This window comes from Xiphophorus hellerii, chromosome 8, assembly GCF_003331165.1.
Source record: "Xiphophorus hellerii strain 12219 chromosome 8, Xiphophorus_hellerii-4.1, whole genome shotgun sequence".
Classification (NCBI taxonomy): domain Eukaryota; kingdom Metazoa; phylum Chordata; class Actinopteri; order Cyprinodontiformes; family Poeciliidae; genus Xiphophorus; species Xiphophorus hellerii.
This window is the reverse complement of record NC_045679.1, coordinates 7,047,081-7,167,568: the sequence shown is the minus strand read 5'-3', so window position 1 is coordinate 7,167,568 and position 120,488 is coordinate 7,047,081. Positions and strand designations below refer to the sequence as shown.

Sequence of the window (120,488 nt, the reverse complement as noted above, 5' to 3'; positions counted from 1 at the left end):
GGCTGACTTTCAACTTTTAAAACTCAGAAATGTCCTTGTGTTTTCTCTATAATTTATGGGATTAATCTAAAAATTTCAGATTTTTTTCCTACAGAATTTCTGAGATTCATCTCAAAATTTCTTAGATTTTGGTGAAAATTTGCTTCTCTTTTTTATTTCTACGATAATCCTTTGTTGATTTTTCTTCCAGTTTATCCACAGGATATAATATATTTATAACAATGTTACTTTAATTATAAGCGAAAAACATACAACTCCCAACAATATTAAATAGATGCTACATATAGAAATAATCAAAGTCTACAAATTTAATCCCCTGTTGCAGTTGCACTTTTTCCTTCCACTCAACTTCCTACAAATACACTTGCACACTGCAGGTGTTTTCAGCTAATTAGTGGCTGGTTGTGGCACAGATAGTTTTCTATATCAATATTTTATTAGTTCCTTCATATTTAAAGCTACTGCTGAAACTCTTCCTGCTTTTTTAAAGCAGAAAGTCGAGTTTGTAAAGATTATTTAGGTCAGTTGAACACAGAGAATAAAAAACACAAGTTGCAAAATGTGCAAATGAGGGTTTAGGAAAATCAAATAGTTCTGTTGAAAGCAACTAAATGGATAGAAAACGAGATGGAGGTGAATGAGGTCGAAGCAGAGCCACACATAAAGTCAGGCCCTGAAAATGACACAGCGAAACTGTCAGCAAGCAGCAAAGATAAAACCCGCATCTGATAATGTGTGAATGATTTTAGAGGCAGCAGTTTATCTTTTAATGATTTCCAGCGCTAAATCAATCTTCTGCATCTATATAAGCTCTGAAATGAAGGAAATTTGGGTCAGTTTTTTAAAGTTCATACTATTAAGCATCTCAGATTAATTGATTAATTGGAGCGAGTTCCACCCACGCAGCTCTGTGGAGAAATATTAGAAGTGACAGTAGAGAAAAGACCTTGACCGGCCTGCAGAGCCGTTCGTTTCAAAGCGAATCAATCCTTCTGGGGAATCACAGGAACATCAACTTCAGCCCGGTTTTATCACCTGTCCTTCCTTCCGTAATGGGAAAAAAATCCCTGCTAGTCTGGTTTTTATAACGATGCATGCTGTCATGCAGCAAAGGTCTCTGCAGCAGGACGTAAAAGATTTGATCAATACTCACATGTAATCCTCTTACTTTTCACCAAAACAATAACAAACAGTACGTTATGATTAGCAACTTAAATAAAAGAACAATAAAAGCAAAGGGAGACAGTTGAAAGAGCACTATAAAACTGACATGCTAACTTTTTCTATAACTATTTTACATCATTTAACAAAACCTCTGACACTACACTGAGTTAAACCTTCCAAAATATACAAACTGTAGGCAAAATAGTGGGGGGAATATTAAACAAATAATAAAGAACATGATCCTAGACCAGGTTCTGTCGCCTTACAGTCCTTGACTGTCTGCAGAGGGAGAAATTACAGTATTTATCAAGAGCTAATGATAAATTACTATTCTAACATGGTATTTAGCAAAAGCTAGCACTAAACGTTATAACAACATGGTATCTAGTGGACGCTAATGCTAGAGCGCTATACCAATATGACATTTAGTCATAGCTAATGCTAAAGTGCTATATCACCCTGGTATTTAGCACAAACTAACACTAAAGTGCTATATCAGCGTGGTATTTAGCAGAAGCTAATGCTAAAGTGCTATAGCAATATTGTATTTAGTGAAAGTTAACTCTAACGCTTTATACCAATGTAGTATTTATCAAAAGCTAGCCCAAACGCTGTAACATCATGTTATCTAGTGGATGCTAATGCTAAAGCGCTATAACAACATCGTATTTAGCACAAACTAACACTAAAGTGCTATATCAGCATGGTATTTAGCAGAAGCTAATGCTAAAGTGCTATAGCAACATTGTATTTAGTGAAAGTTAACTCTAACACGCTATACCAATGTAGTATTTATCAAAAGCTAGCTCAAGAGTTATAACAACATGGTATCTAGTGGATGCTAATGCTAAAGCGCTATAACAACATCGTATTTAGCACAAACTAACACTAAAGTGCTATATCAGCATGGTATTTAGCAGAAGCTAATGCTAAAGTGCTATAGCAACATTGTATTTAGTGAAAGTTAACTCTAACACGCTATACCAATGTAGTATTTATCAAAAGCTAGCTCAAGAGTTATAACAACATGGTATCTAGTGGTAATAAATGTCTAACTAGTTAAAGAGTTCTTAACAGTCGATAACCAAAATTTTAACACACTTTATACACATGACAGTTTAGAAAACAGCTAAGTAAATTAGAATTACTTCATTAAAGTCTGATAAGTGTGCTAAACGTTTTCAAAGTTAGCTTAAATGCTAAAGTGCTTAGCTCTGCTATTAGCGCAAAGAAATGCTGTATATTTAGCTGTAGCCTGAAAAAAAAACCTGTGAAAATGAACCAAACTAACTTCATCTCAGTGTTTTTGTTGCCTCTGGGTAGCAAAACTAAATCTGTCAGTACAGGTGTAAACAGCAGGGGGCTAACAATGCTGCGTGTGCGCTTCTCCGCGACTGATGAGCGTCATTACCGGAGCGGAGCTGCGGGAAACAATGGCGGGCCAAACCGCATTGTACCGGACAAACCCCGACACCGCACAACAAGCGGGACAAAAAGAAAAGAGACAGAAAATGATTTCACTGCGTGAAACCGGAGAGTGAGCGATGGAGGAACGAAGAGACGACGACAGACTGAAGGGGAGTGGAAAGGCCGCAGTAACCCACCCACGGAGCTAATTACACCGGCTGTTGTCACGGTTTTTAATTTTCACAAAGCTGAACATCCAGTCCCGCCACGGAGTTACGGACAAAGACAGATTCTGTCATGCTGGCAGGACAATTAACGTGTTAATGAAGAGGTGACCGCTGTGAGCTGCAGAGGATGTGCATGTAGCCGGCAGCTCGGTACTTTGACTAGAAAATATTCCCCCCACTTCCAACATGAAGAGCTACCTACTCCTAATTAAATTTCATGGTTAAGTGTAATCACTCTGGAGGCTTAGCAGGCCTTAAATACTTGGCCTAATAGGCTTAGATGGTAACCAAAGTCATCAGTTTTCATCAAACAGCTAAATCTCGGTCAAACAGATGTCTCTGAAATCCAATTAGCTTCATTGGTATAATTATTAACTGTTTTAGACCCCCTACTGAGAGTCTAACTGTGTTTCTCTTGGCCTCTTTTCAACATAAATGTTTTCACAAAGCTTTTTTAAATTCTAAATAATTTAAATTTACATAATACAATAACTCTCTGAAGAATTTGAATAAATATGAGAAAGAAAGAGACATTTAATTTCCTATTTTTGAATTTGAATATGCAAACTATTTTATCAAATTTGTTGTCGTTTCTAATGTAAATATCTTAGTAGACTTTAAATAAGATAAAATTAACTTACAAGTAGCTTTTTGGCAATATAAGAGTTTGATTTAAGGCAATAATTCCTAAATATTGAGCTTCACTGGCAGATTATTTCACTTATAACATGAGAAAAAATATTTTTACATATATGAGTCATGAAAATTTTGAACTTTTTATAATATTATTTTTTTGAAAACCAATTTATGGAAGGAAATTAAATTAACCAAACATGTGAGAACATAATCACCCTCCAACCTCTGAGAGTCGTCCAAATTTGAGCACTTTTTGTCAGATCATAGTTTAATACTTCAGCTGAGGTGAAAACAACCCATAACATTAAACATGAGGTTGTCTGAGAGTCCAAACAAAAAGTGAAAATGCCGTCCACAACCTTCAGGAGTCGGAGATAAAACCGTATTTTACCCTTAAATGAAGATTTTTTTTTTTTTTACAAAGAGAATAATCAGATCTAAAGCAGGAAAATATTCTTAAACGTTTCCATAATTCTCTTCGGTTTCCTAATGAGACTGAAAACCACAAACCCCTAACAACTACAAAGGGATCCTGGCTGGAGAAAAACATAAAACCAATTAGGGGTAAATAAAGAGAAAGCCTGAGCGATCTTTTATAGAAGTCCAGTTAATTTGTTTCACTTAGCTGAGAGATGAAGGCATGTTTGAAGTTTCCCAGACAGAAATCCCTCTGAGTAACGCTGCTTTCTGTGAGTTTGGAGTCATTATTTTTTCTTTTCCACCTGTGATCCAACGGCAAAACGATCTAAAAATAACCCGCCGTGTTCGTTTGCGACCCACAGTTTAATCAAACGAGGGATCAGAACACCGGTCCTGCTGGGCAGCGCCGTAATGGCAGCTCACACACACACACACACACACGCACGCTTAATGGTGGGATAATCTGAGAAGAGACGAGAGTCCACCATCAATCAAAACCAGCTGCAGAAATCTGAATGTTCAGATGACTGCCAGTCAGATTGGCAGCAGGCAGCACCTGAATCGACCTACAGTGAGAATCTAAAAGCCAGAAAACGAGAAATTGATCCCAAAATCAGTTTTTGAAACACTTTACATCCATTTGTATCTCGTTTTCTGTCTAATTTTTCACTTTTTTGGCGGTTCGATTGCTTATGTGAACGCCAAGTGGGCCAGAGACCGCTCCAAAAGCAGGAAGTGGACTACAGCACAGGGCATTCTGGGTAAATACAACCAAAACAAACGTGCTGGTCCAGCGTCAGTGGGAGAAATGTCTCATGGCCTTTTGCTAAAGACAAAAGAGAAATCCTACAACCGCTAAAATATGACGCTACTCCATCTGTTTACATTTTGTGAAGGAAGAAGTTGACCTCAGTTTCTTCTTCAGAGGCTTTTGTGCCGTTTCCATTAGTGGTTCTTAGATCGGCGCCCCCCACAGCTGAGGAGGGGAACAAGATTTTCAATTAGTTTGGATTGCTTTGAATATTCTTTATTAAAAAGTTACATTTTTTGCATTTTTTGAAATTATTTTCTATTGAAAATGTCAGATTCCACTGAACAATCATTAATTAATAAAAAAATGTTAATTTCTTTTGTGTACAAAAGTTTGGTAACTTTTTTCAGCAGCCACTGTACAACAGTGAAGCCAGCTGACCAAATGTGCTGGAGCTCAGCTTGGGTTGTTAGGAGACAAGCGGAGTTCCACTGGGGTTACTAGGTAACGGCGCAGTGCCTGCTGATTTGTGACTTAACAATCAGGAAGTTTTTGAAACGGCTCATTTTCCAGACACCAAAAAACTTTAACTTATTGCCAAAAGAACCTGTGGGTGTTTTGGAACTGATTTTAGAAGCTGTAAAGACCCAAACTGAAGTCCAAAAATGTGTAAAATGTTAATTTTGCACAATAATATAAAATAATTTTATGAATCTAAGCTAGATAAGCTAATTTGTTTGGTGCTTTTGTGTCTCTAAAGTTTTGTTTAGTTGAAACAAAAGCAAAAATGGCTCTCTGGGTTGAAAAGGTTGCTGACCCTTAGTATAGAAGGCCTCAGAAAAACATCTGGTGGGCTGGATTTGGCCCCTGGACCTTGAGTTTGGAAACCAAAAACTTAACCAATTGTATAAAATATGATAAATTTTCTGTATTTTAATCTTAATCACAGATCTAGCTTCTCCAAAGTGTGAGGGAGTTGTTCAAAACGCGTAGCGTCATAAATAAGATGATTTTTGGCCGGCTGCAGCTGCTTTCGCGTTATTTTATGCCTCATCTGGGAGACGTGGGCTGACACGCCGCTGATGGATGGCGGCTCACGCCTCAGCCAGGTGCCAAGGTCTCTGGCGTCTCAGATGAGTCTGGCTCTCCTGAGCGGAGGATCCGCATCGGTCGTGGATCATCGCTGCGCTGACATGGAGGAGACACGCCAAGAACGGAAAGATGGAGGGAGGAGATGGCCACAACGTCTAGACTACCATAAAACCAGATCAGATAAAAAAGATCTGGGTTTGTTTATCTGTCATGTCTTCAGAGAGAATCGCTTTTATTATCTGAATGTAAAAAAAAAAAAGCTGTGCTGTATGTTATGGCAGGAAAGCACCTGGACTCTCATTACAATCATTAGAAGATGCACCTGGTGACCTGAGTACTGCACCAGCAGGGGGCAGCACTCAGACTTTCTCTCACTAACTTAACAGAACTTTTTGTATTTTTACTAGTTACTATTTCTAAGTCAACATTGCATGGCTGAAAGTTTATTTCTTATTTTTGGTCAAAGGATGTTTAAAATTGATTAAAGAAAAATATATCATCTTGACTAGGCTGAGCCGTTGGTACAGAAACAAAGATGGCCGCCAGACCAGAACGGAGGAGGAGAAACTGTCCAAACGGAGTCCGTTCTGAGGTGAAAAATGCAATTCATGTGGTTTTATTTTTAATATAAACACTCGACAGGCCTCACCTTAATAACGCTTTTTTATTATCAGTTAATCATTAGAAATTAAAAGTAGTTTGATCAATAAATCCCTGGTTAATATATTGTGCTTAAATGTCGTTCAGGATAGTCTCTGTTTAATCTACATAACTGCTTTGGTGACGTTTTTTCCGCCTGATTTTTGCTACTTTCTCTAGTTTTCTCTTCTTCAATATCCATTTTCCAGATCCGTTACCAATCGATGCACCAGAATCAACCTGACCGCAAAAACGTGACTATACTGACATGGTTGTGTGAGGCTAACAGAAACCCTTAATAAAAGCAAAACCGTCACTGAAATGTTTTATCTGACCTCTGAACGGCGTGAAATGCAAGCGTAATTGCAGGATCGATACGTTGAAAACAAAGAGTGAATTTGCAGAAACAGTCTGTGGGAGTTAAAGGAGCATTTTATCAATAATAATCCAAAGCGACAGCAGCACTTTGCATGTCGTCCCTTCAGATTTGATGGTTTATCGACTTGTTTCTGTGCATTCAACAGATTGGCAAGTGTTGCATTTCCTCCTTCAACTCTCATCTGAAGCAGCAACAACATTATCTGTTTTCTTGTTAAGGTCACAGGATGAAAACAGACCGTTATCACGGTTTTCCCTTCAAAATAAACATATTGATATTCAATTAGCAATAAAATAACAGGATTGAAATCGTTGAACAGGTTCTGCACATCAAATCTGTTACTTTTGGGAAACAAAATCCAGCATTCAGCTCATTTACTGAGAGTTTCAACACATTTTTATATTGTTTCTGCATTTTTATGACAATCTGAACAATTAAGTAAAATAAAAGTCTGCATATTTTATCTGCTTGAACCTTGAATTATGAAAAAATGTGATTCTCATTTGCGATTAATCGATTAACAAATTATTTAAATAATCTTGTTAATTGATTATCACACATTGAAATGCAGCAAACGACAAGAGAAGAAGAACATCTTCCAGGGCTGGAAGGATTAATCAGATTAATCGTGATTAATGGATTATCAGCTAATCATCATCAACTAATTTAGTTAGTGATTAATCGTTAACTGGAGTACACACACAAAAAAGGGCCATTTACTAAAAATGAAAACATATTCAGAGCAGAAGTTAAGCAAAAAATTGCACAATATATATATATATATATATATATATATATATATACATACATTTTGCAATTAGAATAAAAAAAACATTTGTTTTGTTTTAGATAAAACTCTTTAAGTGGCAGTTTTAGCTTCACCTGGTTCTGATTTACTATAGGCAATAAAATGTTTATTTTATTTATAAATGTTAATATTTTTAATTTGTATATTTTAATATATATCTAATATTGCATAAAAGAGGTTTAGGTGGTTCAATGAAATAGTGTTATTTTTTATCCGATTAATCGTCAGAATAATCGCTACATTAATCGTTAATTTTAGTGCTTTATTGTCGATGTGAATTTGGATATTTACCATCAAAAGCCCTGCAATTAACCTAAAAATATTATTCTTGCAACTTCCTTTAAACTCTAGATTTAAAAAAACCTAACATCTGTGTTATTTTTTTGCTCAGACATCAACACAAAGCACATAATGAACAGTCTCTGACGTGTCAGATGCTTTGTGAGCTGGAGATGCAGCGCCTATCTGTGCCAAATGAGCTCAACTGTTGCCCAAAAGCCATTAAAAACCCATCAGTGAGCCGCAGTGCTGGATGTTGGCGGCACAAAAACTCGCTGCAGCATCTCGGTGTCTCCATTTAAGGCTGAAAAGAGCCGCAGCGTCCAGCTCAAGTGAAATTAAAAGCCTCATCAGAGGTTAGATTTGTCCTTTTCATCACGTAAAGAGGCGTTAAAACAAAGTGCTGAGATTTTACGTAGATTTCTACTGGAGAAACTAGCGTGGGAAAAATTTAGATACATATTAGGACATTTCTTCGTCTTTTCAAGCTTAATTTAACACATTTGCTGGTCAGTTTCACTAAATCAAAATGTTCTTTAAGTACAGTAACCTCAGATTATTAGACATGTTTGAATTAACAACATTCTTAAATTTTATTTGTAATAAATACTCAGTTTAGGGCTGCAACTAACAATTCTAGTGATCGATTATTCTGACGATTAATCAATTAATCAGATAAAAAATTTTGTAGATTTTTCATTTAACCACTTAAGTCTTTTTATACAATATTCAAATTAAAGATGCAAATACAGTTAATTTTTTAAATACGATAAACATTTTATTGCCTAAAATGCAACAGCAGCAGGTGAAGCTAAAACTGCCACTTCAGTAGATTTGAATGAAAGATATTTAGAGACAAAGTTTTTTTTACATCTTAAATGAAAAAAATATGTATATTGTACAATTACTTCTCTGAATATGTTGCTTTTTGAGTTTGTTTTTTGATTAGTTGACGATTATTTAAATGATCACGATTAATCTGTAAAATAGAAATTAAATAAATAATTCCAAAACAATTTAATGAGCCAGAAGCATTTTAATAAATCACTTTAATCAAAAAAGATTATTTTTATTTCACAAGTTAAATTCAAAAAGTTGAACTTCACATCGTTTAGTTACAAACAGGGACATTTTAAGCATTTATTACGGTAATTTTGATGTTACAGCGAATGAAAACCCAAACATTCAGTACATCAAATCATCTGAATATTTTCAGGCTTCATGGAGATGTTGATTTTACTTTCAAGGCTGCTGTTATTCCCATTGGTGGTTTTTCCCTCCACTAAATTTTCCACTAATATATTTGGGAACATCCAGCTTCTTTCGCAATGAGCGTTTTGTAACTTAGCTTCTTCTCTTTTCTTTCTTTTTTTTTTTTTTTAGAAAAAGTGCAAGCTCAATGAAAAGTTGCAGACTTTTCTATAAAGCTGGATCAGAACCAGGAAATGGATTTATTCAGACGAACCGTTACAAGGAAGTGGCCAAATATCCAAAAGCTCAACGTAATGCTAATATTTGGATTAATTTAGCCAAATACTAACATCTCTACCAGGAAGTGAGTCGGGCATCTCTAAATAAATAACAAAACATAGAAAAATGTGCAAATTTATCCCTTTGCAGTTGTTATTCACATTTTATTAAAAAATGTCACATTGAAAATTATTTACAACCTTCTCAATAATCATTGAAAATATATTTATTAGCTTTGCAGTGATTACGCCATCCTTCGAATGGCTTAGCAGCTTTTTGCAGGTTGAAACTGGGATTTTAATGCTTCATCTTTGAGGTTGGAAGGCCTCTTTACCATCACCCTAATCTACAATCTTCCACCACAGATTAAAGTGAAGATTTGATTCTTTAACCTTCATCAAATCCAGCCCTAAGAAGTCAAAAGTAGTGTTGAATTGATGTAAACTTATTACATTATATCTGGATTCTTCATTATTTACTCATTAGTTCATTTCACATTTTTAAAAAAATTTAAATATATCTTTTGATCCTCCAAATCTTTTTTTTTTTTACTGATACAGGAAAAAGTGAAAACTATGGCCAAGTATTACGGTAATTATACATAGACAAAGAGTTTCTGATAAAACCCTTGGAAATTTTGAGATTAATTTCATGTTTATAAGAGAAGAAAAATCAGCAAGTAAAAAAAATTAAAAATGAAAACAAAAGTTAAAATTGGAAGATGCTTCGTGCCTTTTGGAATTTTTTTTTTTTTCTTGTAAATATGTGAAATAAATGTGAAAATTTCTGAGTAGCTTGGTTAAAATTTACTGTTTTGTGGACAATTTGCTATATTTTTCTGTAACTCCAAGATTTTGAGATTGTTTTTGTGATTTTTTTGCGATCAAAATCATTGATTATGTGATGCTTTGCGATATTTTTGCGATAATTTCCTGTAACTCTCATGGAGAACAGAGGGATGGCGCTTTGTTGCGATCTTTGCGTTTATATACGACGGTTGATGTGACCATTTATGTTTTTGTTAATTTGACATCAATTAAAGCTGAGGTAGTAGAGTAGCAGAACAAAGAAATACTGCCACCTACAGGTGGGAGTTTGTATAATTTTAACCTGATAATTTTGACAATTTCTCTGTAAAATTTGCAATAAAATCACAATCACAAAAATGCAGGGATTTGTTGGTTTTTGCGAGAAATTCTGTGAAAAACCTCAACATGTACGATGGCCATAACACTTTGTTGTAGGAAAAAATAATTTTTTTTCTCCATCTAACCTTCAAAAATATTTTCTATCCAAGTTTCTTCCAGGTCAGAGTTGATTGCGAGTCCATCTCAGGTCCAGACAGTTTAATAACCCCTTCATGTCATATAAAGTCAATTTCCAAGTAACAGACAAACAAAAACATCCATGAAACCTGAATAAATAAACATAAATTAACCCAGAAAAAAAAAAAGCTACATTCATTGAAGAACCTGGATCATTAAGAATGTCAGCTTGAGTCATTCATTTATTAAACATCTCCATTATTTACCCACAGAAGTGATAAATCAACACTAAATGTACGAGTCAGACATTAAATAGCACTAATGAGTGATTTCCACCTCATAATATCCCAAAATTAGAAAATATACAGTCATTAATCGATAACTGAGTCGTAACAAAGTGTTCTGGTGAGTCTGATCCGAGTTCAGCTCAGATATGAAACCTTTTCCTTAGGAAAAATAAAGGAGGCCGAAACCCGGACCTTGCGGGCCTCCGGGTTTCATTTGGGAGGAGAAGGCCATATGGGCAGAGGGTGAGCCTCGGTGTTGAAGACGTACTTGTCTAGACTGAGCAGCTCCTCGTCGTCGGAGAACAGCAGGTAGAGGTACTTCAGCGTCTCGCCCAGGAAGAAGCTCTCCATCTTGTCCCGAGGGCCGGGGTTAGCGGGGTCACGGACGTTGTTGATGGACGTGTAGCCGCCGCCAGGGACCTGGGATTGGAGAAGACGTGTGGTCAGGTGGTTAATGCTTCCATTGGGAAGCTGAAAAATCAATTTTGATACATGCTGAGCTTTCCCCAAGCTGCCAGAAGTCGAACATGAAACATAATTACATTTTCACCAGCTGAGGAAATGTCAGAGAGGTCAAGAAACAGAGTGAAAAATCCTTCATTGTCGGTTCAAATTCATTTCTTTAAAGGTGAACTATCACACTTCCTACAACAGGTTAGCTGTTTTCATTACATTTTGAACACAAAATAATTTTTAGATAATTAGATTTGAGCTGTTTTAGGGCATCTTTTCACTTTAAATCCAAATAAGCTGCTGCTGGCCACGCCCCCAACTCTGTTAACATTCACACGTAAAAATGGCTGCAAACAGATGTGTAATTACACAACCGCACATCTTTGAAAAGCATTAGTAGAGCCTCCTGAACAACAAACAAGAATGCAGCAAGTGGTTTCTGGATGGGAAGTAAACAATAAAACACTTGTCTTTTCCAGCAGCCATTGTACAGCGCATACAGCGGTAAAACCAACTCCAATAGGGTTGGTAGGTAACAGGCAGAATTCTGCTGGGGGTTGCTAAGCAACAGGGAAATTCTGCTGGGGTTGCTAAGTAACGGGGGGGAATTCTGCTGTTGTTGCTAGGTAACAGGGCACTCCCTGATTATTTGTGACGTTACGTTTCAGAGGTTTTAGAAACTTTGCGTTTTCCAGACATCAAAAAACTTTAACTTAATGGCTAAAACCAGCTGAGTGTTTTCTTTATTTAAGCATTGGGACTGTTTTTAGAAACAGTGAGTGAGATAACATAAAAATGTGAATTTTGCATAATAGTTCCTCTTCAAGTTCTGGCTCTACAATAGCTTACAAATCTCTTCTTGACAAAAAAAAGACTATTAAGTTATCAAGTAATACATAACAGTAGAAGTTTTTATTAGAAATATACTTTTTTGGCCTTCAAGTTTGCTAGACTTGATGATTTTGGCCGACGTGACAAAAAGTTTGGCCACCCCTGGTTTAGCATAATGTTCACATCATCAGCGAATCTGAAATAACAGGAATACATGAGCGGCTGGCTGGTCAGTACCTTGGTGTAGGCGTTGAAGCTCTGCAGGATGTCCCAGCCCCAGTCTCTGTACTTGCCGTCCTTGGTGAACCGGTACATGTAGAACAGGCTCTCCACCGTCTCCGGGCGCAGCAGGTTGTGTCTGTCGGCAGGCTGCAGGATAGCAATCAGTGTTTTTAGTCTGACCTTTAAAAAGCTGACAGGAAGCACGGAAACTGGACACAACATTATTAAAGCCGTTTGTGGAGACAGAAGCAGCAGTGAGGACTGAATGAGAACCAGCAGCAGGTCCTTCTTATTATCCAGTGTTTGTCCTTATCTTTAACTTAGCATTTTAGAGAGAATTTCAGCAGCTCTTTAAAACTTTTGGGTGACATGAGTCAGCGCTCGCCCCAGGCTGAGTGGGTGGGTCCAGATGAAGGAGTAGAGATGGAACGAAGTGGCAGAGCAGCAGCTGATCGATGGAGCTATACAGCATTTTTAAACGGTCTCTCCATGCATTGACGTCTCGTTTCTGCTTGGTTTGCCTGACGGACTGCTTGGCTCTCCGATGTCAACGTTTAAAAAGTCAGATAAAAACGTAGAAGGAGAAGAGGAGCGGCCAGCGGTTTCAGTTTCATCAGCCAGATAAACTGGATGCATATTTTATTAGTGTTTATGATTTGACCAGGATTCACAAACATTTTACATGGAGCCGTCAGAACGTTCAGTAAAACCTGCAAAAATCTGAAAGAGAAAGAAGGACTGATGGATGGATGGATGGATGGATAAACAGATGATGGATAAACAATGGATGGATGTTTTGTTGGTTGGTTGGACAACCAACCATCCGGGTATATGGACGGTTGGTTGGATGGACAAATGGTTGGCTGGTTGGTTGAATGGATGGTTATTTGGATAAATAGTTGGATAAACAGGTGGATAAACTAGGCAGTTGGTTGGTTGAATTGTCAGTTGGTTGAATAAATGGATGGATGGATGGATGGATGTATGATGGATGGTTGAATAAATGGATGGATGGATGATGGATGGATGGATGGATGGATATCTCTTTGTTTCCTCTGGAGTCGATAATCTGACATCATTCAGGCCATTTCTGGATTGAAAGCTTCTGTTGATGAAGAGTCCAGTCAGACTCTCATGTTGTTTATCATCATCATCATCATGATGGTGTTTAAAAGCTGCTCTCTCTCTAAATCATCCTAAAGGCCTCTGTGATCACTCCGTTGTTTCTCTGGGTCTGAATGAGCTCAGAGAGCGTTTCCTAATTATCTCTGGAGTTAATGGAGAAATATTCAGCGCTGCGAGAAACTCAGAGCTGCTAATGAAAAACCAAACGAGGCCTGAGGAGAGCGGGGTGGCCGCGCTCAAACAAACACAGAGCGGCTGATTAAAAATCAGATTCATCAGACCTGCTGGAGCATCTCAGGCCGGTTCGCACCGATTACACTGCAAAAACACAAAACCTGACCAACAACCTACGGTCCAGTTTCTACTGCAGATATCTAAGCACACGTAAAATAACTTACAAGTTACTTTTCAGCAAGAAATAGCAGCTTGTTTTATGTCAATAAAATAGTTGTAAGTAAAATAATTTGCCATAGAATAAAACATTTTTATATATTGTAGGCTTTAATATGAGGAACATTAAAACTTATAAAATACTTGGTAAGATTTTTGCAGTATTTCTTTAAAAAGTCAGATTGTGAGTGAAAATTGGTAATTATAAGTTATAATATGGGAAAATGTCTTCTTTCCTGCCAGATTATTTCACTTATAGCTATTTTAAAATTAATATTAAGGATTTATTGACTTAAAACAAGAGCCTGTACCTTGCTGAAATGTTATTTGTAAGTTAGTTTTGTATAATTTTAAATGTACTAAGATATTTGAAGTAGAAACTAGATAAAAATAGTTGGTAGGATTTAGTGTTTTTGTAGTATTTCTCTTTCAGATCGTGTATAAAAACATGTTATATGTGCATGGTAATTAAAATTACAATGTAATTATTGGAAAAATATCTTGTTCCACTCGCAAATTATTCCACTTATAACTATTTTTAAAATAAATATTACAGAATTGACTTAAAACAAGCCTCTATTTCTTGCTGAAAAGTTACTTTTAGTGATTTTAAGATATTTGAAGTAGAAACTAGATAAAAATACTTGGTAAGATTTAGTATTTTTGCAGTATTCCTCTTTCAGATTGCTTTAAAAATCCATTATTGTGTATAAAAACATGCTAATAGTGAATCTTGCACATGGATATGAAAATAAAAGCGCCTGAAACTCGGCCGACCTTCACAGAAACGTCCTGGCCTTCGTCGCCCTGCATGTTGAAGTGAGCGATCTCCGGGCTGAGGCCCGTCTCCATCTGCTTGTACATCTGGTGGCAGGTCTCCATCAGCTGCTGGGCCAGGTCCAAGTGGTCCGGCGGCAGGCCGCTGTGCACCCCCAGAGCCAGAGTCCCCGGCAGGAAGCACACCAGGTGGTCCTGCAGGGCGGCGACAAAGAGAGAGATGCTCACTGCAGGAAATAAATCTGTTTAATGCAGAGCTCCCACAAGATCTGCGCCATCTTAGGCTGCGTTCAGACTGGAGCTTGAAGTGAACCAAATCTGATTTTTTTATTTTCTTTAATTTGATCTTTTAATGACCGTCTGAACAACGCAGGTTGAGTTTGTTCAAATGCGACCCAGGCTGCTCAAGAAGGACAGCGAACAGTAAGGGGCGGGACGGATACCATATCAGGAAATGGAACCATTGCACTCCGGAAATGAAGGGGGCGCCATTTGCTATTTTATTTGTGGTCTCCTGTTTTTATTTTCTTTTGAAATCTGTGATATATCGTCACCTTAATGAAGCAGTTTCACTCTCAGCATGTATTCGAACTTCTCTGTTTTATTTATTTCAGCTCAGCTCACAGTTCTAAACAAATTCTGTACGTTTCTGCGTACTTCTAAATCTGTTCCTTATTTGGGTCTTTGTGGGTCTGCTACTGCCCCTAGTGGTGAGGGAGTGGTAACACAACTAACAAATACCAATGGCTTCCAGACCAACAAAAAGGAAATATGTGGTGAACACATATTGATACATGAACAAAATGGCCGCCGTCAGGATCGACCCTGTTTGAGACGGACAAGGAAATATGTCAGACGATGTGGACAAGCTGCCTCGGATCGATAAAGTTCATTACATTAGCTAAGCTAGTTCAGCAGTAAGTACTACAGAAACATCTGATATTTACCTTAGTATTACACTGAGGTAGGTAGAGTACTAAAGTAGTTTTAAAATATTTATATTGTTTAATAGCTAGGTAGGAATGAGGGGAGAGCTAGCTCTAACCTTGTCGTTTGTTTATTGTTGTCATAGCAACTGCCTACCAAGATGGCTGTCGGTTACAAAGTTAGCGGAAATGTGGCGTCGCATGAGAGCTACACCAACTCCCACGACCCTCCATTGGTACCATTTTGGGGTTGAAGCGGTTGTGGGAGAGTTCTCCGATGAAGGTGAGCCGGCCGGGTCCGGTCTGCCTCACCAGGTGCTTCTTCACTCCTTCCACCGCCTGCAGGTAATCCTCCAGCAGCCTGCAGCCAGATTCAGGAGGGTTAAATGCCGTTTGTGCCCTTTATGTTGGAACCCAACATGTTTTATGAGGAACTCTGAATACTCGCAGGTATTTGTGGATTTTACCTACTGGGGTTTTTAACGTTGTGCTTTTAAATATAGATTTAATAACAATTATAAGTTTTGGAAGTTTGTTTTTTCATGGAAAAATGTTGAATTTCCACAACAAAATGACAAAAACGTACCAATAATGTCCTTAGAGCTAATTTTCTGGTCATTAGCTTTGACAAATATCAGATTGAAACAATTTTATTCATCCCTATTCTCAAAAGTTTTATGTTTTTCATTTTGAAACTTTTCCCTTTTATCCTGTCTTTCTTTTTCATTCCTTCCTTGTCTATTTTCTTCTTTTTCCCTTTTGTCTGCCTGCCTTTATTTCCTTGTCTCATTTCCTTTCCCTCTTTCACTGTTTCATATGAAATAATAAAGTCATAATGTTGGATCATTATTGTTCAAGTCGGTACATTTTGGTTCAGGAGATAAAAAACGAGGCATTACTCGTCTTCGGTCTTCCCGCCCTGGATCCACTGCTTCAGCAGGTATTCGTAGTAGCTGTCGGCCCGCGCGCCCAGCGTGAACACGCCTTTATGGGAGAACTGGCCGCTGTTGGTGTTGATGAACATGGGAACCAAGCCGTCGTGTTTCCCTGGCAGCCTGTGGACCAACCGCATCACCTCATTCACAGCGTCCTGGCAGGAAAACAGGAAGGAACGAAACGAGATTAATGACTGATGCTAAAATAATTAGCGTCTGAGCTAATCAGAAGGAAGACATCAGATGTTCCTGAACGGTGCCTGTAACTTTAAGAGCCTGATTTTATCACATTTTGGTGTAAATATCTATAATACCAGCTAATAAATCACAACTTTTCTGAAATTTCTGTGACTTTAAAAAAAGCAGAACCTACATGACCATATATGGAGTGATGATGTATCACATGGAGCAGAAATTTGTAAACAGTGCTACTTATTGAAACAACACAGGAAACAAACACCATTCTTAATTGGAAAAAACCCAGCATTTAGAGTTAGCATTTTTAGCTTTTAGCATTTAAAATGACATTTCACTATATTAACAGCATTCAACGATTAATCGATTATTCTAGTGATTAATCAGACTAATTGGCACATTCTACAAATTTTTTCATTTAAGCCCTTTTTATGCAACATTAGAAAACATTAGAAGATGCAAACAATTAAATGTTTGTAAGAAAATTAACATTTTATTGCCTAAATTGCACTAAGAGCGTTTCTTTACTGAACACTATCATTTATAGCAAAGGATGCATCTGCAGGTAAAAATACTAACATCGACTTGAAAATTAATTTTTAAGACAATTAAATCTGAGCTTAGAAGTATTTTTCTAGCTGCAGATGCATCTTTTGCTACAAAAGGTCAAGAATTCACTAAAGGAATTCTGTTACTGCATTTTATGGAATAAAATGCTTCTTTGAAACATTTATTAGACAAATAAAGACATCTTTTATTTGTCTTTTATAAACAAATAAAAAACGTTCATTTGCATCTTTTGCTATATCTCTAATATTGTTTAAAAAGGCTTAAATAAAAAATCTGCCAAATATGCCCATTTTAAAAAATCCGATTAATCGATTAAACATCAGAATAATCGATTAATCGATAACTAAAACAATCGTTAGTTGTCACCCTAATGTGTAGAATGTGTTTGGGTTGATTTTGTTGGCGGAAGCTGCAACAGAGGGTCCCTGTGGTACCAGTTTGTGGTCCAGACCTGGTACTGGGGGTCCTGGGTGAGGTGGCTCAGCTCCCTGAACTCCAGCTGAACGCTGGTGACCTCGGCGACCGTGCTGTCTGACGTCCACCGCGGCGGGTGCGCCGTCCCCTTCCCGATGTTGACATCTGAAAACGGGATCTTTGATGGCGTCTTGAATGCCGGCATCAGTCGGGACCCCAGATCTTTCTTTAAGGGGCAGAAAATAATCTAATTAAAAACTGAAGATGTTTTTCTTGATGTTGAAATAAAGTTTTTTCTTACAGCTTTATCTAAGAAGAGCTGGTCTCCTGTCAGGTGGTAGCAGCTCAGCAGTCCGCCCAGAATCCGAATAGTCGTCTCAAAGAGATTCACGTCCACGTTCTTGTCAAACGAAAGCTCTTTCTCCACCCAGCTTCTAGCTTCAGCAAATTCTGCATCAACAGACCCGTTGCATGTTATTCTTTACATCCGGAAATTTCACACATGCGCACAACGCTGGAGGGAAAAAAGGTGATTCTTCTACATGCCATCCATGTAGAAAAACTCTGTTTAAACAAATTAAACCTGGACATGTAGCTGTTACTAATTTAGTGCAAAGCAAAAAAAAAGTGTAAATGTTAAGGATGTAAATGTTGACCAATAAGTTTAAAATCTTCTGTGTGGAACAAAAAGAGAAATAAATCACCTTCTTTTAGGCCCATAATCCACATGGTGTCCAGGGAGTCGATGAGCGTCAGGCCCAAACCGAACCATTCGCTGAATGACTTGGTGATGGGTTTGAGCTCATCGTGACCCCAGGCGTATTCCCGGTAGGCTTTCCAAGCGTGCCTGAAGGCATCACGGACGGCCTCCAGACGCTCCGCCGCTTTGGGGGAAACTGGATTTAAAAACAAAGACGATTCATTTAGGTCTACAGCTCCTCTTGAAATGCACCGAGTTAAAGAAAGTCTTCAAAAATTTTGAAAACCCACAAACAATGTTACAAAATATATAAACAAAAAAACCCAGAATGCAGCTGTAAGAGCAGAAACATGTAGATGGTTTTAAAAACCATCCGATCGTGAAAATAATCAATTAATCACCACAAGAAACAATTAATCGTCAGAATGCAACTTGATTGGTCAATTAATGGTCAAAATAATCAATTGTCAGAATTATTTATTAATTGTCAGGAAAACTGATTAATCATGAAAGTTATATGATAGATCAATCATCAGACTAATCAATTACTAATCAGGATAATCAGTTAATGGTTGTGATAATCAATTAATCACCAAACTAATTAATTGTCTGTCCAATTGTTTAGTGGTCAGAATGACCAATTAATTGTGAGAATAATAAATGAATTATCAGACTAATCAACTAATTGTCAAAATAATCGATTAATCGTCAGAATTATTGAATAATCATGAGATAATCGATCAGACAAATCAATTAATCACCAGTCTATTTGCTTAGAGGTCAAAATAATCGATTAACCGACAGAACGATTGATTAATGGTCAGAATAATCGACTGATCATCAAACTAATTAATCTTCAGGATAATTGTTTAGTGGTCACAATGACTGACTAATCGTCATAATGATCCATTAATCATGAGAATAATCAACCAATTATTAGACTAATCAATTAATCTTCAGTATAATTTACTTCTAAAATAATTGGATGTTGCAGCCCTAAATAAATCTAACAATAATAAATTCAGTTATGAACATTTAAAAACATAAATACGTTTCCCTCTTTCCCTTCAAGCTTTTCTTTTTGGACCAATGAACTGGAAACATCTGAACTCATCACTTCCTGTTCATTACAAACAATCAGAGGTGAGAAGAAGCAAATGAAGGTGGACCTTGCTGATGGATGGAGGCCGCAGGTTCGGCCGGCGCTTGAGGCTCCACAGCTTCTTTCTGATTGGACGGAGGCTCCGTGGCCGGCTCGGCTTCGATCACCGCTCCTCTCCAGCTGCACGGCAACAACAGCAACATCTAAACACGCCTTTTAAACATTTCCTTTCCTAAAACAATTCACATTACCTGATCATTTTCTTCTCCTCCTCCTCCTTTTCCTCGCCAGCTTCTTCCCGAACCACTTCCTGGTTCTGCTTTGCGTCGCTCACCATGTCCAAAGCATTTCCATCTTTCCGGGAGTTTGGTGGAGCTCTTTTGTTGGAAAATGGCTTCCTCTGTCGGTAAAAACACAGAAACAGATTAAAAAAAGGAACATAAAACACACTTACTTGTATAAATGCAATAATATCCCTCATTTATTTAGAGCTTATTGTTTCAGAAACATTTCTGTTTTATTCTCAGATTATGTTGATGCATCTTCTTGCAGTTTTGAACAATCCCATCATGACTCACCAGTCTCCCATATCCTACACATTTCCACAGTAACCAGCAGCTATTTAAATCCTGCATCCTGAGTCATATTAACCGTTTCATGGAGCTGCTGCTGTTACTGTAAATAAAAGGCATCGTTTATAAGATCATTTAATTTTGATTTTCCAAAACACACAGCTGGTGTTTTTAATCTCTTTGCTGCCTCTGTGTTTGTCTAACAATGACATATTGTTTGTAAATCTTTAATGCAAAATGTTTATATTTTTTGGACAGTTTTGACCAAATGAATTATCTAAGTGTTGTTCTTTCAGTAAATGGCCGTCTTCTGAGTATAATAAATTAGTTGAAAATTATTTTAATAACTGATTTATCACAACTGTCAATAAAACATTAATTTTCTCATTTAAAAAGAGTTTGAATTATTTGTTTATTTGCATCTTTTAATGTTTTTCTATTATGGAATAAAAATGGCTTAAGTGGTTAAATGAATGTGACATTTTTCTTTATACAAGCAATTGAAAAAATAATCAATTAATCACAAAAATAATTGATTAATCAGAATGATTGATTGTCAGAATCTTCTATTAATTGTCAAAATAATCAATTATTAACCAAAATAATCATCAGAATTATTGATTACTAGTCAGAATGCCACTTGATTAATCTGATCAATTGTCAGAATAATCAATTAATCATCAGGATAATCTATTAATGGTCAGAATAACTGATTAATTGTGAGAATAACCAATTAGTCACCAGAATGATCGATTAATCATTAGAATAATAGATTAATTGTCATAATAATTGATTAAATTAATCGTCATAATGTTCAGCTGGTCGTCATAATGTCACCTGATTAGTCTGATCAATAGTCAGACTAATCAATTAATCAGAATAATTTATTAATAATCATATAACTGATTAACTGTAAGATCAGTAATCACCTGAGTGATCAATTAATCGTCAGGATAATCAATTAATCTTCATAATAATTGATTTATAAGATAATTGGAAGTTGCATTAATAAATAAACCTGATAAAATATGCAGTCATGACCATTTAAAAACAACAACATGAATATTCACTCAGCTCTTGTTTGAGAAATAAAAATCCCACCTTGGTGGGCGGCCTAGCCAAAGCAGGGATGTTTGGTCCTCTGGGCTCCATCGGGTCTTGTGGTCCTTCAGCTGGCTCCGCATGGGACCCGGCTACCGGACCTCTGCCTTCAACCGGCCTCAGAACCGGCTTCAGACCCGGGGGAACCAGACTTCTGTCACTCAGCTCCAGCCAGTCCTCCTTATCGGACAGCCCTGCAGAATTTACCAGTTAGCTGAAATTCATCATCAGAAGCACCAAATGTTCCACTGAACTCTCATTAAGACGAGCGCCTGGCTTCACCTCTCACCTCTCCATTGCTCCGCAACGCTGGAGAAGGAGAGCAGCGCGAACACGAGCAGCAGAGCCAGCAGGAAGAGGACGAGGCTCCGCTGCAGCCGAGAAAGCTGCTTCCACTTCTGAGAAAACAAAAACGGACAAATTAAATGAAACTCGACTTACAACAATAACTCCGACATCACCTTCGTTTCACCTAAAAACAACAAAGTACAATCTCTCTTCATCTAATGTTTTATTTCTCAAACTTTCTCAGGCTGAATATCAGTTACCCAAACACTCACGGACCACCTGGCTTAAAACTGACCCCACAATAACAACACCTTAATATAAACAGTCTGAAATTTAAATATTCACTGTCTTTGTTCCTCCTAATATAAAAGGTGGTGCTGTTTTTTTAAATGTGACTGATCACATTAAACCATAAACAAGTTTATTTTGAGTTATTTACAGTTTCTGAAACTATGTTTTTTTTTAAGCTTTCGCGCATAGAGATAAAAAACAACTTTGTTTAAGGGCTATTTGTAATTTATAAACTAAATAAAGACAGACCTGAGCTGCAAAAACAAACATTTTCTTCCAACCAGTAGACTGCCCAACATCAATAGTTTTATTTTAGGTGTAAAGATGCAGTTAATCAGCGCGAGGCGCAGCGCTGCTCACCGCCTCGTCGTCATCACATCACATTCAGCCGCAGACAGAGATCTGCACTCATGTATCGTAACAATGTTGAAAAACTAAAGTTCTGTAATCCAGAAACCTTCCACCGGCATCTTCAGGCTTTCTTTTTAGTCTGAGGTTCAGAGGACTACAGAGCAGGGCATTATGGGTAAATACAACCAAAACAAACATGCTAGCCGTGGGCTAGCAGGAGAAATAACTCATTTCTCAAAATAGAAATCTTTATTTGTTTCTATTTTGTGAAGAAGAGTTTCTCATGTTGTTTCCTTCAGTGGCTTGTGGTGCAGCGCCCCCACAGGTGAGGAGGGGAACAGGTTTTTAAATTAGTTTGGTTTGACTAAGTGCAGTGTGAAAGAGAACCGCAGCAGCTGAAAATGTAACAAATGCTGCAACTTTGTTCACAAATAGAAGAAAATCTGCTGGACTATCAGGTTTAAAAACAGCCTGAAGAAACTCACAAACAAAGAGTCTCAGATGACAAACAGGCCAGTCAGGTAGGGAGCTGCTGGACCAGTTCGACATGGAGGAAACTGAAACGTTGTGGTTTTAACCCACCAGAGGATGAAACTCTTCACTACAGAGAAACAGGAATAATTCACCTGGATAATCTTTTTCTGCGCAAAATCACAAATATCTCAGTGAGCAGAAAAACGCCTGACAGGACAAATTATGAAGCGTTTGTTTCCTTCCTGTCAGGGAGATTTACTGGGTTCTGCTGTTCACACTCGCCCTCTTTTGACTTTCAGATCATTCAGTTTGTTTTCAGTTTGCCCCTCTTTTCATTTTGATTGTTTATGTTTTGCATGTTTTTGACAGGAAATAAATCAAATGTGCAGAAATATGGAGATAAATTTGGATTTTTGGATTGGTCGCCGTCCTCACCCTCCAGCAGGACTGTCTCCGGTGTTTGGCGTTGTTGTAGGCGTGACTGTGGGGGTCGCTCAGGGTCAACGCGATGAAGTCCTTCCTGGGAGGCGGGTACATCCTCGGTCTGGATGATGGGGTCAAAGGTCATAGAACCTGGCGACGAGAAACCAAAAGTTAAAACCACAGCAAACCTGTCAGGTAGGACATGGCTCCCAATATCGTCACTGACTTTAGAGACTTCACATTAAACCACAAATTAGGTTTTCTACCAACATTTGGACTCTTTCACTTCCCCCAGAATCTTTTTCTCTCAGAATTTATATGTTTCTCTCTCACAATCTTGACATATTTTTCTCATCATTTGGACTTTTCTTCCCCAGAATTTTGACATTTCTCAAAATGTTGACTTCTTTCTTCAATATTTAGATTTTTATTTTATGGAATTTTGACACATTTTTCTCATAATTTAGACTTTTTCCTCCCAAATGTTTTCCTTTTTTCCTCCAAAATGTAGATTTTTCTTTCCTAGAATTTTGACTAATATTCACATATTTTTGACTTTTTTTTTCTTAGGATGCTTATTTTTCTCTCTCAGAATTTTGATTTATTTTTCCCATAATTTGTATTTTTAATCCACAGAATTTTGACATATTTTCCCTCATAATTTGGACTCCTCCCTCTGGAATTGTGACATTTTCCTCCCAGGATTTAGATTTTTCTGTCCCACAATTATTAGTTTTTCCCCCTCCAAATTTAGATTTTTCTTTCCTAGAATTTTGACTAAACTTTCCCATATTTTAGACTTCTTTTCTCTCCGAATTTTGACTTATTTTTTCCCGTAATTTAGATTTTTCTTAACCAAAATGTTGGCATATTTTCATTCATTATTTGGGCTTCTTTCACCAGAATTTAGATTTTTCTCCCCCCAGGATTTTTACTGTTTTTTTCTCATAATTTAGATTCATTCTCCAAAACCAATAAAGTCAATAAAGTCAATATGATTTGTTTTCTCCTTTAGTGGCTCTAATCTTGTTTCGCACATTTTCAGCTGAACTGAGGTTATAAACTTCTCGTAATGTCAAGATTGCAAACCGCTTTCTATACGATTATACTAAACAATAAAACTTAAAAGCTCTATATTCCAAATTGTTTTAAAACACCGCAGTAACACACAGCTCAATGACCTAAATCTGGCTAAGGCTAACTAATGAGCTACTTTGTTTTATAATTTTATCAGAATATAACCATTTTACCAGCAGATGACAGAACAGTCCCCGGTTAAAGCTTCGCTTTTCTCCCCTCTCACCTTTGAGGCAGCTTGGCTCCCTGACAGCGACTCTCCGCTGCTGAAACCCAAACAGCTGTTAGCTTCCAGAGGCTAGCCCGCCTCTTCCAGCGGCTTCCACATGAAAAATAAAACCTTTTCCGATCCAGAACCGCAGACCAGTAGAAAAAGGAAACCTGTACGACTTTTACACCCAACAAAAAGCTGCTACATGAGACGCCAAGCAGGTTAAACCGGGGGGAAATTATGCTAAAGTTACAGAATGAACCAGATGCGGAAAGGAACGAACCGGTGACGACGTAGTGTCACGTGACCTGCGTAACGTAAGGACGTTAACCGTTTCAGTACCACGGTTTCGTCACAACCCCAAAATGTCAATATTAGCTTTTTACGGGATAAAATATAGCTTTTATTCTAATTTTATTATACAATTAAAACAATTGGATTGCTTTTGTAAAAAAAAAAATCTATCACAGGTTAGAAAAGGACGAAAAATTAAATAGATTTAAAAACAAATACATGTATGGCAGCTTATTCCGCAGATTATTCCCCTTTTATTATCTCTACATGACTTAACCTTTTTGGAGTTTAAGGTCAAACATTCTGGTCTTATTTTCAGAAATGTTTGAGCTCAAAAAGTTGAAAATGTGCAAGAAAATAAGTCTGAAATTTTGAGATGAGACTCAGAAGTAAAAAAAAAAAAACACTGTAAATTTCTGAATCTGAAAAAAAAATTACATTAACCTCAAATTTTCTAGAAGTTTTGCACAATTTTCTAGCAAATTTTCAAATTTTCAAACTGAAAAGTCTGAGTTTAGAATTTTTTAAATCTTTTTTTTTTTTTAAATTTCAGAAACGTTTTCTAAGTTAAGAAAAAGGTGAGTTTAATTTGAAATATTAAACTTTTGGAGAAATTTACTTTTCACATTTTTGGCAGAAATTTAATCTGTTTATAAGCTTTAACACGTCATATCAACCCACCTTGTTTCAAAGTTTCATAATCAAAACAAAAGCTTATAACTTACTTTTACTACAATATTCCCTACATTTTATTACACATTGCTTCTCAATAATGCTAGAACTAATTTCCATTCTTTAGATGTCTAGTTTATCTAAAAAGCTTCATACCCAAAAAATAGAAATAACTTTTAGTTGTAGAACAAATTAATCAGCCTAAATATATTTCTGTGTCTCAAGTTCAAATATTTATTAAGTTTAGATTTAGAGATTTGACAACAAAACTGTAAAAAATAAAAATAAAAAAACATGCTGGGGCAACAGCAGATGAAGTGCCTGTGTGTGTCATACCTGAGATGTAAAGGAAAAAAATTATATTTATACATACATCAAAATGTAAAACAAATGCTTTGAATCTTTTAAGACGAGGACTGATCGTAAACAGCTAGCACCAAGTATGCATGAGATGAATAAGCTTTAAATAAATGATCAGCACCTTTAGTTAAAGTGATAAACTGGCATCAGTGGGACAGAACCGGCCTGGAAGCAAAACCGTCTGACTCTTATATACACACTAAAGAATGTGAACAGCACAAAAAAACACACATTTAATTTACTTTATACCAGATAAATGTCTCTGTAAACAAAAATGATTTCTCTGTTAAAAAAGCAACAGAGTCGCTGAAGCCGAGGAATTCAATCCCCCGACAAAAGAGAAGGAAGTTGGTGAAATCTTCAGAAACTGGAGAAAGAAGCTCTTTCTGTGTCCGTGATTTAAAATCCTGCTGGATTTCTGTGTGGTGAGGAGGAGCGGCGGGTTTCTAGCTGAAACACACGGGTCCGACGGTGAAGCTGAACTGGTGCGTGAAGTTCCCGCTGTTCATCACCGCCACGTCTCTGAGAGGAAGCAGCTGCAGGTCCTCGAACTCCAACACAGACTCTCCAGAACTATAAACCGTCTCCTCCACAGGCTGAAAAAAAAGCATCATCTGTTAATATAGACCAGTTGCAGAGCACAACGGATGCTGCGAGGCAAAAAGCTGCTGCTAGCCAGAGACTAGCATTGGTCCTAATTGTCAACACTACAAAAACTAGGTAACAAGCTCAGGAAAAAGTTTTAATTAATAAAAATAATAGCGAGGGAGAGGGAAGTAGTTCAGTTATGCTAGCTTGACTATGACAAACTTAACATGTACATGTGCTGTGGAATTCTGTGTGTTTTGGTTCAGTTAAATAATAAAATAAGGGAAAGTAAACAGCAACTCTGATTGTCAGTAGAGCAGGTGTATAAATGAGCTAATCTACCACCGCCGTGTTAGTTTAGCTACTAGCAGCGGTAGCTAATCTACCGCAGCAATCACTTATTCATAATCGCAAAGTAAACATAAAATATAAGAATATAAAAATGTAACGGACTGAATGTTCTGTTCTTTGTGTGGGAAATGTTTGCTTTTTGGCGTTGAATCCTGAAACATGTAGCGGTGTTGTCAGTCAGTTGCTATGGCAACGAGTCTACATCTAACGTAGCCGACACAGAGAGCAAGAAAAAAGTGGTTTTGAGTTTTTCCTCAAAGGTTTTTCTGCAGCCAAACCAAAACACAAAAGGGTAAAAAAAATAAACAAAACCAAACATATGAACAAACTAAAACACACAAACAAAACACAAGAATTAAAAACCTAAACACAAAGAATGAACCTTATGGCAACCCCCAACAACAACAATAAACAACACAGAGCATGTCCTGAATATGGCAACACCTTCCGAACAAAAATAAAACCAGAAATGATTATGAAACAAACAAAAGAAAACACAACCACAACATTTTACCCTCTGAATGTTTTAACCTTTTCACCTTCACCAGAACAAAAACATGCAACTAGGTCAGGTTTTTAAGTGTTCACTAAAAATATTTTTAAACTTATCTCCTTGAATATCATAATAGTTCAACAGGTTAAAAACTTATTTTTCCCGTCTCCACATACCACACAGTGATTCAGCTGTCCGAGGTAGCTTTGCATCCTGGTATCGGTGAGGAATTTCACCTCTGTGTCGGTCGGACCCAGACGGCTTCCTGGATGACAGGAGTAGGTGACCCTCTGAGACGCAGAGACGCTGTGCAGCCGCAGGAAACGCATCTGCACCACACTCTCACCTGGGTAAGAAAACTAACAAACACATCATCAATGTTAATATTTACCAGGTCTGCAACTAACAATTATTTTAGCAATCGATTAATCAACCATTCTGGCGATTAATTGATTATTCTGATGATTAACTGAGCAAAAATATGGCACATTCTACAGATTTTTCATCTAATCACTTAAGTCTCTTTATACAATATTAGAAATACAATAAAAGATGCAAATAAAAACAAAGAAAACAAAAAAAAAAAACATTTTATTGCTTAAATTGAAATAACTTGGCATTCATTTACATCTGAAGCTAAATCTACCACTGGAAGAGATTAGGCGAAAACATATTTACAAAGATAGTTTTAGCTTAATTGCAAAATGTATATATTTTTTGAACAGTTTTTACTTAATTACACTCTAAATATACAGCTTTTGTTTTCAGAAAGTACCAGAACAGCTATTTAGCTACATTATGTGTTCAACTATATAGCTAACAATCTAGCTAGCTTTCTTTTAAGCTATAGGTAAATACATAGTTAGCTTCCTTGCTAGTTGTATTTAGTTGTAGCTTGATAGCTAAATAGCTAGCTAGCTTAATAACTAAGCTAGCTTAGCTATTCTGCCATTTGAGGATTTAAAAATAAAAAGATATTTACAGACAAAAGTTGTTTTTTTTTAGCTTAATTGCAAAATGTTTACATTTGTATTTGCTTAAATACTGCTCTGAATATGTAAAGTTTTTCCAGAAAATTGCCTTTTTTTGAGTGTATACATCAGTCAACGATTAACCAATCATTAAATTAGATCACGATTATTTTAATAATTGATTAATTTAAATTAATCGTGATTAATCCGATTAATCGCTTCAGCCTTAATAATAACAACTAAAAATATTAATTTTGAACCAGAAAGAAAAAGTTTTGTGTTATTGGTGTTATTTTGTACTGATTTCTTTATTTATTGATATGGATCCAGTTGCTTCGCATCATTTATCTCCTTAGTTGAAAATGATTTTTTTCCTTGTTTGATCAAAAGACATTAAGAACTGGGTTTCAGTTTATAGTACATAGTCTCTCCAATGGGATCTGGGTCTTCCTGACGGTGTTCATGAATGAATATCTGCTAAATTAAGAGGTAAACCAATAAAACAGACTAATGAACATGATGCTGCAGGTTTATATCAGTCACCTGATGACCGTGATCCAGCCTGCTGAGCCACTGAAATGATCCATCTTCAGCTGATTCCTCCATCCAAGCTTTCATCGACAGCTGCAGAAAACAAATTACAATGTTTCTAATCAAAAATATTTAGTTGTTTTTCATTTAAAGAGATGGAGAGAGTGATTCTGCCTCAAATCATCTCTTTCGTGTTCTCAGTGTTGGCACTAAAAGCTTATTCCGGCTGCGAGTCGTTGAACTGAGGGGCTTTAACGAGGCTCCTTCAGGTCAGCAGAGACGTTGTGTAATTTCCTGCAGCCGTCCTCGGTGCAGGTTTCATACCTGGGAGTGTTCGGGGTGAAGGCAGGTCTGCTTTGATGAGGAGGAAAAGCTGCAGTAGGCCAGCAGAGCGTCGGCGGAGCTGCCCTGGTTGGGGTCGATGTAATACATTCCTGCAGAGGAGAGAGATCAGCATGGATCAACACAGCGTACTCTGTACTGACAATAACTTTAGTGAAACGAGGAGCAACAACAGCTCACATATTATGAAAGAGGAGAAAAGCCAGAGAAACTACATTTCCAGATATCTAAACATATATATATATATATGTTTATTCAACTATCTTTATTGACAGCCAAATATAAGTACCGTATTTTCCGCACTATAAGGCGCACCTAAAAACCTTCAATTTTCTCAAAAGCCGACAGTGCGCCTTATAATCCAGTGCGCCTTATATATGGACCAATATTGAGCCACAGCAGGTCTCGCAACTACGGTAAGCAGCCGCCGACTTCATTTTCCCCCGTAGAAGAAGAAGCACGCGGTGCACGCTGGGTTTTGTGTAAAGACCCCAAAATGGCTCCTATTAAGAGACACTTACGACGCAGAGTTTAAGCTCAAGGCGATCAGTAGAACATGGGAACAGAGCAGCAGCGAGAGAATTTAACATGAACGAATCAATGGTTATAGCGGAAGTGGATATATATTGTGATTCACTAACGTTTGATTTACCGTAACAGCATCAGACAGTTTTTTACGTGTTTATTGAATCGAGGAAAAGTTTCCCTCCACTATATGTTATACCTTGCTGTAGTTAAAAGATAAACTGTGTCACCAAAATACCACGTCACTGACTTTACCTCGGGGAAAATAATAAAACAGCTTTTTATTCATTTTGGGAATGAACAGAGTTTTCAGAACGCTGGTTTGTAATCTATTAATAAAGTTTGACTGAAATATCTGACTATTTTGTTGACATTCCCTTTAGCGCAGCTCCATATAATGGATGCATAACGTAACTGTAGAGTCTATTCTATGCGGCTTATAATGCGGAAAATACGGTAAATGTTTTCAAACTTTTGCAACACCACACTTTGGAGATAAAAAATGAACTAAAACATCTAATGTATCTTTTAAGAAGACTCAGTGATCTTGCTGTTACCCAACCAGAACTTGTGTACAAGACAATATTGAGTGTTTTAACTTTTCATCTCCTCGTCTGGTTTGGTCCCATGAGCTGCAGACCAACAGATAAACTTTTAAGAAACTTCCAGTGGCGGGTAAAGTAGCAGGTAAATAGACCTGAGTGAGGTTGGCCCCCACCTTCTTCAAATCAGGCAAAATTGGTGTCAAACGTTTGTGCAGCAAAAATTTTGTTTGTGCCGCTATAATTTTAAAGACATAAAGAAATGTTTCTAGAGGTCATCAAAGGTCAACCAGCCCCCCCACCTTCTTCAAATCAGTTTTTTAGGCTCTGATAAAGTTTTTTAGGCCGTTATTTAACAAGTTGAACAGGAAATTGGGAGGAGAGAGAAGGAAATGACCTGCAGCAGATTCTGCAGGACTGGGAATTAAACCCAGGTTGACAAACAAAACCTATAAGTAACGTCCTAAACAAAACATAATTTGCTGTCTTACTATAAACTGGTTAAAAAATAACTGAATTATTCATTTCTAAGCCCCTTTTCCTTCTCTTATACAAGCAGACACACATAAGCTCAACAACACAAAAGCTTCATATTTATTACAAAGTATTGATCTAAGAATTGATTTCTTCCTGTAATGGAAATGATTTCTGATTAAGTTTTCTGTTTTCATGCTTTCATGGATTGTTCTTCTTTTTACCTTTTCTACAGGTTTTCGTGTTAAATTGCACTTTTTTGTTAAGTTTGTTAAACTACCTTGAATCTGTATTTCTAAATAAAGACTAACAGAAAGATCACACAGTAACTTTTAGTTTTTATAAAACCTGTTTTGTTCTTATAACAAACAAACCAGATAAAACAAGTTTGGGTTTCTTTATGGTTCAGAGAATTAAATTATGATTACAATTATCATCTAATATTATGTACAGATTAAACTCTAATCTTAATTTAACATCCTGGAACCTGAAGAATCCAAACCTGTTAAATCAACTTTTTTATGTTTGGTATAAAAAGAAAAACAGGATTTATCTAAGAAAAGCGGGTGAATGGACTGAACTTGTGTAGAGCCTTGCTGGTCATGTTGACCACTCAAAGCGCTTCACACTACAGTCACATTTACACCGACATGCAGGTCAGAGGGCAACTTGCCGCTAAGTGCCCCGCCCCGGGGCAGCTCAATATGTGGCTGAGGAAGCTGGAATCGAACTTACAACCTTCTGGTCACAAGACGACCACTCTACCCACTGAGCCACAGTCGCACTAAAAAAGCCACTGCATGATCCTTTTGCTAAAATACAGATTTAAACAGTTTAAAAGCTACAATTCAGTGCAATTTAATATAAAAAGTGAGTAGAAACGGTAAACTAAAGGACAAACCATAAAAGCACAAGTACAGTGGAAATAAACAGAAATCATTACTATTAAAAGAAGAAATTTTAACTCTTAAATCAATACGTTGCTATAAAAATTGAGCCCAGTGTTGCTGCGGCGCTAAAGCAGCGAAGGGAAAAGGGCTAACGTACGGCTAATTCAATTAATTTTAAAGTTTAACAATAAAGCTGCACATGTGTTTGGGGTTTCTTCAAATCTTTGGGGGCAATTTGCAGTGACCAACTGACCTGACCTACATGTTTTAGGAGATGTGGGGGGAACCGGAGCACCCGGAGAAAACCCACGCAAACACGGGGAGAACATGCAAACTCCACACAGATGGTCTCTGTGAAGACGCAGCGCTAACCGCTGCACCACCGTGCTGCCCACGTTTTTTCCAATTGGGTTGGGAAGGGATCTATTTTCTAGTTTGTCAATGGGGGATAAAACTTTAACGTTTTAAATTTGACGGAGCGTGGCCTGGCGCCCCGTACACAGAGGCTACAACCTCCATGAGTTTGATTCCTGTTTTCCTCTCTTGCTCGTCTTTCTCCTTCTCTAAATATCATAAAAATCCAGAACATTAGACATGTTCTTGACAGTCTTCACTCTTTAGTTTTGTTTTTTTTTGGCTTCTGCCATCGCAGAATGTTCCATACTCTTTTCCAAAATGAAATTTTAGAGTTTTTCTTCTTACCGTCCTGCATGGCATCCAGATTGTCCAAATCCTCCAGGACGGTTTCTCCAGTGATCTCTGTCTCTTCTGAGGATTCCGGATCGTTGGAACAACCTGATAAAGTTTCTCCTGACATTTTCACCTCTGGAGAATCCTCTTGACTTAAGCCATCAACTGGGTCCACTTGGTCCTGTGAGCCGTCCTCCTCATCTTGTGAAACTGTGATGTCTTTTTGTTGTATATCATTTTCCTCAGGTCTCAGTGTGTTGGGCAGCAGGAGATCCTCTTTCACTCTTTGTAAATCATTTTTCAAACATCTGATCTCCTGCTGATATTTCTCTTCTTGCTGTTGAAGTTTTTCAATTTGTTGCAGTGCAGATCGGTTTATGTCCCATATAAGCTTCTCCGCCTTTTGTCTTTGTAAAAGAGCCATTTGATCCTGCTTTATCTTTTGCTGGTAGGTCTCAATCTGCTGCTGTAACTCCATTACATCTGTTCTATGTCTAGATTTTAGCTCCTCATGTGAAACATGAACCCGATCCAGTTCATGGAACATCTGCCTGTCCCTGTGTCGCAGAATTATTATCTTTCTTGCCATTTTTTGGAAGAGCTCTTCCTTCTCAGCTCTTAGTTCGTTGACAATCTGCAGGTTCTCTCTCTCTCTCTCTACATTGGCGTCTTTCTCACGTCTCGCCTCCTGCTGATATCTCTCCACGTCTTGCTGTAATCCAGAAACTTCACTATGATATTTAGAGTTCAGTTCACTGTATGAATGTCTGAGCTCAGCCAATTCTTCCTGCAGACGTTTCTCGTTGTCTTGCAGGAACTCAATCTTTTGGGACATTTCTAAAAACATGTCGTCCTTTTCAGCTCTCAGGTCTTCTAATCTGGCGCTCTCCATTTCCAGACTGGAGTCCAGTCTTTGGGTTTCCCCGTGTAAAATATCCAAGTGTGCACTAGCGAAGCTGCATTGGGGGTTTTTCCAGACTCCCGTTCTTGCCTGGAGTCCCATCATCCCGTTGCGGTATTTCTGAAATTGGTGAAACATTTCTACCTCAAATCCTTTAGCCAAAATCTGTCGTAAATTACTTGAACCGTCGATTGGAAAGAGCTTTGCGCACGTCTGAGCTAGTCAGTGATATTGCAAGCAATGAAAAATATGCAGAATTGTGTCACATACAATTCTGAGTTGATGACATCACAGACTGCATCGCCAGTGACATCACAGAATCTTCCTTTGCTGGCGGTGTGACATCATTCCACCACCAAATATCTCACTCTTCATTCTTGTTTACATTCAAAATAGTCCATGATTCACTCGTTTTTATCCAAACTCATTTCCGTTTTGGGCCAGATCAAAAACCTGAATGTTCATAAAGGGCCTGTTGCACCAGAACATATTGATGAAAACCAATTAAATTGTTAAAATATCAATAAATAGGTGTTTCAGCATCAATACGTGTTTCTTAAAATAACATAATATTGAACATGCTTTCCTTATGGCCCTGAGACGATTCATTGCCAGAAGAGGAAAGCCTGCAGAGCTATGGTCTGATTGTGGGACCAATTTTAAGGGAGGGGATCGGGAACTCAGAGAAGCCTTTGCCAATATGTCAGAGACGCTGCAGGGGCAATTAGCCTCCCAGAAGATTAAGTTTCAGTTTAATCCCCCAGCAGCCCCACATTTTGGCGGAGTGTGGGAGCCAGAAGTTCGTTCAGTGAAGGCAGCTCTCCGAAGCTGTGTGGGTTCCCAACTTCTTCAGGAGGCGGTACTTCTCATGGTTCTTCTGGAGGTGGAATCAATACTGAACTCAAAGCCTTTGGGCTATGTATCAACTGATGTGGCAGACGTGGACCCTGTGACTCCAAATAGTCTCCTCATGGGGCCTGATGGATCCCTACCCCAGGTGGTCTACCCAGAGAGAGAAAACCTCAGTCGAAGACTGTTTTGTTGACATTCCCTTTAGCGCAGCTCCATCTAATGGATGCATAACGTAACCCCAGCCTCTACTGTAGCATCTATTCTATGCGCCTTATAATGCGGGAAATACGGTAGCTATGTGTATTCTATGTAATTAGATCACTAAATACATATATATCTAGATATATACGTAATTGCATAGCTAATGACATGGCCACCAGTCTGTGTTCAGTCTCCATGGTAACCAACGGGTATCCAGGCTGTTTAACATCATATTCACAAATGTATCAGGATCAAAAGAATCATTCAGGAATACAAACAAATAAATGTTTTAAAACTTTCTCTTCCTTCTTCTATTTTTATGTCATTATGTTTAAGAAAAAAAAAACAGGATTTAGTCAAACAAAGCTGAGTTTCCAAGTTTATATCTTTTAATTTGAAAAGTTAGTATATTAGCATATGATTCTTCTTGAACTAGGACACTGTATCTCCTGCTTTAGGAATGAGATGATGGTTCCATTAACGTTGGACCGTTTCTCACCGCTGCTGAACTCGGGGTGGCAGAGCCAGAGCTCCAGGCAGGTGGTGGCCGGGCGCCGCTTGGTCCCGTCAGGAGGATCCAGCAGCAGCCGCAGCTCCTGCTGCAGGGAGTCCAGCAGCGTCTGGATCAGGACGAAGTTCGGCTTGTCTGACATGTACATCAGGCTCTGGATACAGAAATAATAACAAAAAAAACTTATATTAATCAGTTCTGGGTAAGACCAGTGTTTTATTTATTTAAAAAGCTGCAATATTGATCATATGTCATATAGAAAACTGATTGATTTGCCTTTATTTGAGCGAAAGTCATGTTCAGTGACTTTCCTGGGGGGCCAGGAACACCAGGCGGGCCCTGAAATAAAAATTATCACGTCTTAAAATACAGCTTTTTAATATACAAACTGCAACACAAACCAAACAAAATTGGTGTCAAAAGTTTGTGCTGCAAAAACGTCTGTTTGTGTCGCCATCATTTTAAAGATATTAGTAAAAGTTTAAAAGTTCAACTTTTGACCTTTTTCTTGATTTTATTTGTTATGAAATCAAACAAATTTGATGTCCATCAACAAAAGCAGGTGTCAAACTTGTGCTACAAAAAAATTCATTTGTGCTGCTTTTGTTTCGAAGACTTTAATAAAAGTTTAAAGGTCAAAAGGTCAGGCACCTCCCTCCCCACTCCACATTACAAAATCAAACAAAATGGTTGCCATTAATTCTGTATTTGTGCAGCAAAAAAATTCTGTTTGTGCCGGAATCGTTTTAAACATATGAATAGCTGTCAGCTATTCATAAAGGTCATGAAAGGTCAACCAATCATCCCACATTTACAAAAAACAAAATAACTTTCAGTAAAATCCTCAAAACAAAAGAAACACAAATAGATATGTTTGCTGCACAAACGCAGCAGAAAAGACTGTCTGTCTGTCTGTCTGTCTATCTATCTATCTATCTATCTGTCTGTCTGTCTATCTATCTATCTATCTATCTATCTATCTATCTATCTATCTATCTATCTATCTATCTATCTATCTATCTATCTATCTATCGATCGATCGATCGGTTAACTTACTGGGAGGCCTCTCCTTCCAGGAAGTCCAGGTTGACCTTGGTAACCTTTCAACCCCTAAGAGAAAAATAAATAACATTTAGTGATCTAGAAGTACAAACACCGTCGCTAAAACTAGCCTAACTTTTAGCTTAGTTAGAACTAACAAAATTGTTTCTATTTGCTAAATGCTGGGAAAATTGGCGAGAACCTTTTTTTTTTTTTTTTGTCGATTTGTTTTTGGGGGGATGACTTTGTTTTAAAACTTATAATTTGGGTCAAATTTGGATTTCCTTCCACAACATCTGGTTTTAACTATATATATATATACTGTATATGAGAGGTCTGCAGCCAATAACAGCTTTTAAAACTCCAAATGATAAGCGACTAAAACAAAAGCAGGTCTCAGATATTTTTAAATTATTTTTACTGGAAGAATTTCATTTAGTTCCCACAAAAAACAGTAACAGTATCAGTCTTTTGTATTTATATCCACATATTGCTATTATACAGGACATTATGAAGCCAACAACTTTAAAAAAACATACAAAAATAAAACAGAAAACCCAAAATTAGGACTAAAATACAACAAATTTCCTGTAGATATTTATTGTCTTTTTTACAAAGGTCATGTAATATTTAGCTGGACTGAGGGCAGAAATGGCTTTTTGGATTATAAAGGTTGCAGACCCCTGCTATGGATATATGAATATGTTCCTTTATATTCTAATGCTCACTTTAAATCTTTTAAAACAAAAATATTAGCATTTAATATATATCTTGTTGATGACATCATACCTTTAATCCAAACCATCCCTGCAAACAAAGAAAGAGGAGATAAAACTTTAAACTCTCAAACAATAAAACAAAACATTCATATAATCACAATATTAACAGTTTTAACATCATAAACTGTTTTAAGAGTTCTAATAACTCTTAAAACAGCAAAGAGAGAAAACATTTAGATCACTTAACTTTATTTAAGTTCTGCAGGTTTTTTCTAATCCATTAGGAAATAAACATAATAAATGGTTCTGAATTAAGATTTTAGTTTGCTAATAGAAAATATTCTTTATATAAATTATGTCCATGTATGATTTTGAATCTACATAATGAAAAAGAAAACCTACATAATTTCTACTAAAATATACTAAAGTATATCCATTTTGTGGGATATACTGACATCTAGTGGCATAAGTTGCTAATTACAGCAATTTATTTAGTAATCATCTTTTTTGACAGTAATTTTCCTGATTATGTCTATAATGTGATCAGCATGAAGAAGCTACTTACGGGTAAGCCGGGCATTCCCAGAACTCCTCTCGGCCCGGGCGGACCGATGTTTCCCTGGAAACACCAAAACCAGACGGACAAAAGTTTGTTTTTAGACAAATTCAAATTTACAAAATGAAATTTAATCCAAAGGTGGAGGAGCGGCAAATCAAGCTCAAAGTGACGATTATTTTAGTTATCGATTAATCTAGTTCTACAAATGATTAATCAAATAAAATATTGGTACATGCTGCAGATTTATTATTTAAGCCCTTTTTTTGCAATATTACAATTACATTGTTACAATTGAAATAAACAATTTAATTCATTTTTTAATGATAAAAAATATTCTCTACATTGAGAAAAAAATATATATTTTTAATTTACTGATTAATAATTGGACAGCAAAATGTGATTAATAGGAGATTTTATTTTATTTTTTAAAATTTGAACCTGATGAAGTTAAATTAGGCCACTTGATGATTTCTGGATCAAAGATAATTACAGACCAAAACATTTTTTCTATTATTTTAAATGCAAAATGTTTATATTTGGTTTAATTTAATTGGTTTAACATTAAATTTTCATTTGGGATCAAAGTATTTTTTGAACTTGAATTGCTGTTTATTTTTAATTACAGTTTAATTACTGTTCTGAATACTAAGTTCTTTCAGTAAATTAGCTTTGTTGGGGTCCTTAATCCTTAATGATTAATCGATTACTAAGTTAGTAATCGATTAATATTAATCGATTAACGATTAATCGTGATTAATCGATTACTAACTTAGTAATCGATTAATCACGATTAATCGTTTTAGTCCTACTGTAAACACAGGAATGGTGCAAACTCCAAAACACAAAAAAATGGAACAAAAAATGCCATAATCACGGGAAATAGAGCAAATATAAATGGCTACAAACCCTCGCCACAAAACAGAAGTTCTCCAGACCACTAGGCGGCGTCTGGAGTAGCAGATATTAAATATGCTGCTGTTTTATAATACTGTAAAAAAAACCATGAAGTATAACACATTTTCTTTATTCCTCCAACTTTTTTCTGGACATCCCATCTTTTTCCTGAGAGTTTCATCACACAAGACTTAGCGATCGACTCCCACTAGTGGCCTGGAGGACTTCTGCAGCATTTTACACTTGCTGTCTTTGCTATTTGTAGTATTTTCCCTTTAGCTTCTATCTCCTGTTAGAAAAGTATTTTTCTGTTGCACCTGTTGGCCAACGTTTATAACTTTAAGAAAGTCTGAGGAATATTTGACCAACACGTCATTAAAAGTCTGACATTTAAATGCTAAATATACATGATATGCATGAACTGAGGGTCTATTTATGGATGTGAAAGGTTTTGTATATTATGAAATAATTAAGAAGTACCTGTTCTCCTTTCTGGCTGGCTGGACCGGTCAATCCGACTGGACCTCGACTACCCTGGAATATTAAATAACGTCAAATAACACTTTTCAGACTTTTCTTTACGTATTTTTCTTGTTAGAGCAGCATTTTATTGCTTCTCATATCAATAATTAAACCCTGTGGACCCTCCATAAGAGGACCTAAAGCTCCCTTGACATCACAATCTAAACTCTGTAACATGAAACACGTTAAAAACTTTTCCATTTAAAAAGACAGTGGTACCTTTTTGCCCTCAGGTCCAGGTGGTCCAGGTATTCCCATGTCTCCTTTCTCACCCTGAAGACCAAAACGCAGGAATTTAACTTTTTATCACGACTCCAAACAATATTGTAAAATACAAATGGCTCATTATAAACCTAAAATGGTTTCACAGCTTGGGATATTGTTTTAAAACCTAACTTTGCTTTAAACTTCTGTTAAAGGTGACCTATTATGCTTTAATGAACAAGTTAGAACAGATCTATGGCCTATACAAAACATGTTCATTACATTTTTTACACAAAACAGTTCTTAGGTAATGAGATTTAAGCTGTTTTATGGCGTCTTTTCACTTTAAATCCAAATAATCTGCTGCTGGCCACGCCTCCAACTCAACGTTTACACTCCCATGTGAAAATGGCTGCAAACAGATGCCCAAGTATACAACGGCACATCTTTGAAAAGCAGAATTGGAGCCTACTGCACAACCAACAAGACTGCAGCAAGTGGTTTTTGGATGTTAAGAAAAAACATTTGCCTTTTCCGGCAGCCATTGTACAGAGCATACTGAGGTAAACCCAGCTGACCAAACGTGCTGGAGCTCCACTTGGGTTGCTAGGTAACGGGCGGAATTCCACTGGGGTTGCTAGGTAACGGGCGCAATTCCGTAATGCTGCAGTATCGATAAACTTGATTTGACAAACGGCTCATTTTTCAGACACCATAAACAAAGTTTTAAAGTTTTTTTTGCTATTGTGCACTTGGGTTGTTTTTGGAAGCAGTGGAGACCCAAACGGAAGTATAAAAATGTTTTTTAATGACTTTTTCATGAATAAACATGCATCATTTGTGTTTCATTTTACGATTATGCACTACTTTCTGTTGATCCGTCACATAAAATTCTGATAAAATGTGTAGAGATTCTGCAGGGATTAATATAATTTTGAAATGTGCTTCATTTCCAGGCCTGGTGAGTTGTCATCCATTTTGAAGTTCATTAAATTTATGTGAAGATATGTAAAAAAATTTTGATTTTCAGCAAGTTTAATCACTCTAGTTTACCTCTTCTCCCTTTTCACCTTGATCCCCCAGATCTCCAGGTAGCCCAGGAATTCCCTTAGTGGGAATAAAAACACAAAAAAATCCATAAGTTAGAAAATAAATCAAAATATATGAGTCACTTTTGCTAAAAGTCATTTTTATCAAGTAAAGAAATAAACTTACAATGCTTCCTGGCCAGCCAAGCAGGCCTGTCATCCCCTTTTCTCCTGCTTCACCCTAAATGACATAAAAATCACAAACTGTCAGATAAGATTTAACCAAATGCATGAAAACTTCCCGGTAATGTTTCTGTATTCTCCACCTTTGGTCCTCGGTCTCCTCTGGTCCCTCTGACTCCAGCCTTTCCCCGTCTCCCCTGAGGAAATGTTCGACGTGTTTGTGTCAAAACGAGAGAAATGCACAACAATCTGCGCCATGTTTAATGCATGAAGCTTCTGCTTTTAGACATGTTTACTCTTATGCAAACCGCCCAAACCAAAGGAACTTTATTCACCAAGATGACATTCAGAACAGGGACAAACTCTCTGCACGTTTTGCTCTAAAGGAAAAGAAATTTGAAATGTGCAAGAGAATCAGGGTCACCTTACCCTCCTTCCCATGGGACCGGTTTTCCCTGAAGGTCCAATTTCACCATCATCTCCCTGTTGGAGCAACACGCAGAGGGAAGAGGTTAAAAAGAGAAAATTTACATTTAATGTCTCTATATGAGCCTGAAATTATGTCTTTATTGCTTCTTTAGTAAGACATGTGTGTAAGAAGAGTCAGAAGACTCTCAATAGTACACAGAGTTCTGTGCAAAGGTTTTAAACCATCACTTTTTATGCATTATTTAAAAAGTTTGTTGTAAGTTTTTCAGCTGGTTTTTGTCAATAGTTTTGCTTTTCGGATATCTTTATTTGGATTTTCCTGCTTTTTTGGGTAAATGAAACAGTTTCACCATAAATGAAAGGAATTCTAGGCAATTATTGCCAAATGCTTTGGCTGAATGTAAATAAAAATATATACGCAGTGACAGGAAGACCACAAAAAAATTAGAAATGAATAAATAAAATAAAATCTTTACTGCAGTAATAGATGGATTGCTAGCTGTAGACAGACAGCTAGTTGTAGATAAAGAGCTGTAGATATCTTGCTAGTTGTAGATAGCAAAATATCTACAGCTGCTAGGTAGCTACAGGTAGATATGCAGTGTAACTAGCGGTGGCTATCTAGCTAGCTGTAAATAGAAAACTAACTTACTTTAGATATGCAGCTAGCTAGCTAGCTTAGCTTGGTGTAGATACATAGCTAAGTAGCTGTAGCTATCTACAGCTAGCTGTAAGTAGACAGCTGTAGATTACTGTAGATAGTTGGCTAGCTCTAGATATCTAGCTAGCTGTACATAGATAGACGTTTAAAACAAATAGATGGGTATTTTCATTACTTTTTGGGATGGATAATTTCAGCATTTTCATTCAGTTTTTCTGAACTAAGCTGATTAAACTCATGAAAAGTGATTTTAAATCACTTCATAAGGTTCTGGTTTTTTATGTCTCTACCCTGAACTCTTAACATTTATCTTAATCCCCCACCCCATTTTAATTCCTTAAATTACCATATAAATCATCATTTTGGTAACTAATATCTGATAAAAGAGACATTAACATTTTAGCTAGAACATTGTTTTATGGACTCCAAATGTCACATTATGACTTTTCTCCTACTTGCATTGTTGAGAGCTTAACGTTTGTCTTTATTTTACACCTTTGTACATATTTAAAAAGGTTAAGTGATGATATATGCTCTTTAGAAAATCTGACCTTTTCTCCTTTGGTGCCTTGTTTCCCTTCAGATCCAGGTTTTCCATATATTCCCTGCAAACCAAAATGGTTCTGTTAGCTTGATGTCAGACTGGGCAATCACACACTGTCCTTTGAGGATTACTTGTTTTTGTTTAAAACAAACATTATGCATCTGTTTTTGCTTAGATACCTACAGGAGCCCCTACAAGGCCGGGGGGACCCTGAGCTCCCATCTGTCCCGGGGGTCCCTACAATTGAGTCAGAATGTACAAAGTAAGACGGTTTAAGAATGAAGCTTTTAGTGGATTATTAGTAGATTTTATTCATGGTTTCACCTCCAACCCTGGTAGACCTGAAGGACCTTGGATTCCTGGAAGACCGTCTTCATCCTGAACAGGATTTTTACAAACAAATATTCAGCAGGAAGTTACAGAAGTGATGAAAGTCGATGCGACCGTCTAGACATCCTTTGGTTTCCACTGATATAAGTTCAGATCCACGAAACCCAGAAACTTCTCTACCTAGCAACATAACGCCCCTCATGGTTTACCCTAACTCATATTATTAAAATAAACTCTTGGTAACCTGTTCTCCTGGTGGGCCTGGTACTCCTGGTTCACCTGTGACCCCTAACATCCCGGGTTCACCTTTGGCTCCTTCATCCCCCTTTGGTCCAGCTTGACCAGTTTGACCCTTTGACAGAAACAGAAGGTCATAATCTTTAGCATAAGGTGAATTTTCTCTCTACGCTGTTTGTATTTCTGATATTTTAGTCACTCACAGGCGGTCCAAACCCGCCGGCGTCTCCTCTGACCCCTCTGGGTCCGATGACCCCCTAACAGAGTCACCAGGATAAACATAATAAATGACTGAAAGGGGAACTGTAGAAACAGAACGATTAAAATCCATATTTCACCTGAGGACCGTCTGATCCTGGAGGTCCAGAGAGTCCGGCTGGCCCCGGTTCCCCCTAACAAGGTGAGATATTCATCATTTAACAGCAAAACGATGGTAATTTTTACATTTCAGCTTTAAAAATATAATTCTGCAGCAGGTTTAGGTGAACTTCATGGACTAAAACAAGCATGGATTTATTTAAAGTATCACTAAAATGATATTTAGATAATTTTGTTTCAAAATGTCAAAAAACTTTCATTACAAAAATAAGAATGCAACTATAACCATTAGAAAATTTAATATTAAAAAGTGGCATCACATGATTTAAATTAAATCCACCCATTACCTTGTTATATAAAATAAATAATTTTATTTATTTACACCTCGGACAATTTAATTATTTTTTTTTACTAAATGTTGAAGCTTAGTATTAATAAATAAATAGAAAAATTAATTACGACATTACATCAATATTTAAATGCAGATCTAAAACAAATTAAACAATCTATATTTATTTAAATGTCATTACTTAAAAAGAAATTAAAACTTTTTTACATTATTTTCTACAATCATACATAAGTTTTTTTTATCATTTAGTTTTATTTAATAATTATTGTGCAAAATGTAATAAATAAAAGAAAAAGAAAAACTTATGTATTTATTGTCCATGTTATTTGGTAAATTTTACATTTAAGTAATTATTTAATGATTAATTAATCTATTTAATTACAAAACATTTAATACACATTAGGCCAAGATTATGTAATAATTTAATCAAATTTAATTATTTAAAAACATAATTGCATGAGGAAATTAATTAAAATTATAATTATAACCCTAAATAAAATAAAATTAGCAAACCATATGTACAAATTTTAAATAAAGAAATTATATGAGGTACATAATTAATGTATATATTTACCTTTTTTATTGTGGAACTTTTAAAAATTAATAGTTTGCAGGCGACAAATGCAATAATTTACTAAACACGTAGATAAATGTAGCATTAATTAATTTGATTCTGTCGATATTTAAAAACATTCAGCTGTAATTTCAGCTCTAATCCCAAATATTGTAAAATTATTGATCAGGATGGAAAATGGCGCCGGTGTTACCTTCTCTCCCGGTGGTCCATCTGGTCCTGGTCGTCCTGGACGACCCGCGATCCCCTAAAATGACCAGAACCAGAATAAACCAGTGAGACGGGCTGGTAAAACCCAGCAGAGACGTTTAACCTCGTCCAGGTAAGAAGCTCACCTGGAGCCCTGACAGACCTCCAGGACCCGGGTCACCGGCTGCTCCAGGCTCACCCTGAAACAAAACAAACTTCCTGTTGCAACAAAAAACTCAAACACAAACTTTCATTTTTCATCACAGGATAACCCCATTACTCAGAAATATCATGTTTTCTCACCATTCTCCCGTTGTTTCCCTTTTCTCCCTTTGGCCCCTGGGACCCGTTTTCCCCGATGGACCCCCAGGGGCCCTCTGGGCCGGTCTGACCAGGAAGTCCCACATCGCCCTGGCAACAACAAACAGAAGCAACTTCCTCTTCCTCAGCAATTCATGACTGGTTGATCAGCTCTAGAGCTGCAACTGTAGATTATTCAGACGATTAATTGATTATCTGGCCGATTAATCGATTCTTCGGACAATTAATCAATTCTTCGGACAATTAATTGCTTATTCAAACAATTAATCTGTTATTTGGACAATTAACCAATCATTTGGATGTTTAATTGGTTATTCGAACGATTAATCAGACAATTAATCAATTATCTGGATGATTAATCAATCATTTGGACGACTAATAGGATATTCAAACAATTAATTGGTTATTCGGACAATTAATTGATTGTTCAGTTTACAAAATTATCACTTTCTGCAGATTGTTTTATGTAACCACTTTTTATACAATATTAGAATTACATTAAAATATGCAAATAAACAAATAATTTACCAAGAAAATAAACATTCTATTGCCTAAAAGCAATAACAGCGTGAAAGCTTGATCATTTGTTGTTGTCAGCATTTAGAGTTTGTGTTTTTAAATTTTGCCCATTTAAAATTATAAATATTTCAAAGAAATGGTAACAAAACTCATGAATGTGATGAACTGAATCTATTTTGACTGGGTTGTTTTTTCACCAAATGGCCTTTTGTTGAATCGATTACCAGATTAGTTAACGATTATCTTAATAATCGATTAACCGTGATTAATCGATTAATCGTTTCATGACCGTTACCTTCTCTCCTTCGGGTCCAGGGTCTCCAGGTTCACCAGGATGCCCGACTTCCCCCTGCAGAACAACCAGAACCACTGAGGCTGATTTCCACTGAAAAAACTCAATGAAGCTGTTCATAACAGAAACACTGTGAAACAAAACTAAAGGCATCTTTATGAGTTTTAATGACCTAGTCAAAGTCTGGATCGACTGACTCACAAACCCCTTAACTAGCCACTGGGCTTAAGCTGAATTACAAAGAAGAATGAGGAAAAATTTCAGTCTGTAGACGTTTGTTTTGAAATCCAGAGAAATTTGTGTTTGAAACGTATTTCTCAGATTTTTTTCTAAATGTGCCAATTTTAGAGTTTAGTAGAAACTAGTTAGATTTACTCAGTTACATTTACTTGAGTAACTTTTTTGGAAAAAAAAAAGAAAAACTTTATCATTCACAGAATGAAAAAAACTTGTTCCACCAGACCTGCAGTTTTTGTTTCAGATGTTTTAAAGTGAAATAAACTGACTTGGAAAAATGTTACTTTAATTTGAAATTATGTTATTTAAAATATGAATTATTTTCATTTTGTTGATCAGTTACTCAGTACATGAGCAGCTTTTTTAACAAATACTTTTTACTTTTACTTGAGTGATTTTTTATACATACTAATGACTTCCTGCTCCACATATTTCATACTTCTGAGGATAAAAAATAAATTACAGACTCTCTCTACCTGAACAGAATCAGGTTCAAATGTTTTCTTTCTTCCTCGCAAAAAATTAATTTCATGCTTTATGAACAAGTGAAAATTTCTCTACAATCCTAAAACCCATTTTCATCTGTGAGGGGTTGAACTCCAGCTGCAGTAAATGCACTGATGATGATGATCCCAGATTGGTGAACCCACCTCTCTGCCGGCTGGCCCCGGTGGCCCCTGGGGGCCTTTATCTCCCTCGGATCCTCGTTCCCCTTCGGGTCCTTGAGCTCCAAGCGCCCCACACGAACCCAGATCCCCCTGAAGCAGCAGAAGAAGCAGAACCTGGTAACAATACAGGGTTCAATCTCTGTTTATCATCTAAGAGTCGTTGTAGACGGTGGTGCTGGATCTCCAGTAGCAGTCCGTGTCGCAGTGACTCTGAAGAGGCTTCTGACTGAAGACTGTTGTCGTGACATGCTAACATCTCAGTTTTAAGGCAGGAAGACAAAATAATTTTGTTACTTCATTATGAACTACACTGAATTCAAGTTTGATGAAAATTATTTATTGTTGCTCATTAAATGAATAATTAATCACTTATGATGTCATTGTTACACAGCTAAAACCTCTACAGGGCCTGGGTTTCCCTACAACCAGGGGGAAGCAGTAATACCAAATAAATCAATCAAAAACACATTAGACTGCCACTAACGATTATTTTAGTTATCGATTAATCGATTATTCTGACAATTAATCAGATAAAAACATTCTGCAGATTTTTCATTTTGACATTTTTTATACAATGTTAGAAATTAAAGGATGCAAATAATTAAAATCCTTTTTTATAATAAAATAAACATTTTTTGTTGCCTAAAATGAAATAACACAACATTCCTTTAGTGATCATTTGTAGCAAAAGATGCTAAAGATCTGCAGATAAAAACAAAACTTCTAACATGCGGATGACTTTTCATCAATACAGTGCAGGGCTGGACACTCTGGATTCACTCTATAATAACTGGACAGAAAAAGGAGATTTGTTTTTACAGAATTTGAACTGGGTGAAGTATATCTTTAGACATTTTTTAAAAATATATTAAATTTAAAAAGTTTATTTTTTGCACAATTTTGGCTTGATTACTGCTCTAAACGTGTTGCTCTTTCAGGAAAAAGCCTTTTTGAGTCTGTTTAAGTTACAATTAATTAATCACTAAATTAGTTAATGATTATTTCAACAATTAATTCGATTAATCGTTACTATATATCAACCAATCTATGCATATTTCATATCAGCACAAAGGGGAAAGATTCATCTGAATAACAGAAACAATATTTTATCAAAGTCACTGAACCAGCAGCAGCAGCAGCAGAGGAAAAATGAGGCTAATTTAAAAAAACAAACTGAAACTTCTTTATTTTTGCCTTGAAACTTACAAGTTTGGTTCCCTCACAACAATGTCTACAAGTACAAAATGCATTTGATATTTTAATAAAATATTTTGAACAGATTCATGGATGAGTTCTGACTGACCTGATCTCCTTTCCTTCCAGTTGGACCCTCGGTTCCTCCAAGACCAGGAAGACCCTGAAGAGACAAAATTATGCCAAAATTATTCTCCACAACAACGAAGCATATGAACATGATGGTGGCTCTTAAAGGTGATCTATTACGCTTCCCTGAACAAGTTAGGACAGGTTTATGGTCTATACAAAACATTTTTTGCACAAAATCATTTGTAGATAACGAGATTTTAGCTGTTTTAGGGTCTCTGTCGCTTTAAATCCTAATAATCTGCTGCTGGCCACGCCCCCTAACTCATTGTTTACACTCACACATGAAAATGGCTCCAAACCTCAATTATACAACTGTACATCTGTGAAAAGTAGAATTTTAACTCAGCTTGAGTTGCTAGGTAACGGGGCTGGGCTTCACTGGGGTTGCTAGGTAACGAGCGGTGCCTGTGGAGCTAAATTGAAGCCATAAAGTTAGTTCAAAGGAATACAAGAATTAAATTGACAAAAAAAAAAAAGATTTGAAACTGGTAAAAACAACTTTTTTCAGTTTCAAAATAATTTTTGAGATTCAAATCTTTTACAGTTTCAATTTTTTTCCCTTTTGGACAAACTTTATGGCCCCATTTTAGCTCCATAAATTCATGCTGTCTTATTCAGCAGACTTCTTTCAGACCCCAGAAAACATTAACTTATTAATGCTATTATATTTTATTGCCTACAAACAGCTGGGTGTTTTTTCTAATTATACGGATCTCAACTGGTTTTTAGAACCAGTTAAGATCCAAATGGAAAAATAAAAATGTGCAAAATGTGACTATTTTTCTATAACAAGTCCCCTTTAGGGGAGAACACCGGATTATGACCAATTTTTGCTAATTAATACATTTTTTATGTGGTTTGATCACAAAAAGTAGCAGCTAGATCCAAATTAATATGCAACATTTCTACATTACTGCTTGTAATCTGATTTCTGATTCTGATTTAAAGGTAAAGCATCTTAAAGTTCTCATAAAAATAAATTACATCAGACTCAGGGTTCAAATTCTGCTCATATGACCAATTTTATTGATTTCTTCATATAAACTGTGACTTCACTTGTTTTTGTGGTTTTTCTCTAAACTGAATATGACTTTAGTTTTAAGAATTAAATAAAAAGTTTAACTGCAGTGCTCTTTGTCCTGTCGGTTTTACAGCAGAAACTTTTGAACCACTGCTAACCAGCAGTTTGGAACTGAAACCTATATCTTTAGTAAAAATGAGTATTTTTCATGTTTTCATTTTGAAATTTGTAACATCTTAAAAACATAAAGTAAACCAACCTGCGGTCCGCTCAGTCCTGGGGCTCCTGGATCGCCTGGCAGTCCGGGGAAACCCTGGAGGTTTAATCCACTCAGTAAATCCACACATATATTAATAACAATAACTTTATAAATTATGTTTTACCCTGTGTCCTTTTTCTCCTGCTGGTCCCATTGAGCCATCAGCGCCTTGTGGGGCCTAAAAACCAAAAAGCAGAAATGTTTTGTCACTTTTTTAACAACTTTACATAAACTAAGGTTCTTTATGAATCTATTTAACTGAAAAGTATTTAATAAATCAGCAGTCAAGGGTAGGTACCCACTCACTGGGATTCCTGCTGGCCCCTGCGGCCCCTGAGGCCCTGGGGGCCCGATGCTTCCTCTGGGTCCAGCTTTGCCCGTCCCACCGCTGGGACCTGGAAGACCAGGAGGGCCCTGAGAAATATTTTCAAAAAATCAAAATGTGAGCAGAAAGTTGTTTGTATAGATTTTTAATTAGATTTGTTTCTAAACTTTAAATAATAAAGTTGAAATGTTAAAATATGGCTGAAAACTTATCACGATATAATTGTTTCATATCAGTTCGTATCGATAATTATTGATTAGTTTTTTATTTTAAATGTCTAAAATATTTCCAAACTTTGTTAAGACCATCCCGGTTTTATCCAGTTTTCTCTCCACGTTGTTATTTTTTATTTTTAATCAGTTTTGAGGATCTGAGGGGAAACCTGAAACTGCTGCTGCGTCAGTTACTCAGCAGGTCGTTGCTAGGCAACCAAAGAGCGAGTGATTCAGTGGATTCCACCAGCCTAGCTAAGCTAGCTGCCTTGTTATTGATTTATTGCCCTACATTATTACATAATACTTAAATCTCTCTGCAGAAATTATTTTTTTTTAAATTAAGATAATGAGTTTAATATAAATTAAAGATGAAATTTAGTTTTGTAAGAATTCACATTCAAACAAGAGATTGTGAAGTGACTGGAAAACATTTTTGGAAAAAGGTAAATTAATGACCTTAATTCTAATCTATCTGGTGTTGATCTATCAATTTTAAAGAAAATTGAGCAGCTGCAAAGTTGAAATTAAAAGCAGAATTCCTTTCTTTCCTTTAAATAAATAATAATGTGTGAATATTTTTTAAATAAATAAATTAAATTCAGCAATAGTTGCCATTTTGTGGATATATAAACCATTGTTTTATTTCAAACATGAAATGAAAACATGCCCTGTGCAGTGATTCAGAAAAATAATCAAAAGGACAAAAAAAAGTTGCATGTATTAAAAACACAAATGTAAACAATAAAATAAATGTAATATATGGTACAAACTTACAGGCGGTCCCAGGACTCCTTTGGGTCCTTCATCTCCAGGTCGGCCCTAATAAAAACAAAGAAATAATTTTTTTAAATAAACAGAGGTAAACTCTATAATGTTATTGTACAAAAAATGTTAATATTTTTTCCAATTGATAAATATTCATGTCCTTAGTTCTCCTGATCTCCAGATACTAATAACATTTAAATTATTTTATATCATTATTGTGATGATTAAAGACCCTAAATAGATTTTTAATTGAAGGACAGAGATAATTCATTCTGAAATTACTTTTCTCATAAAGAGACATTTCAGTGGAGAAAATCCTTTTCACATCTCAATGATTTTTAAATACATTTTCTCACCTGAGATCCGTGAGGTCCTTTCTCTCCAGGAGAACCTGGCAGACCCTTAATAGAGATCAGATAAGAAATTAAACAACTAAAACCTGTTTATTGCTTTAAAACTTCTTGCATTAACACTAATGAACCCTCCAGGTTGCAGTTCAGCAGTCAGAGATTTTTTGAAAGACAAAAAATATAAAAAATTAAACAGAGATACTTACTTTAGGACCCGGCTTCCCAGTAGGGCCCAGTAATCCTCTTATCCCCGGTTCACCCTTTGGAAATAAAGAAATTCAAGAATTTCTGTCTATTTTCTTTAGCTTGACAGATTCCATTACTTTAAATCATCAAAAGATAAAACAAAACAAGCTAAACAAAATAAAAAAAACATGAGAATTAATGGAACATCAAGAAATTCAATTTTTTTAATTTTATTTCAGCTGACCGCAGTCAGAGTGACCCCTGATGGTTGAAACTGTAAATATTTAAATACAACGCTAACAGCTATATAAGCTAACGTTAGCCAACAACCAGTCAACCTACCAGATGCTCTCAAGTTAAGAGTAAAGCTAACAGCTACTACGCTAACAGTTCAGCTAAAAGCTTCTTCTACTAAAAGTCAAACTAAAAGCTATTTATGGTAAGAGTTGAGCTAACAGCTAATCATCCTACCAGATGCTTAACTGAAAAGTAAAGCTAAAAGCAACTTAGGCTAACAATAAAGCTAAAGAATCCTTATGCTAAATGTCAAGCTAAAGCTACACAGGAAAAAGTCAAGCTAACAGCCAATTAACTTACCAGATGATTAACCTAAGACTTATGCTAAAAGTTAAGCTAACTGCTACCATTGGTAAGAGCCAAGCTAAAAGCCAAACAACCCACCAGACACATAAGTTCACAGTAAATCTAACAGCTACCTCAGCTTAGAGTAAAGCTAAATGCTATAAAGCCATAAAAAGTGTCAAGCAGATGCCTAACCGAAGAGCGAAGCTAACAGGAACTTAAGCTAAGAGTAACACTAAAAGCTACTTATGTTAAATATCAAGCTAAGGCTACCTAGGAAAAAGTTAAGCTAAGAGCCAATCAACCTACCAGATGCTTAACATAAAATAAAGCTAACAGTCAAACAAAAAGCTAACAGGAGTCAAGCTAACAGCTGATCAGACTAGAGGATGCTCAAGTTACAGGTAAAGATAGCAGCTGCTCAAGCTAACACATATCGTTACTGCTACTCAGGTCAAAAGCTAGTTAAGTCTAACTAGCAGTCAAGATCTCTGCTAAGTTAATATTTTTAAATTAATTGCAACTAAGGTATAGGCTAACCACTACTCAGGCTAACAGCTAATCAATCCAGGAGTAGATTAAACAGTTACTTAAGCTAAAATCAAGTTAACTCCTCACATCAATCCATATTTAAGTTAATTATTTTATTAATAGGGAGTGAGGGAGGTATTTATTTACCCGTTCTCCTATTGATCCTGGAGGCCCTCGCATGCCCACAGCCCCAACTACACCCTGATTGGAGAAGAAAATCAATTATCAGAAATATTAACATAACAAAAACAGCGTAGCTTAGCATTCTGGCTAAGGCTTTTCTTTAAAAAAACAAAGATCTTTTTTGCCTTTAAGTTTATTAATTTCAATCAAAATGACCAGAAAAGGAGATTTTATTTGTTCATCTTGAAATAATAATTTCAACTCTACTTCGTTAATATGATGCAGAAGTTTTGAAAACAGGGAATTTACTGTTTTCTGATTCTTTTAGAAATCCCCTTTGTTAAAAACAAAACTCATAACAGGGTGTGTTTGTAAAAAATCTTGTCCAGTTTCAAAATTTACTTTAATTTGTTTTAAATTTTTTAGCACATATCTGAGCTTGTTTTGTGTTGATTCAATATTTGAGATCAATGCTGAAGAATCACTTACATACATGCCAACTGGGCCCTGAGGTCCTTCCAGGCCGGGTTTCCCCGTGAAACCCTGGAAATGCAAAACACACAATCACAATCAGATCACACAGAAACGTATAAATACACATTTATATAACAATAATTCATGTTCTGATTATGGACGACTCACTTTTTCTCCTGGTGGACCCGGAGATCCCGGGGGCCCCGTCTTTCCTGGTGGCCCCTGAAACACAAAAAACACACAAGCAGGGTTGGATACTGTTTACTGTGTTTACTCTGTATAACCCTGGATGTCCTCTGCATGAAGCTGCTTCACAACCGAGGTTACTAAAACTAACTAAAACTAAGAAAGTAACAGAAACTGACATTACGAAAACATTTTCGTTGACTGAAATAAACAAAAACAGAAATTAGTTTAAAAAACAAAAAAATAACTAACTAAAAAAACTAAATAAAACAAACTGAAATTCTAGATTTAATTTTCTTTGTTTTTGAATCTATTTATCAGCTGTTTGAACTGAGTGAAATTTATTTATTTTTTTACGTCACGCAGGCAGTTTATGTCAGTTTTCGGCCCTCCATATTCCTCCTGGCAGCTACGCTAACGTTAGCCCACAAAATGGCAGCAACCAGAATCAGCTGGTTGTTCAACAATATTTGGTTACATTATTGGAAAATAGTTTCCTCTGAATGAGTATTCATCACCCAATCGATGCATTTATTTATGTAAAATCACAAGACTTTAACGTTTTTGAATTCTGCGCCAAGAAAATGAACCAAAGTATGAAAAAACTAAAACTAAACAATATTTAACTAATAATGACTAAAACTAGCAAACACTCTCTAAAAACCAATAAAACTAACAGAATTAGAGAAATAAAGTCACGATGAAATAAAACTAGACTACACTGAAAACAACAACAGTGTCTTTAGTCAGAGGCTTTTTAGAATTGCCGTAACACTGACTGCTACAGGAGATCCTTCCTGATCATAAAAAGCAACTTTATGAAACTTGTGTAATAAATACCTTCAACATTTAATTTTTCTCTGGAATTTATAGTTATATTGAATTTTAATTCTAAAAATGTGTTAATTTTTATATCTTAATAGATAATATAATGTTTAAATTAAACTTAGAAATCCAAATTATGTCAATTAAGCCCCAACTGAACAACTTTTTAAAATAAATTACTTATAATTATTAGTCTAAGGATATTTTAGCCAGTATTTAAAATGTTTTAAATAAGATCCATTATTGTTTACTGTATTAAACGCTGAAATATTTTAACATTTTCTCTTTTGCTTCTCTTTTCATCAGCGTGATTTTAATAACTTGGTTGATATCATTTAAAAATGTGTTAAATATTTATGTTTATAATGTTTAATTGCAAATAAAATTAGACAAAAAAAAAAAAACAAGCATTCCAATTCATTGTGTTGAATTGAACCTGTTTCAAGTTTTTATTGGATTTTTTTTATGTTAATTTTAAGATGTTGCAACAAGAAAGGCAAATATTAAGTGATTTCCTGATTAAATGAAGCTAAATGTGTAAAATATGGTTAAAAAAGGAGAAAAAATTTTAAATAAATAAAAAGTTTAATGTAAAGTCAGCGCAGCGTACCGGTGACCCGGGCGGCCCGTCTGCTCCTCTCTCACCAGCATTTCCTGGAAAACCCTGGAAAAAAGTTCAGAAAATAAAAACCATAGATATTAATAACTTCAAGTTGTAGTTTAGTTTTTACTCTCAGCTTCATTCAACAAATTAGCTCCTGGTTTTTTAAATAGCTGTCCAAAGTTTCGTTTATTTGTGATTAATTCCTGATTACCCTGGAGCCTCTGAAGCCGCCGCCGCCGTCTGCGCCCTGCAAACCCTGAAACAAAAACAGACAGAAAAAGAGATTTATACATGAAAAACATCAACAAATAGGAAAATTATCTGACAATTGTTTGGATTATTGTGTCAAAAAATGATTTTAATGATGAAATCATGTCAAATTCTCCCTGCATTAAATTTGATGCCAGTGAAGGTAAAAAAAAAAAGTAGAAATTTAAATTTCCACCAAAAAACTCTTTGAATTTTTTAAGTAAACCCAAGAAAGTTTTGAGAAAAAAACTAGGAAATTTCAGAGTTTAAAATACCAAAAATTAGGACATTTTTAGATTAATCTCAAAAATTGTAAATATTTATTTACATATGTAGAAAAAAAACCAAGAACATTTCTGAGTTTGTAAAGTGCAAAATATGCTGGAAAAAAAAACTAATTTTGAAATTAATGTCAGAAATTCTCTAGAAAAAACGTGAAAGTTTTTGAGTTTGAAAAGAGCAAAATTTGCTGAAAAAAATTTAGATTCATCTCAGAAATTTTCTAGAAAAAACAGAAATTTCAGAGTTACTAAAGTGCAAAATTTACTAGAAAACCCCCTCAGATTTTGAGATTAACCTCAGAAACTTTCCAAAAAACGTTGGGATTTCTGAGTTTAAAATGTTGAAACTTTGGTAGAAAAATTTTGAACATTTTCAGATTTAGCTCAGAAATCTTCTAGAAAATAAACTTGGAAATTTCTGAGTTGTACAGTAGAAAATATTTGACTTTTTAAACTTTTTGAAGTTCAGATATTTACAAGTTTTTCCAGAAAATTTCAGAGGTTAATATCAAAGTAAAATCAAATGTTTTTTTCATAATTTCTTTTAATCTACAAGTGCTCTACTATGTTTTTTATATTAATGGGGGAGTTTTTTTTGTAAGATTTTTACTTTTTAAACTCAGAAATGTCCTTGTTTTTTCTATAAAAAAAAAACAAAAACCTGTGATTTATCTCAACATTTTCTTTTATTTTTACAAAAATTTCCTCTTTTTTATTTTCCTCTATCTACAATGCTCCTAATGCGACGTTGCAAAAACACACCTGAATTTACGAGTTTAACAAATTAAATATCTTTTCACTAAACTTAAGAAACAGTCATGAAGACATTTATAATTATCATTCAGTTCAGTTATTAAGATGCATAAAGTGAAATATTTTTTAACTGAAAAACATGAAAATGGTTAAATCTCAGCATTTAATCTGAAAGTGAAGCAGGACTGAATACACACCTCTCTCTCTCACACACACACACACACTCTGATTCTGTTGGATGTGATTTGAATATGACAGAGAATGGGAACCTGTGTACCAGGCTTTCCTTCTGCTCCCCGCGGTCCCGTTTGCCCAGAGAAACCCTGAAATGAATCAACCAAAAACAAACAAACTCACTAAAAGAAAACATGGAAAACATCTGAACGCTGCTGAATTGTAACGTCTTTCTGTAAATAATCAACTTAAATTATTCATTTTCCATTAAAAACATAGAAATACCAGAAACTTGAGCAGAGTCAACAGCCAGATCATCAAATGTTTGTAATTTAAAAGTTTCTGAGCTTTATAGTGGTTTTTATTTTTTTTACGTCCTGTATATATTAATCTTTTCACATTTTTGCCATTTTTAATCTTTTCATACACAAGTCAAAAGAAGAAAAAGAAAAACAAGACAAATGGGAGAGTGAAAAAAGTGTAAGTTTATTCTACCTGCACTTGTTTCTACATTCGGCATCATAAAAATCAAACAGCAGAATCCTGCCTGTATATTTTTATAAAACATTTCACCAAGAAATTCCACATCAGTCTGTAGACAAACTCATAAAAATGATCAGAATCAAACCTGTGTTGACTTAAAAACAAAGAGCTTTTAAGTCCCTCTGTATGTTGCCGGTTTGGTAGGTGTCCAAACTACCAGATAAATGTTTTTTTTTTTTGTTATTCGACTGAAAGTTTAGAAAACAGCCAAGTAAATCAGCGCTTTAGGATTCATCTGGAACAAGTTATTTAGGAGAAGCTAGATGTGCTAAACGTTTTCCAAAGATAGCTAAGCAAAAATTAGCTTAGCGCATTAGCGTACGTGTATTGGGATTATACAAAACTCACCACAAAATTTCTGCACAATTTTATGCAAAATTCAAGTTTTAAAAAACCAATTTAACTCAACTATAGTCAATCTAACCACCAAATGAAAACTTTTAGTTAACTGTTTGTCTTTAAGCTAACGGTTTACAGACTCACCATTGGGCCCGGTGGGCCAGGATGGCCCCTCAGTCCAGACAAACCCTGGAGAAAACACAGAGACAATGTGGAGAAAATATATGAATATATGAGTCACTTTGATCCAACATAAAACATGTTCACATATTTTCTGTCAGATTAACCTTGTTGCCTCTTGGTCCGGGTTTGCCAGGTCGGCCATCTTGTCCTCTGTTCCCCTTCAAGAAGGTCAGAGTGTTAGCCTGATTCCATCGCAAATTCATATTTTTATGCAAATTTCGCTTGACAACAAATCAAGACATTGAATTAAATCAAACTAAAGAAAGAAAAAAAGCTGCCATGTTGGAGGAAACAGGTTTTTATTTATTTTTTAGGAAGAAATAAAATATTCTGTTGTGAGATCACAATGTAGAAACACAAATCCTCACTGACCTTTAACCCCTGGCTGCCCTGTTTCCCCTGCAGGCCGCCCTCACCGTCCGTCCCCTGAACGAGAAAATATCAAATCAGTCCAGCTCTTCGTTACGACGCCAAATCAGAGCCAATGGAATTAAAACAAACATGTAAGGATTGTAAAAATTAAAAATTACATTTTCAGACTAAAAGAATGCAAGAAAAACTTTTATATTCTGAAATTAATTTTCCAGAATTTTTTATTTTTATTTTTGAGTTTCAAAAGTCAAATATTTACAAGAAATAAAAAAAATTGAGATTTAAAAGCTGTAAATTTACAACTCTCAAAACTCAGAAAATTTCCAAAAGCCAAAAAAATTTAACTTTTCAATCTCTGAAGTGTCCGAGTTTATTTCTATAAATTTCTTGAGATTAATCTAAAAATTTCAGAGTTTTTCTAGCAAGTTTTTGACTTTTTGAACACAGAAATGTTTAGAATAATCTCAGAAAAGTTCACGAATAACCGTGGAAAGTTCTGCGTTAGAAATAAAGCAGAGGTGTAAACTTTCCACAATGACGGGTACGGAAAGAAACAGTGTAAATTTCTGAGATTTTCTAGAAAAAAAACAAGTCGCATATTTAGGAGAAAAAAACTCAAAAGTTTTTTGATTAATGTCAGAAAATCTCCAGAGAAAACTCGGAAAAGTCAAACATTTCTGTCTTTTCAAGCTCAGAAATTTCACAATTATTTTTATTTCAAATTTCTGACATTAATCTCAAAATTTCTGAGTTTTTTGACATAAAAATTTACTCCTTTTTAAAAAAAAACTACAATAGCTCCAATAAAGCGTCATAAAAAAAGAGCATGGATAACTTTATACTGTAGATTATTATTATTATTCTAATTATTATGATCGCAGTCCTTCAGTCTTTACCTCAGTGCCTGCAGGGCCCGGCGGGCCGCTGACCCCAGGGAAGCCGGGCAGACCGACGGGGCCCCGCTCCCCCTGAGGGCCCCAGACGCCTGTGGCCCCTGGAACTCCCTGAGACAAAGAAACAAAGTCAGAGAAAAATACTGAACACAAACAAGTTGATTCTACCAAAAGTTTGTTTAAAATCAAAGTCTTTAAATCTTCATCCCAATAACTAAACAATAAAGAAATAATAAATGTTCCTACTTTGTCGCCTTTAGATCCTGCGTCTCCTTTGTCTCCGTCGGCTCCTCTGTTCCCCTGTCAGGACAATAAAACATGGATAATAAAATAAAACGATCATATTTTCACACTGAAACACGAGTCGATCTAAAACACGACAAACCGTGGCTCCTGGGAAACCCAGATGACCCGGCCTGCCTGGCAAACCCTGAGAAAAGTAAAAATTACAAATATTAATAATTACACGAAAATGTAAGTAAAACAAGTCAAATACAATAAAAAATAAAAATTTGTCTTTTAAATGGAATTAACTCAACAAACTACTGTAGAAAAGATCTATAATTCATGAAATATAAAAATATAGAATAAAAATCAGAAGCAAACATTAATTTATGATGCAGTGGCAGAGTTTGGCCAGCAGATGGCAGCGTGAGGCTGCAGGATTTCCTCATATCAACAGAACCGTTTCGGTTTTTCAGCATTAATGCTACAAACGACACAAACCAGCTGAGAACCAGGTGAATTTTAGGACCTGAACTCACCGTAGGGCCCTCAACGCCAGGATCCCCCCGGGGGCCCACCGGCCCCAGAGGCCCCTGTGGACAAACATCAGAGTTTAAAACAAAAAACTGACAGGAAGTTAAATATACTCAACTTTATGCATTTATACGATTAAACATGGCAACTGCAAATAGGACTCAAGATTTAAGATTAAATATTTCTCCATTGACCTCCATAGGGGAATTAATTTGTCCAAATAGCACAAGATTATTATTATTATTATTATTATTATTATTATTATTAGGGCCACTGAAGATGGAGGGAAAAAAAGAGTAAATTACTGTCCCAAAAAAATCAGAATTTTTAAAATTAATCTGTGAAATTTTCAAGAAAGAACAAGGACATTTCTGAGTTTTAAAAGTAAAATATTTGCAAGAAAAAAAAACCCTTAGATTTTTATGTTAATATAAAAAGAAAATTATAGAAAAAATAAACATGAATTTTTTATTTTATTTTAAAGTTCAAAATATTTGACTTGAAAATCAGAAATTTCCAGGTTTTTTCTAGAAAATTTCTGAGATTAATCTAAAAATTTCTGAGTTTTTTTTCTAGCAAATTTGTTTCAGGTTTTACTGTTGAATTGCGGCTACTGGGGGGCCGCAAAAAATTCTTCCAGGGACCACAACTGGCCCCCGAACCTCACGTTGAACACCCTTGATGTAAACCAGTTCTCTGTGGCTCTATGTTTCGTAATGTTCAACCTTTTCCTCAGATCATGATGCTGCCACTATCATGTTAGGCAAATTATTTAAATTGTTTATTGAAAACAGAAGCATTTCTACTTCCACTCTCTATTGTGCTCTGTTTCTATAAAATACATTAAAGTTTGTGGTTACAAAATGTGGACAAACTCAAGACGAGGTGAATACTTTAGCTAGTTTCCTTTAATTAAATGTAGAATCGATAAAATATGAGTCAAAGAAGTGATTATTTTTATTATTAATGGAGGATTTCTGTTTAAAAACAGAGATTTTCAGAGAATTAACTCAAAGTCACATGAAAATGCTTTAGTGATTTAACTTACAGGATCTCCTTTAGGCCCAGCAGCGCCCATCAGTCCTGGATGACCCTGTTAGGAGGAAAATAAAGTAGATTTTAGCTCCTGCAGCAACTTTAACGAGGCAGCAGCCAGAGAAACCTGCGCTCACCTGAGGTCCTCTGTGCCCTGGAGGTCCGATCTGTCCCTGCAGACCCAGAGGCCCCTGGTCCGGAACAAAACAAAGCCGTTTTACATCTGAACCAGAATCCAAACATGAGGAAAAACTGAAAATCTGCAGCATAAACAATTTATACCTCAGGACCCTGGGGGCCAACAGCACCAGCTGGGCCCATTTCGCCCTACAAACAAACAAACCACATTTTTAATTTTTTTTTACACAAAAACAGCAACCAGTTCACCAAGTTTAGACATTAAAGCCAGTTAATGTTTGTTTCTGTGACACATTCAAAACCTGAATCATTACAAAACCTTCAGTAAATTGGAAAATACAGCATAAAACAAAGTAAAAGTAAAAATAAAGGTTCAGTTTTTTGCTAAATTACATATTTTTCCTCGGGATTATCTAAAATATTTGACAGAAAATGCAGCTTGGGAAGCTAAAATAGCTAGACGCTACGTTAGCTGACAGGCTATTGGCTGGTGTTTGTAGTTTTCTTGGCTCTTATTTCCGCCCTTCTGAATCCAGAAGGGCGGAGATAAGGAAGACTGTTAGCTTCTGTGGTAGCGCTAGCTAAAATGGTTTCCACTGCGGGAATGAAAGAATATTAAGGCATATTAGATGTTTGGATTGTTAAAATAGCCAATTAAAAGTGTTTTTCACAATTATTTGAGGATTTTATCTGCAAAGAAAATCAAAACAAAACATAAAATTAAGAGTATATCACTGTTTAAACATGTTGTATAGAAAAGTGGGTCTAAAGAAGCTTAAATTGGATCAAAAGAAAATGGTTCTGTAGGAAGAGTGAATGAAAATCAGGTGCAAAAATTAGACTTTTGTTTCTGTTCAGTTTAATATTCTAAATCTAAACTCCTCTGTGTTTCGCAAATCAGGAAATGAAGCAGGAACATAGATTCTTCGACAGAGGAGACAATATTGTTCCTAAAAATATCTGACAAGAAAATGGGGCTTAACAGACAGCCCTGAGGAACTCCATAACTAAGTGGGGCATTTAAAGCTGGTAAGCAGCCAGTTATTCAGTAATTAGAGAAGAAACTGTTGCTGCCAAAAAAATCTGTGAAGAGTTAACAGACGTTTTCTGAATAAATTTATTTGATTTCTATTAGGACTTGGTTATTAATAGAAGGATCCCAAACATAGCAGGAAATCTACAACAAAATGGCTGAAAGATAAGATGATGAAATGATTAAACTTAAGGTCAATAGAAACAGAGACTAATGTTCAACGTTGACGGCTTTACCCTCGAGCCGTTAGCTCCTTGAGCACCAACTGGTCCGGTCAAACCCGGCGCTCCCTGCAACACAAGTTTAATTATGATTAAATAAAACATTTTAACGCAATAAAAACGTATTAATAAAACAGCTGTGTTCTTACTGGTGGCCCTGGGGGGCCCGAGGAGCCGTCCAGTCCGCTCTCCCCCTGGAGGAAGACATGAAAATAATTCAAATTTCAACAACAACAAAAATATTGAGGATAATAAAACTTTTTTGATAAATTATAGAAAACGTTTCTGACTTCTTCTTCTTCTCAGTTATGATTAAATTATAAATGTTTAACTCACGTCGGGTCCAGCGGGTCCTTCTTCCCCCTCTGCACCTCGGACCCCCTGGTGTCCCTGCAGCGAAGATTGAAAATATCATCATAGGATAAACAAAACAACATTAGCCTCCATTTATCTAAAATGTGTTCATATTCCTCACATTTCATGACAAAAAGGTTCCCAAACTCAAAGGATGAGCCAATGTTGTGGTAAAAAAAAACATTATTGTAATCTTTTTCAGATTTTCAGACATAATGCAGGAAACAGGATGTTTAGCATCGACTAGTTAGCTTAGCTTAAGCTGAAAATGTAGCCAACAGGTCTTTACTGGATTTCTGTTCCTGTTTTTAAAAGACATGGCGACTAGAGGCTTGCAAAATAGGTCCAGTCTAAAGTTCTAAAGAGATTTGTGTTTGCTGCAGGAGGAAGAGACTCACTGGAAGTCCAACAGGACCCGGGGGACCAGGCAGCCCAGCTTCACCCTGCAGGAATAAAGAAAAGAACGCAAACATAAAAACCCCTCTAAAATAGATCAACAAGGTTTGGTCAAAATAATAAACCAATCATGTTTCTTGCAGCCAGTAAAGCCTCTTTATGTCTCTAAAGTTAATTGATTTGCTCGTTAAAACCTTAAGTGCCCATTATGACTTAGTAAACTCTGAACTTCCTCATAAAAATCTGATTTATAAGGAGTGAGAAGAAGATCTACAGCAGCTTTAAACAATAATAATGATTATTATTGATGAGTACCTTCTCACCAGGCCCACCAGTTTCCCCCCAGGGCCCGCGGTCGCCAACCAGACCCTGAAAACAAAAAGAAGGAAAAAGATTGATGCTATAAAAACGGTACATGTTTCTTATAAAATATGTTTTCTATGAAAATGTTCTCCATTTTCCAGTAATAACAGCTCACAAGCACCGTTTTGGGTCACTACTGTGCTGGAAAACCCAATATTCTAAAGCGTTTATAATGCTTAGGCCCACAGCATCACAGACCCTCCACCATACTAGACTATGAGTCCAGGGGTTTTTCTCACATATTCAGACTTTGTTTGAATGGCAAACCTCATGTTTGTATTTGTGATGGTAGGAAAGAAGTGTCTCATTCTTGGCATGTAGATAGTGCCTTAGTGGTTTCCATGGAGACGAGGCGACCCAAAGCGTCCTGTATTTTAACAGTGACCTTTTAAACCATCTTTTCCTTCCTGATCACTGAGTTTTCATCCAGATAAAAGTTAGAAAATAGTCCAAATTAAAAGAGTTTCAGATAAAGGATGGAAAGATGGACAGACGGGTAGAAAATAAAGAAGACTGGATAAATGTTTGGATCAACAGAAAGACGGATGAAAACGTTTAGCTAGTAGCTGGCTAATTAAACCCTGAAATGTTTCTTTTCTAAACCATTTTAAAGCAGTTGTTGTTGAATTTTTAAAAATCTTCTGAATGAAGCTATAATCGTTTCTGTAGCCAGAATAATTAAAAACAACAAACCTTTTATCATTTAACACCTAATCATTAATGTCTTATTCTCACCTCATCACCTTTCTCTCCCTTTGGTCCTCGTTCTCCTCTGTGGCCCCACGGCCCCTGATGAAGGTGAAACACAACATGGAGAGATTTTCATGATAAATAAGTCGAACCAAAGCTCTGCTGAACTTTAACGGGTTAAAACCCGATCTGTCCTCACATGCAATCCAGGAGGTCCAGGAGCCCCCGGCTGACCGTCTGCCCCATCGTCCCCATCTCTGCCTGGGGTCCCGGGCCGTCCTGGGGGCCCTCTGGGGCCTGGGTCCCCCTGCAAGACAACATAAACCCAACAGTGTAACTGGTGGCTCAACTTCCTCCAGGAAAAAACAGAATCCTGGTTCATATTGGAGCCTTTGAAAAGGGACAGGCGTCCCTCAGGGCTGTGTTTTCGGTACTCAGTTCATCCATTTCTGAAAACCAGCAATATTGTTTAAAGTAAGTGTAAAACGTGGACATCCAGGAGGGGCTCAGAGCGAAGCCACTGCTTGGGAATTTAACCCTGAACTCTGAACTTTTAGAAACGTTCGCTGTCAGAGAACCCGAGTGCAGAGAACCAGAAAACAAGAAAAGACTTTGGATGAAACGTCAGAAAAATAATGGAAATGTTGCTTAAATTGCAATCAAAAGTTATTCTATACACAGTGAAACTATTTTAGGGTGAGGATGCTCAAAGTGAGGTCTGGGGACCATTTGCGGCCCCTGGACAGACTGATTCTCAACACCAATAAATTTTATAAATTAGGACAAAGCTACAACTTTTAAATTAAAATGTACTAACACAAACTTATAATGTCCAAGCTTTTTGGTTTCCTTCTGTTGTCATGGTAACTAGGGCACTAAAGTAAACCTCAATGCACCTAAATCTGATTTTAATTGCTCTATTAAAACTTGTCTAAATACAGGAAGTGTTTTCAAATGAAGATTGACCTAAATACTGTTTTTATTCCTGAGAATCAATTAAATAATTTTAATAAAAAATCTGATTATTTGTTTCATTAAAATAGTTCATGCTTAGTTTATTGTTGTGAAAATCACGATTGGGCCTGTCACAATAAGAAATAAATCAATTTATTGCATAATAAATTAAAACAAGCTCAATAATCTCCATTAGCATTATTTATTATTTTTCTCCTTTCTCTGTATTTCTACCAAAATCTGGATGATAAAAGTCTTCAGTCTGGTGTTTTGGTCTCAACTAAACCTTTTCCTTTGTTTATTTAGGATATTTAAAATGTCTTCCAGTTCCTGTGTTTCAATTTAAAGTTCTTTTGAGAATATGTTCTTGCATTATTGTGCCATTACCAATATATTAATTGAAAATGGTCTCAAAATAACAATATTATCGTTTATCACAATAATTTATCGTCCTGTTTTTCCGTTTTGTTTTTAAAATGTACCATTTCTCCCGGGATCCCTGGTTGTCCGTCCTCTCCAGGTTCACCAGGTGGCCCCTGGAAAATAGGAAAATAACAATAAAAATGCTCATCTTCCGCTTTATTAGTTTTTCTTAAATGAAGTTGTTTTTTTTTGCTACCTGTATGCCAGGTTTTCCCATCTCTCCACGAGGTCCTGCAGGTCCTTCCTTAGTCTGCAAGCTCACCAAAAAGGAACAAATTTAATAACTCAGTGTTACATAAGAAAAGGCTGGTAGTGTCACCTCATACTTACAGGAAAACCAGCTGACAGTAGCTGGTAGAAATTAGTTTGCTGCAAATAAAAAGGTCAAGAATTAGAATGAAACATTTCAAGCAGACAAAACCCATTTTTCAGCGTAAAAGTGAATATTTGACCAGGAATCTGGGTTTAAAGTACATCCAGCATCACCATAAAACCACAAACAGACCTTATTTCTGTCATCCCTGTTCTGTGATGAAGCTGCGGTTCTCCATCATGCTGCGCGCATTAAACAACTTGCAGCTGCAGCCGGTGCAGAGGCAAAACAGATGACTGCAGAACACCGGCTTGCACGCACTACAACTGCAACACCAGGATTTTACATCAATCTGGAGGCCAAATGTCTCCGGATCGGGAGGAACGTCTCAAATATTTAACACAACTTCATGATTAATGGTGAATGGATGCTTCAAGGTTTCAGTTTATACTAATTAGGTTAATAAAAAACACATCTGTCTCTACAAACTGACAGAAAAAGCTAATAGAAATGCTAAAATTTTATAGTTTTCTATTCTAAAAAATTGTAAGAGTAGAACTACTACTAACAAGTAAAAAGTAGACATCCAAGAAATTACTTAAAAAGTATTTGGTAAAAAGTCTACTCAATTATGAATCATTTAATATTTTAAAATTACATCATCAGAAGGACCAAAATATAAAGTTGAGTGGAAATTTTGGTATTTCAAGGAACCAAAATGATAATAATTCATATAAGTAACAAAAAAAAAAGAAATAAAGCAAGAGAAAATTTTTCCACATCAGTTTCTTTCAACAAAAAACTAATGAAACTTTAACAGAAACTTCCCTCCACACAGATTGAATTTTAATAGTTTATTTTGGTCATTTTGACTTGTAGCATGGACGGCACTGCAGTCAAAAGCTCCACAAACACAAATAAAAACTTTAAAAAAACAAACCCAGATTAAAATAGTCGTCTTTAGGATAAGTTACATAAAGAGGTTGAGTTTTTAACCACTAAACTGATCACAGCAACTGCATTTAATCATTTCTTTTATTATATTTATTGATTCTCTCCTGCAATTTACATTACTTTGGAATTTATCATTGTGATAAAAAATTTATTTAAGGATTTTTTCATCATGATAAGATAAATTTGTGTCTCTAGAAACAATGTAGTTAATTTTACCACTTGCCAACACTGGTAGCTGGTTAATAATACTGACCGTACCTTAAAAGCAGCCCATTCCTCAGCTGTGTTCCTCCACAGATAAAATGTTGGTAAACCTGGACGTCCCGGCGAACCCGGCTGGCCCATTCTACCCGCTCTGCCTTTAATGCCTTTTTTACCCTGAAAACATTGAAATTTAAAACAATATTTAGCTCCTGATTTATATTTAACACTATAAAAACGTCTTTCAATAACAGCATCCCAATAAAAAAGCAAAAACACAAAACATGGTGCTCAAATTTGAACTATCCTGACATCTTCTGAAACTTAAAACTGATAATAGTGAAACATATTTACAATATTTATGTTTTAAGGGGATTAAAAAAGAAGAACTTAAAAGTTAGAAAGTTTTTTTTATATCAAATAGTTGTAGTCAGAAGTCTTCTTTGATTTTAGTTTTGGATGACAAGCATGCCAACTTGGAGCTAGCATGCTAATGCTACAAGTTAGCATTAGCATGGGAGCACAGCTAAACTCAAAGCTTCACTTACCTTTTCACCTTTGACCCCAGCAGGACCAGGATCACCCGGGCATCCCTATGAAAACAGCAACACAAAGACAATAAAACTCACAAAAAATGTTAAATATTAATATCCAGAAGCTAACGCCACTCATTGCTCCTGTTTACATATATGCTACGGTTAGCACTCCAGTACAGCTAGCTGCTAAGAAATTAGAAAAATAGTAGCTAACGCTATAAAAATGTAGCAACCATTTAGCATAAAAACTATTAGAGTGAGAGTTTCAATGTTTGCATTGTGGTTGTTTCTGAAGCTGGAGCTCTAATCAGTGAATAGGAGCTAAAAACTTCAGTTCCATCTGTAAATAATCATTAACTAACGTTATCCTCATCACTCCAACACTCCTTAAAAAGCATATTTATTTCATTAATTTACTAAAAGTAATGTCAGCCATCAAAAACGTAGTAAAAATATTGCAGTTAGGAGAAATAATGGAAGCTACAGCTCCTCTCTCATACTGTATTAAACAAGTTAGCAAGTTAAAAAAGAAAACTTACATATGCAACAGCAAATAAGGTTTTATTTTTTCTTAAGTAAAGATACAAATAAAAATGTTTACAACAGCTGTGGTATAGCAAAACACTCAAATAAAAAGGAAAAAACCCCAGAAATTTAAAGCCATACTCTTACATGCTACAAGCTACCGATAGCATTGGAGCACAGCTAGCAATAGCAGTTTATTCCAAATAAACGGATACTTTAAGAGTTTTAGGAATGTTTCTGGTTCTATCTGCAAATAATCATTAACTAACGCTGTTCTTATCACGTTATTTGACTAAAATATTCCAGTTAGAAGAAAATAATGGAAGCTACAGCTCTTCTCTCATACTGTATTAGCCAAGCTAGCAAGTAAAGCCTAAATTTACATATGCAGCAGCACAGAAAGTTTTATTTTTTCTTAAACAAGAACATAAACAAAACTGTTTACAGCAGCCCAGCTATGGGCTATAAGAAAAAGAAAGAAATGAGAAACTGAAACCGAATCTTCACATGCTACAAGCTAGCATTAGCATAAGAGCACAGCTAGCGAGAGCCGTTTAGGAAAAAGGCATTTTATCAAAAAATAAACAATTTTTTAGTAGTTGTAGGACAATTCCTTTTTGACATTTAGGCAAATAAACTATAATAAATAATAATCATCAAATAACTACAAACTGTAACAAGTAATCTAACAAACTATAATAAAAGAAATAACTACTAACTATAATAGATGATAAAGTATAATTATAAAATAACTTAATCAAATAAGTGTAAACTATAATAACTAGTACTCAAAAAACTATAAACATAATAAATAACGACTATAAATTTGATCAAACACATTTCAAGTCAAAGCTCAATAAAAATAAGCTAAAATCATAACAATTACTAACGTTAATTAACACTTTCAGTTCAGTAGAAGCCTAATCAAAGCAAAACATTTTTAACTAAAAGAAAAACTAATAACATTATATCAATCATGTTGAAGTTTTAGCTCAATTCACAAATAGTTGAATTGATTCACAAATAGTTTCTAGGGTCCGACTGACTGTTTATTTGGAATCCATTTTTAAAAATCTGCCTTTCACATGCAGCTGATTGGTGCCAAAGAAATATATTTGTAATAGTGTGTGTGTGTGTGTGTGGGCTGGGGGGGGGTGGGGTCTAAAACTTAAAAAATCTGAATAAATAAAACATCATAACCAAGTAATATGTCAAATATCCCATGAATCTTCTAGGAAATGTGTTTTCACTCAGTTATCAGCCCAACCCTATTACTAACAGAAGATCTAACGTTGTACATGAGAAGAGTGAAACCAACAACCTCCTCTCTCCAGCCGGCTCCAATCACAGTAATTATGCTGAGTGGGCTTGTGGATTTTACAGCAACATGAGTCCAGATGTACGTTGCCAAGCAGGCATTTGGCTCATCTACCCTGCAGTCACTCGTTTCCTAAAACAGGAAACCCAATCAACAGGAATCAGCTTCAGTCCTTCAGACCAATCAGAAGTGAAAGGTTAACAGTGTCACCTCGGTAACGTTCTAAAAACCAACGAGGCCGCTCCATGTTCTCGCATGGCGGCATCAAAGGCATGTGGAGCGACGCGTCTGAGCGATGAGAACCGTCGCTGATGGGTTTCAGATGGCGGCTGACGAAGAGCAGCTCAGAAAGCTGTGAGACCAGAACCATTTATCTCTCGGAGCTCATCTTTTCCCACTTTCAGCTCCACTCTGATATAATGCAAGCAAACGGGGAAATCACTTCCATGTTTGGGGGTCTTGGTCTCATTTATGGCCTTGGCAACAGCGACGCCAGGAAACATTTCTCATCCAGAATGAGCCGAGCAACACTTTTCTTTGCGGTGGCTTTCCTGTAATTGTTAAAAGGTGAGCAATTATGCTTACTTGAACAAGTTAGGATAGGTTTATGGGAGATACAGAACATGCTCATTACAATTTCTGTGCAAAGTCATTCTTACATGATAAGATTTTAGCTGTCTTGTCACTTTAAATCTAAATAAGCTGCTGCTGGCCACGCCCCCTAACTCAACGTTCACACTCCCAAGTGAAAATGGCTGCAAACAGATGAATAATTACACACCAGTACATCTTTGAAAAGCAGAAGTGGAGCCTCGTCCACAAAAAACAAGGATGTAGCAAGTGGTTTCTGGATGCATCCTGCATCAACAATAAATCACGTTATTATTGTGCATGCGCAGCCATTGTGGAGTAAAACCAGCTGACCAAACATGCTGGAACTCCGCTTGGGTTGCTAGGTAACGCGCGGACTCTGCTGGGATTGCTTGGTGAAGGGTCGGTTCCTGCTGATTTGTGACGTTACATTCCGAAGGTTTTTGAGAAGGTTAATTTTCCAGACACCAGAAAACATAAACTTATTGCCAGAAAATGCTCAGGCTGTTTTTAGAAGCAGTAGAAACTCAAATGGAAACACAAAATTGTGCAAAATGTAAACTTTGCTTTATAAGCCCCCTTTAAAAGTGAATCACAAAGAGCATGAAGACAGACTTACATCTGGTCCGGGGGCTCCCATCCTGCCAGGTCGTCCCCTCCGGAGCCGGTTCGTTTTCCCATCAGATCCCAGGACCAGATCTCCTTCTCTGGATACAACGGTCACAATCCGAGGGCTTCCTCTCTCTGGTTCTGTTTCTTTCCCTTCATGCTTGTTTTGATGCACCGGTGATTTGGTGGTCTGGACAGTGATCGGGGCCTGACTAGTTGCAGGTGAAACAGTGCTGATCTCCACTGGAAATTCCTCTATTAGTTCATTTGACTCAGTTGAAACTCTAGGAGTCTTGGGAAGCAGAGGAATTCCCAGTGAGGGCTTCTTTGGGGAACCTCCAACATCCAAGTCGATTATATTATCCGAGGGCTTTAGAGGAAACACCACTGAAGTCCGAGAGTCTGTCTTTTTCTCTGTTGTAATGTTTTCCTCCACTTTTTTAGACGACGCGTCCGGTTTGCCCTTCTGGCTTCCCTTCAGTCCATTTCTAGGTTTCCACTGAGGGTTCACGACTCCACCGCTTTGAAAGACGGGATCTAACAAATCGGTGTCCTCTTCGACCACAAAAACATCTCCACGCCCCACTGAACCCTTTCGGTTCGGCCTGGAAGGTATCGTCCCATCGCCACGAGACAACTCTTGTCGCTGAGATTCGTTCTGCAGAGAAACAAAAGAATTAGGTACTGTTTTACAGACACTGTGAGAGAGATTTGATTTAGTCTACAATCCATCATTTACTGCATGTTTGAATCTTCGCAGATGTGATTTATTGTCTGGAACATATAACAAATAATGACGAAATGTTGACTTAGTGATTTTCAAACACATCCTACAAACAGAAAGACCTAAAATACACGAGGAACAATATGCACCCAATTATTATTACCATTATTGGGTCCAGCTGCCTTACTGTTTCTTTGAGATTAAAGCAAATATTACTACATATTTCTGGTTTGATCTGTTCCAAGTCTCACTGTGATTTGGACTTGGATCGACACAAAAGCAACACAAGCTGTTTTATTTCTAATAAAGAAACATCCGGCCATCCATCCATTGTCATCTACACTCGCTTGTCCCAGACAGGTCACAAAACCCAAACCACAATCTGGTGTAATGACAAAACTATATTTAATATTAAAGTTTTATGACAGTCTGAACTTATGGTTTATGTTATGTGTTCAAGGTGTCTTCACACCTGATAGTCCAGTAGATTCGGTTCCAACTGAACCGAGACTGAGGTTTGTAGATGGAGTTTTTAGGTCCAATTATGGATACACATGGATTTTCTAGGCAAACAAACTAGTGTTTGATTAAAGCAGACTGGACTGGACTGGTGGGACTGCTCAACAAGTCCACATTATGCTTGTTGAACTTGGTTCTTCTGTGTTGCCTCTTTGAGGGTCAGCTGGTTTCTGCAGCTTCCAGACTGGCGGATGATGAAGTCTTTTCTCACATGGACTTTTCCTACAAAAGCTAGTTCTCACAGAATTAAAAAATATATATATATTGCATTTCTTCTGTTTTCAGGTATTAAAAACATGTTTTTAAGAGCTCTCCCTACAAGATTCTTCAAAAAATCCTAACTCAGTGCTTTCCACAACTCCGGGATCTGAACCAAGAACCTTTTGCTGCAACCAACTAACTGCAGCCTGTAAAAACAAACAGTTGACAACAATGGCTGCAACCTGCATGCAGTTCTTTTCCAAGTCTATGCGGTCGCAAACAGACCACAAAAAGAAAGTGTGTGTTTTCTTAAGATCCACTCAAGTCATTTTCAACCTCATCTATAGTTCAACTGCTTAATTACTTTTGAGCTGTGGGTAAACGAGATGCTAAAGTACTGTAAATTCTCAGTGTGAACGAGTTCGGTCTGCGGTCCAATGACTTAAAATCACTTTCTGGTTTTTTAAACAAACACCAGATTCTGCGGTGTAAAAAACTAACACACGTCACCACATCCAACGTATGTTCATCAGTTTGGTAGCCGTGCTGTAAATCCGACACCCGCATCAAAACTGTAAAACGTTTGGCCACAAGAAATCGCAGTTCAGTTAAAGATACGGAGCAGAAGAAAACCAAAGACAACTCAAACTACTGGAGAAAAAAACTACGTTTTTGTTGTATTTTTTGCAAATATTTATGTTCAAAAGCATGAAAAACCAAAACAAATGAGAGCCATCTCCAGGTTATAAGCTAATATGGAAAAAGCATAAATAAATGTCATTTGGAAACAGTAATTTTTACGCTGAAGTAGTGTTGAAATGTTTCCATCAGTCAAACTGCAGCAGTCTGTTTGACTAATGGAAACTTTTCTTTAATATTATTTTCACACATCTCAATTTATGGAGGCTGTTTTTATTTTTAAATGTTCTGTTTAAATCTGATTTGTTGCTGTAAAGTAAGGAGAAACATTGTTGCCATTTCATGTAGAAACGTTACCATAGTTACCATTATTTCTCCTCAAGGACAGAATCTGTTTTATAGATATGGAAACCAAAATTAATCAGTTTATGTTAAGTTTAAAATAAACTTTTAAACTTAAATATGAAAAATATGAGAATTCTTATAAACGAGACAAAAATCAGAATAAGACCAGAATAATCAGCATAGAAATGTGATAAAAAGAAAACTGTAAAAATAAATCGGAATAAAATGAATGTAATGAGGATAAAACATCTCAAACCTTCCATGAAAACAACTGATAAAAGCAGGACAGGTAAACAGAAAAAAATATTTATATATATATAACAGATACAAAAACCCATATGACGACATCAGGATAAATTCAGGACAAAAGCCAGGATGACAAAAATAAAAAAATAAATACATCAGTAAAATCAGGGTAAAATCCCAAATTCAAAAGACTGATGAAAATAAATGAATAAATAAAAAATTACAATAAAAATGTAATAAAACAAAGAGAACAAACCAAAAAATAAGCATAGTAACAAATTTAATTGAATGAAATTGTAAGAAAAATCTGGTGAAAATTAATTTAAAAAATGGGAGAAAAATAATAATAATAAAGCGGGTCATAAATGTGATTAAAATCAGGATAAAGTCAGTATAAAATCAGGGTAAAAAATGAAAACAAATAATATGTAGGCCTTTTGTATTGCATTTATGCCCCCTAGTGTCCGTTCCAGACACATTTTTAATAAATTCGATTATTTAATACCCATAATTGTGGATATAATTACATCCAAATTAGATTGCTGCTTCAGGATGTTGAACTTATTTTACCTAACACATGACTGAAATATTTATTACCTAATTAATGTTCTCTTCCAGATAAACTTTTCATGTAATTTCACCTGGATTTGAACACTGGTGAGTAATTTTATTACAACATGACCAAATAATCACAGATCAGCTCATTTACAGGGCTTTTTCTTTCATCAGTTATTAAATATTAGACATAATGAAAGCGCAAAGCGAGTCCTGACTTCACCCGGCCTGTCAAATCAGCACCGGTCTGCAGATCGGCACAAGACCAGACGAAGGGGGCCCGAATGAAAACAAAGGCTGTTTTTCTTCTTCTACTCTTTCTGTCGTCTCAGACAACATTCAGGCAGCCGATAAGCCGACACTGGATCTGTTCTGGTGAACACTGACCCTTCACATGATCCCCCTTATTGGGAGATAAGCCGAGAAATGTTATCCTGATCAGACTGGGATGGCAAGCAGATCCTGAAGGTACGAAGCCTTTCAGAAATCCACAGCTAGCTCGCTAACAGACTATGCTACATGTCAGTCCATCCATCTACAAGTCACCAGTCTGTATAGAAGTGGCTAAAAGCACCGTTAGGGTGGCGCTCTCATGAAATATGATCTTTGTTTGAAAGCTCTACAGTTTAGCAGCTTATTAACCACAAACCTAATTTAAATATTCAGACTTACTGTAAAACACTTCCACATTTCCCCCCCAATGTCCGAAGGCACACCAACATACTTAAACCAAGAGTGTCCGAAAGAGAGCATGTCGCATTCGCATGACTTTATTTTAATAATCAATTAAAAATGGGTGGTTCAAGACAAAGGAGCTAAATGTGTTTCACAAATGTCATGACCATCAAACTGCCAACAATGTCCAGAAGCAATAAAATAAACACATGCATGCATACACCCTCTTGGTGCTGGAAAATTTGGTAAGTGCGTCAAAAAAAAGACAAATCAACTGCATAAAAAAGCCACTTAAACAAACAATTTAATGTTGTATGAGTTAAACTTGCTTTAAAAAAAGGCATAACAATGAGCAATGAAGATTAAATGAAGCTCCAGTTCTTTTGTTCAAGTTGAGATTCAAGTGTTTGAAGGACAAACCAAAGTCAAATTCTCAGCATATTTGAGTCATTTGCTCAGAATTTGGGATGACAGACTTGACTTTCATCCCAAGTTTTTGGTCTGCAACGTCTGCAAATGTTAAAACACAAGATTTCCTGTCAAAACTGAAGTCTGAAGCTTTCCTATCCCACTAATTATGAGATAGACTGTAGATGAGACTCTGGCACAAGGCATTAAGTCCCAGTAAAGCCTCGAGTTCAAAGTAAATCCTTAGCCTGTTAAGGAAGAGTCCAATTCATGCTTTGAGTCTCAAATGTTGTATTATCTAGTTAGATAATACAGCAGAAAATTCAGTCAACCTTTGCTCCATCGTGCCAAGTACTTCTATGTGCCACCAAATACTTGATTATGGTGTTCATCATGGTTAGTCATTGCATAGCACAGAGATTGGACAACCCATTCCTCCCAGTTACACCCCACCTTCATTGACCATGATTGGTCAACAGGACATATGTCCACCAAGACAACATCACGCCTTTCACAAAAGAATAATGTTGGTTATTACTTTTTAAATTGACAATTTCAGCAGAAAAATTAAAACTCTTGTGCAAAATTTTACCTCAAAACTCATTTTTTCTGTTTTGGAGTGGTATGATGTCTACATATTGGCCCTGGAATGGGAATACGTCGTCAGAATATTTTCAATTTCATTGCTCCATTTAGGGCAACTAGTTGCTGGAGATGTATTATATGTACGTTAACAACAGCGACTGTCGTCGAGGCTCAGCTCTAGCAGACTCAAGACTTTGTTTCCCAACAACTCTTCTACTGTTGAAGGAGCTGGAGAGGCAAAAACCATCCCAGCAGTTTTTAGTCACTATAATCCAGGTTAAATGTCAAACGTTTTTAATATAAAGCAAATTAAATCCTCTTTGTTCTGACTGTGCCTTTTTGGTTTGTCAATAGCAAGTGGTTACATATTTGTGCCGGAAGCGGCTCATATAGCAAGCTGTGAATAACGAAGCATGGGCTGACAACAGAAACTTTATTTAGCTTGGTCTGGTTTTAAGATATTTAGTAGTGACAGAAAATAAAAGTCTCAAAAAGTCTATTCTAGTGCTTGGAATGTGACATAGCCAATAAAAACAAATAAAAAGCAAATAAAAATGGGTGGTTTAGAAAAAAGGTGCTAAATGTGCTACCATATCCCACTTACCAAGAAACATAAAGGGACATTGTTTTTATTCTAAAACACTGTGTATCTCGCAAAACTGTTTGAATTGATCCTTTTCTAATTCTGCAACCGCAGACGTCAATGTGTTTATTGCGTTTTATTGTAGGATAGACAAACATAACATGAGGAAAATTAAACATGGTTTACAAAGGCTCGAGTCAGCCTTCATGAGGGAATGCTTTGCATAAACATGTGTTGCTGCAATTATAGCAACAAATATTTGAGGAAATATCTGCCAGATTTCCACATCTAAACAGAATGTACGGCCCAGTTTTTTGTACGGCGCAGTTTTTGTGTGTGAAATAGCTCACACACAAAGGAGCATATTTAAAGTCCAAGTTTGAATTCTCACCATGGATTCTCAGTTGCATTCTGGACTTTGACTAGGCCATTCTAACATGAATAAGCTTTTGATCCTATATGTAGTTAGCTGTGTCCACTTCTGATTACCTGTATAAATCCAGCTGTTATGCAGCTGCTTTTTCATTAACCATAAAATTGTGCAAATTGAAATTACAAAAATAAATTGGCTTAATGGAAACATGTCAGTTTTGAGAAAAAAAATCACGTTTTTTGATAAAAAGGTTTTGCACTAGGATGAGTTGGTTTTTTCAGCCATGTACAAATAGATAAATTTCTCAAAACAGTTATTTCACATCACACAAATCACATAATTAACAACAGGATGTTACTACTGATAGAAAACACAAAGAAGACGACAGGAAGTGGTAGGAGGATGATGATGTCGCGTGTTTTTTAAAGACTTATCACGTGAATAATTTTATTTTAATTTCATTTCTTATTTAATGGAAACAGTCTAATTGCAAAATTGTGTTTTTTCAACATAAACGGAATATCAAAGTTTTTCACACGTTTGTAACGGAAAGGCAGCTATTGATGCACAACGTCTTTCATCGGATCGAACTTCACATTTTAATGGGGGAAAAAAAAACGCAATGCGACTTGGATGTAACGAATAACGCCGCGACGGTTTTGTAGAAATGTGGTGAAGTAGAAAGTACAGATACTTACAGTAACGAAGTACTTGTACTTTGTTACTTCCCACCACTGGTGGAGAATGAACAAAGTACCAATAAAATGGCTCTCAAAACAATTAATATGAATTTTTGCACACAAATATATATCTTGTATACTTCATTCGCTTCTTGTATACTTCCATTTGTTCAATAAAGTTTCTTTTTAAAAAAAAGAATGGTAGGAGTGGAAACTAACGTGCTGCGTAAACAGACTTCAAAATATGAGCATGAATATAAACGTCTAAATACCTGAACAGTCTACAACCAAAACCTTAACACAGATGTAGAATTTATTCAAATGAACATTTATGAAATTTAGTGCTTTAGAATTTATCTGGGAAAGTTAATTTATGGGAAGCTAAGTGCGCTAAACTCTTTGAAAGTTAACTGTCATGTTAAAGGAAGAATTAGCTCCATTATTAGCGAAAGTGTGTCAAACAATGCTGATATTAAATCACACACAGGTCAATTCAATTTCCAAATAGGGGTCTGTTGGATTTTATTGAGGTGTATCAGAGTACAGGGGGTTGAACACAAATGCAAAACTGTAAAACATTTGAAAATAATCTGTTTTTTTTTCTTCCACTTTATATTTACACTCCTAAAAGGAATGATCATTTAAAACTGCTGATAAAAAACTGGGTACTACATTGGTGGTATGTACATGCAAATATAAAACTAAATACACCTCCATCAATCAAATGGATTACCTAATATTATCATGCATCAACACTTCTAAGCTGTCTTCACATTCATTCTTTGGGAGCAAAGCCTTTAAGGCAACTACTGGACCGACATGCAGAGACGCGACTCTCATCCATCACGTTGTCTGGGTTCGGTATTGTCTCGGTTACAGTAGAAACGCTTAGCAACGCTGCAGGCGCAGTCTGTTCCTGTTACAGGAAATCTTTATAAAACACGTCGCTTTAATGAGTCATTTACAACTGCTGCCTGTTATTCCTGATATAAAACAAAGATTGTTTACTTCTTAATGGAGTTTTTAGGAATAAAAACAGGACGGATGATGATGGGGAACCCCATGCTCTGACTGAAGGTTCTGTGACTGAGGAACGAACTGCAGGAGCCGATATGAGCCATGTGAAATCCATACAGACTGACTGAACGGCTGCAGGCCAAACTGATTCAGCTACACACACACACACACACATTTATATATATTTATAGACAACACTTGCTTCTACAAATGGATGATCGAATGGCAAAGGTCGGTAAATCTTGCCGAGACTCAGGTATGCAGACGCAGTCAGACTGGCTGGGTCTTGCCAGCTGCAGGAGATAAATTTAGATGGAAAAGGTTTAAAGATAAGAGAAGTTTGATGTTTCAAAGCATCAGAAAAATGGATTCTACCAGGATCAGGGGTTTTTTGTTTGATTTCTTTGTGACAGGTTTGCTTCTGGCTTTTTAACAAACTGGAGTGGTTTTGATCCACAGCACTTTGGGGTTCCTGAAAGTGTCTAGAACATTTTATTAGGACTTTAACAGCTCACTACATTTAATTCAGAGGTGGATCAGTTTTAAAATTACTTTATTTTACGCTGCTGTAGCGTAACTTTTAATTTCCAAAAAACTCTTGCTTTTCTGCTGACTTTACCTCACATGTCATGTTTTACTATTTAAGCAAAGTCAGCTCTTTGGGTTCATTCACACCAGCGCTGTTTAGTCTGCTTGAATCTGACTCCAGTTAATTTCCAGTGTGAATGTGCAACCAAAAAGGTGAATGCTGGTCCGCCTAAAAACCTTGGTCTGAAGTGAACTCTGGTTCAGTTTGATTACATATGTGAACTCCAAGTGGACCGGAGACCGCTCCAAAAGCAGGAAGTGGACGACTGCGCAAGGCATTCTGGGTAAATACAACCAAATTAAACATACTAGTCTAGCATTAGCGGGAGAAATGCTTCATGGTTTTTTACCCAAGACAAAAAAGAAATCTTACAACTGCTAAAATCTAATGTTATTCCATTTTTGTTACATTTTCCAAAGAAGGAAGTTGCACCTTCTGTTTCCTTCAGTGGTTCTTGGTACAGTGCCCCCACAGGCGAGGAGGGGAACAGCTTTTTCAAAAATTTTGTGTTAATTTACAGTTCAGTGTGAAAGAAAACCATAGCAGCTGAAAATTTAAGAAATGTTACAATTTTGGTCCCAAATCGAACCAAATATGGTGAGAAAATAACCTTAGTTTATAGAAAATAAAACATGTGTCTTGAAATAATAACACACATTTCTATTCTCTGTGTGATTAAAGTGCATTACCACTGCAATCAGATTTTTTTGTTTAGTCTTTTCTTACATTCCTATGTATTAAAATTCCTTTAAATTTTGATATTTTACAGTTTTATAGGTGAAGATTATTTTGTACATTGTAAATCTACAAAAAAGAAAAGCTTGACAACTTTGATTAAATCTGAACTAAACAGTAAGATTTAGACTTTAATTGCTAAAACTCACATTTGAGAGGTCAAAAATTCAGAAAATTCATGTATTGTAGTGGATCAAGAGGTGTGAGGTTAACGATGAAATGAAGATAAACTGAGAAAAATATAATGATGCATAAACTAAATTCATAACAAGCAGCTTAGATCTATAAAATTCAGAAAACCGACAGAAAGTCTGGAAAATTAAGAGAATTTTAAAGGGAAACAGCATCATTTCACTCATCCCTGGAAGCAAAATATAAACAAACGTTGCAGCTGAAGCTTGAAATAACAATAAATAAATGAAAATAAAACAGTTTTAGCTTTTAAACTCTAATCACACTTTTAGTATCTGAGGTGATGAGATAATAAAGCTCTGCTAGGGAAATCAATCATTAACAGCATTCATGTTCAGACTTGTGGGTGTATTGAAACATTTCCATGTGTGTGTGGGGTGTGTGTGTGTGTTGATCAGCAGGCTAGCGTGCGACTTGTGACTCAGTAGCTTTCAATGGCTCAGCAGGTTAACTCTGGGATTAAGAGCATCGCTGTTGGGGGTGCAGTTCCCTGTTGGACCACCCATGCTAAACACGCCACCATTAGCTGGGATTAAAGTTTCCACAGAATCCACGGCGGTGGTCCAAATCGATCACAAAGCCTGCCAGAAAACACGCTGTCGTAAGAGCTTAAAACAAGTGGTTACTCTTTCTTTAAATCATCATCACCACTAAAACCTTTAATGTTTCAGACACTTAAGATATTTTTACAATTATTTGACTGAAACTGGCGATTAAGCATCTAATTTTGATGATTTTCGTCTGTCTGCGTCTCTTGTAAACTTGATAACATTTGAATGTACAGCTAATCTTTAAGAAAGACAAAATAAATTCACATGCCAGAGGCAACTGAATGGTCCCAAGAAGAGCTAAACACACAGAAGAAGAAGAAACTGGGAGAGGAAAGATGCATCGGTAAAATAAAACTTGTTTGCATACAAATGTAGAGAGGAAAGACTTTGTAGCGAAGCACAGTTGGTGTAATCAACTCACTCACTCTTTGGTTACCTAGCAACAACATGCTGGGTAAGAAGTAGTTCCGAGTCCCCCCCCCAGCTTTGGTTACCTAGCAACCATCTGATGAGTTACTGACGCAGCAGCAGTTTCAAGTTTCCTCACTGTGCCTAATAACTGCTTAAAAATAAAAAACAACGTTGTGGAGAGAAAACCGGCTAAACAGGAAAGATCATAACAGTTTGGTACTATTTCAAATATTTAAAATAAAAAAACTAATCAATCGTTATCAACATCGACTGCAAATGAAACACTTACTGTATATCGTAACATGTTTTATAGTCACATTGTCCAGCACTAGATGCACCAATACGGAAATTTGGGCCGATTTCAACTTTCCCATTATGGCCTACATCCAAAATAAACAACACAAAGCAGATTTTGTTTTCCTTAGAAAAAACGTTTTATATTAGAATTTAGAATATAATCTCAAAATTTGACTTTTTATCCTCAGAATTAACTTTTTTCACAGAATTCTGACATTTATACTCATAATTCTGACTTTTGTCTCAGAAGTTTCACTTTTTTTTTCTTAGAATTTGACTGATTAAAAAACGTCTGAATTATTGATCAAACTTCTTCCGTAATTAGTAGAATGGAAAAAAACAAAACCCAGATCCAAACTGAGCATCCAGATTTGCTGTGCAGGCGAACAGTGGGGCTGTATGTTCGCCTTTGAGCCTGAATCAATTAAAGAAAAATCAACTAAAAACTCAAGTTTGGAATCAATCACTGCAGCTGTATGTTGGGCAATCGTTACGTCATGGAAAAAACAATTGAAAGCCGCAGACAGAAATGATGAACATATGGTAATTTCTGACCAGAACTGTTGATAGTTTTACTCTGGAAACAATAAAGGCTTGTTTCATACTCATTTTTTAAAGACAGATCTAAATGTTTTAAGTGTGTTGTGATTTTTGGACTCTGTGTATGAAGAATATCACCTTTCATAGTTAAAAAAGGCAAATCAACCGTAGATTTCTAAAAATGTCTCGATCACATGTTCTTTTTACTCCAAGGGATCCAAACTACATCAGAATCACTAAATACATATTTAAAAACACATTTTAAAATGCAATTATTTCATTTCCAAAAGGAACATCTGTCTTTTTAAAGCTTTTGTAGTATTGCAAACATATGCAGCATTCTAACGTAAATCAGTGAACTGAATAAGATCTGAGACTCAAAACACTTTAAAAAACGTCAAAAGTTGAACAAAGCAGGATTTTAAAGTGGAGAAAAACAAGAGCAGATGTTCACTGGAATTAGAGGTATAATTTATAATGCGAGTGAATCAGCCATCCTTTATGTAAAGCATGTTTCTTTTCAAATTCATTAAGTGTTCAAAGGAACGACTTTACTCTCAGTTGTGAAACAGAAACAATTCAGTGCGACAGCTGCGACTTTGTTGACTCAGTGGTGATATTTTTGCATCCCTGCCTGACAGAGAGACTAAAAAAAGCTCAAAGTGAAGCTGAGAGGAGAGTACCTTTCTACTCCGCCGCCGCTGACCTTTCACCTGCACGCTCTTTAAATCCAGCAGCAGGCATCCCAGCAGCAGGTACCATCCGACATGGTGGAGCATGACTGCAGGAGACGGCGCAGGTCCGCCTGCTGCTCAGCTTTGTAGCACCAGACTGCAGAGGAGGCTGATCCAGCTGTCAGCAGGCACACCCACACACCTACAGGCTACACACCCCGCACCTGACGACTCGGCTTCCAGGAATAACACAAAACACTACAGGAACCTGAATAAAAATGGCTTGATTCATGCCATGTGGCTCTAATCTTTGTTTTGTTGATTGTTTGTGCACAAGCTGGCATTAGCTTAGCAGTGCAGCTAGCTAGAAAGTTTAAAAACGTTATTTAATAAAGTTAAAGACTGTAAATGATCCAGCCATTAAGTTTGATCATGTAGCTACCAGTTAGCATAAAACAGGTGAGAAACCAAATTGTCATTTGTAACTGCAAAAGCTGGATTAGCATGCTTAGCAATGCAGCACAGCTAGCTGCTAGAGAGCATTTTAAAATTAGCAGCTAACATTCAAACAAGCACTTAATAAAACTGGAGTTCCAGTGATTGCTAATGATCCAAACTTTGAGTTTTACCATGTGGCTGTCAGTTATAGTTAGCGCTGCATACGCTGGCCTAGCATGGTTAGCATTGCAGCACAGCTAGCTAACATTTGAAAATGAGCAGCTAAAATTCACACAAGCACTTTATAGAAATGTGGAAAGCTGGAATGTACTATTGTTGTCAAGTAGCTATATACAACTGAGAAAAGCAGAACCACACTATAAAAACTAATTAAAACTAACTGAATTGGACAAAAAGTCCCAACAAAACGAAACTAAACTATAATGAAAAACCCACAACAATTAGAAGCCTAAACGGGATTCAATCAATATCCGATCGATGTATTGATGATCACAATATTTTGATCTTTTTGAATTTTGCACTGAAAAATGAACCAAATTATGAACAAACTACAACTACTACAATAACTAATAAAAACTAAAGTGAAACTACATTATTTTTAACAAACAATAAGAAAAACTAGCAAAACACTGTAAAAACTAATTAAAACCAACTAAATTACACAAAAAATCACAACAAAATGAAACTAAACTTTAGTGAAAAATCCCCAAAATTTTAAAAGCCTTTTATGGAATTCAATCAATACCAAATTGATTTTGATTTTTTTGAATTCTGCACCTAAAACTTCACCAAAGCATGAAAAAACTAAGACTACTAAAAAAAACTAATACAAACTTTTTATCTAATAAACCTAGGAAACACACTGTAAAAATGAGTTAAAGCTAACTGACGTAGACAAACAGTTCTGTGTGAGGGAATCCCCACCACATCCAAACATGAATGGATTCTTTTTTTTTTGTGGCTCTCTGGAAGTTGAAAAGAGAGATTTCAGAAGTGGGTAAACCCACAGAGCTGGGCCTGAATGACTGAACCGCAGCTGAGAGAACATTTGAGGAGGAACTTTTCCCCCACAGATCTGATTTATGCGGAGGAGAGACGGGTGGAGGAACAGCGGGTCCCACGCCTTCGGAGGAAACCTCGCCTCGTGTTTATCGGCGAGAGAAGAGAAGCTGTCGAGCGTAAACAGCAACAGAAATTAACGGCACCAGAGGGAGTTCAGCTCTGGATGAAAAGCACCTCTGTGGACTTTAAGATCTCACAGCAGATGTGCAAACAAGAAGAAAAAAGAAAGAGTCATTTTTTGGTTTTAAATAACTTCGCATCAATGAGACGTTGAGTCAGGATTTCTGTCCTTGAGGAAATAAGTTTGGGACTCTGGTAAGTGGTTTCATCACCTGACATTCAGCCATGCCTGATTTATCATCGCTGCACAGAAACCCCCCCCTCCTCTTTAAATTACAGATTGGAGGAAAATTATTACTTTGAGAAATCTGGAACTTCTCACGCCGAGAAGACTCTCCAGTGACAAAGACAAGAAAACAAGCGGAGGAAGATATCTGCTTTTCCTGTTTCCATCCTCTCCAAATCCCAGATCTCCTCCCTCTGACTTTCATCCAAGCCTTTCTGCTTTTAACAACACATTTCCCACCGTACTGTTTGACTTTAGGGCCTCGTTTCTCCTCTTTAATTATTTCATATTGGAGGGAGTCCTAAACCTCATCAGGCGGATGAAAAATTACTGAATCCCTTTTAAAGCGCATGAAAGAAACGCCTTTACACATAACTGCCTTTATTAAAAAAGTAAAAAACATTCATTTTCTCTTTTTTTTTTTTTTTTTAGCAAAACATGAAGCCCTTTTATTAAGCGACATCTTCTGATTTGTGAATGTGTAGCTGGGAATAATGTGTGGTTCCTCTTTAAAGCATAAACACCCAAAACCCCAATGTGGAGCAACTTTTACATTTATGCTGTGAACCCGTCGCATGTTATCGTTTACATAAAGAAATTTCACGCATGCGCTCAACGCTGGAGGCCAAAATGCCGATTCTTTTACCTGCTGTCTGTAGCCGCGCTGCTGCGGTAAAACAACTCCGTCAACTAAATGAAACCTGAAGATGTAGGAATTATTAATTCAGTGCAGTGCGTCACAGAAAAGGGAGAAATAATGCAGAAAAAACGTTAAAGATAAACTCAAAACCACTTCTTTTCTTGCTCTCTAAGTTAAGTTGGCTAACTTAGCGAAGGCTTCGCTACACACAGACAACAACCGACAACAACGCCACTTTACGTTTCAGGAATCAACACACACACAAAAAAACACTCAAACATTTCCCACACAAAGAACAGAACATTCAGTTCATTACAGTTTTATGTTTTCAGGCTTGATATTTACTTTGTGATAATTAATAAATGATCGCTGTGGTTGATTAGCTACCGCTGCTATTAGCTAAGCTAACACAGTGGTGGTTGATTAACTAATTTAAACACCTGCTCTACTGATGATCTGTCAGAGTTTGTGTTGAGGTTGCATTTGGTTATTTTTTAACTGAACCAAAACACACCAAATTCCACATCACATCTACATGTTAAGTGTGTCATAGTCAAGCTAGCGTAGCTAGCCTGACCTTGTTATTTAGTTGTAGTGCTGACAATCAGCATCAAAGCACTGCATTCCTTTTCCTATTCATCAGGTGTAAATTTCAAATTTAGCACATTATTCTGAAAACTTAACACCTAAAACCGAAGCTAGTCATTGTTAGCGAATAGCTTTCGGTTCTCGTGTAAGAAAACGGCGGGAAAATGTGCATGTGATGTCACTCTGCAACGGGTCTATATGTTTATAACCCAAACTGTGACGCCAAACATTACAGCAGGAGGTAAAAAGAAAAAAAGGTCTGGTCCATATTTGGGGAACATTTCCAGATGTCACAAGGAGCCACATTTATCTCCAGACAATTATACAGAAGCATAAACATCATGGGAATGTACAAATTTTAAAGATTTGAAAACAGATAAGCAGGTCTTGAAATGAAAGGTGCGACTCAACACAAGAACAAAAGCAAAACATCTTAAGAAGATTCTGGCTGAAACTGGTAGGAGAACGTCATTATCCACAGTAAAACCTGCTGTAATGTGGACTGAAATGCCGCTCGGGAAGAAGCCATCAATCAAAACGCAACAGAAAACCATTTTACAAAGCTGGTTTGTTAGCATAAATACTTCTCATGTTTATAAAGATAAAGTGATTTAAATTTGATAACACATACACAAACTTGAACTTAAAGGTGACCTATTCTGCGAGGATAGATACATGGTCTATACAAAACATGTTCATTACATTTATTGCACAAAATTGTTCTTAGATAATGAGATTTTAGCTGTTTTAGGGCATCTTGTTACTTTAGATCCAAATAATCTGCTGCTGGCGACGCTCCCATTTCAACATAAAAATGGCTGCAAACAGATGCACAATTATACAACAGTACATATCCGAAAAGCAGAATTGGCACCTCCTGCGCAACCAACAAGAATGCAGCAAGTGGTTTCTGGATGGTAAGTCAACAAGAAAACACTTGTGTTTTCCAGCAGCCATTGTATAGTGCATAGACCAGTAAAACCAGCCGGCCAAATACGCTGGAACTCCACTCGGGTTGCTAGGTAACGGCGTGGTGTGACTCAACAATCAGAAGGTTTTGGAATCTGCTCGTTTTCCAGACACTAAAAAATGGCCAGGTGTTTTTTAATAAGAGCTTGGGCTGTTTTTACGAGCAGCAGAAGAAAAAAATGAAAAGATAAAAATGTAAATTTCACATTCAAAAATACTTTATTGATCCAAAAGAGAAATTAAATGTTGTTGTAGGCCATTAATTCAGATTCTTCAAAGTGGTATTGTAGATAGTAATGGCTGTTTGCAGGACAGATCTCTTGTAGCAGTCTGTATGACAGCGAATACGAAAAAGCCTCTGACTGAAGATACTCAGTCTCATGAAGTGGGTTGTCAGGGTTGTCCATAATTTTCCTGATTTTATGAGGAATCCTTCTAAGCATAATCACTGTGGAACGTCTGGAGATGATTTTGGATTTTGCCAAAACTCAGTCCAATTTCACAGAATCCAAAACAAGAAGGATCGGTCTCGCCCCCCCAAAAAGCTATTTTCCTCCAAAAAGACAGGATCGAAAGTTTTAAAAAGAGACAAAACTTCAATGAAAGTACAGAGCTACTGCGTCATGCTGCCACCCTGAGCTGCACGATTCTACAATTGCATAATCTGTCCACTTTAAATCATCTTAGTGGCTGAAAATGAGGGAATTTTTTTTATTTTTCATGCAAAGCCTCAATGACAAACCCTCAACACTTAATGATAGATGTTTTTAGCTCTTCCTCTCTAATTTGGCCTCCTCTTGACATTTGAAGGCCGGGTTTGCCAACAGGAGCCTCCCTGGAGACACAAAGCAACAACATTTGGTTGTGAAGGAATAAGGAAGAGGGAACCGGATGCCCACAGGCATGTGTGCACTCAAACTGACACATTTAAAGCTTTACGGATCAAGTGCGTTTACACAATGGAGCTCGCTGACAAATTGGTGAAGTTTGAGGAAAACAAGCTTTTATTTTGGATTACAAAGACATTTTATGCAACTAGTAGTTGGTTTGGGATGATCACTTTGGGGACCCCAGAAACAGACGCCAATGCCGCCATGTTGCAAAGAGAAACCAATATCTACCAATTATCCAGCCGCTTTCTAACAAGCATAAAGATGTAAATTCAAACCAGCTTTGCTTGTCTTTTGTTTCTAAGTATTGGTCTATAACTTTGTCAAACATGTGGTGAGTCTGGAAACCTGATTCCCTCTGAAAGTGAAGTCATTTTATCAGCTATATTTAGTTTGGTTTAAGAGATTTGGCTGCAGTGTGCAGAACAAAACCATGTGTGATTTATGAAAGGCTTGTTCTCGACAGATCTGATCAAATTCTCCATCCTCAGCATTAACACAGGCTGAGGTCTCAACAGGAGAGAGAGACCATTGTCTTTAAAATGTTCAACTTATTAAATCTTATAAATTTATTTAAAATTCATCCTGCTGCCTCAACAGTTTCCATTATCAACTTAACCCTTATGAGTTTGGGGTTTTGAGGATTTATTGTTATGATTAAATATTGTTATTATTAGTGTTATTAATGTTAGATTTGTATTATTATTTTTTATAATTTTTATTATTTCATTATTTTTTCTATTTTATGATTTTAGTCTTTACTGTTATCTTCTATTTTTAGTGTTTTTACTATTAGTTCTATTTATTATTATTTGATTTTCAATCATTTTTTCTCTTATTTGCTTGAACAATTTATCATTATTTTTCCTTTTATTTTTTCTTTACTTTTAGTTTGTCTTTTTAAAAAAAATTCTGTCATTTTTCCCTTTATTACTTTCAGTATTTTCTTATTGTATTTTCATAATTTGTTCAACTATTAGTTTTTCTTTACAATTATTTTTATTTTTCATTAATTTAACATTATTTTTTATTATTTCTTCTTTACTATTTCTATTTTTATTATTATTAATTGTATTATAATTATTTAATTTACATAACTATTTTAACTATTATTACTATTGCTGTTGTTACTGATACAATTATTAATATTATTATTAGAACTACAGTAATATGTATAAACAAGCAATAATTGTACAATTTTTAATGTATTGTAGATTTTGCCTGCATTATCTGATAGTTTTCAAAGTGTTAGGAATCTGAAAGGCCATGTTGCATTTTATTCAACTATTACATCACTAATTGGAGACATGTGCCATAATTCTGCTGCACATAAACCCACATTAATCCAGACTGTGTGTTGGTGCTGTAGAGCTGAAGATGCCAGCCGGTCCACAGCTGCTTCTAATCACCAGCCTGTCAGCACACGACGAAACCAGACAACCAAACTGCCATCAACCGGGAATTTAAAGGCCAGCTTTTACAAATTAACTTATTATCCAAAATTCACATTTTTTAGGTTTTTTTTCCTTCTGTGATCCCATTTGGGTCTCGACTGCTTCTAAAAACAGACCAAACGTTTAAAAGAAATTATAAAAGAAACACTTGTTTTCTGGCAGTAAGTTGATGTTTGTTGATGTCTGAAAAGTGAGCCGTTTTTCTGTTGAGTCACATCCCGCCCGTTACCTAGCAACCCCAGTAGAGTTCCACCTGTTACCTAGCAACCCCAGCAGAGTTCCACCCGTTACCTAGCAACCCCAACAGAGTTCCACCCGTTACCTGGCAACCCAACAAGAGTTCCGCCTGTCACCTAGCAACCCCAGCAAAACTCCAGCACGTTTTCCCGCTATTAAACGACTGCTACAAAAGTTAAGTGTATTGTTATTAATTTACCATCAAATAAAACCAATTGGACCGGTTCTGGGTCCTCCTTACAGTCCAGTTCCAGCAGAACAAGGTCATCCAGGTCATTTGAGGTCACCAACATACAGAGGTGGGTAGAGTAGTAAAAAAATGTACTCAAGTAACAGTGGGACTACTTCAACTTATTTTTGTCCACAAAATTACTCAGGAATGCTACTTACGTATTAGGTAACTGATTATTAAATTTGAATGTTACAACTTTATTCTTGTACACGTTTGTTCTCGTAATTTTATTTTTTTACTTTTTCTAAGCAGGACCCTAATTCTCCGTCATAACATAGCAGTGAATCTACTCATAAAAGTACTTTTTTCCTCAAAAAGTTACTCATGTAATTATAACTAGTTACTATCCACCTCATATTCTGTGTGGGAAAAAACGGTGACGATTTCTAAATGTAAAACCACAGAAGCAGCGTTGAAAGCCCAGCTGCTGAGCGAAAACACACTGAATGCACCAGACTGGATCTAAACCGCAGGAGTCGGAACAGTTTTCTGATTAAATCCGCAGAAAATCCTTTCAAACGTTTATATTAGAGACTCAACAGGTTTCTGCCCTGAGGGAGACATCAGGCTTCACCTGAAACATCCCGATTACAAGCCTCTTCAGAGCGCATTAAGAATTATTACAAGTTATAAAACAAGATTTCTTTTATTTCATCTATTATATTTTTTTACCGTTACCTCCAGGGCGACGTTGGTACGCGGGGAGCGAGGCGGTTTGGCAGCGGAGCGGCTGCAGCGGGGCGGGTGGTGGCTGCAGTGCTGCTGGGCGCCATCAGGGTCGTCCAACAGGAAGGACAGCTGACGCAGCTCCCCCTGCAGGAGGGAGGCGGAAAGACGCAACAAAAATCATCAGAGGAAAGAAAAACTAAAATTACTACCAAGAATTTTTATCTAGTTTCTACTGCAAATAATCTTGTTTACTTGAAATAAGACAAAAGATATTTTTGCCATGTCATAAAGAAAATAATAACCAGAAATAAAATCTCATTATCTAAGAATTTAATTTGTGCAAAAAAATAAAACGCAACATATTTTGTTTAGTCCATGCTTGGGTTGCTAGGTGATGGCCGGGACTCCGCTGAGGTTGCTAGGTAACGAGGCAGATTATTTCACTTATAACAAAAACATTTCCCCATGTTATAAGTGAGATAATGTGCCAGTGGAAATAGATATTTGCAGTAGAAATTAGACCAAAAACAGTTGGTAAGGTTTTGTGTTTTTGCAGTGTCTAAGGAAGAGGATTAGGATCAACTTTAATCTCAGATTTCTGACTCATTTCTCTGAATTTTTTATTTTTCCCCCAACCCCAGAATATAGAATTTATTCTCAAAATTTAGATTTGACTTCTGGTCAAAGTTTTGACATTTTTTGGTCAGAATTTACTTTTCTGCCAAATTCTAAATTCTGGTTAGAATTTAGAATTTTCTTAGAATTTAGACTTTTTTTTTCTTAGAATTTAGACTTTTGGTCAAAGTTTTAACGTTTTTTATCAAAAATTTTTATTACTTATTAAAATTTATACTTTTTTCAAAATTTGGACTTTTTCTCGGAATTCAGATTTTTTTTATTTCAGAGGGTTAAACTCAGACTTCTGGTAAAAATTCAGATATCACTTCGCTTAATACAAACAAGTCACTTTAGGGTTGTTGGGACACGCAGAATCCATTTTATTTGATGCTGTGAACAGATCCAGATGCATTTATGACAGTCACCGCTGCCGCTCCAACCCTCCGGCTGCAGCTCATGTTGTAGAAACTGGATACCCAGAAAGCAAAGCTGCTTAACATGCTTTATGAACTTTAAAAAAAATCATCCTGTTAGGAAAACAATGAGCCCAAATGAGGTTTTATTACAAGGTGCATGAAGAAATATTTGTAAAGCTAAATTGCAAAAATCCCCCTAACAGTCAATGTTCGTTTTTCGATGAAAGCATTGAAAGTTGTGGTTTCTGGGAATTCATGGAAACAAACCGCAGGTCTGTAAGAATCAGGATGTAGAACAGGGCGGGTCAGAAAAACATGGCTGAAATAACGTTCAACACGCTTTCTTCTCTAAACAGAGAAAGATCTGAGTGTCTGCCTCCTCAGACTTCATCAAGACTTCACACATATTGACCTCAAATACTCCAGGTTCTGCATAATTTAGCAGAAGAAAACTAGCATTTAAGACTTGTTTTCAAATCAAGTCAGATACTTAAAGTTTGAAACATGTTTTTAAATGTTGAGAGTCAGAGGAACATGTCAGGGGTGCATCTGGTTTTAAGACCAGAGGGAAGAAAAAGAAAAAAGTCATGCAAGTTCACACTTAAGAACGAGGTCAAAGTTCAGCTCAGGCTGAACCTGAACTCATTCATGTTTGTATTTCACCGCCAACACATTCTGAACTAAGTTCAAAATGAATCTGTTTACATTTATTCAGGATTTTTTCAATGAAGTTTTAATTAAATCATCCATAGAACATTTATTGAGTCACTAAGTCTTTTCTGAGTAAAAAGGGTAAGAATTCTGAGTAAAAAAGTCAGAATTTGCCAAAAAATGTCAAAGTTTTAAGAAAAAAAAATAAAAATTCTGAGTAAAAAAGTCAAAATTCTATGAACAAACATCAGAATTCTAAAAAAAAGTCCGAATTTTGACAAACAAAAATCAGAATTCTGACACAAAAGTCAGAATTTGCCAAAAGAGTCAAGATTTTAAGAAAAAAAAGTCCACATTTTGAGGAAAAAAGTCAGAATTCTGCTACAAAATTTAAAATTCAAAGAAAGAAGAAAATCTGAAATATTAGAAAAGAAAATGTCAGATTTTTTTCCTCCCTAATCTTCACCAGGATCTTACCTAAGAAGGAAACATACTAAAACTCCTGAAGTTTGCCTTAAAGGTCTCTTATTTTGTTGTCATATGTCATTGAGTGAATATTCACTCCCACCTCAGACAGCAGCTTACTTCAAACGGAGTTTCAAAACTCTCCAGGACGCCTCCAACCATGAGGAGTCCATCAGAACCGATGTCCAGGCCGTGGTTGACCCAGTCCACGCTCTCCAGCAGCGAGCAATCCACAAACAGCTGCAGCTGATTCCTGGAGACACTGAAGGCAACGCGATGCCAGTCTCCATCGCAGAGCCCACTGACGGGGAACCTGCAACAGAACCATTTCAGCATGATGCAGCTTGTGTTAAAGTCATAAAGAAAAAGTTCGTTTTTCCCCTTCAGTTTATGTTAACGTCGGATTTCCACTGAATGTGTGGAAATGTGAACTAGAGTAAGAAAATAAAATGATAATACCAAAAAATCTCTAACATTCTGTTTCTTGTTTCTCAAGTTTTGCTATAAAAAAGCTGCAAAATTCCAAATAAAAACTTTCCAACTGCTAAATAATACGTAAAAAATACACTAAAGTCCTGCTGCTCTTCTAAGAAATATACAAACAAACCAAAACCTTTGCGAAAAATTTGTAGCTAATTATGAAAAAGCCAAATTCTGACCAAAGATGGTCAGAATAATTAATCAATAATTATTCTGACCAACAATTATTAATCAATAATTAAAACTACAACACAGATTTACAACCATATGAAGAAGCAAACTAAGAAGCTGCATAGGACCTCCACACCAGCAGGGGGCGACCAGGAGCTAAACTAAAGACAAATGTTTGGTTTATAGATGTAAACTTAAGAAAACAGCATAAGCAAAAAGAGAAAAAGCATTTTGTTTGGTCGTTTTCCTTCTCTTATTTATCAGTAATAACTTAAAAAACAATAGACATTTTCAAACATGTTTAAAAAAACATTTTATTAAATTAATTTTGACTGCACAGTAAAATAGCATGTCATATATTACATTTTGTTTAACGTATTTTTATTTTTCAGATGTTCAGACAGGGTTAAAATGAAGCCAATGTAAAATGAGATTTATTCAGTTTGAAGTTTCCCAAATTAAATTCTGCTCAGGATCCCATTTAATGTGAAAACTAATTATAAATACTCACTACTTTCTCTCTGACAATAATCTAACTTATTGGTTACGCCAGTACAGAATGTCTTTATGACTTTCACACATTGTTTTTTCTATTGCCTGTTTATGATCTGTTCTTTCCATGTTTGTGTTTCCTGAAAATTGAAGGAACAAGTCCAGACGCCTCAACAAATCATTTCACCAAATGGAGTCGCCTTCAAACAAAAGCACAGGGTGCAAACCGACTCCCTGCTGCAGGCTCCCACCACCTGGGTGAACGTTTGCACACAGTGAGGACGATGCAGGACCCAGCATGAAAAATGTTATTTTCTGCTATCTGACCTGAATGTTGGAAGGTTTGCTTCATGATTTAACCAAATAGTTACAAAAAAACTGTAGTTAGTTCTGCTGAGGACACAAATTAGCTATTAAGTTGTTTGATATTACAAATATTTTATTACATAAAGAATTATAAGATAATTATATACATTGGTATATGAGAGAGAGGAAATTTCAGTCAAAAATCTCTGAAATTTTCTAGAAAAATCTTGTAAATTTCTGATTTCAAAAGATACAAATTTGGTAGAAGAAAAACTCAAATCCTGAGAGTGTTTAAAAATGCTTTTTTTTCTTTTTTAGCAATTTCTGAGCCCCAAAAGTCAAAAATGTTTTCAAAATTCTGCAGAATTTTTTTTTTGGAATTCCAAAAAACAAAAATCAAATTTCTGAGGACAAATGAATTCTCGGGAAAAAATTATTTCTGAGAAAAAGTCATAATTATGAGAAAGAAGTCAAAGTTCTGGGAAAAAAAATGTCAAAATTCTGAGAAAAAGTTTGAATTCTGTGAAAAAGACATAATTTTAAAGTCAGATTTTTTTTGTGGTCCTAATTCTCTTCTTGTAAAAACAGTATTAAATCCATTCTGCCCCTGAAGTTTAAAATCTGCTCTGGAAGGAAGCCTGTGAAAGCCTCATCATGAATACTCACTCGTAGTGGCGCTGTTGAGTCCCGATGAAAATGATGGCGTAGGCGCTGATCCGGACCTGCAGCGTGATGTGGCTGTCTGGGCTGAGCACGGTGAACACGCTCTGTTCGTCCCTCTGCCGACTACGAAGCTGCACCAGTAAACTGAACTCATCTGAAAACCTGGAGGCAGCATGAACGAGAACGAAAACAAAAAACACAACAAGCAGAGAAACATAACAAATGTCATTTAATGGACAGATTTTCAAATTGTTTTAATTCAAAATATGGTGTTCATTTTTATTTAGCCTACTTTTAATCGTGGAACAAAGTACTTGTTCCACTGGCAGATTATTTTACTTATAAAGAAACATTTTCCCATGTTTTAAGTAAAAACAATCTGCGAAGAGGAAATAGTATTTTTATTTTTAAGGAATTATTGATGTAAAACTATCTCCTAAATCTTGTTGAATAGTTACCTGAATGAATAGGAGAATACATTTTTGATTTGAATTTTCTAACCTGAACAAGTTTAAGCAAAAATTTACTTATATTCTCAGTTTATAATACGTGGATTTTTCTGAACGCAGCTCCAAATTTTTTACAAAAAAATCAATCAATCAATCACCTATTCGCTGACTTTTCCGAAAAATGTAATGCTCTCGAAAACATGTAGTTTGTAAGGCCGAAATACATGGACACAATTCTACTTAGCATCCTATTGGCTATGGTTTGCAAAACAGCCAATCAAGGAGAACCATTAATTTTTCCTTGGCGCTGATTGGCTGTAAGAGCGGAAATAAGGAAGTCCGTCGATATTAGCTTCTGCGGTAGCGCTAATATGGTTTCCACCGAGCGTATTAATGTGTATTAGGGCATATTTAATATATATTGTATATATATTTGTTTAAACTATTAAAATATGTAGATATAACGTTTTTAGATGCATATTTGCGGATTTCAGCTGTTTGCAAGCGGTTAATAACCTCAGAACATCCAGTGTACGGTGTTGACATTAGCATTGCTGTAAAACGGCAGCAAAACGTCGTTCTAAAAATCCTAATAATCCACGTTTACTGAAATGTAACAAAAGTCTACAAATCATAAAGAGATTCAAACATATTTGCGAGTCTTTGCGTGAATATTTAAATCGTGATAAACAAACCTGTCGCTGAAAATCTGTTGCATGGGGAGCGTTAAGGTGGCGTACTGTCCTACTCTGATTACCGGACAGCTGGCGCCCTCTACAGTCAGGGAGGAGTTACTGCGATCTGATACCTGCAGAGAAAGCTCCTGCAGGATATTCAGCTCTTCTGGAGGGAGACAGACAGAGAAAGACATGGACATCTCAATACATGTATCAGCAGCAATACTTAATAATATGATCACTCAAGTAAAAGTATTTGGTAAAAAGTCTCCTCAGTTTTGTCAATTACTGAGTAACTGATCAAAACATCAACCATTTAATATTTAAAAATTACATCATCAGACCAAAATATGTCCCAAAAATTTTACTAAAGTAAGAGTAGTGATACTTTGAAATATTTTCACTCAAGTAAAAAGTAGCCATCCACAAAATTACTCAAGTAAGAGTGAAAAAGTCTTTGGTATAAAAAGTCTACTCAAATACTGAGTAACAGATAAAATAGTCAATCATTTAATATTTCAAAATTATATCAACAGACTGGCCAAAATATAAAGTTAAGTGGAGATTTTAAGGACCAAAATGACAATAATTCAGATAAGTAACAAAAATAAAAAAATCAGGCAAAAGAAAAATTTCCAAATCAGTTTCTTTCAATATAAAATCTTCAGAAACGTTAACAAAAACTGCAGGTCTGTGTCTGTGTCTGGTGAATTCTTGGTTAAAACATGTTTGTTTTTCATTCAATGGGTACAAAATCCAGAAGTTTTACTCAAATAAGAGTAGAAATACTTCATAATACTCAAAGTACAGCGTAGCAAAATACTCTCAAAGTGCATTTCTCCAAAAAAGTTACTCAAGTAAATTTACTACCCAACTCATTGGATTTTTCATGGGGCTCTTGCTGCCCGCTTTGGGAGCCACTGCAATTGAAAACATCTGCTAACCAAAACCCACAGCCCACTACGAACATACGGCTCACTGAAAGGGCGACTACAATCTGCGGCGCGGAGCGTTTTAAAGCCTTTCTGTTAGTCACAGCGCCGCGCGTTGTTCTACCTCGGCCCCCGCCGGCTGGTTTCCTGCCAGCGGTTAGAAGTTATACGACAGGCTTTTATTTTTACCCCCAGAGAGCAGCTAAAGTGCCATTCATCATGGGTAGCCTACAGGTGTTTTCTTTCTTTATTATACCTGGAGAAAGTGAGTCACTGGTGCTGATGCTACAGCAACCTGACAACTGACAGGGACCCGTCTGAACAGAGATGCCAGCGGGATTATGCAACAGCTGGTTCCAGGATTAATTAGGGTGATGTGTTTGAAGGAAAAACACCAACTCGACCTGCCGTTGTCAGAGGGATCTTAAAGAAAGCACTTATTAAAGAAATGCCCTCAGGGACGCCACGGTACCGACATGTTTCAGGCGGCTGGAGCGCCGCCAAACACCGCAGAGGCCCAGGCCCAACTCCTGTCAGCCATGTTTTAAAATAAATGAGACCGTGTCTGTCAGCCCCTCCACAAGCTCGTTATCTCTTCCTGAAGACAAAGCCAGGAAAATCTCTGGTCCACTGAGTGCCACACTGCAAAAACACAAACTTTTACCAACTATTTCACTTTAGTTAATATCTTAGTTCACTTTAAATAAAACACAATGAGCTTACAAGGAACTCTTCAGCAAGAGATATGCGATATAAATCCTTAATATTGATCATTTAAAAAAAATTACTAGTTCCACAGGCAGATATTTTCACTTACAACAAGACATGTTTCCCATAAGTTGAACTAGAAGTTTTTTAATCAATATAAAATTCACATTTTGTACATTTTTATACTTTCATTTGTGTTTCTACTGTTTCTACAAACAGCCCAAGCTCTTAAAAGCCCCCTCAGATGTGTTTTTGGGGCAGTAATTTAATGTTGTTTGGTATCTGGAAAATGACCAGTTGCATAAATCTGCAGAATCTACATCTACACTTAAATCAGATCATTTTGAAGGCCAAATACAGCCGGAGAAATATTAACTGAATGCTAATCAAGTAGCTGCAACAGGTAATAATTTATTAAATAGTTTTGACGACTGAGGAACAAACCGTGCAACTAGAAAGCAGGAATGTTTTTTTGAACTCATTCAGTGTTTTACCAGATCAAAACTCATTCCCATATTCTCCTCTGCAGATGAGTTAGAGTGGAACAGGATTTTTCTGATTTCCAACAGAATGAAGCAGAAGATGAAGTCCTACGCTCTGGAATGCCTCGTAATTGGTTTCATCTTTCATCTTGGCTCAGATTTTTGGCGGAGCATGTAAAGAATGTGCAGTTTTTACGACAGGCTCTTAATAGAGGTGCTAAAACTGTAAATTATCTCTTTAATTTCTCTGTTTCTGTGATTTGTCTCGTTTTTCTGGAGCTCAAAGCGACCAATAAACACCGGCATGTAGTGACCCCCGTACGCTGATGACGTTATTCTTTACATCTAAGATCCAATCTTAGATTTTATATTCTCCGATCCTTTGGGGGAATCTCTAGATATGAATTTAATCTGATGATTTTCCATTTACATAGTCGGCGACATCTACAAAAGACAACTAATCGCTGCATCAGACCTTTTTCACCCAAATATGAGTATAAATGTGTTGATTGCAGACTCACTCAGATGTTTGTGAACAAAGCCTCCTTTTCATCTTGTATTTGCTCCAACTCTATCAATCTTTTTGCACCAATCTACCAGTTGAGAGGCCAGTAATTTACCAGCCTGTTACTGGGATTTTTACTGGACCTGTTAGCACCGGTTCTAAAACGCTGTGGCTCCACTTCCCCTGAGCTGAACGTTACCCAGACATCCTCTGTCTGCACTGACAGATATTACAGGACATAAATTCAGCCGAAGAAGTTTTACTAGTCATGTCCTACCAAGTCACCGTTAACCTGTGGCTTCCATCGGTCAGAAAAATACTTTAAAATGACAGAAAGGTCAGTAATCTTCACTCTATGCAGCTTTTTGAAGTTGTTTTCTTTACTTTAGTCAGAAAAACAGAAATGCTGACTGAGATACATCTTGTTTTTGTTAGGCAAAGCTTCTTATAATAAGCACAGGCCTATAAACATCAAGCGTCACATTTTACACAACAAACCCCCGATTTTACCAACTGCCTAAATCCTCCTGAACATTTTCTGAGCAGAAAAGAAAGTTTACAATAACTTAGGAGTTAGAAACAAGTTTTGAATTTGGCTGAATTGTTTCTATGTGGTATCAGTAGAGAAACTGTAATAAATGAAGTCAGAGGAGCTGACATGTGTTTCAGATTTATTCAGATTACAGGAGAGCCACAGATTGATGCCAGCGGTTTACGTCACCGTCAGCTCGATTCGGTTCAAACCAAATTAAATTAAAAGATTAAGACCCAATCTAAAACCGTCTTAGCTAAGAAAACATATAAAATCACTCACACATACGTGTCTGTTACCTTTAACTTTTTGTACTGAAAACTTATGTGCGTGACTCAAGACTTTTAATTAAAGGGCAATTTTACGTAAAAGTTAAGCATCAAAACTCATCAGAAACTTTTGTTCTTGCTTTGATTCTCTCATTAATATTTGAGAAATCCTTTAAAATCTTCATGGAAACCATTGACCTGTGTAGGACGCCTGGGTGGGCCTAGCTCCGCCTTCAAGACGCAACTCCTCCCCCCTCAGTTCCTTCAGACTAGCCAGCAGCAATTAGCGAACACCTGGTGTAACTTTGCATCAGCTGAGTTCATTATTGGAGCTTCTTCTCAGTTAAACGTTGGTAAAAACGTTGTTAAAGGGCAAATAGAGGAGCCATGTTGTGATGATTTCCTGTAGGGGGAGCTTCAGAAAAAGCAGGAGGTTCTTAAAGAGACAGAGGCCCAAATCAAATCAGAAAGTCAAATTACTTTTAAGTCATATTTGATATAAACAGCTTCTTTATATATATATATAACTGAAGGTAACAGTTGCCTTATTGAACTAAAACATACATATAATTCTGCCCCTTTAAAAAGTATAATCACCCAAAATGCTGAAGCTGTCATGAGTTAACGTTTGAAAAAGTCTCTAGATCTGCAGTTTGAACAATTTTCTGCACCTGAAAACACAACAAACTGTAGAAGAAAGACAAATATTCATCTTTCTTTACCTGTAGTGTTTATATCAGGCACAAATAAAGACAGTTTACTCTGAATCTAAGATGCTAACCAGATAAAAAACCCAAACTAAGTTTCTCATGTTTTCTTACTGACTGACTCAAAGGTTGGGAGAGAGAGGATCCGACCTGTGCTTCAGCGATCCGGTCCACTTTTGGACCCCCGGGTCACCAAGTCTGAGATCAACCTCAATGTGACTAACCGAGACTTTCAACATCAACGTCAAACGTCTGAGACGGCTGCTGTGGCCTCAGGTTGAAAGGCTTTCTCAGAAATGTGGGAGTGTGACTGGGAACCAGTGGGACTGAGGCTTTAAACCAGACGGATCTTCTACTTTTTGGAGTCGCATAAGAAGCTTTGGTGGGCCGGATTTGGCCCCCGGACCTTAAGTTTGATGTTTCGCATAACAATACTAAATTGACCCCCTGCAGTTCTGTAAAAGCAGAGACATAAACGTCGTCAAAGCCACAGAGAACAGGTCGTACGGAGCAAGTTAGCTTTGTTTGAACAGATGTGCTTCCAGAGGCTTCGCTTCCCGGCGGACGCACAGCGGGTTGGACTCAAAGGAGCAGAGCAAGAAAAAACCGAGGTGAAAGGGTCTTAAATCCGTTAATACATCTGTTAGGCTATAAATAAACAACACCTGCAGTGACCAACTGGCCCACAAACAACCCCTGAAAACCTTCCACCATGTCAGCTCAAGCTGAAACACGTCAGCAACCACCAGAATGTAAGAATACCAAGGAGTTTTCATGTGATTGCATCCCAATATACACAATTACAGCCCATTGTCTCTTCCCTGCCATGTTCTGACCTCCATTCTGCGGTTCCACCGAGCCACACAGCCAGATGAGGAATGTCTGGGTCCAAACTGCAAACACATGCGGCCGGGCGGCGTGGGGGCGCGAGGAGCGCACAACTTTACATACCAGCAGGGAAAACCAGCCAAGAGGGCAGGGAGGCCACAGCAGGCCTGTAAATTAGTGTTTTACAGGCGATGAAGGGCAGTTCTGGGGCGACCGGGCTTAACGTCCACGAGGCTGGAGCACCAAGAGAAAGGGAACTTTGACTAGTCCGTTATGCACAAACCAGAGTTCAGCAACCGTTACAACCCTAGGAGCCAGTTCTGCCAAAAAACTCGTTTAGAGCCACAAAACCAACATGGCTCTTTGAAAACATAAAGCCTGTGTTTGTAATGCTTCCTGTCAGGGTTGCACCCTGACGATTAATCAAATACTTTAATGATTAACTTAATATTCTGACAAATAACTGATTATTCTGATGATTTATTTATTAATCAGTTGAAACTTTTTTTTGGCACGTTCTGAAAATTTTTCATTTAACCACTTACAGTTATTTTATAAAATATTAGAAATGGAATAAAATAAATAAATTTGCTCAATGAAACTTTAGAGCCACAAAAACCAAAATGGTTTTCAATATGGAATGGAAATCAAATAATCTGTGTTTAGAATACTTCCTGATAGGGCTGCAACCTGATAATTCATCCATTCTTTTGACGATTAATCAATTACTTTTCATGATTAATCGTAAAAAAAACTATCGATTATTCGTCACATTCTGCAGATTGTGAAAAAAATCTGCAGAATGTGACGTTAAAGAGCCGCATTTGGCTCCAGAACTGCAAGTTGCATCCAGAACCCTGGAGGTTTTCAGAAAGTGCAGTGGAAGAAGATCAAATTTGTTTCTGTTGAAAGATTGAAAACTAAAAATGGGTCAAAAAAATCAGATCATGAAGCCTCAGTTCCTCAGACTTCATGATCTGTTGCACTCAAATGATGGAAGACAAACATTCCCACAAATCCTCTGCCGTTTTGAGATGTTATTCCACATACGGCTGAAACGATTAATCAAAACTATTGTGATTAATTGATTGCTGAAAGAATCGTCAACTAATTTTGCAATAGATGAATCATTAACTGGAGTACACAGATTCAGAAGAAATAGAACAACAACATATTCAGAGCCGTAATTAAAGCAACACTGTACAAAAATATTTAAATTACGATGAAAACTCATTTATCTGTAAATATATTTAACCCAAAACTTCATTGGCAGTTTAAGCTTGACATGATTCAAATTTACTAAAGGAATCCTATAATACTCAATTTTAGGCAATAAAAATGCTTATTTTCTTACTGAAAAATAAATATAATTTCTCATTGTCATCTCTTAAAGTATTTCTAATTTTGTACAAAAAAGGCTTATGTGGTTAAATGAAAAATCTGCCATTCTTTAAAAGTTCAATTAATCGATTAATTTTTAGAATAATCAATAGATTGAATGATAATTAAAATAATCAATCAGGGAAAATATTGAAAATGCAGATCAATAATGTTCAAATCAGGAGCCACCTGTGTGTGAAAGGTGAAGTTGTCCTAATTTTATTCTCACCAGAAATTTTTATTAATATTTTCCAACTTTTCTTTACCAATAATGATAATTCTTAGTTTTGTTTAAATTGATCTTAAAGCGGTAGAGCAGGCGCACCATGTGCTACTGAATCAGAGGTGTAACAGGGTTTTATGTAAACGATTCCTTATTGTGTAAGATTTTTATCCCTGGCTAAATAAAGCACTCAAATTAAAATGTCAGCTTTAAACCAGAAGTACAAATAAAAAGAAAAATGTGCTGGTTGTTATACAGTAGTTTTGAACAACAGAATATACAATTTTTTATATGATTTCATCAATAATCTACCAATCAAAATAATACCCTTTGACCTTCTGAGTCTTTGTCAGTCTGCTCTGCGCCATCTTGGTGAGGTCAGCAAAACAAACTGGCCTGGGCATAAAACTGGCAAAACGACAGTCATTAAAGTGCTTGTAAAAAGTTTAAATGCCCTCGTAAAAAGATCCAAAATATTTCAGTTTTAACAAACTGAGCAGACGAGCTTCTGCTTGTTTCACCAATAAAATGGAGACAGAAAATCCATGAAAACTCAACTTCTCCATTTTCCAAAAGTATTAAGTTAAATAAGTTACACTTCTGAACACATTATAATACTCAATATTTATTAATTTAGTTCACTGCGAAGGGTAAAATAACACAGATAAACTGTTAAACAACTCAAAACCACTTCTTTTCTCGCTCATTGTGTCGGCTACGCTACACACAGACTTTATGTTTCAGGATTCAACACTAAAAAAACACAAACATTTTCCACAAAAGAACAGAACATTCAGTCCAATGCAGTTTTATGATTTTAGGCTCAATGTTTATTTTGCGATCATTAATAAATGATTGTTGTTGTGGATTAGCTACCGCTGCTATTAGCTAAGCTAACACAGCGGTGGTTGTTTAGCTAATTTAAAGACCTGCTCTACTGACGATCTGTCAGAGTTGGTGTTTAAGTCGCCTTTTTTTATTTTGTAACTGAACCGAATCACAAAATTCTGCAGCACATCTACATGTTAAGGTTGTCATAGTCAAGCTAGCATAACCAACCTACTTCCCACTCCCTCGCTATTTTTTCTTAATGAAAACTTTTTCCTGACCTTGTTACCTAGTTGTTGTGTTGGCAATTAGTAGCAAAGTAATGTGTCCCTTTTTCTTTCATATTTGAGGCATTCATTTAAGATTTGGTGCATTTTATTAACTACTTTCCAGCTAAAATCAATGCTAGTCATTGTCGGTGAGCAGCTTTTTGCCCTCCAGCAAGAAGATGGGGGTAGGATCATGAGCATAGATGCAAGTGGTCTATATATTCACTGAACTCTGATCCAGAACCGCACACCATTCTGGGAGATATAGGCAGAGGAAAGACTTTAGCCATTCAGTCGCTATCGCCCAGCTAAGCTAGGTTGATGGAATCAACTAACTCACATACTCTTTGATTGCCTAGCAATGACCTGCTGAGTAATTTGCGCAGCAGCAGTTTCAAGTTTTTTCCTTAAAACCGGGTTAAACAGGACAGGTTACATCACCAGTTTGCTAGTATTTCAGATATTTTAAAAAATCTATATTTATCAATATTGACTGATATAAAATGCACATATCATGACACGTTTTTCAGCCATGTTGTCCAGTCCTTATCTTTCAGGTTTTTTTTGTTTTCCTTCTCCTACAGGACTGATTATTTAGAGTTTATTTAGAGTTTATTTAGAGATCTTTAGGTTTGCCAGGTTGTAACAGACTGTGGCAGCACTGATAACTTCTGATGTAATTCCTTCCAACCAGCAAACCGTTCGCCAACAAACCTTCCCTCTGACAAAAAGACATAAAGCTCCAAAAAAACTTGATCTCTGAGGGAAGTGTTTTGATTCATGCGGCACCGTGATAAACGCTGGCAAACTGTGAGAAGAGACAGTGACGGACTTTACGACTCAATCACAAGAAAGTAAACAAATCCTCACAAGTTGAAGAAGACATGACAGATGGTGGTGAAAAGAGGTTTGAAAGGAAGGGAACAGGTCAACAAAAAGGAAATTAATGTCAAAGAAAACAGATTTAAGTCCTTCCCTCTGGTTGGCCTTATAAGGTCGGCTGGGCTGTCAGCTCCGGTTGCTCATCAGTCACACAAATACAGATAAGAATCTTCAGCAGTTCACCATTAGCGTGGAAGTTCATAAAAACCTCCGAAACGCTTCATTTCAGCCCTTCATGTAATTCACTGAACCCAAACATTCGACCCAGACGGGCTGACATGTTCAGTATAGGAACTCGATGTGTTTACGTTACAAAACGTGAGTAAAACTTTGTCAATATTCCACTAAAGTCAAAACAAAAACAATTTTGCACAAACAAGAGCTGGGGTTGCTAGGTAACGGGCGGAACTCTGCTGGGGTTGCTAGGTAACGGGCGGAACTCTGCTGGGGTTGCTAGGTAACGGCACAGAGCCGACAGAATGTAACTCAACAAAAAAACAACTTGTTTTCCAGACACCAAAAAACATTAACTTACAGTTAAAAAAACGGCTGTGTGTTTTTTGGCCCGTTTTTAGAAGCATTTTAGACTCAAACGGAAATATAAAAACATGCAAAATGTTAATTTTACATAGTAACCTCTGTGTAACTCCGGGAAGCGTAATAACAAAATACAAACTACAAATTAAATTCAGTTTATTTACGTTTCACCTTCCTTTAAACAGATAAAGTTGACCTGATTGTTGCAGGACTAGCATGTTCAACACACACAGGAATGTTTATTTAACCCGGCAGCAAACTCTGTTGGTGTGACAGGGGATGAAAGGGTCAATTAAAGTTTTGACAGTTCAACGATGAACTGAGCATTTATGTCTCAGACACTGTAAGGACTTTAACTGACTATGCACATATATATGTCAAATACTTGCAAAAGTTTTTAAATCCTAAAGATAACATTTTTCTTTAAATCCTTCTAGACGGTGAGGGCAGCGTCTGACGGACAGAACCTGAGGGTTCTGATTGAAGCAGCATTACGTCACCCGGCATGTATGAAGCAAAACAAACACATTAAGGCTGTTAAGAGCATCACAGCTGCAGAGGCTAAAGCTGACCTTCTGGTTTCGTTTTGGCTTTAATGATGAATTACAGTAATGAGACAGATTAGCATGTAAAGCCAGGCGATGACATTAAGACGCCAATCTGCACCAGGTTTACTCGTGTTGCTAAAACCGTCATGATGAAGCAACAAAACGATGAAATGTGGCGAAAACGAACAGAAAAATGAACCAATTGTTTGTTACTTTATTGATCTTTGAGAATGTGTTCTTGCATTATTACCATTATAACACTTGAAAACAGTCTAAAAAACCCATCATTTATTGCCAAAAACTTTTGGAACAATTTATCATCTAGATCGACTGGGCCTTAAACATAATCTAAGGCCCAGCTTAGATTATGTTTGTATGATTGTCACTAATCAAAGTGAAGTTGCACCAAGTTTCTACCGTAAAGTGCCATAAATAGTCACGGTTGCCTTGACAACAGCCCACAGAGATGTTGCCGTCCAAACTGTTTCAAACCACAAATTAGTCAAAGTCAAACCGACAGTGCAGATATAAATTTTTTTCTTTTAAATCCTCCTAAGGGTTTACAGGCAAAACCAGCAGCTTCACCTCTTCCATCTGAAGGCAGGTGTTGGACATTTTTAAGCAAGTTCCTCACAGCGAATGGTTGCAATTAACGTCTGTCAACAACGCTTTACTCGGACAAAACAGCTAGATCATCAACTTCCTGTTTCCTCACGTAACCGTGTTCGCTGCATCTGCAGGCTCTTTGCGGTTTGTGGTGGGAAGTCTGAGAAATCATCACTGAGGTAATGAGAAAACCACAAACATGTGGGGAACCTTCTTCCCCGGACACCTTCGGACCGCTCAGAGGGAAACTTCAGGTCCAACATGTGGGCGAACCCATCCCTGTTCAAACCGCAGAGCAGCACCCGACCCCCCACACAGAACCAGAACATGTTAACGGCCCCCGGGTCGCCGCAGAACGGCCACAGATCACGATTGGTTCCATATGGACCTGACCTCATGTTACCAGTGACATCATGTCCTGAACCCGCTGAAAACCCTGGTACGACGGCCGGGACGACTTCAGAACCTGCTCTGGAGCCCAGATGTTCCTTCACCAGCAGCTGTCTGCAGCTGTTCCTAATCCCCTCCGTCCATCAGAACCGGTTCCTTAAAACGCCGCGTTACATCCATGGTGGATATCAAAGAAAAGTAATCGGTTTCTACAAAATAAATTTGAAATTTTTTAATTCATCTTAAATTTTCTGGAAAAAAACATTGAAAATTCTGATTTCAAAAATTAGAAAATTTGCTAGATAAAATTTGGACGTTTTTTTTTTAGATTAATCTCAAAAATTCTTTTCGAAAAAACATGGAATTTTTGATTTTGAAAAGCTGTAAATTTGCAGGGATAAAACTTTAAATTTCTCTTGGAAAAAAAGAAAAAAAACATGAAAAGTTTTTATTTCAAACATCTAAAAATTTCTAGATAAAACTCAGAATTTTTGAAATTAATTTCAAAAGTATTTCTATAAAAAAACGTTTAACTGTTTAATTTCAGAAAGCTAAAAATTTGCTGAATAAAACATAGACTCAAAAAATGTTCTAAAAAAAACGTTGGAAATGTCTGAGCTTTAAAGTAGAAAATATTCCAGCTTTGGAAATTTGAGCAGAAAGTTTAAAATCTCCAGGAAAATTCTTCTAAAAAATTTTGGGATTACTCTCAAAATTTGAGTTTTATCTCGCAAATTTTTGACTTTTCAAACTCAGAAGTTTCCACATTTTTTTCCAAGAACATTTTTGATTTTTTGACTAAATGTATTTCTTTTTTCTGTCTACAAGGTCCCTTAAGCTGACATACATACTGACAGCTGTTCAATTTTCATTTAGTGCTAATGGAACTAACACTAAACACTAGTGCTGTGTGGTTAGCGTCTGCTAAATACCTCGTTAGCATAGCTGAATTTATGTTTATGATTAGTACATTAGGTTAGCTTCTGTTAAATGATGCATTGGTGAACTAATGGCTGAGCTTTTTTCAGATTCTTCTAAATAAGGTGCTACTGTAGCACTTTAATGCTAGTGAAATTTGTTCATTATTAATGCATTAGGTTAGTTTCTGCTTCATAACATGTTATTGTAGCGCTTCAGGGTTAGCTTCTGCTATATAACAGATATGCTAGTGTAGCACTTTAGCGTTAGTGGGGCTCATGTTTATTAGTAGCTTAGGGTTAGATTCCACCATATAGCATGTTTAGCATTAGCAGAACTAATGTTCCTGACTAGTGGTTTAGGGTTAGTGCAGGTAACTTTTTAGTTAGCGGTGCAAACCACTGGTAAAGTTAATCAAATGTTGAGTCTACCCCATGGTTTTCCTCCAGAAGAACAACCCAACATCCTTTCTTTTCATCAAGAGCAACAGCCGGTGCAGTGGCCTGAGTTTTACTGAAGGAGTTGTTGTACCTGGGACGTTGTTCTTTTGGTCATGACCCAAATCTCAGCGTATTGAGACCTCTAGTCTTTCTACTTTGCTTTTCAAGAGTCAGAACCTCTTGTAACCTCTAAAAATGTCTCGAAGAATCAGTCTGCAGCTGGTTAGAGTTATTTTTCCTCATGAAGTTGGAGAATAAGCTTCAGGTAAGTGGAGAAACCCTGGGCAATGTCTTGGAGTCACAAAAACTTCCCCCCAGCTGTTCTGCATCACAAGCAATGTCTTTCTCATGGGGTCAGAGGTTAAACAAAGCTATTCCAGACATAAGAGCATCCCAGCTGGATATAATACTTGGAAGGCGGGATGGATGGAAAGATAAAAGGTAAAAAGAGGGATTAAAAATGACAGCAATGCTGAAACTGAAGCAGGTTATATGGTTACTGGAATGCAGCTGTGCTCACAATCCTCTGCCTCTTTCATGTTCGGGTGAATATTGAGCTTTATGAAACACTTCAGACGTGGAAAACGCACATAGATCCACGACGTTCCAGAGAACAAGAAAGATTAGCCTACTGCAGATGTGGAAGTTTGAATGTTTGATACCTGAAAAAAATCTGTCAAACACAAACCGAGTTCCCAACATCTATTAGCAGAAAAACAGCGTCGTTGTGTCTTTATATCTTGGCATTTTTCAGCCCTTTGTTGGAAAACGTCGTTTTTAAGTGACGTCACACTTCCATTAACTTTGTAGCTGACAGCCATCTTGGTAGGCAGTTGATGGAGTTGCTATGACAACAGCAACGTGACAAGCCAGAACTAGTTCTCGCCTCCTTCCTATCTAACTTATAAACAAAATAAGTACATAACAACTTCTTTAATACTCTACCCACCTCTATGTAATACTAAGATAAATATCAGCGATATTTACTGTAGTACTTACTGCTGAACTTGCAAAAGTAGCTTAGCTGATGTAGTTTTTATCTGCTAGCTAAGATGGACATGGATCCTACCTGTGTGTTCCTACATGTACTAACTCTGCCAGACACCAGTTGTTATTCACACAGAGTTTCAACGTCCTTTACAAATCTGTTTCACATTGATTGTACGCCTCCATGGGTTTCAGGTGAAGCTCCTCCATTTTGTTTTCACTCTTCGTGTTCACTAGGTAGTTAACTATGTCATAGTATGAGATCGGAGGCAGATTGTCTGACATATTTTTCTTCTCCGCCTCATACGGGTCGATCCCAACAGCAGCCATTTTGTTCATGACTCTTTTTCTCACACACCAGTCAAGAGTTTCCACATATTTTCTTTTTGTTGGTCGGGAAGCCGTCGGTCCGCTATGCATCGCGCTGCGCTTGCCTACCAAGATGGCGCCGATCACTTTCAGTTCAAACTTGTGGGAACTACGTATGACTTTAGTCTTGATTGTAAAGAAAATACAATCAATTTTGTAGATAAAAATGTGCGTAGTTCCCACAAGGTCTGCTTTGGAAGTCATCAGCGCCATCTTGGTAGGCAAGCGCAGCACAAAGCACAGTGGACCCATGACTTCCAGACCAACAAAAAGAAAATATGTGGAAACTCTGGACAGATGTAAAAAAGAAAGGCACAAAAACAAAAAGACTGCTGTAGGTATCGACCCGTATGAGACAAAGAATGTGTCAGACAATGTGGACAAGCTGCCTCCGATCTCATCCTACGATATAGTTAACTACCTGGTGAACAACATGGAGGAGCTTCACCTGAAATCCATGGATGCATACAATCAATGTTAAAATGGATTTGTAAAGTTTGTACAAACTGTGTGTGTGAATAACAAGGTTCTGGTGACTGGCAGTGTTAGTACATGTAGTAACACACAAAGGCTACATGTCCGTCTTAGCTAGCACATAAAAGCTACATTGGCTAAGCTAATTTTGCTAATTCAGCAGCAAGTATTATTGATATTTATCTTAGTATTACACTGAGGTGGGTAGAGGACTCAAATCGTTATAATGTTACATTTTTTAAAGGATAGAAACGAGGCAAAAGCTGGTTCTAAGGTTGTGGCTTGTTTATTGTTGCCATAGCAACTCCATAGCAACTGCCTACCAAGATGGCTGTCAATTACAAAGCTAGTGGAAATGTGACGTCACATTGAACTATATATTAGGTCGACCCAAAACGAGACTCTCAGGTTTGTTTTGGTTGTATTTACCCAGAATTCCCTGCGCTGTAGTCCACTTCCTGCTTTTGGAGCGGCTTCAGTTCCCTTGCGTTCACATATGGATTCAAACGGCACCAGAGTTCACTTCAACCGAACAGAGACCGAAGCTTGTAGACGGACCAGAGTTCACGTTTTTGGTGCGATTAGGCGTTCACACCTCAACAACCGAACCAGACTTTCTACAGAAACGGACTGGAGTCGGATTAAAGCGGATCAAACATGGCTGCTGCAACCGAGCAGCTGAATGTTCCGGATCAGATCCGGTCCAAGAAGTCTTGGATGAATCAGCGGCCCGGCGGCGTCTTGTAACCCAACATGTGTTCTGTGGTCGCTGCATCACCAGCGCCGCTAAAACTAAAGGATCCAGACGTTCTGGACCCGGTGAGTCACACAGATGAGGTTCTGATTAGCCGAGTCGGCGCTGCAGCAGGAATCTCAATCTGTGGATCAGTTAAAATACTTTTGTCCCGTCTGTCAAACTGGGGATTTCTAAAGATAAATTCACCTAAAACATGTTTAAATGATTGATTGTTTTAATGTTTTAAAATGTTTTATTAGTCAGGAAATTTAAATAAATTATTTTATTTATCATTTTAACCTGGATGTATTTAATTGACTTAATTATTTTTTTTAACATATTTTATTTTAATTGATTTATTTTATTCATTTTGATCTAATATAATTCAGATTTAATTTAGTTTTTATTTATTTGAATTTCTTAGTTTCATTAATCTAACTGTATTTTTGTTCAGTTATGTTTTTCATTTGTATTTAAATTTATTTATTTTGATCTAACTTGAATTGTATGTTATTAATTTATTTAATTTTTTAAACAATTTATTTAATCTAAATGTAATTTGTTCATTTATTTTTTTAAATCCATATTTACTTTAAATTGATTTATTTAGATTCAATTTAAAATAGAGGTTTAATTTTTATATTTATTCATTTTGTCTAATATATATTTTGTTTATATGATAATTTTGTATTTAAATGTATTTGTTTTAATTTGATTTGATTCGTCTGTAAGGATTTCTGTTTTTTTTACTAGTTAAAACTCATAAACTAAACGGTTCGATAAAGAAATTAAACTATTTATGATCCTGCTTGCATCAAGGCAAATGTTCCAGATATTGATCAGCTTTAAAACTAAAAGCTGCTTGTTGACCTAAAGAGGCAGAAAATTAAATTTTGATGCATTTAATGGGGAAAAAAAGCAATTTAATATCTGACCACAATGTAAATCTGTGTATCAATAATTTATTAAGTTTCTTACATTAACAGAACAACGTTGAGTAAAATTAAGTTTTAAATCAAATCAATTGTGCCCTGAAACGCTGCAGAGAGTAATTTGTTAAACAGCATTAAAACCTAATTGCTGTGCAGTGAAACTTTATCGCTTCCCTGCGGTTTGACTTTTCTTCTCTTCAGCAGCAAAACAAGGAGTTTATTAGCTTTGGGTTCAGTCTGACGCTGAAGAACCACTTTTTCATCCGGATCTGAACCAAACTGGGAGAAAAAACATAAAAATACCCAACAAGGCGAAGCTGATTAACACTAATTAACCACAGAGACCCTGGAAAATTTAACTTTAAAAGCAAAAAACTCACAACCTAATAAATAAATAGATTTAAATAGTAATGTACATTGAAACTATATTGATAATGTGCAGATATTAAAAGCTTATTTTAATGTATTTAATATGTCACTAATGAAGAAATAAAACTTTACATCTGATTGGTTAATAAAGTTAGCCCCGCCCACTGATGCCTAATAAAAACGGTTTAATAAATTCATGTTTAACACAAAACTCTAAAATAATAACATTAAATATTTAAGTTATTGTAAGTATAACTCCCATTTATAAATATTTATGTCATTTTTTTAACTTTTCGCTTTATTTAAAGGTTTTATTTTAGACTTACTTCAAAAAAGCTGATAATTCAGAGGCAGAAATTATGAATGAATAAATAGAAACACAGAAAAAGCGTTATTTCCGGTGAGTTTCCTCCACAGGTGAGTCCTCTTACCTGTCGGCAGCATCCCGGATCCGGACTCGCCTCCAACATCCAGGTCAGATGAAGCGGTGCTGCTGGTCACCGAGCCGAGGAGACAAAGTGTCCATTTCACCGCCCAGAGAGACATTTCCACCGAACCGGAACCGGACCTCCAGCTACACTGAGGTCATCATCTCATCCCCGACTGAACTGCAGAACAAGAACTTCTTCTTCTTCTTCTTCTTCTTCTTCTCCTCCTGCTGCAGCTTCATCACTTCATCCAGGCGTTAAACCAGACAGATAAGCCCCGCCCACTCCCTCCAGGCGCTGTCCAATCAGAATCCAGGACGCCCCGCCACCCATAGAACCGTCTGCTTCTCATTTCTGGATCCTCAGCGACTTTATTACAGGTTAATATTTTCTGACTGGAAAAATACTTCATTGTTAAGAGCAGGGCAGGAAAAATTAAGACTTCCTGAAAAGATAAGAGTGATGGATTTCTGGAAAATGCCTTTGTAATGTAAAATATGACAGATTGCTGGATAAAATAAATTTATAGTTTACTCATTTTTGGTGGCTCAATCATACAATAACAACCATTAAGAATTTAGAAACGGATGCTTTTTATTTGCCAAAGTTACTTGGTGTGAACCAAACATTTCAGCTTCCTGAAATAATCTGTTCCCCTTCATAACATGGGAACAGAGAACCAACATTATTAACTCTGTTTATTTGAATGATAATTATTTTTCCCTAAAATTGATAATTGAGAGAAGCAGGACTGGATCATCACACACTCACACAGATGTTTGTATTTACACTGTTGAATGAACAAGTTAGCATCAGCTAGCATGTTGTCAGTCAGTTTATCACAGTAACAAAGTGATTTATTCTAACTCGCATCTCTCGCTACTGTCTTAATGAGCCGGAAGCATTAAATGTCTATAAAGTCTATAAATGAGAGAAAATGCCCCAAACGTTGGATATTAGCTATTATCTAGTGATATTAAAGCCATTTTGTTCGCGCTAACATCAACCAGAGATATATTTACCGATTAACCGAGTTCCGTTTGCATGAAAAAACTAAGAGTAAAGGACAAATAAAATCATTTCTCCTTATTCTGGTCACAACCAGAGGGAAATGAAGCTGTAGCTTCCTCCATCACGGCATTTAATAAACTAAAACTTCAGAAATAATAAAAAATAAAATACAGCAGCGGGTTGAGGCGCTAAAAATAAACCTGACGGCTGCGGACGCCGCAAAGCTGCGGGAGTTGCGCTGGGCGAAGAGAGGCGATCTGCAGTGGCTCCGCTTGTAAATGATTTAATGATCCCAACTGTAAATAGTTAAATAGATAGTCTGACATGCGCAGTAAAGTGGCTCCTGACGCAACGTGACTTCGTACGTGAGGACATGACGCTGCTGTGTGGGCGGTTTGATGTCTATGACGTGTGGACAGACGTCATAGGTCAGGGTCTTTATTTGCTTTTTTTCCCCTAAACGTCACTTTGCACTCGTTCCTGGCAGAGCCTGTTGATCTCGCTATTGTTGCAAAAAACCAAATATTATCTTCAACCTGACAAATAATGAGTAGTCAGAGTTCACCATCCGAGATCCAGAACGTCACCGTGGAAGCCCTGATGGCTGCGGTCGACCCGTTTGTCAGAACCCTCATCCCAAAGGACTGGTTAAGACTGGCAAACGGAAACGCAGAAGCCACCACCACCAGAGCTCTGCAGGAAACTTTTGGATTAATTTTGGAGATGTTTACCTGCAACCTTCTGCTTAGTCAGGAAAGTTGCACCATGAAGAACTTGAAGGCGGCCGTGGGGAACAAAGTTCCCGAATGCTTCGCGAAAATCCTGGAGATCGAAGAAGACATAATTACAGAGAACACACATAATTTAAACAGGCTGATTGTAAAATATCTGCTGGCCAGAGGGAAACACAGCTTAGACTCAGGTGCTACTCCAACAGATAATGATGAGAAAGCACCTTGCTCGTCAATAGTCAGACTTATGGTGGATGAAACCATCTTGATTATAAAGGACCTTTTGGATAGAACGCCCTCATTTGTTGAGAAATTCAAGGAACAAGCCGACAGTGAAACGTGTGAGCCAAAACCTACGACTAAAGGTCTGACAGGAAAGATAAAGAGGTTTTTCAGGAATTTCATTGGTAGACGTTCAGCAAAGGTGGCTCCATTGATCATTCAGGTGGAAGATGTAAAAATGTCGGCAGGAGAGGCTTCTCTTTCGGACATTAAAGAGTCTGTAGCTCAGCCGGCCAAAGACAACGAGGAAACTACGGCCATAGCAGCCGATATTCCTCAAGAAGTCAAGGCAACCGCAGAGCTACAGGAAGAGGAGCCTAATATTGATCAGATCTCACTTCCTGAACCAGACAGATTGACAGATTCTCATCCAGTAAAACCTCCAGCAGAAATCTGTGAGAATATGATTCCTGCTGAGCTGGAACTGGAACGATCAGCAACCGAGTCCCTCAGAGATCCAGAGGTAGACAAGTCCCTTGGTGAGCCAGAGGTAGACAAGTCCCTCGGTGAGCCAGAGGTAGACCAGTCCCTCGGTGAGCCAGAGGTAGACCAGTCCCTCAGAGATCCAGAGGAAGACAAGTCCCTCGGCGAGCCAGAGATAGACCAGTCCCTCGGCGAGCCAGAGGTAGACCAGTCCCTCGGAGATCCAGAGGTAGACCAGTCCCTCGGAGATCCAGAGATAGACCAGTCCCTCGGCGAGCCAGAGATAGACCAGTCCCTCGGCGAGCCAGAGGTAGACCAGTCCCTCGGAGATCCAGAGGTAGACCAGTCCCTCGGAGATCCAGAGGTAGACCAGTCCCTCAGAGATCCAGAGGAAGACCAGTCCCTCGGCGAGCCAGAGGTAGACCAGTCCCTCGGCATGCCAGAGGTAGACCAGTCCCTCGGCGAGCCAGAGGTAGACCAGTCCCTCGGCGAGCCAGAGGTAGACCAGTCCCTCGGAGATCCAGAGGTAGACCAGTCCCTCGGAGATCCAGAGGTAGACCAGTCCCTCGGAGATCCAGAGGTAGACCAGTCCCTCAGCGAGCCAGAGGTAGACCAGTCCCTCGGCATGCCAGAGGTAGACCAGTCCCTCAGTGAGCCAGAGGTAGACCAGTCCCTCAGTGAGCCAGAGGTAGACCAGTCCCTCGGCGAGCCAGAGGTAGACCAGTCCCTCGGCAATCCAGAGGAAGAACAGTCCGAAGAGGTAAACATGAGAAGAACTGCTGTAAGAAGTTTGGTCAGGGAAGTTATCCAGCAGATTATTGACAAATCAGGAAAGAGACATTACCCTCTAATACAATATAATTCTATTTGTGATCGACTCTTTGAGAAACTCTGGGCGGAAACCAAAACCAGAGTTCTCAAAATGAGCCCAGAGACAATTATACTCCAGGGGAACACCATCTTCAAAGACCTGATGAAGAAGTGCAAGAAGGTAGAGAACATCCTCCTTCTCCTGGAGGCAGGAACCCCGATACTAGAGAGAAATGTCCTGGTAACAATGGCAAGCCGACTTCAGCCGCGCTGGAAGACCTTCAGTTCAATTAGAAAGGCTTTCAGGGAAGCGGTAATAAACCTTCGAGAGAACCAACACAGGCTTTACATTTGGCTCTAAATGAGTTACAGCCAAATGTAAAGCCTGAAACTCAGGAAAAATTAGTATAGTTAGTATATTTTATATTTACCATCGATTTTTCTGTTCTTTAAACTCTGCTGGTGTCCATAATGACGCTTTTATAAGGCAGCATAGAGCCTATTGTTGTGTTCAATTTTAGTAGTTAGATCATTTTATACTTGTTCATTTTTAGTAGTTTGATCATTTTATACTTGTTCATATTTAGTAGTCAGAAACCCCGAGTAAAGAGTTTGTCTTATTTGACTAAAACATCTTCCTCAACATCTGTGCTGTGAATCCTGTAGGCCTGGTTTATATTTCTGGTCCCCCAGAATCACAATCCGGCAGCTTTCGTACAGCGTAGTTCAGTTTTTCATCTTCCTTTAACTTCAGATCGTCTTCTCTCCAGGGACTCATCCCAGATGTTTCTCCCAGTTCTGCACATTCTTCCCATCTCTTCTCCGTGCAGGAACACCGTAAACGTTTCCACCTGAGACTCTTTCCAGGTTCCAAGGTGAAGCCAAGGTCGACTGGAGTCATTTCCAGGTTTTTCATGGACATCATTCACTCTTCTTGATGTTCCGTCCTCCATTGTTGCAGGAACTGAAGTTTGTTTCTAGTCTGTTAGATTTTTCATGTTGCTTTTTGCAAACTGTAAGCCTACTTCATGAATACATATATATATATACAGTACAGACCAAAAGTTTGGACACACCTTTCTAATTCAATGGGTTTTCTTTATTTTCATGACTATTTATAAGGCAAGAAATCCCACTTATTAACCTGACAGGGCACACCTATGAAGTGAAAATCATTTCAGGTGACGACCTCTTGAAGCTCATCAAGAAAATGCAGAGTGTGTGCAAAGCAGTAATCACAGCAAAAGGTTGCTACTTTGAAGAAACTAGAATATAAGGGGTATTTTCAGTTGTTTTACACTTTTTTGTTTAGTGCATATTTCCATTCATGAAAATAAAGGAAACTCATTGAATTAAAAGGTGTGTCCAAACTTTTGGTCTGTACTATATATATATAGATATATATACAGTATATATATATATATATATATATATATATATATATATATATATATATATATATATATATATACAGTATATATATCTATATATATATATATAGATATATATATGCATTTAAATCAGGATTTAAATCCTCTGCATTTAAATCAGGATGTTTGTGTATATTATTTTCATTCTGCGCTCTCGGTTTAAGTCCATCTGAACCGGAGCAAAGATGAAACTTTAACAACTTTGTGGTAAACGAGGCGCTTGGTATTTGGCCACTTAACGCCACAAAAGCAGTTCCTCTGGTTCTGTGTGCACCGAAACCTTTTTACATCCTGTACAGATTACAAAAACGTGACGGTGAAAAAGCGGCAGAAAATGTGGGATCTCAGCTACAGGTGGATCAAACAAACAAAACAAAACATGTATATTAGTAACACAAATAACCGACTTACATTTAATTGTTAATGAATTTATTAGATTAAAATTAGTTCCAATCGATTAGCTAATGATTTCCGCTTAGACTTTTAGTGTTGCAGTTTGGTCGCCATCCAGCAGAGGGCGCCGCTGGTCATCCATAAACGGAGCTGTTGATAGAGGATTAAAGATGGCGGAGCTCTGAAACGAAACCGTCCCCATGGAGACAGTTATGGGATGGACCTCGCTGCAGCAAACAGAAAGGGGCGGGACGGACCACTGTCAGTTTACACATGTTTATAATTTTTATGTTGTGAAATATACCCTTGCTAACTTTTAACTTAAAAACTTTGTATCATCAGAGAAGTCTGTCTTCAGATGTCATCTGGACCATGGACAGAATTTGTTGGCAATGATGTTAAGGTGAGATGTTCTGATGGGACACTTGTGGTTCTTTAGAGCTACAAGATGCTTATTTCCAACCATTCCTGCTTTAAATGTTTGTAATCAATACTGTGGGTAAGGCTGTTGTCCTTTACCTCAATCTGATTGTTATAGTAATGACACATTAATTTTCTTCCCCCTTCTTAAATTTTCTCTTAAACACCACAGGGATTGCCTAAACAAGGACTGTCCAACAACTGTGTAATGTTTGTAGTGATGGTAACATCCGCCTCCACCCACCATATTGTTGTATTGAGGTTTTTGCACATCAGGGCCTGGAGAACTACACCTCAGCAGTCTTGGACTATATCAGGTTCTGCACGGACAATATCACCAGGAACAGACTCATGAGGATCTATCCGAATAGGAAACCCTGGATGACTAAGGAGGTCCGGGGCCTCTTGAAAGCTAGGAACGCTGCTTTCAGGTCTGGGGACAAAGCACTCTACAGTTCTGCCAGAGCCAACCTGAGAAGAGGCATCTGCCAAGCTAAGGCATCATACAGAGGGAGAATAGAGAAGCAGCTCAGGAGCAACAACACCAGGCAGGTGTGGCAGGGTGTCCAGCACATCACAAGCTACAGATCCAGCAACCAGCCATGCACGGAGGGAACCACTTCCCTGGCAGAGGAGATGAATATCTTCTTTGCCCGCTTTGAGGCGACACCTACCACAGCTCCATCACAGCTGCCTGTCCACAGCAGCTCTGCTCTCACAGTAGAAGAGAGTGAGGTGAGGCAGGTGATGAGGAAGGTGAACCCAAGGAAGGCTGCGGGACCTGACGGTGTGTCGGGACGGGTGCTTAAAGACTGTGCAGACCAACTGGCTGGAATCTTCACAAAGATTTTTAACCAGTCCCTGTCTCAAGCCACTGTCCCCTTGCCGAAAAGAACCAACATCAACACCCTGAACGACTACCGCCCAGTGGCACTCACACCGATCATCATGAAGTACTTCGAGAGACTGGTGTGGAGTCACATCCTCGCTGGCCTGCCTGCTGAGCTGGACCCTCTCCAATTTGCCTACAAAGCAAAGAGGTCCACAGAGGACGCTGTATCCACTGCACTTCATGCTGCCCTGACCCACTTAGAGAAGCAGGGGAGCTACGTCAGAACGCTCTTCGTGGACTTCAGCTCAGCATTTAATACTATACTTCCCCAACGTCTGGTGTCCAAGCTAGCAAACCTTGGGCTCCCATCAGCCACCTGCAGTTGGATCCTGGACTTCCTAACAGGTCGCTCCCAGAGGGTCAGACTGGGCCCCCACACCTCCACTGCTCTGAGCCTGAACACCGGATCGCCACAGGGTTGCGTGCTCAGCCCACTTCTCTACACCCTCTACACTCATGACTGTGTCTCCAACCACCTCAGCAACAAGATCATAAAGTTTGCAGATGACACGACTGTTGTTGGTCTCATCTCAGGCGGGAAGGGGGAGCTGGAGTACAGGGATGAGGTGAAGCGGCTGTCAGAGTGGTGCAAAGTCAATAACCTGCTCCTCAACATCTCCAAAACAAAGGAGCTGGTGATCGACTTCAGGAAGAACAAAACAGACATCCAGCCTCTCACCATCAGTGGGACCTGTGTGGAGAGGGTCCCAGTGTTCAGGTTTCTGGGCATGGAGTTGGAGGACAAGCTAACCTGGAGCACCAACACCAAGGAGCTGTTGAAGAAGGCACAGCAGAGACTGCACTTTCTGAGATTACTCAAGAAGAACCGTCTCCCCTCAGACCTGCTGCAGGCCTTCTATCACTGCTCCATAGAGAGTGTGCTCATGTACAGTCTGTGTGTCTGGTACGGCAGCAGCACATCCGCGGACAAGAAGGCGCTCCAGAGGGTTGTTAGGGCAGCAGAGAGAACCATAGGCTGCCTCCTCCCCACTATGGAACAGATTTACACTTCCAGGCTCCACAAGAAAGTTTTGGACATTTCAAATGACTCTTCACACCCTGGCCATGGTCTCTTCCAGCTGCTGCCATCAGGCAAGAGATACAGAGCAATAAAAACCAGGACAAATCGCCTAAAAAACAGTTTTTACCCGATGGCAATCATGGCACTAAATTCAAAGGCATAAGAACTTCTGCTCTTGACACCACTTTGTTAAAAATGTAAATTCTGTTGCGACACCTCCAGGCGCTGCAACCATCTTCTGATGTCTATTTATTTCTCATTTTGTACTATTTATTTTTTATCTTTGTATATTATGTATATACACATAACATGCATCTTAACTCGAGTCGAGCAAATCTCAATCTCGTTGTAATCTGTTGATGACAATGACAATAAATCTTATCTTATCTTATCTTATGTATGGTTTGTATAGACGCAATAATCACATTTTTCTCAACAGTATGCACTACTTTGTGATGGGAGCATCATTTGATTTCAGCGAGGTAAGGAAACAGATGAGAGTCTCTGCTTTCTGTAGGAGATTTCATTAAATGTGAAGCTGTGACGTCCACAGAATGATATGATGACAATACGAAGATGGTGGTCTCTCACTCTGTGGAGAAACTTCCCTGTGAAGTAAGAACAATAATGGTGCACTGTACCACGTTATGTTACACATACGGCAGATTTTTAAAGAAAACCTTCAATTTGTAATTTTAAAACAGGGGCCCCCAAAGTCGGCCCTCGAGGGCCGACATCCTGCACGTTTTAGTTCTCTCCCTGGTGGAACCAACAACCTTTTCAGTGTGTCAGTTTTCTTCTTAGGCCGTCTAACGAGCCGTCATTGGATCCAGGTGCATTAAACTAGGGAGAAACTAAAACATGCAGGATGCCGGCCCTCCAGGACCGACTTTGGGGCCCCTGGTCTGACTGAACAACTAGACATGAAAATAGATAATTAAATATGTAGTTTTGAAACTAAATACTGAATTTGAAAATTAAATGTTTGTAACATACATTTTTAGTTTGCAAAATAAATATTTATTTTGAAGCTAAATATTTAGCTAAATTTTTATTTTCACAAATTTTGTTTTCAAAGTAAATATTTAGCTTGTGAATTAAATATTTAGTTTAGAATGAACGTATGGATGACATGGTGAAAATATTAGTTTGAAAAATGCATTTTCACAATTTTTCTCTATGACATGATGAATAAACTTAAATACTGTTCTTCATTTTTTGTTACTATCAATCATCACTACAGTCATGATCAAAAGTAAGTACACCCTCATTTTTATCAGAACTTCTCTCCTTCCTCATGAAGATTTTATCAACCTGCCTCTGATTTCACCTCAGAGCTTCTACTTCCTGGTTCTGTTGCTCTGAAGGAAAAAACTACAAGCCAAGTGGACTGTGACGTCATCAGTTACGCAACATCCGTCACATTTACTTTCGGTTTGAATTTCCCTGTTCAGGTGTGGCGTCAGTTCGTTAGTTGGGTCTCAGTCTGTTGTTTAAATTTTCTTCTTTAACTCTTTGGATCGTTTGAACAAACTGTAAGTTTGATTTGTTTATTTCTTGAATTTTTCATCACTTTAACTTTTTCCTGATTGTTTCTAATCTCTGACGTTTGGAGAAAAGTTTCACTTCTGATTTCAGCTGAAACTTTAATATCTCTGCTGTTTGAAGGCTAATCTACAGGATTATTAGATTATTGATGAACTGGAATCAAACAACATGATGAACAGCTGATGTTTCACTGTTTTCTTCTCCGAACTGATTCATGTTTTTATTTTCTGGTACCGAACTCTAGTCTCCACCATTAACAGCTTCCTGTTGCTTCCTTTCAAAATGTTGCTCCATGTCTCCATCTAGTGGACTGATAGTAGAAGTGCAGCAGCTGATGGCAGCTTCCTCTGCCTCTCTGCTGTCTGACTGCATTCACCTGACACTGATATGAAGCAGAGAAGAAGAGCCAATCAGAGGAGGAGCAGCTGATCTTTTTCCAGCTCTAATGATGTAAAGGATGATCAGAGTTGATGTGCAGATGAATGATGTGTGTTTCCTCTGCAGGTGAAGGTAGAAAGTGTGTGTGAGCTGATGTGAATTCAGCAGCATGGATCAGTGTGAGGACAGAGAGGAGGGAGTCCCTCCCTCTAAAACCACTCTGTGTGGGGAAGATGAGAGCCAGAGCAAAGGTCAGAGGTGAGGTCACCATCTCTTACTGTCCACAGCCCTTTTCACACAGCGTTCACTATATCAGGCCAGAACAGACGTGGTGATGAAGCTGCTGCTGCTCCTCTTTGCTGATTAAGTTTTAATCATCATGTTTCTGTCAGGATCCATCAGAGACTCAAACCTGAACCAGAACCAAAACCAGAACCCAGCTGTGTGTCCTTTAAGAGTGACTGGTCAAAGGATGCGAACATTAACTTTAAATCTCCTGGATCTCCACCATCAGAGAGGTGAGCTGTTTCTAACTGCTGTAACTGTTCAGTTTATATCTGTTATTGTGGCCATGTGATGATAACAAGTTCTGTTGGGTTCTGTTGTAATGAAAGCATTAGAATGAATTTCAGATTATTTTTTGTTCATATGCATTACATAAATAACATTGATGTCTCCATAATAACATGATACCATGGAGACAGTAAAGTCCAAATGGATTGTTGCTACTGCAAAATTATTTAAATAACTTGAGTATTAATCAGGTCCATTTAGATCAACAATCTTTACCCAGAGGTTCTACACGTCCATCTAGTTTACAGAAGTCTTAAAATTCGGTCTGATGTTTCCCTGAGATCAATTTAACCATCATTCAGGTAATGACACTGCCCCCTACTGGCCAGTTATTGACACCATACATAAGTAATTATTGCTGATGAATCCCGGAAAAAATTAACCAGAATAAACTCACTTTTAAACCAGGACACAATTCCATCAACTATTATGTTGACATGACCTTTGAATAACAAACATTTAATTGCATTTTATTCTGTTTTGCATCCACTTATTTTTTTCAAAACAAATTTATTCATTTATTTTGTACAATATTAACATTAACACAAAAAGTTAACATTAATTAATTTCATGATTATAATTACATCTCTGTGTTTCAAACATCATCCAATATGATGCAGTTAAACTAAATAAATTATCTTGTAGATGTGATTGAGCAGTGGGCTTCAGTGTCTCTAACGGACCATCTGGTTCTGATTGAAGCTCCATCAGATCCTCCTTGGATGGTCAGAGTGGAAATGATTCCTGGTTCTTCTCCATGTCAGAGCTCAACACTAAGATCACCAAACTTCTCTCAGTCATTTCAAACCAACATGTTGGTCTCAGAAACAAATCTTTCTGCTCTTTAAAGAAGGCTGGACATTATTCAGGAGGATCAATGATCAGGAACATGTTGGAGGATTGGACCGGTTCTGATAGGAATCATTTAAAACATCAAGTTGACAATTTGTTTGGTTCTGTTGTGTCTCACAGCTCTTTATTTTACAAACAGTCACAATAAAATTAATCTTTAAAACAGAACTCCACAGAAAGTTTTTAGAGTTTTTTTTTTTACCAGGTTCCATCAGAGTTTCACACAAGAAGAAGAACCAGAACCCAACTGTGTGTCCTTTAAAAGCAATGATTCAATGGATCATAATGTAACGGTGGCAAACAATCAAACGAGATATTGTGATTGAGTCAGCAACATTTTAATTTAATAACTGTTACAAAGTAACTCAGTTAGCGTTATCGCTACACAACCGTTAGAAAAAGAGCACACAAAACGTCCGTTCCACCACCGTCGTCACCTAGCAACGGCGAAATGATATTGACCCCGCTCCGCAACCACGTCAAACTGCGACACAACTAATAAATAACACAAACAAAAAAACACAAAACAGTATTAATTTACCTTGACTATTCCATCAAAATGGCCTGTGTGCCACAATAAGATTGACTTGAAATCTCCTGGACCGCCATCATCAGAGAGGTGCGCCGCTACTAATTGTTGTAACTGTAGAAATAGAACCAGTAAGAACTCAGATGTTCCCATTTATATTTACAGAGAGGTTTGATCTATTATCTACAAAAATCAGCTGCTCTGTTCTAATGA

General features: G+C 37.0%; 3 protein-coding genes across 5 annotated transcripts; all 3 read right to left on the bottom strand.

Moving 5' to 3' along the window:
• Positions 1 to 8,833: 8,833 nt before the first annotated feature.
• man1b1a (mannosidase, alpha, class 1B, member 1a) lies at positions 8,834 to 24,564 on the bottom strand. Its single transcript, XM_032570246.1, has 14 exons — positions 24,268 to 24,564; positions 22,977 to 23,114; positions 21,427 to 21,535; positions 21,138 to 21,331; positions 19,716 to 19,864; positions 19,532 to 19,644; positions 18,367 to 18,558; positions 17,964 to 18,112; positions 17,700 to 17,888; positions 16,448 to 16,638; positions 15,789 to 15,909; positions 14,623 to 14,817; positions 12,346 to 12,477; positions 8,834 to 11,244 (listed from the first exon to the last, which is right to left on the bottom strand). The coding sequence occupies exons 2-14, from the start codon at positions 23,076 to 23,078 to the stop codon at positions 11,035 to 11,037; spliced, it is 2,046 nt and encodes a 681-aa protein (XP_032426137.1). The 5' UTR covers positions 23,079 to 23,114; positions 24,268 to 24,564; the 3' UTR covers positions 8,834 to 11,034.
• An 864-nt stretch (positions 24,565 to 25,428) lies between these two features.
• Positions 25,429 to 109,221, bottom strand: LOC116724432 (collagen alpha-1(I) chain). 3 transcript variants are annotated; one of them, XM_032570132.1, is made up of 67 exons: positions 108,986 to 109,221; positions 92,722 to 92,869; positions 91,581 to 91,739; positions 89,586 to 89,778; positions 87,319 to 87,459; positions 68,241 to 68,888; positions 65,200 to 65,244; positions 64,709 to 64,828; positions 63,514 to 63,552; positions 63,380 to 63,433; positions 63,243 to 63,296; positions 62,006 to 62,113; positions 61,852 to 61,905; positions 61,069 to 61,122; positions 60,756 to 60,800; positions 60,340 to 60,393; positions 60,153 to 60,197; positions 60,019 to 60,072; positions 58,894 to 58,938; positions 58,749 to 58,802; positions 58,625 to 58,669; positions 57,582 to 57,635; positions 57,203 to 57,247; positions 57,064 to 57,117; positions 56,821 to 56,928; positions 55,925 to 55,978; positions 55,657 to 55,710; positions 55,514 to 55,558; positions 54,583 to 54,636; positions 53,242 to 53,286; positions 53,037 to 53,090; positions 51,584 to 51,637; positions 51,431 to 51,484; positions 50,966 to 51,019; positions 49,726 to 49,779; positions 49,526 to 49,570; positions 49,179 to 49,223; positions 48,171 to 48,278; positions 47,989 to 48,042; positions 47,865 to 47,918; positions 46,562 to 46,615; positions 45,241 to 45,348; positions 44,357 to 44,410; positions 43,525 to 43,632; positions 43,368 to 43,421; positions 43,226 to 43,279; positions 42,130 to 42,183; positions 41,995 to 42,048; positions 41,799 to 41,906; positions 41,549 to 41,602; positions 41,408 to 41,461; positions 41,232 to 41,285; positions 40,020 to 40,073; positions 39,734 to 39,787; positions 39,595 to 39,648; positions 39,433 to 39,486; positions 38,395 to 38,448; positions 38,134 to 38,187; positions 36,766 to 36,819; positions 36,271 to 36,288; positions 35,497 to 35,550; positions 34,717 to 34,779; positions 34,429 to 34,594; positions 28,837 to 28,946; positions 28,525 to 28,605; positions 27,187 to 27,369; positions 25,429 to 26,174 (listed from the first exon to the last, which is right to left on the bottom strand). In XM_032570132.1, the coding sequence occupies exons 1-67, from the start codon at positions 109,098 to 109,100 to the stop codon at positions 26,025 to 26,027; spliced, it is 5,376 nt and encodes a 1,791-aa protein (XP_032426023.1). In that variant the 5' UTR covers positions 109,101 to 109,221; the 3' UTR covers positions 25,429 to 26,024. The 3 variants fall into 3 exon arrangements, with proteins under 3 accessions (XP_032426023.1, XP_032426025.1, XP_032426026.1); XM_032570134.1 differs by having other exon boundaries at positions 87,325 to 87,459; XM_032570135.1 differs by lacking the exons at positions 87,319 to 87,459; positions 89,586 to 89,778; positions 91,581 to 91,739; positions 92,722 to 92,869; positions 108,986 to 109,221 and adding an exon at positions 79,779 to 79,911.
• On the bottom strand, positions 31,640 to 34,421 carry LOC116724567 (golgin subfamily A member 6-like protein 1). Its single transcript, XM_032570334.1, has one exon. The coding sequence runs from the start codon at positions 33,012 to 33,014 to the stop codon at positions 31,896 to 31,898; it is 1,119 nt and encodes a 372-aa protein (XP_032426225.1). The 5' UTR covers positions 33,015 to 34,421; the 3' UTR covers positions 31,640 to 31,895.
• Positions 109,222 to 120,488: the final 11,267 nt, after the last annotated feature.

Excerpts from the sequence above, each read along its gene's own strand:
- man1b1a (XM_032570246.1), bottom strand. The coding sequence starts at position 23,078 with ATGTACCCGCCTCCCAGGAAGGACTTCATCGCGTTGACCCTGAGCGAC. Across the intron at positions 19,645-19,715 it reads GAGGAGAAGAAAATGATCAG|CTGGAGAGGAGCGGTGATCG; the intron begins GTAATGTGAATT and ends GTTGCCGTGCAG. Across the intron at positions 12,478-14,622 it reads GCCAGGACGTTTCTGTGAAG|CCTGCCGACAGACACAACCT; the intron begins GTCGGCCGAGTT and ends GCTATCCTGCAG.
- LOC116724567 (XM_032570334.1), bottom strand. The coding sequence starts at position 33,014 with ATGTTTCACCAATTTCAGAAATACCGCAACGGGATGATGGGACTCCAG.
- LOC116724432 (XM_032570132.1), bottom strand. The coding sequence starts at position 109,100 with ATGTCTCTCTGGGCGGTGAAATGGACACTTTGTCTCCTCGGCTCGGTG. Across the intron at positions 49,571-49,725 it reads CTGGGAAGCCGGGTCCTAAA|GGTCTGCCAGGTTCTCCTGG; the intron begins GTAAGTATCTCT and ends ATCTCTATTAAG. Across the intron at positions 41,462-41,548 it reads CAGGTCTACCAGGGTTGGAG|GGACCCCCGGGACAGATGGG; the intron begins GTGAAACCATGA and ends ACTCAATTGTAG.